Genomic DNA, 142,384 nt, shown 5'->3' with positions numbered 1-142,384 from the left:
TCGGATTAGTATTGAGTAAAACCATATGCTTATGTGCCTTAAGAAGAAATCTTGTTAATCTTGTTAGCTTTGTTATCTGTAATAAATACTTAATTTGGTTTACCAAAGGCCTGATCCTTGGCTGGGGTTTCACAGACCAGAAGGGAGGGTAAGGTAATGACCAAGGCTGAAGGGGAACTGTAACAAATGGTGGCAGCGGTGAAGAGAATAACAATACCAGTATTCAGAGTCTCTGGGAATACTAGTATTGGGACGTTACTGGTGGTTGCCTAGCAGGGGGATCTGTTGAGATCTGTGCTAGAGCGGGGATAGGTAAATCATAAGAGAGAGCGGTCCGGACTGGTGGAGTCCCTGGTGGTGCCTAGAGACAGGCAGTAACCACGAGCAGGTAGGAACCTGACAGGGAGAGCCAGGGAAGGACGCATCACAGGTATCTCCTAATATAATCCATTTTATGTTATTTTCACTAATATATGCTTTTATATGCACACTTTACTATATACATTTTTGTACACGTTACTTGGCTGAAGAATTGCAATAAAAATTGGAATAAGTGCAAATTTCAAAGGATGGCTGTGTTTTGGTTTATATATTGTTTCAGAAAATGTGGATCAGTTAAGTTCACCTGTAAAGGCAAACTGAATTGAATTTCTCCCCCATTCCTAGATGCAACCCACCAATACCACGGATCCTTGGTATGTAGAGGATCTTATTTCAGTACTGGGGGTTGTCTCTTTCTGTTTCCCCTCCACCAGCCTTCCTAATAGAAGCCAATTTTCTAGCCCTCTGTTGTTGTTATTTTACTACTACTCCTCTGTAGCCAGCAAGATATGAGCAGGCTTCTAAAAGTAAATAAAATGCAGACTTGTAGTCATTTTTGTGAGCTCACCTACAAGGCCTTCCCTGACCCCAACAGTGATGGTGATACAAGGACACTAACGGAGCCCCTTGCAGGATCCCAGCAGCGATAACTCTCTGATGGAACAGGCTAAGCCCCTCAGGAAGGTGGAGGGCTTAGGGAGCTCAACCTCCCTAATGCAGCTCATAAAAATTATCTTTATAGAGTGCTACATGAGAAAAAATGACATAGCCCAACATAGAATTAACTCAAAAGCCAACCGACAAAAGAACCAACCAGATTCAGCAACAGGAACCCAAATGGCACCAAGTAACACTGAAACAAACCAGAGGGTAGACACATGGTCTTTGGCACTACCTCTTAACTATTCTCCAGTTAGAGGACATCATCCATATCATCTTGATAAACCTCAGTGCTCCATTCTCCTCAGTTCTCATCCAATCACGAGCCAAGCTGAAAGCCTGCCCTTGGGTGGTACATTTGGGGCAAAATCCAGCCGTTTCCCAATATAGCCTCCCTCCTCTTTGTGGCTTGCTGCCCTGCTCTTGCTCCAGCTGGGGACTGTCCCCTCCCTGCCACTGGACCATCTAACACCAACTAGCCTGTGGGAAGCTTTATGGGAAAGGGTTGTAGATGAAGAAGGCCTCACAGCCTGCTCTGGCTGCAGTGCTGGCCCAAGACATTTTGCTACCTGAAGCAGGACAGCAAATGACACACTTCCCCACAAACCAGGTCAAGGGAAAAGAAGGCTGGGAAGATGAAAACAGAAACGAAGGGAACCAAAATGGATGGGGGAATGGAAGGGGGTGGTGGGAAGCCCTCTGCAAGGGATCAGTACGAAACTGTGTTAATGGAGAAGCTGGAATGAGTGGGGGTGGGAGAACTGAAACAGATGGAGATATAGAGTGGGGAAAACAGAGAGAAAAGGAGATGGGGTGGCAGAGGCAGAGAGAGAGATTAATGCAATCCTGCAAACTCTGCCCACATTTGGCTCTGGCTCCATACACCACAACATACTATTTCCAAGGGAAAGCGTCCCTCAAGGAAGTTAGAAAGCATGAGATCATTGCCTTCTAACATTTCTTCCTGCTACAGTCTGGAACTCAAAATTCCCAATTCCCATTATATCCACTAGATGGAAGCATCTCTTTTTTTATCTTTCCTCTTTCACAGCATTGTTAAAAACTATGATTAAGAGGTGGCTTTTCCCCCTCCCTGACACGCTATTGATTTAGTTAGTACATACCTAAGCACACAAGAAAGTGTGTTTGCTATTTAATTTAATTTAATTTAATTTAATTTAATTTAATGGAACTATAACCCCAAGGGCCTGATCCAACCACATTTAACCCCCACTGATTTCAATGGAACAGTGTAAGCAATTGCTTAAACCAATGGAACAAGAGTGCTTAGCGTTTTCTGAATCATGAACAATTCCCAGAGTGGTTTAACAATCAGTCCCTCTTCTCAGGGACTGCCTAGCCCCATGAAGCATGGATGGCCTCCTCTCCAGTTGTCTTTTACCAGTGGTGAAGACTTTTTCATTTTGGCAAGCGCTGCCTTGCTAGGTACTTGATGTTGTATTTAAAGCAGTGGGGGCTACCTTTTTGGGGGGACTGAGGGCCATACTGATATATGGCTAACCTTCCAAGAGCAGCATGGCAAAGTGGGCATGGCCAAGATGGTAAATGGGTGTGGCCATGGTGGAAAAGTGGGCGTGGCCAAAGCAAAAAATCTCTCCCACAAGTGCCACAAAGTATAGTAATTTTACTACCTCTTCATTCTTCAACTTCCTTTTCTCCCCCTGCCAAATTCTTGCCTGCTTCCATTAATTCCCTTTACCAAATTCATCCGTTTCCCTTCATTCATATAAGAAATAATGTTTATGAAAGAATCCTCTGTATTTCTTTTCTTTCAAAAGATGAAAGCTACATGTGTGTTAATGTGGAGATATGTCCACCATTTCACCTGTCAAGGGGATGCTTTGAACAAAATACACCAACTGCCTCCTTGTAAGTCTATTTTGTCTCGAGGCAGCAGTATATGCTTCACACAAAGCTGGGAGGGAGGAAACAGGCAAGGCTGACAGCAAAAGCTCTGGCTGGAAAAGACAGAGCTCACCTCCCCCAGTGGTAGCTGGGCATGGTGTTGACAGTAAGATCATTATACTTAAGAGTCCCTGCTGCTGCCGGTAAAACACTGGTCTGAATGAGTTTGGCTCTGTTCCATCTGGGCCGCTGTGAGAGCAAAGAAAGTGTGTCTTGAGTGAAAGAATGTTTGCCAGTGCTCAAACGGAAGGGCCATCTGTTCCAGCTCTCTGCTGCATAAGGAATGGTTATCCATCCACCAGCTTTTCCCTGCCAACTCACATAACCCAGACCAAGGTATGCTATGAGCGTGGCAAGAGTGTGCACTGTGGAAGGCTGCTTGCAGGACAAATAGCAGCAAGTGGCATCAAATAACTCAAGCAAGTAAGCTAAGCCACACACTGGCCAGCTTTGCACATCACTGAACTGTGGTTTAAATGTGCACACTGCAAAAATCATAAGCGCTTTGCTCCTCCTGCAGATGCTGCATTACCAGGAAACAAGCCATGGTCTCAACTCAGGTTTATGGCTTGTTTCTCTCCAAACAAGCCATGAGCAGTAATCACAGTTTGTGCTCTTGGCTTAACTCTCATTAACTCTTATTTCTCTCCAAACAAACCACAAGCCCAGCTTCAAATGAAACATTAAGCCAGACCTTGGTTTGTTTCCTGGCTGTGCAGCAAGAGCAGGAGAGGAGCAAAATGCCCACAATTTCAGAAGCATGCACCTGCACACCACGTATGGACATTCAAACCACAGTTAGTTTAACTATTGTTAAACATGCAAACAAGGCCAATATCATTAAGTGTAATTTGATGAAGAATTATTGCCAGAATTTACTTGTTGTGCTGTTCCCTCCTCTCCCCTTTTTCAGGACTTTTTTTGGGGGTGGGACAATGTGCCCTTGGCCTTAACTGGGGGTGGCAAGTGATTTTATAGTCCCCATTTTAGTCTCCCACAATGCCCCTGATGTAGTGTTGCTCTGAAGCATTGTGGGAAATTAAAATGTCAGCTCCTCAGACTAGGCATCAGAATGTAAGGGGGCAAGGCCCTAACAGCAAGACCTGCCAGGGTGCAGAAGCTTTAGCAGCTGCCCACACATGCCATGCCAGCTCCAGGTTTGGAGCCCTCAATGGTCCCTGTCCCAAAGTGGGGCTGGAGCTGTTCTTCCACACTGCGGTCACCCCCATCCATTTGCTTGCCCTTCTGTACTCAATTTACACAGTTGCCCAGAGGGAGAAGGCATAGTGAGTGAGACTGCTTCTCTTTCTCCTGGCTCTGCTTGCTTGCATCAAAGGCACAGGTGGACAATCAGCAAGGAAGAATAACAGCACAGCCAGGTTCTCTAAGGGTTGGTCGAGTGGTCATGTGTTATACTTTACAGAAGAGGACAAGTCCTTTGTTTGAAGGGTGATGCACTCCAAGACCAGTTTAAAGATCAGGTACTATGCCCATCCACAGTTAGCACCTGGAGAGCAGGCAGGTCACCTGCTTGCAATTAGATTTTTACAAGTTTGTAGGGCAGTACAACAGAGAGGTCAGGTCTCCTGCTCCTTTGGTGCATTCACTATAGCTGCCCAATTCCCTTGCTTTTGAAAGTTTGATAGCAGTATCTGTTGGCTATAGGTATGTTCTTAAACCACAAGTGTTTTTTGCCTATTAGTGAATTATAGTGGAGACTGATGTTTTTCTCACTTCTGTGGAACTCAAACTATATGGGTCATTTTAGGGTTTGGCATTTTATTAAACAGAGGCCTGTCTGTTTACACAAAATAAAGGGTTTGCAGGCTATTATTTATATGGAACCAAAGGTGCTCACTGCAATAATTTTTCCACAGGGCAACATGCAACTTCAAGGACAACTAGGAGCTGCCTAGCACCCTACGGACTCATCTGAAAGGTTTAGTCAGAACCGAGTATTCTAAAAAGTGCCCTTCATCATTCATACCTGCAATATCTAAGTAAGCACATTAACTAATTAACATCAACACAAGTTTGGGATATTGTGCATAGCAGTGGCCTTGTTCTATCTGGAGTGGTAAAACTATGTCCGAAACCACCTCCAAACAAAAATCTCTCTCCACAGAGGACATTAGATGCTAAGGAGAAGGTTCAAGCCTAGCCTTCTCCCTGACAAGACAGCTGAAATGCGTTGGGTTTTATTGTTTGTTAGTATTTTATATTCAATAATGTGAGAGCCTGCCTGCTGTTCATAGAGGCACAGCCCAAACACAGGCTTACTGTACACTTCAGTAAGAATTACGTCCATGTAGCTTTGCCCAAATCTTACTACACAGGAGCCTGTTTTTTATTAAAAGTCAAGTCCATTGGTCTGTATAGCTCCGTATTGTCGGTACTGACTGGCAGCAGTTCTCTGAGATTTCAGGCAGGGGTCACTCCCAGCCCTACCTGGAGATGCCAGGGATTGACCTTGGGACCTTTTGCACACAAAGCGGATGCTCTGCCACTGAGCCACAGCCTCTCGCCTTTCTGTCAGTGGGACTTCTTTCTATAGAATCTTCAACAATGATCAGTCATGTGCCCCGAGAACTATCTACTCTGTTGCTCTCTGAGTGGCCAGAGGGTTTCCTCACCCCTATATCTAGAATACTTGGAATTGGCAATACCAGCATTTAGTGTTTTTGTGAAAATGGATATGCTTAAAAAATTAAGCAGAAGGGTTAAAGCTCCCCAATAGCCTATGCTAGGGTTTTGATCCAGATAAAGACTGCTGCATCTGCAAGGAATGGCGCGTGCGTGCGTGTGACTGACTACTTTTTGTAGGAGGGGGGATACTGATTTTTGATCCTCCAAACTGTTCTGCCAGATTGATCTCTACTGAACTTGAAAATGTCCCGATGTGAAAAAGCCTTGGAAAAGCTGCCATATTTAAAAATGGTGGGGAACCACTTCTTCTGCGCTATTAAATATTCTCAGGTTTCTCATCTTCCCCATGCCTAATGCCTGTAAAGTCAGTACTGTAGACTACAGCTATAACCCACACAGAGTGCCTGTACCTGCTGAAGTTCCCTGTTGCACCGACTAATACAGGTGCAGGAGCCCTCACTTTTTTTCACCTGGCTGCTCTAAACCCACACTTGCAGTCTAAATTCCAGAAATAAGTCCAGTATAGGAAAAGCTCTTTACTGCTTGATCTTGCTGACTTCATTACCAGACAACTACTATATCTCCGTGTTTGGATATTTTGAATTTTCCAAAGCAGAAGTGTCATACCCATTTTGCACTATATATGCAATAGAAACCATTTATTCAAGGCCAATAAAGCCTACAGTTAAGCAAATACTGCCTTTGCCTGGCCTGGAAACACCCCCTTGCTAGCGTACATTTGAGGTATGTGACAAGATGGGGCAGGTGCTTTTCCAAGTGTGTCATAGCGGTGCCCTGCCCTCCGACAATAGTATTTTGGAAAGGATACAGATCTATATATGAGTCACATATATATAGGGGGGGGTATTCCATAAATAATCGTCACAAATAGGTACTATAAATATAAATACACAGCGAGTTCCTCCGGGTCAGTCCAGTGCCTTTTTCTCCGCGCCTTCTTTATTGGCGGTCCTGGAGTAGGGCTCGAAGGCGGAAGAGCTCAGGTATCTGGCGAACAGTTCTTGCAAGTTCCCCGCCAGAGAACCAGCCATTGCTAAAGGGTTGGAAGAGAGCCGGCTGGCCACCGAGTCCAGCAGGGTGGGTACGGGCAGACTGAAGAGGTTGTGCCCCCCGGGAGGGGAGAGGTGGGCTGCTCCGGCGGCGGTGCTGACGGCTGGCTGGTGAGGGGAGCCGCCCGCCGCCCCCGATCCCGAGCCGCCGCCGCCCGTGCCACTTGCGAGGCTGGGAGCTCGCAAGGCCGAGCCCAAGGCGCTGGTGGCGCAGGGCGGAAGGAGGCCTGACATGCCCGGCGGGGAGAGGAGCCGTCCTTGCATGGGTACCCGCCAACTTCCGTCCACCTCCTTCCACTGTCCTCCCCGTGTGACTGAGCGGGGAACTCATCCTCCTTGCACTACGGTAGACCTTTGGGGGACAGATTTCCCTGGCGTGAAGTGGCACGGCGGCGAGGTCCTCCAGGGTTTCCAGCAGAGGCCGGAGGCTCGAACTCGGGCAAGGCCCTGCCGTAGAGTCAGCTCATGATTTGAACCGAACAGCAGTAACCAAGACAACGGCTTCCTTGAGAAGGAATTGCGCATGCCGCCGCTCGCCCGCCCGCAGCCCCGCAAAGCGCGGGGCCGGGGGCAACTGTCACTGCACCTGTCACTAGAACAAGCGCAACTTGGTTTCCGTCCCAATACCTTTGATTTGAACTTTTCACTGCAACTCCTGAAACCACATGGCACGAACAAAGTTCATTCCACAAGTAATGAAGTATAACCCTTTTCCCCTCCCTGTCTGAAAGATACAGGTCAACATGACATGCTTTCGAAGACAACGACTTCAATTACAGATTAATTTAGCTGGCACTTCTGACGGCTGCAGATCAGCAAGAAAAAAAAATAAAAGCCTGGCAAAGGTTGGCAAGTGGATATCCAATCTAATGGAGCAGGACATTTGACTGCTATGGCTAGCCATAGTTCCAGTTCTGCACAACCAGCTATTTCCCCCTGCTGCTAAATTCAGAATGTGCTATTTGCACTCCCCATCCTATCCCTGTTTTATCTTCTCTCTCTGGGCTTTTACAGCAACTACTCTTTATTGCAAGCCACGATTTATAGTTCATGTAGCTGTTTAGATTGCAAAGCAAATTTGCAGAAGTAATTATGTTTGTTTGCAAGATAATGGAGGTTATTGGTTGTTTTCTTTTTAAGGACTGTGAACAGGAGACGAATGATCATAGTCTACCCAATTACAGGGAGAATGAGTGAGCTGGACTTCTTGTTCTCCTGTAAGCAGGTAATAATAGAATCACAGAGTTGGAGAGGGACATTCAGGCCATCTAGTCAAACTAGTTGCTCATTGCTGGAGATACAGAGCTAAAGCATCTCTAAGAGATGTTTGAAGTACAACAGTAAAGACCATTCAGTCAGTAACTTAAGGGGTTAATTTTGTTATTGGTCTGGCTGACAACAGACTCTGACTGGCTGATAGTTCTAGTCAGTTGGGAGTTAGCTGTCAATGAGGAAGACCGCTGAGATCTGACAGTTGGAAAAGTGGTTCTGAAAGTGGTTCTGAAGGACCCCCCCCCAGTATAGGCCTTAACTCCATAAATAAGGCAACCCTCTTAAGTTTTATTGCTTCTTATATCGTATACCACTCTTGCTCATTTTACATCAGGAAGTTACCAAAAGTTTCTTTTCTCCTTGGACGCCATCAGCTTTATTTCAGTCACTCCGGTAACGAGATGGTTCTCTTAACATTCAACCAAAGTATGTCTTCTTGTACCTTCAGCCCATTAGATCTAGTTTTGCCTTCTGGGACTGTAGAAAACAAATCTTTGCCTTCTTCTCTGTGACCGCTTGTTGGGGGGATTTGAGGACTGCTAGCTTTGCCCTCAGTCTTCTCTGCCCCAGGCTAAAGCATACACACCTCCTTCAGCCTTTCCTCATAGGATTTCTTAACTGACAAAACACAAGTTGATTTGCTCAGAAGGTATCCAATGTCAAAGGAAGCTGACTTGGGCCACCTCACCCAGCATTGTCTACACTGGCTGGCAGCAGCAAATCGTAAAGATCTCAGCTGGAGGGCTGATTCCAGTGATTTTTTTAACTGGAGGTGCCAGGAAAAGACCTTTGGACTTTCTACATGCAAAGCATGTGTCCTACCACTAAACTGTGGCACCTTCCCTGACAAAATATTTGGGAAGCAGAGCCTCCAGCTTCTCAGCATGGCTTGGGCTGACTCAGTTTTATAGGATAAGCCTCCATGCAGAATAAGCAAGTAGCCCAAGACCTGTGTGGATTTCTTGTCTGTCACCACACCAAGAACCCACAACCAACTCCATCTTCTATCCATTGCTCTATCAACATAGAAAGATGTACGAGTTCTTTCTCCAGGGAATTTGTTCAGGCTTTCCTCTAAGGCTCAATTAATGGATCAGCCAAACTCCCCAGTGGAGAGATGTCCCAGAAAAATTCTACCATTCCTCGGAATTTTAATCAACCTTTGTAGGCATGGGGGATAGAAACCTTATATTAGCATATGCTTCCCAAACTGGCTTTTCACAAGTACTTCCTTTGGTAGCCTCTATTCTCTCCTCAACTTCTAAGACATTTATCATAGAATCATAGATTTGGAAGGGGCCTATAAGGCCATCGAGTCCAACCCCCCCTGCTCAACACAGGATTTAATTAGTTCGCTTTCTAGGGGTGCCTTGACAATCTTCCTAAATTCATCAGCATAGAGTGGCATTCAACACTAGTCCTACTCAGAGGAGACCCATTAAAGTTATAGACATGACTAACTTAAATTCATTTCAGTGGGCCTACTCTGCGTAAGGCTTAGTTGACTACAAACCACAGTATTTACATCTGAGATAAACTGAGATAGGCATAGCCGTAAGATGAGGCTTGAGCCATCCTGGACACTTTGAAAGGGCAGGAACAAAGGCCACATTCACATCACACATTAAAAACATTATGATACCACATTAACAGTCATGGCTTCCCCCATAGAATCTGTAGTTTGTTAAAAGGTACTGAGAGTTGTTAGGAGACCCCTATTCCCCTCAAAGAGCTACAATTCCCAGAGTTCCTTGGGAAAAGGGACTGATTGATAAACCACTGCTGCTGGATATTCTGGTTTCATACAAGAAAATGAATAATCTCCAAGTGTCTACCTGGCTGAAAGACTGCCTTCTTCCCCACAGACACTCTCAGGTATCGAGATCGGCAGAAAGGGCCCTTGGTAATTCCACCACTCAGAAGTTTGGGAGTGGCCCAGAAGAGGGCATTCTCTGTGGCAGCCTCTAAGTTGTGGAATTTACACACGCACGCACACACATACAGAGGTGCATCTGCCTCAGTCACTGTACAGTTTTTGTCATACACTGAAGATGTACGTCTTCGCCCTGGCTTTTGACACCTGAGATACATACATTTTAGGTAAGTTGTTAAACTTGGCTAGCGTAAACGCTTTCCTAAATTTAGGGATGGTCAGGGTGTCTAAGTAATGGGCAGGAACAAATGGCATTGTGTTACACCTAAAGTCTGGATAAGCTGCTGCCAAGGCTAAATGGCTTTGAAATTCCATATCAAAGATTCGTTGTAAAATGCACATTTTTGCTTTGGGTTAACCTAGCGCAGAAATCATAGAAGGAGAGAACCCTAAACTTAGTAATTTAGTGTTTAAAGACTTTTTCCACTTGGACTGAAAGGTGTCAGTTAATGTATATGGAGCCAATCCCATGGGGGTAAACAACATTTTTAACCAAAATTTGAATTTACCCATCCATATACAGGCTTCTATCGTGGTAAGCCCAACTTCTAGCCGCAAAATAGGGTTGGGGACACAAGATGGAATGACAAGGATGGCTCTCAAAAACTTAGTTTGCACAATTTCCAAAGGGCCATAGTTATCATAAACACTTATTTGTGAGTCATATAGCAACTGGGCAATGTCTTTAGCAGTAAAGACCTGTATGGCTGCTGGGATATACTGGCCCCCTCTAGAGTAATAGAAAGAGAGGAGCGCCTTTGCACTCCTTGGGCATTGGGAATGGTGTTTTTTGCATGGAGTCGCCAAGTTCCTGATGAGTGGAGTGTCATCCCTAAATATCTAAAACAAGTTACCTGCTCTATACGTTGCCCATGAATCACCCATCGATGCTTTGCCCTCTTCCTGGAAAAGACGACAACTTTCGATTTGTCGTAATTAATTACCAGGAGTACTTTTTTTACAATAACTAGCAAGGGCACTCAGCAAACGTCTCAGCCCAATACATGTCAGTGACAGGAGAACTACGTCGTCAGCATAGAGAAGAATGGACAGAGGCCTCTCTGACAATCTAGGTTGGTGAAAACAGGGCGAAGTCAGACTATTGACTAAGCAGTTGATATAAAAGTTAAACAATATAGGGGCTAAAGTGCACCCCTGTTTAACACCCTTATAGGTGTGGCGTAGTGGCTAAGGTGCTGGACTACAACCTGGGAGACCAGGGTTCAAATCCTCACACAGCCATGAAGTTCACTGGGTGACCTTGGGCCAGTCACTGCCTCTCAGTCTCAGAGGAAGGCAATGGTAAACCCCCTCTGAATACCGCTTACCATGAAAACCCTATTCATAGGGTCACCATAAGTCAGGATCAACTTGAAGGCAATCCATTTCAGGTGGGAATAGGGTTAGATAAATGGACGGCGCTATTACATCTTACACAAAGGTGGGTATTTTCATATAAGCAGTGTATAAGTGTTAGTAAGCGCCTATCGATGATAGTGGCCTCAAATTTCTTCCATAGTCTGTCTCTTGGGATTAGGTCAAAAGCTGATTTAAAGTCAATGAAAGCCAATTACAGGGCTCCCCCAGATTTAGCCGTGTATTTTTCCACCAGATGCTGAATAACCAGGCCATGATCTATGCTGGAACCATCCACTCTGAAGCCCGTCTGCTCATCAGCCAGAATATTTTCTTGTTCCAGCCACGCTTCCAGTTTCTCATGTAGATGGCATATAACTTGCTAATAATATTTAGCAGGCTGATGGGTCTGTAGTTGGCAGGGTCAGACCTGGCACCTTTTTTATAGATAGGGATGATTATTGCGAGTCCCCAGTCCTCTGGGATGCAAGCAGAGTGATCTATATTTATAAAAAGAGCTGCTAATACTGGGGCCCACCACTCCGTGTTGGACTTGAAGACTTCAGGGGGGATATTATCAGCCCCAGGAGCTTTGCCCATTTTTAATTTGGCAATTAAGTTAGAAGCTTCCTTAATGGTAACGGGTGGCCATTCAGGGAAGTCATTTATATCAGGCTTAGGGAATTGATGTCTGAACTGATCCCTTGCAAAGCTTTTACTAAAATACAATTCCCAAGTATTCACTGAAATATAATAGTCCAAGGTGACCGAGGGTTTAGGCCAGCCCTTTGTGACCATCATCCAAAATGTTGTTGAGTCTAGAGGCTTTCAATAAACATTGCCAATTTTCTTTTTGCGCTAGTTTCTTTTTCCTTTTGATTAGGTGTTTGTAACGTTTCTTCAACTCCATCCACTCTATGAGTAGTGTCAGAGAATTTTTATCTCTGTAGGCTATGTATTTTGCAGTTAGCTGTTTTTTCAGAACTACACATTCATGATCGAACCAGAGTTTGGACTTGCATACAGAGGAAGAGATCTTAGTCATAGATTTAGGGGATAAAGCGCTTTGTAAGGCCAGGCACAGTTGCTGGAGAGACTCAAGAGCAGTTGCCAGGCCCGGCCTCCAAGAGGTCTTCTGTATCTTTAAAAGTTGTGCAGGGGGAAGGGAGAATTCTACCTTGTGGTTTTTCCCATTACAGTGTTGCAAGAACACCTGCACTTGGCTGACATTCTCTTCTCCTAAAGATACAGGATCAGTTTCATGCCCTGAACCTGGCAACCCTAGCAGGAGCTCCCTGCTCTGAAATAAAACGGTGGGGGAAATGGTGAAAAGCAATGATACTGTTCACAATGTTTTCCTTTTGGAAAGGAAAGGGGCTTCCCTTCTGCCCAGTGCCCACCCATCCAAACTCCTCCCCTCCCCCTCCCTGCCCCTCCCCCAGGTCAGTGTTGGACTACGACCTAGGAGACCAGGGTTCGAATCTCCACACAGCCATGAAGCTCACTGGGTGACCTTGGGCCAGTCACTGCCTCTCAGCCTCAGAGGAAGGCAATGGTAAACCTCTGAATACCATTTACCATGAAAACCGTATTCAAAGGGTCGCCATAAGTCCAGTCGACTTGAAGGCAGTCCATTTCCATTTTCAAACATGATTGCACAGAAATAAATCCCACTGAACTCAAAAAGTATGCAAATGACCAAACCCACCCTCCCTTCTCCTCCCTCCTATCCGCCTCTTTTACATTTTACAGCAATCAAAAACATTAAAACAAATATACAATTTAAACACATATTTCAAAAACAATTTAAAACACAATTTTAAAATTTAAAACAATAAAAAAACAATTTCTTACCTCCCGGATTAAAAAGCAGGGAAATTTACTAATAGGCAAAAAACCCTGTAGTTTAAGAATGTACCTATAGCCCACAGATATTTCTATCAAACTTTAAAAAGCAGGGAAATTGGGCAGCTATAGTGAATGCAACAGGGGAACAGGAGACCTGACCTCCTCTCTGAGATATTGTACTGACCTACAAAGTTGTCAAAATGCAAACACCATTTGGGTTGGTCTTTCACAGTCCAATCCACTTGTTGTGTAGCTTGGAAGAATTTGGTAACGTGCCTCTGAGCATATGGTGAGTGTTGGCATGTTTGTTGGTGTTCTTATTACTTTGCTTTTTGTGTGTTACTACTGTTTCTACCGAGAATCTAACCTAGAAAATTATATTTCTCTCATTATTCATCCTAGAAATCTGTGTCAAATTTATGGGTGAGCTTCATTTTATAAGGTGATATATATGGTTGTATGTATGATTATTTCAGATTTATTTATTTAGTGGATTTATTAGTCGTCCATCTGGCTGGTAATCCAGTCACTCTGGGCGACGTACAAAATAAAACATCCAAATACATTAAAACATTTAAAATCTCAAACTAGAATAATAAAACCTAACCCACCCCAAATGCCTGCCTGAACAGCCAGGTCTTCAAGGCCTGGCGGAAGCTCATCATAGAGGGGGCATGATGGAGATCATTTGGAAAGGAGTTCCATAGGGTGGGGGCCACAATTGAAAAAGCCCTCTCCCTAGTCCTCACCAGTTTGGCTGTTTTAACTGGTGGGATGGAGAGAAGGTCTTTTGAGGCTGATCTTGTTGGGCGGCATTGCTGATGATGCTGGAGGTGCTCCTTCAGATAGACTAGGCCAAAACCATGTAGGGATTTAAAGGTCAAAACCAACACCTTGAATTGGGCCCGATAAGCAGCTGGTAACCAGTGCAACTCCTTCAGCACTGGAGTGATGTGATCTCACCAGCGGCTGCCTTTAATCAGGCGCGCCGCCGCATTCTGTACCAGTTGCAGCTTCTGGACTGTTTTCAAGGGTAGCCCCATGTAGAGCGCATTACAGTAGTCTAGGCAAGAGGAGACCAGGGCATGTACCACTGGCAGGAGCAGATTATTGGAAAGGTAGGGGCACAGCCTCCGTATCAGATGGAGTTGATACAGCACCGCCCGGCTCACAGTCGAAACCTGAGCTTCCATGGACAGCTGGGAGCCGAGAACGACCCCCAGGCTGCAGACCTGGTCTCTCGGGGGCAATTGTACCCCATTGAGCACCAGGTCCAAATCCCCCAGCCTTTCCTTGTCTCCTACGAACAGTACCTCGGTTTTGTCAGTGTTCAGCTTCAGTTTATTCCTTCCCATCCAGCCACTCACCGACTCCAGGCATTTGGACAGGGCTTCTACATCCACTCTTGGTGAGGATTTAAATGAGAGATAGAGCTGTGTATCATCTGCATATTGGTGACATTGCAGGCCAAATCTCCTGATGATGGCCGCCAGCGGCTTTATATAGATGTTAAACAGCATCAGGGAGAGGATGGAACCCTGTGGCACCCCACAAGTGAGAGGCCACGAGTCCGAAACCTCATCTCCCAGCACCACTTTCTGGTACCTACCCGAGAGGAAGGAATGGAACCACTGCAATACAGTGCCCCCCATGCCTAACCTCTCCAGGCGGTTCAGAAGGATACCATGGTCAACAGTATCAAAAGCTGCTGAGCGATCCAGGAGAATGAGGAAGGTGCATTCAGCCCTATCCAGCGCTCTCCTCATATCATCCACCAAGGCGACCAAGGCTGTTTCAGTCCCATGTCCAGGCCTGAAGCCCGAATGAAATGGATCCAGATAATCCGCTTACTCCAAATGCGCTTGCAACTGCTGCGCCACCACCCGCTCAACCGCCTTGCCCAGGAATGGTAAATTTGAGACTAGGCAAAAGTTGTTCAAATCTTGGGGATCCAAGGAGGACTTCTTTAAAATTGGTTTTATTACTGCCTCCTTGAGGGCTGATGGCATTACTCCCTCTTCCAAGGAAGCATTTACCACCGCCCTGATCCCCTCGCCCAGTTTATCCTTGCAGCTCATGATGATATTCTAGATATTCTAAATGACTATTCCCTAGACCAGTTGGTCATGGAACCGACCAGAGGGACAACAACCCTGGACTTAATCCTCAGTGGGGACCGGAACCTGGTGCAAGATGTAAGTGTTGTTGAACCGATTGGGAGCAGTGACCATAGTGCTATTAAATTAAACATACATGTAAATGGCCAATTGCCAAGAAAATCCAACACGGTCACATTTGACTTTGAAAGAGGAAACTTCACAAAAATGAGGGGATTGGTGAAAAGAAAGCTGAAAAACAAAGTCCAGAGGGTCACATCACTCGAAAATGCTTGGAAGTTGTTTAAAAACACTATATTAGAAGCTCAACAGGAGTGCATACCGCAGATCAGAAAAGGTACCGCCAGGGCCAAGAAGATGCCAGTATGGTTAACGAGCAAAGTCAAGGAAGCTCTTAGAGGCAAAAAGTCTTCCTTCAGAAAATGGAAGTCTTGTCCGAATGAAGAAAATTAAAAGGAACACAAACTCCGGCAAAAGAAATGCAAGAAGACAATAAGGGATGCCAAAAAAGAATTTGAGGAGCACATTGCTAAGAACATAAAAACCAACAACAAAAAATTCTATAAATACATTCAAAGCAGGAGACCATCTAGGGAGGCGATTGGACCCTTGGATGATAAGGGAGTCAAAGGTGTACTAAAGAACGATAAGGAGATTGCAGAGAAGCTAAATGAATTCTTTGCATCTGTCTTCACAGTGGAAGATATAGGGTAGATCCCTGAACCTGAACTAACATTTGCAGGAAGGGATTCTGAGGAACTGAGACAAATAGTGGTAACGAGAGAGGAAGTTCTAGGCTTAATGGACAATATAAAAACTGACAAATCACCGGGCCCGGATGGCATCCACCCGAGAGTTCTCAAAGAACTCAGATGTGAAATTGCTGATCTGCTAACTAAAATATGTAACTTGTCCCTCGGGTCCTCCTCCGTGCCTGAGGATTGGAAAGTGGCAAATGTAACGCCAATCTTCAAAAAGGGATCCAGAGGGGATCCCGGAACTTACAGGCCAGTTAGCTTAACTTCTGTCCCTGGAAAACTGGTAGAAAGTATTATTAAAGCTAGATTAACTAAGCACATAGAAAAACAAGCCTTGCTGAAGCAGAGCCAGCATGGGTTCTGCAAGGGAAAGTCCTGTCTCAGTAACCTATTAGAATTCTTTGAGAGTATCAACAAGCATATAGATAGAGGTGATCCAGTGGACATAGTGTACTTAGACTTTCAAAAAGCTTTTGACAAGGTACCTCACCAAAGACTTCTGAGGAAGCTTAGCAGTCATGGAGTAAGAGGACAGGTCCTCTTGTGGATAAGGAATTAGTTAAGAAGCAGAAAGCAGAGAGTAGGAATAAACGGACAGTTCTCCCAATGGAGGGCTGTAGAAAGTGGAGTCCCTCAAGGATCGGTATTAGGACCTGTACTTTTCAACTTGTTCATTAATGACCTAGAATTAGGACTGAGCAGTGAAGTGGCCAAGTTTGCTGAAGACACTAAATTGTTCAGGGTCGTTAAAACAAAAAGGGATTGCAAAGAGCTTCAAAAAGACCTCTCCAACCTGAGTGAATGGGTGGAAAAATGGCAAATGCAATTCAATATAAACAAGTGTAAAATTATGCATATTGGAGCAAAAAAACTGAATTTCACATATACGCTCATGGGGTCTGAACTGGCGGTGACCGACCAGGAGAGAGACCTCGGGGTTGTAGTGGACAGCATGATGAAAATGTCGACCCAGTGTGCGGCAGCTGTGAAAAAGGCAAATTCCATGCTAGCAATAATTAGGAAAGGTATTGAAAATAAAACAGCCGATATCACAATGCCGTTGTATAAATCTATGGTGCGGCCGCATTTGGAATACTGTGTACAGTTCTGGTCGCCTCATCTCAAAAAGGATATTATAGAGTTGGAAAAGGTTCAGAAGAGGGCAACCAGAATGATCAAGGGGATGGAGCGACTCCCTTATGAGGAAAGGTTGCAGCATTTGGGGCTTTTTAGTTTAGAGAAAAGTGTAGAAGTGTATAAAATTATACATGGCATTGAGAAAGTGGATAGAGAAAAGTTCTTTTCCCTCATAATACTAGAACTCGTGGACATTCAAAGAAGCTGAATGTTGGAAGATTCAGGACAGACAAAAGGAAGTACTTCTTTACTCAGCGCATAGTTAAACTATGGAATTTGCTCCCACAAGATGTAGTAATGGCCACCAGCTGTGCTCTGCCACCCTAGTCAGAGGCAGCATGCTTCTGAAAACCAGTTGCCGGAAGCCTCAGGAGGGGAGAGTGTTCTTGCACTCGGGTCCTGCTTGCGGGCTTCCCCCAGGCTCCTGGTTGGCCACTGTGAGAACAGGATGCTGGACTAGATGGGCCACTGGCCTGATCCAGCAGTCTCTTCTTATGTTCTTATGTTCTTATGAGCCATGACGGGCAGGGATCGAGTAAGCAGGTGGTTGGCTTTAAGGTTGAAAGCACCTTGTCCACTTCATCGGAAGGAAGAAGCTGGAACCGATCCCACATCACCAGAGAGCCGCTGGCCACCTCTGGCTCGCTCACTGTGTCCACAACGCACGGAATAGCACTCTGAATATGATCGATTTTATCCATAAAGTGCTTTGCAAACTCATCGCAAGAGGTTTTGGTATGTCCCATTGGTTCCGAGGCAACTGAACCGACCAGGCTTCGGACCACTTGGAACAGCCTCCTGGTACAGCACTCTGCGGACACAATAGAGGCAGCATAAAAATCCTTTTTTGCTGCCCTTATCGCCACATGGTAGGCTGCTGCAGCTGCTCTAACCCATGTCCGATCATCCTCCGATCGAGATTTCTGCCACCGGTGCTCTAGCCATCTGACCACCCTCCTCAGAGTTCGCAACCGTGGAGTATACCACAGTGCCGTCTGAGTTCTATTCAGGGGGAGAGGGAGTTTCAGAGCCACCCGGTCTAATGCCCTGGTTATTGCCTCATTCCACTCCTCCACCAGGGTCTTAACCGAGTGCCCGTCCGCAGGCTCCATAAAATCCCCAAGCGCATTCAGGAATCCATCTGTACCTTTTCTTTAAAACTTGCCTTGTAATACAAATTCCACCTCTCACACATACTAGATACACATGTCCAAAATCTTAATGCATCTAATCCAGGGATAGCCAATGTGGTGGCCTCCACACAGTACCGCCCCTAGGCACCGGGAAGTGGGGCGGTTGTCCCGGGCCCCGCGCTTTGGGGGGGGGCGCACGTGGTGATCTTTTAAAATATCTTTTATTTCCGATTTTATAAGATGTGCGTGCAGGTGGGTGGGGGAAGCCTGTTTTCGTAAGGTGGTGCTAAAGAGGTGGCCAGGGAGGTGGCGTCGCGGTCCTTGGGCGTCAAATCATGAGCAGCGCTGACTCCACAACAGGACCTTGCCCGAGTTCGAGCCTCCGGCCCCTGCTGGAGGCCCTGGAGGACCCCACTGCCATGGCATTCCCTCCCTTCCTGAGCCGGTGAGGGTGTTTAGCCCCTGCCCCAGCCATGGCTGCTGAAAGCAGCAAGCAGTTTTGTAAGTGGAGCGTGAAGCTGACGGGCAGGTGAGTGACTGAATGAGGATTGGTCTGTCTCTGGTATCGATGCCGACTAATCAGTCATTCCACACCAAGGCAGATGCTGATTAGCGGTGCCGGTTTTAGCAGGCGATTCTCGTCGCCATTCATTTTTGAGAGATGTGCGTGAGGGTGCATGGCTCTCTTTCTGCAGCCGATTAGCAGACCCTATCTAGAGGGAGGAGGACAAGGGGAGCAGGAGAAGGACTGAAGTGGGATCTCCTGTGCCTGTGAGGTAAAGCTCGGGATTGGGGTCATGGCACAATCCCTCTTCGCTGCTACGGCTGCTGGCCTCGTTAGTCAGCAGCACCTGCAGTCTGAAGAACTTTGCTAGCCGGAGAGGCAAGACGGCCCTTTCGCCTGGCAGGCGGTCATGGGGCAAGTACTTGATGGGCTTCCGCATTCCTTAGCCTGCCCTGGGGGACTACTGCAATCATCAATGCCCCCGTTATCTCCTCTCCTGGGCCATCTGTCGTAGGAGCCAGCCAAGGTTGCTCAGTGGACAGGTGCACTGGGTTGCTACTTTGCCCAGGAGCAGAACTCACTTCTTCATTAGCATAAGTTAATAGGTGTACGTCTGTTATCTTACTTAGGGTAGTGCTTATTGGCACTGAACACTCCAATAAGAGTTAAATCGAAAACCAGATCGCCAAGAGAATAAGCCATGCTTACACCAACTAACATGCTTACAAACACCAACTAATTAGGCCTATTGTAACAACAGCAGCTGATAACCTTTTCCTTGTTATAAGCAGAAAGTTCTTTGAAGAACTTCAGGACACAAGGCTGGCTTTGTAAACATGGAAGCAGAGGTCTTCAATTTCCTGAGCCTTTTTTTTTTTTAGGAAGCAACATCAGATTTCTTGGCACTCCCCACCCCAAGCTGAAGTGGGAGCTTGCTGTACTTAAATCATAAGGTTCCCTCTTATCTGTTTGCTTTTAGAATGGTAAGAGGGGTGGGGGCATGATTTGGTCCAAACTGGGGAAAGTGAGAGGTAGGAGGTTGTGGATTTTATAAAAGCCCCCTCTTCATTTCTTCCATAATTCAGCCATGGGATATGTGTATCCTTTTATAAAGGATAAAACTATCAGTGGAGAATAAGGCTATCAATTATGGCTATATAGTGCTGTCAGCATTGCCCTATTCCAGTTGCTTGGGAACACAAGTTCAAGAGTACAAGTTTATGAGTCTAGAAATGGAAAAGAATGCTCATAATTAATACACCATTGTGTTCATTGGTGCTTTGCAAACTTAAGAAGTTTGTTATTATAGATGACCCTATATTTCGTCATCAGGAAAAAAACAAAATACCAGGTCATCTAGCTTCAGTTTCCACACTGAAAGACACAGGCAATTGTGCAGGAGCTAGCCATATATTGCAAGTGATGTCCAGTTTTTTCAGTATTTTTTCTCTGTGGTCTTGAATGTATAAAAGTGAAACATAACAATAAAGCATATATGATAGCTGCTGTTATTAATCCCAACAATAGAGAAGAGTTCGCTCAAGATTAATATTATAGCATTAGGACTCAAAGTGATCTGCCTGGTGCAAGCTTCACATTTGCTTCAGGTTTGTGGTGAAGATGAAATGAAGAGGGGGAAACCATGTCTAGGATTTCAGATAGGCACCTGTCCTAGCCCTCGATAGAGAAGATAAGTAGTGTATCAGTTTTTAAAGTAAATCCAATGTTATGGTTTTAAAAAACGCAAGATTTCTTCACATCAATAAATGGAGCCCTAATAGAGATGACCCTGGGTGGGTGGGGGCAACTATGCTTTTGCCTCGGGCCCCGCACATGCTAAGGGCAGGCCTGCCTCCACATGTCATTGGGCTCCCATATCCCTTCATCCCTGATCTTTGGCCATGTTGGCTAGGATGTATGCGAGCTGGAGTCCCAACAACATATGGAGGGTACCAGACTGGCTATTAGCCTTGTACTCGTTTATGAAAATTCAAACTACAAGAAAATAAGAACGTAAGAAGAGCCTGCTAGATCAGGCTAATGGCCAATCTAGTCCAGCATCCTGTTCTCCCAGTGAACAACCAGATCCATATTACTATTTATTATTGTTGTTAATTGAATTTCTATCCTGCCCTTCCTCCTGAAGGAGCATGAAAGTAGGACCTGAGTGCAATAGCACTCTCCCGTCTCCCACAGTGAAGGCAATTATTTGGAACAATTATTCCCCAATAACTGGGAAACATGATTATGTTTCCTTTGCAATATACAGATTTTTAATCTGAAAGGCTGCATTCCTCCAAATGCCAGTGGCTGGCAATGGGGCAACCAACAGGGAATGGCTATAACCTTCATGCCCTGTTTATGGGCTTCCCAGAACTATCTGGCTGCATGCCTACCCCTGAAAACAGGGTGCCAGGCTGGATAGTCTAATCTAGTAATGTTCTTCTTAGATATGCCTTAATAAACATGTCTGTGTCTGAGAGAATGTCCTCTTCCTTGTCCTCACTGCAGCAAATTTTGTAGTCCCTGTGCCCAATAAAATTCCCTCCAGACCTATATTAAGGCTTTGCCAACAAAAGATATATAAATGTATTTATTTCTTCTCTTTATGTATTATATATATTCAGGATATATAAATCTGTCCACTGAGATGAGCACTTTATGCATCTGGGAAGAAGTGAACTCACAAAAGCTTATGCCACTACATATTTGTGAGCCTTTAAGATGCCAAAGACTCATTGTTGTTGCTTTCCACAGCAGAGAGCCACAGCTTCCTCACTGGTATACCTCACATTAGTAAGATAATAACGTGGCTTGAGTTGTTTATTTGTGGTTTTGTTTTTTGTTAGCCACCTTGTGAACCCTGTTCAGGAAAGGTGGGATATAAATGTTTTCACTAAATAATTAGCACATGTTGCACCTACTAAAAATGCTGCAACAAAAGGCCAGTGCAACCCTCAAGCCACAGATCATCTGCTAAAGGCACACCCTTCCCAGCACCAACCTATGAGCACCATTAAATGGGCCACAGCTTACTTCTGAGTAAGCACACAAATATAATGGTGGTTAAGTTTCTCACTGTTGAGGTGTCTAGGCAAAGTGTGGGTGTATTTGTATGTAAGAGGGAGAGTGCATGTGTTTAGAGAGTTAATCTGATTCAGTGTTGGTCATTTGTTCTGTATTTTATAATGTTATGTTTTAATGATGTCATATGTTTATGAGTTGGGGGTTATATTCTTGTTAATAAAATAAATAAATGAAATACAGCATTGTCACTGGAGGATGATCATGATATCGGGAAATGCCCCCTTTCCCCTTAAATGTCAGATCTTCTCCCCAACCCCAACCCCCACTTCTGGATCCACGTGTATGTAGCACCTACAAACATTCATACAGCGGTCCACCCACATTTCAGAGCCACCAGGTAGGGACACAGGACCAGTCAGAAGTTCAACTAATTTAAAAAGGGCAAAGTTTGGCTGGTGCTCGGTTGTTGCTTCCTGAGGAATTCCCCCATTTTTTCCCCATGGAAAATCGCTTTTGCCCTTCATACCACTCGCCCCCCTCTGCTGTAGTTTCCACGGAGTACTAGAACACAGGCTTCCCCCCCTTCCTTTCTTTTTTAACCATTCCCAGTCGGTTCTCCCCTTTTGTTTCATCTCAGCTACCTTCACCCCTCACATTTACCCAGTCACAAAGATACTGCTGAGGTGCGACGCATGTGCTGAAAACAGTCCCCACGCTGGAGCCCCAGAAGTCTGTACAGGGCTGAGCAATATAAGAGTGTGGAATTGCAGGTGGGCGCCACCTGTCTCTGGGTTGTACATTTTGTAGTGTATGGGCGAGAGAGGGGGAGCTTTTTCGTACCAATAATATTTTTTTCACAATTACAAAAATTTGAAAATTCTTTCAAAATGTAGTTTATTGAGTGCATTTGTCAGGTTTACTCCCCCTCCCCACTGATCAGCTCAGTTAAAGATTGACTATTTTTTCTCTCCTTTTTGGAATGTGGGGGGACATTAGCACAGTTAGGTGAGGTCTTACAGTGGAGAATTCTCTTTAAATGGGGACGGATTAGTACTTCAGTACTTCAAAATGTGGTGCTTGCTCCTGCTGCGTGATGAGCCCTGGACTCCCGCCAAATGTCATGTGCTGACAACACTGCCATTTTAGGGAGCAGCAGCTTGCATTAATTCACTGCATCTGGTTTATTCATTTATTTAATTTCCAGGGTATCAACAGAAACAAGATGCTGTACCAGTATAAAGTAACAGACCCAGTCTGCCTTTGTTCCCCATGGCTCACAATCTTAAGCAAGAACCTCAACCCACCCAGGGATAGAGGTGGCAGAGAGTCAGGGAGAGGTGAGATCTTAGAGCTGTAAACCATGCAGCATCTATCTCAGCTCATGAGGTTCTGTTCTTATCCTAAACTCAAAGTGGGCCACAGAGACTACAAAACAGACAGGAAATACTTATTGTTTTTTAGAAAATCAAAAGAATTATACTGGGTGTCTGACTGCACTTCAAAACAGACAGGAAATACTTATTGTTTTTTAAAAAATCAAAAGAATTATACTGGGTGTCTGACTGCACTTCAACGTAGTCCTTTATATGAAATATATAATAAAATGGAAATGGACTGCCTTCAAGTCGATCCTGACTTATGGCGACCCTGTGAATAGGGTTTTCATGGTAAGCGGTATTCAGAGGGGGGTTACCATTGCCTTCCCCTGGGGCTGAGAGGCAGTGATTGGCCCAAGGTCACCCAGTGGGCTTCATAGCTGAGCAGGGATTTGAACCCTGGTCTTCCGGTCGTAGTCCAACACTCTAACCACTACACCACACTAAGCATTTTTCAGCTGTTTAGTTAGAATTTGTATACAAAACCTTTCCACTCATTTGATGCCCTAAATATAGGCATTTCTAAATTAAATTAGAGGTATGCTAATTAATTGACTGGCTCCTATTTGGGGTGGAGTGAGAAATAAGATACTACATAAAAGAGAACATTGCAATGAAATAATAGTTTTCAATTGGTATGAGTGGGCAAGCTGATGTGAAACTCTGTGGATAGGAAGCAATTCAGGGAAGGAGGTGATCTGGAGTGAGGAAAAGGATGAATGCCCGTTCTCCTCTCCCCTTTCCACAATCTACCCTCTTTCAAAGCTGCCTTTCTTAAAAACTAAAACAAACCTTGATGTTAAGAGCCTAACCTGTGCAGTTGGGCATAACCGATTTACTAACTTAACTAGGGGGTTTCACATGACACTTCATCCCCACATTCAATGAACACATGGAAGCCCCCCCCCCACGTCTCCAAGTCCACATGTTTTGTGTAGTGTCTGAAAAGGGAGGCTTGTGTGTATACAAGCACATATTTCCCCTTTTCAAACATCATGCTAAATGCAACGGGGACCAGGGCTGGTGAAACACATAATGCGGGGAATGAGATCTGGAAATGCAGTCCTGTTCCTTGGTCCTTCCAGTCATACACTGAACACATGAGGAGGTTCATATGCATAGTGCTAATCTGTGTGACATGTTCTGAACACACCAGAAGTGCCATCTAAGCAGTAGCAGAAGGTGTATTCTATAATCCTGTGAACAAAAGAGCTTAGCTTTAGAAATCCAACTTTCTTGCTCCTAAGTTGCATTGGTTCATGACAATGCCTCTTAAAACTGTTCTGTATTTTAATTAATACTGATCCTTCTGGACTTAAGCACTTTATATCCCATTGGTTTCTATGGGAGAATTAAGCACATGATTAACTCTCTCCCACCTATATCTACAGAGCTTGCAAGTGCTCAGTCTTGATTGGATCCTGCCATACTGCTCAGACTTTTGGCTGCTTAGGGCAGGAGTGCCACTAACAAGTATGTCAATATAGAAAAGAATATTTGGGTGTGCTATAAATGCAGATATTTTGCGGTACTGTTTTTCTCCATTACGTGTTCAAGAAAAAAAAGAAGACTTAATACAAGAGAATAGTCATGCCTCCCGCTCTGCTACTTAGGACATCCCCAGGGAAGTCTGGATCACAGACTTGTCCTTAAGAGAATTTTTTCATGAACCGTAACTTGATATATGAAATTGTAAGGAAAATTATCATCATGCAAGCAAGTGCAACGTGATTCTGCCACAGGCCCCATGCAGTTGCTTCGATCCCTTGGCTTTTCAGATATTGTTCTCCAGTGCACCTACAAAGAAGAGGTTTTGAGAATTAATCTAGTGCAATGTATTTTAATTGTTCCCCTCTTGGACTCTGGCAGCAGCCAGCATCTTTGTAGCTTAAGAGAGGGAGAGAGCACATGGGAAGGGCTGTAGCTCAGTGGTAAAGCCCATGGTTAGAATAGCTCATAGTCATATACTGACTAGCTGGACCAATGGTCTGATTCAATATAAAGCTGGGGTGGCTAACCTTTTTGCCCAAGGGCTGTTTTCACCCTTGGCCAAACTTCTGGGGGGCTCCATGGCAGCAATGGATGTGGATGAAAATGGGTGACATTACATTCTCATGATCACACAGGCCCCATCCTCAACTGATCCATTCATATCTGCTGAAAAGCTTTATCATGCCCTCTTCACTCATCAAATGATCAATCTGATGACCAGGGAGGGAGCAATATGTATCCTCAATAGGGTGCTGGGCTTGTGGCAAGAGAGTTGCAAACTTCTCCACCCCCACCCAGTGTTGTGCCTACTTTTGACTTTTTTGCCACTCTTGCCAACATTGGTGGGATCTTGTGGTGGCGAGAAAAAATGCTGGGGTTGAGTTTAACCATCCCTGAAGAAAAGCTACTTCTTATGTTCCGTGGGACCATCTGGCCCAACTGCCATCAGGAGTCAGAAACTCTGCATAAAATGGAGGCAGGACAGGCTGCCTGTGCTCATTTTAATTTTTGTACTGTGTGTAGCGATTTTAGACCTGTTATAGATAATAATTCCTGTTTGAGCTGAAATTCTACAAAAGGTACAGCACAGAGAAGAAAAGCTTACAGACTATGCATGGACTCTCCTAATGCATAAAAGTGGGCAGTAAACATGATCCTAGTTTTGTGATTTTACTTAATCTGTAGTTAAGACAACTGTTCTTTGTATGCATGTAATGCAACAAGATACTTGTATAGAGAAGTGTTCCTCAGACCTGATTTGGCTCAGGGATTTCCAGACTCTTTATTTAAAGGTAAAAGGAATACAGCCATTCATAGGATTACTACTATAATGCAAGTGCCTGTATATTCATAGGATTACTACTATAATAAATAGTGTAGTGTCAAAAATAATAACATATCTTTTTCCTTCTAATCATTTTGTTTGTTTAGCAGACATCCAAAACAAAGACCATTTTTGGAAAGGATGGGGGAGCACTTGAATCCAAGACTCGCCTCATCTCATTCACATCACGCTAAACTATGGTTTAGCATGATGTCTGAATGCAGCCATCATATTAATGTGACTGATACTCTTGCGGGGGGTGGTTGGTGCCTCCAGCTGGTTGGGTAGAATTGGTTGGAATAAAAAGATAGATTGTACTTACATCTGTAACTTGGTAACCTCTAAACTGTTAGAATTGCTCCAATTCTCATGTGTGTTTAAGTTGCAGAACTTGAGATTGGTAAGTTCATTAACTTGCAGTGCCTTTGAAGGTAAGAAAGAAAAGAAAATGCTATAAAGGCATAAAAAGCAAGAGCTTGGTTTAATTGTTGCAGTGTAGTTTCATGTAAAAAAAGTAGTAGTATGCAGATTATTCTCTTCTAGCTAGGGTACAATAGAGAATGACTTGTGAGTCTGCTTTGTTGATTCAGTCTTCACTTCAGCTATAAAGTTCACTAGGCAGCCTTGAGCAAGCCATTATCATTCAGTACTTTCTCTTCCATTGGCAACATGGGAGTAATACTGTAAGGAATACAAAAGATGTATCTGAAATACTTGGAACATTTGAGGAATGTGGCATATTCTTTGCATCCTCCTCTAAAATATGGGTTGTTTGAAAATGGTGCATATCAGGACTGTAGCCTTTTTGTGTATGTGGGGAAGAAGAAAGGAAGCTGTTCCTCACTTCCAATAAAATGACTCAATATACAGATACCCCCTGAAGTGTTCCAGCCCACGTCCTAAAGGAATTTAACTTTAGGGGCAGATGTTAAGCCTGGTGTTGTGGGAGGCTTCAGGATTATGTTAAAAGCCATTTAAGTCCTATTGCTTTCAACTGACCTTACAGCACAATTTTATGCATGCTTATCAGGAGTATGACTTACTATATTCAGTGGGTTTACTCTCCAGCAAGTATGTTTAGGATTGCAACCTTAGTCACTCACAACTGACTTTAGCTGGATTGTGGGGCAAAGCCTGTTAAACTCTGTAAATCAATCAATATGTTTTTTAAATACTGGACAGACTTCTTAAGAACTTGAGCCAAATTGGTTAGTCTGTCTTTCACCAACATTCCATTATAAATAGAATTGTTCTGTTTTGAACAATGATTCTTAGCACAAAGCACAAGACATTGTAGCACTTACTATCATCCCATATCGAGGTATGCTGAAGTACTGGAGCCAAGAAAGCCAAGGCAGTATACTGGTAAGATTTACCAACAATCCAGAGAAAATCTGCAAACAAAACCATAATTAAAAAATCTAAATCCAATGTAGTTATTTAACTGTTATCATTAAAGAAAGCAATACCTCAGTGAACAGCACCAACAAAGCCTTTAGAATTGTGTATGTTCTAACCTAAACCTGTTCTGTTTCTTCTATATGCAGGATGTATAAAACAGAGCTATTCCCCAAACCCTCAGTTTTAAGCAGTGTTTCAAGAACTGCAGAGAAATACATGTTAGTGTTGTGACTGATCTTCTGCATAGTGGATGCATAAACAATATAGGGCACGAGGCTACATTTGGCCACACAACAGGATTTCCTGTTTGATTCGCTTACTAGTCAAAAAGCTAGTCCTCATCACTATAGTAAAACTGCAAAACTTGTCTGTGACACAGACTGTGGTAGAAACAAGCATGTAGTGCTTTTTTAAAAAAAAAACTGCTCTGGAAAATGAGAGGGGGGGATATTACTAGGAAATGACTTTGGGCGCACTAGGTAATCTAGTTAGTTGCTCAGTGGAGCATTCAGTCCTAGTGAACACAGATGAGATTCAGAATAAGAGTTGATTTGAACTCTGCATGTATAATTTCATTAAGGGAGGCTTGGCTCACATGTCACTTCAGCAGTGTGATTGAATCGTGAGTAAATAAGCATATAACTGAAGGGCCATGCAGTAATCACACCAGGTAAATCTGTACCTGAGAGTTTTCCAAACCTTTGGTATTTAGGATACATTTTTTGTTTTTAGGATTATAACCAGAGGCATACTTCACTGTTACACTCAAAAATATTCATTTATACTTTCTGAATCAGCTCCCACTGCAGTATGCAGGCATTTCTCTCACAACTATGGGATAGTCCTGTTAATATTGCCTCCTGGCAGAACCTACCCTCTGCCTAGTCAATTAATAGGGGAATGGAACTGCGGTTTCTGGGCTATGGAGAATCCTCTTCAGGAACCCCTCAAAATGTTTGTTAACTTTACTCAGCTTCCATCAGGAAACCCAAACATTTCCTTATTTCCTTCCTGGAATGATGCAAGTGCCTGTATATTGGCAGATCAAGGCTGTATGGGGCTTCCCGCCTCAAAGATCCATAGATGGTTAGTAAATGCATCCAAAATGCTACATTTTTTTCCAGCCTCTCTTTGAGCACACTAGTATGTCGTAGCAGACTGGAAGGGATTATGCCTAACATGGTCATTACTGGCCCAAAAACGTATGTGTGGACTTTCACAGATTCAGCTAGCTGCATGTCCAGGCATGTGCCTGGTTCAGCCTCCTAGCTACCACAATGCCAATGGCAGCCTGTGAACAATTTAAGGATACTCACAGTCATAAAAATAAAGGTGATGGTCATGAGTAGATTAGCTACAGCCAGCACACTCTGTCCTGTGGCAATAGCTAGCGCCATAGAAGTAGCTGTATAAGATACCAGCATCATAGTGAACATCATTATAAAGAAGGCCTCTACTGTTGGTTTCAGACCTTAAGAGAATAGAAGAAGGGTAATGTTGGCAGAGAGTTTGCAGTAAAAAATTGTACCATATTACTAGTTTATTATACAACTTAAAAACTGCATACATTTTACTTTCATAATCATGCATTCTTATTTTAATAATGTCTGAATGGGAAAATGTTTTACATCCCTTATGCATCATCACAACAACCCTGTGAAGTAACACACTATTATTGTAATTTTAGGGAGAAAGATGAAAGAGGGCAACATGCCAATGGTCCATTCAGCCATTACTTGGCCTTTGGGATTATGCTAAAGGGAAGAATAGGAACAGGCCTTGATGTTGATTAAACTCTTGCCTGCTCTTTCCTTACCCTGCTCACCACCAAAGCAGAAGATTCTGCTTTCGAAGAAATGTTTAGTGTGCTGGTATATTTGGTCCCTCCTTCCCATGCTGAGGAGGAGCAGGGGAGAATATATGATTTCATCATGATAGAACCTGGGCCAAGTAATGACTGAACGCATCCAATCAATAAAATAAGATTAGAAATTGTCTCTTAGATTCAGACCTCAACATTCTACCCACATCATTTATTTTATTTTATTCTATTTATTAATTAAATTTACATCCCACCCTTTGTCCCAATGGAGCCTAGGGTGGCAAACCAAGTAGTAAAACAATGCACTTTGCCCTGGCCTTTGACACCTGAGACATATATTGTTAGGACCCATCCTATTTTGTAATTTTATGTTGTTTCAAATGCCGTGTTTTAAACTTGTTGTGACCCTCTCTGGGTGAAGGGCGGGCAATAAATTTTGTTGATGGTGATGGTGATAATAATAATTATAAAACATATTTAAAACATTTAAAGATATTCACTAATAGGCAAAAAACCCCTTGCAGTTTAAGAACGGACCTATAGCCAACATATATTTCTATCAAACTTTAAAAAGCAGGGAAATTGGGCAGCTCTAATGAATGCACTAGGGGAGCAGGAGACCTGACCTCCTTTCTGAGATATTGTACTGCACTACAAATTTGTCAAAATGCAAGCACAATTTGGGTTGGTCTTTCACAGTCCAATCCATTTCCTGTGTACCTTGGAAGAATTTCGTAATATGTGCCTCTGAGCATATGGTGAGCGTTGGCAACACCTGCCATCTCCAAAGATGGAGAATTACATTTTTGTATGTTTGTTGGTGTTCTTACTTTGCTTCTTTTCTGTGTTACTACTGTTTCTACAGAAAATCTAACCTAGAAAATTACATTTCTCTCATTATTCATCCTAGAAATCTATGTCAAATTTATTTTTATTAATTTCATATCCTTTTTATTCATCAATGTCATATGGTGAAGATAGCCTGTTTCAAACTGGAGGTTATGCTGTATTTCTATTTTGGGTGCATTAACAGTTGAATCTGAAACTGCAGTTTGATGTAAAATCAGACTGATTACAATATGTTGCTACTTAAGCAATAAATCTAGCTGTTGGAAAAAACAAACTATTTTATCTTGTGCAAACTGAGACACTCTTCATGTCCATTGGAAACTATTCTGCAGAATAGTCAGTGCCATTATTCCACAATTTTTTTGGAGCTTTTTCTTAGTGTTGCAAAATGTTGCTGTACTTCACATATTCACAGAACACAAGCAAAAGAAAATGATTTACTATAGGAAACTTCACTAAAATTGCAAAGTAAGCGTATTTAAAGTGACTGTCTGAACTATATCAACTGTTTTAATATTGTTGCTTCCTCCCTGCTAAAACAAGATCAACACAGCACTTGTCTTGTTTCTGTTAGGCACATGTTACCCAATGCTTACAAGCTACACAGGAAGTGGATTCGACTGTGAAAGACCAACCTAAATTGTGTTTGCATTTTGACAAATTTGTGGAGTAGTACAATAGCTTAGAGAGGTGGTCAGGTCTCCTGCTCCCCTAGTGCATTCTCTATAGCTGTTCAATTTCCCTGCTTTTTAAGGCCAGATTTAACTCTCTTCAGTCTGCATTACTGACAGGGAGGTATCAAGGAATTCCCTATGAACACCGCTTGTGTCCTTGTGGGAAGGGTAACATTGAAACACTTACCCATGTTTTGATTAATTGCCCTATTTATGAGCACATACGATGTAAGTTTCTATCTGCCATAATGGAAAGCAGCTCCTTGCTGGCTCCGGATAATGTGGTTCGCTATTTTTTATCAGGAACAAATAGAGCACTTACTCTTAAGGTTGCTAAATTTATATACGCTGCGCAATTGGTACGAACCGAAGCGTTGTCCAGTTAATTTGTATTTATATGTATATCAAATCCCTAACAGACAAAATGCATGTTTTTATCCTCTATTGTTTTTATTTTATTTGGCTTGTATTATATGCCTGTAACAGGACGGGTCTTTGACCGCAAATAAACTTACTACTAGCTTAGAGAAGTGGTCAGGTCTCCTGCTCCCCTGGTGCATTTACTATAGTTGCCCAATTTCCTTCTTATTTAAAGTTTGATAGAAATATCTGTTGGCTATAGGTATATTCTTAAACCGCAAGGTTTTTTGCCTATTACTGATTTCTCCGCTTTTTAATCCTGGAGGTAAGGAATGGGATCCTGTGCAAGTTTACTGAGAATAGATTGATCATTTGCATGCTTATTGAGTTCAATGGGATTTACTCCCCTGCAATCATGCTTAGGATAGGTGAAACTGACCACAAGGGATGGGGAGGGGAGGAGAGGTAGGGGAGCAGGCAGGAGGGGAAGGATGAGGGCAGGTTTGATCATTTGCATGTTTATTGAGTTCAGTGGGATTTACTTCCGTGCAGTCATGCTTCGGATAGGTAAAACTGACCATGGGAAGGGAGGACTAGAGTGGGCAGGAGAGGAGGAAGAAGGAAGTGGGGAGGAGAGGGAGGAGGGAGGAAGAGGAGAGGGGAAAGGCAGGTCTGATCTGAACTGACCATGGGGGAGGAGGATGGGGAGGGGACAGTAGATGGAAGGAGAAAGGGGGAGAGGGGAGGAGAGGGAGAGGGAAGCAGGGGATTGGAAGGGGAGGGGTGAAGGAAGGGGGAAGGAAGGGGCAAAAGGGAGGGGAGGGAGGAGGGCAGGTTTGATCATTTGCATGCTTATTGAGTTCAGTAGGATTTACACCCCTGCAGTCATCCTTACGATAGGTAAAACTGACCATGGGGGGGAGGAGGGAGAAGGAGTGAAGGGAGGGGGAGGGGAGGGAAGGGGCAAGAGGGAGGAGGATGGGAGGGAGGGGAGAAGATTGGATGGGTGGGCAGTGGGCAGAGGGGAAGCCCCTTTCCAAAAGGAAAACATTGTGAACAGTATCATTCTTCTTCTGGGTTTCCCTCACCTATTTATTCTACAGCAGGCACATGTAGTCACACACCCAAATTTAAACCAAAGCTGTCCCTGGCCACATCCACAAACAAATCACAAATGGACTGTCTTCAAATAGATTGTGACTTATGGAGACCCTATGGATAGGGTTTTCATGGTAAGTGGTATTCAGAGGTGGTTTACCATTGCCTTCCTCTGAGACTGAGAGGCAGTGACTGGCTTAAGGTCACCCAGTGAGCTTCATGGCTGTGTAGGGATTCAAACCCTGGTCTCCCAGGTCATAGTACAACACTCTTAACCACTACACCACACTGGCTCTCTGGCCACATCTACACCAGATCTTTATCTCACTTTAGACAGTCATGGCTTCTCCCAAAGAATCCTGGGAAGTGTAGTTAGTGAAGGGTGATGAGAGTTCCTAGGAGATGCCCTGTTCCCCTCACAGAGCTTCAATCAGAGCGGCTAACAGTTAAACCCCTCTTGCTAATGGAGCTCTGTCAGGAGAATAGGAGTCTTGTCATAGCACCCTTCATAAACTACACTTCCCAGGATTCTTTGGGGCAGCCATGACTGTCTCAAGTGAAATAAAGGTCTGGTGTGGGTGTGGCCCCCTGATTAGGCAAGCCCAGCAGCTGTGAGTCTGGCTTTCAGAACTCTGACAGTTGGTTCTTACTGAGCATGCCCAGCCTTATTGTTGAGTTCAATGCTAACTTTCTTAAATTAATTAAAATTCAGCCACACATTTTTTTAACTTTTAAACTGCATAAGATGAAGGTCAGAGTATGGGCCAAGATCAATAATAGGATTACAGGTACTCTGTGAACATAGCTGATTTTTGTTTAATTTCAAAAATTATGAGAAGTCTAACAGAAAAAAGTCCAAAAGATGTCTGGTTTTTCTCTCTCTCTTTTTACACTTTGAACTCTCAGTTCTCTCTGACTGTTTTGTGTATCGCCGTGAAAATTTAGAGGGTTGTTAAGCAAGCGTTTCTGAGTTCAGGACTATAAGTTCTGTAAGGTTTGGCTTTGAAATGAGCTTATGGGAAGCATCAGAATGGCATGGGGGGATTTTCAATTTAACATTGTGGAATGCGAAAAATTCATGCTGACTATAGTATACAGCCACTCTCATGGAAGGCATCACAGGAATGAGAGAGAACCCCAAAGTTTACAGAAGTACTAAAAGGAATAGTGGAGAGAAACACTGAAATATCCTAGAAGAAGGCACAGCTGTTTGCCTGGCAACTTGAACAGGAGTAATACATACTGCAACATTTTGTTGCAGGACACACTTGCTAAGTGCTACTGTACAGTTGAAAGGTCAGTATACTTGCCTAACATGAAATAAACAATGCACGTGAAAATAATGCACGGTAAAGTCCTCATGAGTATTAAATCGCCTATTAGCTTTGAGAAGAAATATGCAGAAATTCTGTAGTATCCACTGATGTATTCGTGTCTATAATATAAATAATAAAATATCACCAAGTCAAGTAATCAAATAATTTCATAAAAGAAACAACCAAGATATGTTCTATGCAGTTTGACAAAACTCTCAATTTATCATGATTAGAATAACAGCATCTATACATACATGCGCAAAACTTTGATTTCTCAGTCTTTCAAGAATATGTTACACTAGAAGCTAAATCATTTTAAAGAGATGGGCACTGGGTTCATCCAGGCCACAGATATAAAACAGTTTTCCCTTCTTCTCAAAGAAGCCTAGAAATTGTAGTTTAAGTAAGAGATGTTAGTGTCTCTAACACAGATTCACTAAACTACATTTCCCAGGATTCCTTGGGGTGGAAATAGAACAAGGTCCTAAAACCAATAGATTAGATCTAAATTTAGTCATGCTTAAAACAGACCTAGTTTAAGACTCATTGATTTCAGTTGGACTAATCACGGCTAACTTAAATCTCATTTATTTCAGTGGGTCTACTCTAAGCATGATTGGGTCTGGATACAACCCAATATGTTTGTATACAGAGAGGACCATTAATATGTATCACTTTTGTGATATGTTCCCTGTTTCAGCACCCAGGTTGTGGAATTCCCTCCCCACAGGAAATGGCACCTTCACTGAACACCTTTCATCATATGCTGAAGATGCACCTCTTCACCCTGGTTTTTGACACTTAAAATATGCATTTTCGGACCCTCTCTAGTTGTAAATGTAATTTGTTTTAAACTGTTTTTAATATTATATTTTATATTGTGACCCACCTTGGGACCTACTGATGAGGGGTGTGTAATAAAGTTAACAGAAATAAGTTACAAAATTAATCACAAAACAGTAATGGTGCTATCCACTCACTGTTCATAGCAAACCAACTTCCATCTAATTAAAACGATCCATACCTATCCTCAGTTCATTTTCCTGCTTTACTTTTCTCCCAGTGCCCTTGGTTTGCATGTAACACTAAGCCAAGCCATGGTTTTGTGTCAACTAGCAAACATGCAGGCTTCCAAAGAGGAGATTGTGACTGCTTTGCTCTTCTCCAGCTGTTTTGCTGCTGCGCTAAGTTGTGGTTGGCTTAACATGTTGTTTGAATCTTGGCTCCTGATTTAGCTCTTCTAGATGAACCATGAGCTTGTAAACCATAGGACAAACCTTGGTCATAGCTAGGGATGGGGGAGAATTTTTTTTGGTTTTGAATCCAAATCTATCAAATTCACACCTTCCAAAACAATATGAGAACTCATACATAATCATCCTTCAAAATTCTCATCAGAATTTTGCAATGTGGTTCTCTCATCTAACAATGTTTACAAAAATGCTTATATTAGGGGAAACTGTGCAGAAGAATGAATAATGAAAATAACATACAAAAATGCATTAAGAGAAATTTCTTGCAATGTGTACATTATGTGTACTTATGTGTACATTATTCAAAACTGCATATAAAAATGTGTTTATTAGAAGAAATGCTAAATAATTTTCATGAGGATTTTATAAAATGCAGATTGCTACAGAAATGTGGAGAACAGAATTTAAGACTGGAAAAATGAGAAACTGGGAGAACCAAAACTGAGAGATCCTTCCATCCTGGGTTATAGCTCATGTTTTGTCTAGAGAGAGCTAAATCATGAGCCTGGGTTCAGATGACATGTAAGGCAAACCACAGCTTAACACAAACAAATGGGAAGGAACAAAGCAGCCATGATCTCCACTTTGGGAGCCCAGACACTTGCTTCTGGCACTAAGACATGGTTTGACTTAGCGTTACATTCAATCCAGGCCAGTATATGTTTTTAATCTATGGTTAAATTTCAAATGGCTAATTTAATCAATTAAGGTTTGCACATATTCACACATTGTTAGTACCTCATATAATGGCCTTGTGGTCACTCACATAGCTGTGAGTGGTTGATAAGTTTATTTATTATTTATTTAGTTGATTTATACCCCAATCTTCCTCCCAGTAGGAGCCCAGGGTGGCAAGAAAATATCTTATTGGTCAATCACGAGGTACTTTTTTGGGACAGCAATCTAAAAGAAACCTCAATCAGTGGTGCTTAAAAAAAAGTGTTGCCTGTTCAGCAATGTTCTACTTACATAAATATCTTCTTCTCCAGAATAAAAAGTTCAATCGCGAAAATGCTGCTGAAACACTGGTTGATGATCATAAAGAACATGGCACCAAGTCTATGGGGGAAAACATCAGGTCACCAGTATATAAATCAATTATCCAAAACCAAGCCTTTAAAAAATAATTTGGTGTTAGCTAAAAGGAGCCTCTTGTCTCCTCAAAACCCACTTCTTTAAGAAATGTGTCCCTGAACAATCCTATTGCCTCATATATTCCCTTGCCACCCAATTCCCTCTTTATTTAGCCCATATACAATGGCTGGCTGTGCCACTGATTTCTCAGCAGTCCTACTGCAGGGCATACAACCAGCAGTCACAAGATACTGGTAGAAAAGGAGCAGGAGACAGACTTGCAAGTGTGACTTTTCAAATAGCCTTTTAGGCAGTGCTAGGCTCCAACAGCAAAGCAACATACTGCCTGTTTTTCTTAACATTAATTTCACACGGCACATGCACTGGAAGCTGGATGGCTCTACTCTTTGTACCAAATGTAAAATACCTATTTTCCTGACACAGTACAAAGTACAGCTGCAAATATATATAACACAAGTGGGACCACTTGTAAAATGTAGAAACGTGGAGTGTTCCTGTTCAGGATGCTAGCCAGCCATGCCATCTTGGAAGACACTCCATTCCATTCATCCTGCACACTGGTTTTCCATTTCATGCCCCCCCCCCAACAGTCGGCCAGCATTCTATGGTCAGTTAATTCCCTCTTCTATGTGGATGGCACCACTAACCTTTTATCGTTGGAAAGGGAGCGATAATGTTGTCCCCTCCTATTATGAGGCCTGTACAGGCCTATAACACAAGGGCCCTGATGTATGAACTACAGCCTTCCTATCTCTTAGGAGTGCATAAAGTCCCAATTTTGTTTGGTTCTATTTGAAAAGAATATTCACAGTATTGGCACAGTAGGGCTCAAATCCACAAACCAGCAACACTATTTTAACCCCAACTGAAATAAACTGGCTAAAATCCTGCTAGTTTGTGGGTCAGGCTTCTGGAGTCTCTAGTATGGATGCCCACATGAGCTCCTGCAAAGCAGAGACAGGACACTAATGCTGTCAGAAAGACTCTAACCGGCCACGACTCTTTGAAGGCCCACAGCTCAGTAGCAGGGCACTTGCTGGGAAGCAGATGATCACATGTTCAATCCAGCACCACAAATTAAAGGATAAGGAGAGCAGGTGATGGAAGAGGCCTGTATCCTTACTGTCATTCAGAATACCCAGTAGTGGCCAAAATGGACCAATAGCCCAATTCAGCAAAGAGCAGCTTCATATACTTTGCCTCCCTCCCAGTCCCATTCACCCAACCTTCACATAGCACCTCACCTGCTGGGGGGGGAAAAGAGGCAGAACTTCTATTTGTGGTAGAAAAGCTTGGACAGGCTTTGCAGTACATGCCAATGGGCAGCTGCCAACTTATTTTAAAGACACTAGCCCCCTGGGAGGGTGTGGAGTCAGAGTGGGAGGAGCCAGCTCCAAATTACTCACCTGTTCTGCAAACCACTAGCATCGTCTGTCACCCTAAAGAATATGGCACCCACAGCTAATCCCAGGAAAATCGTAACACATAGCTGAAACATAAACAATCCAACAAAATATACAGCAGTGGTGTTTTACATGCAGTAATGGTGCAAAAATCACTCGCAATCTACTACAGGACTGAAGGCAAATATATTTTAGTGCCCTGTTCCAGCAGGGCCCAAAGCGCATTTGTTTCTTTGAAAATTGGAGCCATCATTAACAAAATACTTTTAGAGTAGTGGTTCCCAAACGTTTTCCTCCATGGATTATTTGAATATTGCTGATGGTCGTGACAGGCCACTTAATGATTTTTCTGCCTGTGATGCACTGTGCTAGATGATGTATGATTTTTAGTAGTATTTTTATTGTTTTTATTTCTTACATTGTTTTCAATGTATTACAATTTGCATTCCGCAGAACTCAAGTTGCAATATATTGTATTTCATCGTAAGAAATACAAGAATAAAAATACAAGTAAAAATCAGTATGAATCTGTCATATGGACATGCCACAGACCACCTGAATGAAGCTCATGGACCAGTTTAGGAACCCCTGACCTAGAGAATCTGCCAACCATCACAAGCACCACAGTCGTCATGGTTTCATATAGAAGTCTGGAATTCTGTGGGCTGATCCTCCTGGTAGCTCAAAAACTACATGAAAGATAAATATCTGGTTCTTGAAAGAGGCATTTGGAATCACCTGAAGCTGTCTGCATTGTTTTCTGTTTTACCATTGATTCTTATTGTTCTGATTATTGCTGTTTTAGTGAGGTCTTATTTTTATCTCTTACTGCTATTTATACTGTAGTGTGATTTTGTATTTGCTTTGTTTATTTATTTGCTTATTTTGTATTGATTTTTTACAGTGTAATCCAATCCTATCCACATCTACTTGGACGTAAGTCCCTTTGAGTGCAATGGGGCTTTCTCCCAAGCTTAGAGCATAGAACTGCATCCCTAATGTGTTTTATTATTTGGTTTGTTAGCAGCTTTAAGTTTATTTGATAAAGAGAAATCAGGCTATACTTTTGAAATAAAATAATAAAAAATAATAAAAAGTATCATAACTGTCAATGGCTGTGATTATATTTATTTATTTTATTTATTATATGATTTATATTCCGCCCTTCCTCCCAGCAGGAGCCCAGGGCAGCAAACAAAAGCATTAAAAACACTTTAACTTTAACACATCATAAAAACAGACTTTAAAATAGATTAAAACAAAACATCTGTAAAAACTTTTTTTAAAAGCTTTGAAGACATCTTAAAAAAAAGAAAAAAAGGTTAAAAACATATTAAGAAAGATTTAAAAACATATTGAAAAGCAATTCCAACACAGATGCGCACTGGGATAAGGTCTCAACTTAAAAGGCTTGTTGAAAGAGGAAGGTCTTCAATAGGCGCTGAAATGATAACAGAGATGGCCCCTGTCTAATATTTAATAGTAGGGAATTTCACAGGGTAGGTGCCCCCACACTAGGTTGTGAAGAACGGACCTCCTGATATGATGGTATCTGCAGGAGGCCCTCACCTGCAGAGTGCAGTGATTATATACAGAACACACTTTGAGGGAAGGTGTTGGTTTAAGAATTATCAATTGTGAAAGACAGGCAAGGTAGGTCTACAAGGGTTTTTTTAAGCATCACATACTTTATGAACATTTTCTTTTTTAAACAGGTAGTATATCTATTGATATATTAACATAATTGGAGTGCACCGGGCCGCAACAGAAGTTGAAGGTAAAGACTGGTGTTTGAATGGATGAAGGATTCTCCAGTGTCCCGCCTTTTCCAAACTGCCCTACAATTTCCATCATCCCCAGCCATCAGTCCTGCTGCCTGGGCCCGATGGGAAATGTAGTCCAACAACCTAGAGGGCACCAGGTTGGAGAAGGCTGTTTTAAAGTGTTAGCCCCAATGGATGAGGTACAATTTGCTGCCCTGGGCTCCTGCTGGGAGGAAGGGTGGGATACAAATCAATAAATAAATAAATTTGGAAGCAAAATGTCTTGCGCTGGCACTATCAGAATGGATAAGTCTATGAGTCAAGAATTAAGTACAAATTATTAATATTGCAGCCAAGATGATAGTATCAGGCAGTTTAGTACCATTTTTTATCAGGGGAAGGGCTTGGACAGAAAAGGTCCCTCCATACATGGTACCACAGTGCTAAGAACCTGCTGACAGGACCAAACGTCAAGGATAATCCAACCACTAAGCCAATTGTAGTAGAAAACAAGGATCATAGCAAGGCTAATTTGAGATTAACAAAGAGGGCTAAACAAACTGTGGAGCATTTAAAGACTGCATTTCAAATCAATTCCTAATGAGGTTAAGGAGATCAAAATGATTGGGAGTGGAGGCAGGACCATTAACCCTGGAAGATTATAAAACTCTAAAAGGGCATAATTCTTGTCACAAGGTCAAGCTTTTACAAAGCAATTAAGAGAGATCCTCATAATATCAACAAACACAGAATCAAAGGCCATTAACTCCAGCATTCTGAGATTTTTGGCTTCTGGACAGCAAAGATGCAACAAGGAATCAAATAGATTTAATTATGTGTTTTATAGAGCCTGACTTCTAAGGTGCAAGGATGGGAGAAACTCAACCCTTCTTTTGCCTGCCTCTTCTCCCCTGCACTCCCCTTCCCAAGAAAATTGTCCTCTTTCAGAATATCCTGATGCTTGCTTGTTGGGGCTCAGAGAAAAGCACCTGGAGAAGAGAATGCAGGGATAAAGCTGCCTTGGGTTAAGCACTGTCCCCCCACTCACTACTTCAAATCATACCTTATTGCTGCCACATTTTAGATCAGGAGTGGGAAAACCTTTTTCAGCTTGAGGACCACATTCATTTGGGGGCAACCTTTGGGGGAGGGTGGGGGGTCACATGCCAGCAGTGGGCAGGGCCAAAGGCAAAAGTGCCCAGAGCAACAAATCTGAATTTTTCCTTTGTACAACAGGCTAATTTCTACACACAACCGCATATCCAGAGAAGCAAGAGTCATTATCAGAGTTCAAGGACACATTCCAGCCAGGCAAAACACTCGTGGATGATATGAAGCAAGGCCTTTGAGGGACGTGGCCTAGGGAAAGCGAGGATGCCTCGGGAGGGGGCAATAGCCTGGGGAGCATCCCAAGGGACAGATAAAGAGGCCTGGAGGGATGCATCTGGCCCCCAACCTTGAGATTCTGTACCCTTGTTTTAGATGGTTGGCAGACACCTGGGCTCCTCAACTCAGATCTCTATGAAATCTCTAGTTTGGCCCATAATGCATGTACTTTTTTTCATAGGTCTCCACAGTGGCATGGGCACTGCTTCTCAGGAAGGAGCTGGGAGACAAGATTAGCTGCTATTTTATTATTATTATTAATATTTTGCAATCCTGGAGATAAGCATATGAACAGAAAGCTTCAGGTGGTGGTGGGAGGCAGGAACAGAAACGTAGAAGGGGAAATTTAAGAGAGTGCTGACTCCTAGTTATTCAAAGTGATACAGACAAGAGAGTAAAAGAAGTAATACAAAATAAAACCTTCTCTGTTGTTGTGCCATGGCTTGGATTGCTCTTCCCCAGATGTGTGGTTGGCGCCTACATATTGTCCCTTCAGTACCAATTCAGAACATACCTATTTCCCAGGCATTTTAACTGTAGTAGTTGATGTGAATGTTATGGAACCTCTATGTGGTTGCTATTGAATTTTACTCAAATTTTGATTCTGCTTATTTTAACTGTCATAGTTATTGGTTGTGTTTTTTATATTGCTGTGATATATTTAATAGCTGCATTATTTATAGTGGGATCATTTATGATGAAGGATGGGATATAAATCTTATAAATAAATAAATGGTTTAGGAGTTATATCAGATGAGCATCATTCAATATACTCATGCAACTACCATCCACAAAACAAAATGTGGGGAGATTTCTCCCTCCTGGAAGCCCCCAATGGCTTAAGGTTGTGTCCTGCATGAATCAGCATGCTCTATGTGCACACAACAGTGCCTCACCAGCTTCACAAACTATGGCAAGAGTTGTAGGACTGGTGTGTAAAATGGATAACACTTTAAATGGCTAGGATTACCTGTGCTATGGAGACTTGTGGGTTGCCTAGCAGATTTTTGAACATCCGTTTAGAGAGCCACTTGAGCTGGTGAAAGAAGGAAGTAGAGTAGGTGATTTCTCGACAAGTGGTCTCCTTTTGGCTCCCCAAGGACAGCTTTTCTAATTCTGTTTTGGTTTCTTCATAGGAAGCAGAACTGGAATACTTCTCTGCTAATTTCTCTGCCAATGACTTATCGTGACAGGTGCGTTCGTCAATGGTATCTTCAGAGTATAGAGAGGGGAGGAAATTGGTTACATTGAATAACACATTCCGGATCTATAGGAGTTGCTAGAGTACAAAACACAACAAAGAATCATGTGCCATGACTTAAAGACCAACCACTTTGTTATGGCATTGCCCATCTCTAAATATAGAAGAGCATTTACGTTAGCCAGATTTAATGTGCTGCCCTCTGCATTGCTGGAAGGTTTAAGAGGGTTCCCTATTGTGACTGGATATGCCCCTGCGATATGGGGGAGGTGGAGACTGTAGGCCATGTCTTATTATATTGCCCTTTCTATCAGGACTTACGATTTATTTTTATCACTCCGATTTTACGAAAAAAATTCCTGGCGGCTCTGATGCAAGCTATGTACATTATCTGCTAGCAGACCAGAACCCCCAGGTTACAACTGACGTGGCCAGCTTCTGTGCAGCCACGATTGTTTGTAGGAGGAGGACATTGCAAGTTTTTTAATGTTTTATGATTTTATCAGGATTTGTATATACTGACAATAGTGATGTAGTTCAAAATGCTGATTTCTTGTATAGTGTTTTGGACATCATTTACTTATTTTATTTGCTGATCTATGACCGAAATAAATATATTGATTGATTGGTTATGGCATTAAGCTTTCATGGACTACAGGCCCCTTAGTCAGGTGAAGCCCTTTGCTCTTCCCTTTCAATTTGATTTTATCTTTTGTTTGACTGAAATGAACCATTGCTGAAATGGGTATATGAAAAACTATGAATGCCTGTACTTTTAAAATGAGAACAGTTCAGAATTACTAGTTACAAAAAGCTATGGGTATGCCTGTCCCTATGCCACAAGTCTGTGGGAGTGCATAAATCTATTTATTTATGTAGGGTGTTTCCAGACAGAGGCTGAATTTGCAAATGGGTCATTGAGATAACACAAACAAGTGATTGGCAACAGGTTGTTGTTTTTGCTTACCAGATTTTCCCTGGGGGAAAAAATACACTCTAGCATTTGATGCCAACAGCATTGTGTGGAATATGATGCAAGCAACTTGCTTGAATGAGGAGCACTGATCCCTCAATAAACATCTGTTTGGAAGCACCATTAGATATTTTTATACTTTTTATCAAAGCAGCTTACAGTACAATATTAAAAACAAATAGCTGCCAACAATATTTATTTTATTTATTTATTATTTGATTTATATCCCGCCCTTCCTCCCAGCAGAAGCCCAGAAATGCTAAAAACACTTTAAAATATCATAAAAACAGACCTTAAAATACATTAAAACAAAACAATGTTAAAAACATTTTTTAAAAAAAAGCTTTAAAAACATCTTTTTAAAAAGGGTTAAAAACATATTATTAAAAAAAAACACATTACCAAGCAATTCTAACACAGACGCAGACTGGGATAGGTCTCAACTTAAAAGGCTTGTTGAAAGGGGAAAGACTTCAAAAAGTCCCGAAAAGATAGCAGAGATGGCACCTGCCTAATATTCAAGGGGAGGGAATTCCACAGGGTAGGTGCTGCCACACTAAGGTCCATTTTATATATTGTGCAGAATGAACCTCCTGATAAGATGGTATCTGCAGGAGGCCCTCACCTGCAGAGCGCAGTGATCGACTGGGTATATAAGGAGTAAGATGGTCTTTCAGGTATTCTGGTCCCGAGCTGTAGAGGGCTTTGTACTAGAACCTTGAACTTGGCCTGGTAGCAAATGGGCAGCCAGTGAAATTCTTTCAGCAGCGGGATGATATATTGGTGATACGATACCCTGCCCCACTGAGTAGTCTCACCGCCACATTTTGCACCAGCTGCAGCTTCTGGACCAACCTCAAAGGCAGCCACACACAGCTCATTACAGTAATCCAGCCTGGAGGTTACCAGCACGTGGACAACAGTGGTCAGACTATCCTGGTCCAGAATTGGCTGCAGCTGTTTTACCAGCCGAAGCTGGTAAAAGGCACTCCTAGCCACTGAGGTCACCTGGGCCTCTGACAAAGATGGATCCAGGAGCACCCCCAGATTACAAACCTGCTCTTTCAGAGGGAGTACGACCCAATCCAAAGTAGGCAACTGATCAATTATCTGAACTCGGGAACCACCAACCCACAGTGCCTCCATCTTGCTAGGATTCAGACGCAAGTTTATTGGCCCTCATCCAGCCCACCCCCGAGTCCAGGCAGCGGTCCAGGGCTTGCACGGCCTCTCCTGATTCACATGTTACGTAGAAATAGAGCTGGGTATCAGCATACTGCTGACACCTCGCCCTAAATCTCCTAATGACCACTCCCAAGGGCTTCATATAGATGTTAAACAGCATGGGGGACAAGATGGCACCCTGCGGCACCCCACAGCACAACTGCCAGGGGGCTGAAAGACAGTCACCCAATGCTATTCTCTGAGAACAACCTTGGAAATAGGATGGGAACCACTCTACAACAGTGCCTCCAATACTCATCTCACCAAGTTGGCCAGGAAGGATACCATGGTCAATGGTATCAAAAGCCGATGAGTGATCAAGTAAGAATAACAGGGTCGCACTCCCCCTGTCCTTCTCCTGATAAAGGTCATCCATCAAGGCGACCAAGGCTGATTCAGTCCCATAACCAGGCCTGAACCCAGACTGGGATGGGTCAAGATAATCTGTTTCATCCAAGAGTACTTGTAATTGCTGCACCACAACCCTCTCAATCACCTTCCATAAGAAGGGGGTATTTGCAACTGGTCGGTAGTTGTCACAAACCAATGGGTCCAGGGTGGGCTTTTTCAGGAGTGGTTGGATCACCGCCTCCTTCAAGGCGCCCAGAACCACTCCCTCCCACAACAACGCGTTGACCACTTCCTGGATAAAGCTAACCAGTGCAAAATTCATCTCCATGTTGCACAGCAGGCAGCAACTCTAAAGAAACTGTTTTGCATACCTATATCAATTTCATCATTTTTGTTCGAAGCCACAGCTGTTGAGTCTCCGTTAATGACATCCAGAAAGAAGTCAGTAGGATTGTTGTATGGTTCGCACTCATAACCTACGAAGAAATAAAATACTCACAGGTCATTCAACAAGGAGATGATGGAAATGTACAGCAAAGCGCTTGGGATAAGGGATTCAGGCTCCAAATTATCAAAAGTTTACACAGTACATGATTTCTCCAACTTTTGAGCACATAAATACTTGCATAAATACTGGGTGGATCATGACAGATGCTATTGGAGGTTGTTGATTCATAGGGTCGCCATAAGTCATAATCAACTTGAAGGCACATAACAAAATACTGCCATTCCCATGCTTAATATAAGTAGGCTTAAATTAGCTTAAGGCTGAGTACACCAAATTACCCATGCGCACCATGTTAGGAAAGAAAAATACTCCATGTGAATGAATGGCTATGAAGGTGGTGCAGATGTGAGAGATTTGGATTCTGGGACCATGGGCTATGGTTCCTGGAAGATGGACTGCTGGCAAGTGATGGGTTGCATCTCACAAGGACTGGGAAGAATGTGTTTGGCCACAGCATGGAGAAGTTCATCAGGAGGGCTTTAAACTGAATCCTAAGGGGGAGGGAGACGTAAACTTGGTGGTAACGACTGATGAAGGCTTATGCACAGTAGCGGGACCAAAGAGATCGGCTCTAATAGGGCCCAGTAACAGCCCTCAGAAAAATGTAGTAAGGAAGCCAAGCCATAAATCACATTGTCTTCTATGTCTGTATACTAATGCGCAGAGCATGGGAAACAAGCAGACGAACTTGAACTCTTAATACAGGGGGGCAATTACGACTTGATAGGTACAACTGAAACTTGATGGGATGACTCCCATGACTGGAATACAGCAATTGAAGGATACAACTTGTTCAAGAAGAACAGAAGGAATAAAAAGGGAGGTGGAGTTGCGCTATATGTTAAAAATATATATCCCTGCACAGAAATACAGGAAGATGAGCTTGGTAGTTCCACCGAGAGTATCTGGATTAAAATTAATGGGGCAAGTAACAAAAGGAATGTGGTGCTTGGAGTCTACTACCGACCACCCAATCAAAGAGAAGCTGAGAATGTAACTTTTGAAAACCAAACTGCCAATGTTTTGAGGAGGCATTATGTAGTAGTAATGGGGGATTTCAATTATCCCGATATCTGTTGGGAGACAAATTCTGCCAAACACGGCTCCTCCACGAAATTTCTGACTTGTGTTGCAGATAACTTCCTCCTACAGAAAGTGGAGGAAGCAACCAGAGGATCAGCTATCCTGGACTTGATTCTAACCAATAGAGATGATTTGGTGGATGAAGTGGCAGTTACGGGAACTCTGGGGGAAAGTGACCACACCATACTTGAATTCTTGATTTTAACAGAAGCAAAAGCTGAGAGTAGCCATACGCGCACCCTGGACTTCAGGAAAGCTGATTTTAATAAACTCAGAAAAATTGTAAGTACAGTTCCATGGCAAGCCTAATGAGAAAAGGAGTCGAAGATGGGTGGGAGTTTCTAAAAAACGAAATTCTAAAAGTGCAATGGGAAGCAATTCCAACAAGGAAAAAAAAGGGGGGGGACAGCAGAAGGAGCCAATGTGGCTTCACAAAAAGCTTAGAGAGGACCTGAAAACAAAAGAGGACACATACAGGAAGTGGAAAGAAGGGCAGGCCACAAACGAAGAGTACAGGCAGGTATCACGGAATTGCCAGGATGGTGTCAGGAAGGCTAAAGCTGAGAATGAGCTGAGGCTAGCAAGGGATGCTAAAAGCAACAAAAAAGCTTTCTTCAGGTATGTCCATAGTAAAAGACAGAGAAAAGAAATGGTGGCACAGCTACTCAATGAGGATGGCAAAATGATAACAGATGACAAAGAAAAGGCAGAAGTCCTCAATTCCTACTTTGGCTCAGTCTTCTCCCAAAAAAGGGCCTATAACCCTCCCGGGAAACATGAAGTAGAAGGGTCAGGATTGGACCTTGAGATTGATAGACAAATGGTCAGGGAATACCTAATCACTTTGAATGAGTTCAAATTGGCAGGGCCCAATAAACTGCATCCTAGAGTATTGAAGGAACTGGCTGAAGAACTCTCAGAACCGCTCTCTATTATCTTTGCGAAATCATGGAGGAGCGGTGAAGTGCCAGATGACTGGAAGAGAGCTAATGTTGTCCCTATCTTCAAAAAGGGCAAGAAGGAGGAAACGGGGAACTACAGACCAGTCAGCCTAACATCAATCCCTGGAAAAATTCTGGAGCGGATTATAAAGCAGTTAATCTGTAAGCACCTTGAAAGCAATGCAGTGATTACTAGGAGCCAACATGGATTTATGAAGAACAAATCCTGCCAAACTAATCTCATCTCATTGTTTGATCGGGTAACCTCTCTTGTAGACTGTGGGAATGCTGTGGACATAATATACCTCGACTTCAGCAAAGCTTTTGACAAAGTGCCCCATGATATTCTGATTAGCAAGCTAGCTAAATGTGGGATGGATGGAACAACTATTCGATGGATCCATAGTTGGCTCCAGAATCGTACTCAAAGTGTGCTTATCAATGGTTCCTTCTCAAACTGGGCAGAAGTAACGAGTGGGGTACCACAGGGCTTGTTCCTGGGCCCAGTGCTCTTTAACATTTTTATTAACGACTTGGATGAGGAGGTACAAAGCATGCTTATCAAATTTGCAGATGATACGACTTCCGGGAAGGGTGACTTAGCCTGTGCCTGCTTTTGAGACGGGCTCCTGCCTCAAAAGAAGCTTATTCAGATATATCAGTCAGATTTTTTTTTTTTTTGACTGATTAAACTTCTCCCGGGTAGGGAGAAACGAAGAGATTAACCTCAAAGCCTATTTTTGTTGGGACGACCAGATCTCATTAATTTATGGGACGAGGTCCAGCCGACGAAGGTGGGACGGATTTTCAACAACAAGCTCTATCTGATAAAGCGAACGTTCATCTTATCTTCTAAGAGAGAACGCACTAACAGGCAAGCACCCTTCTTTCTATATTTTTCTTTTACTTGACTTAAATTGTTGCTGTTTAAAAGAGATTTGCCAGATTGATCGGTTTTTGACATCTCACTGGGGAGCCATAACTTCTCTCTGCTACTCACTAATTAATAGCTTATCTCTGTTTTTGTTGCAAAAAGCTGTCCTGGATTTGCATTCTAAAGATATACACAGAAGAGGGATTTCTATTCCAGATTTTTATTTTGAAGAATATTATATTGTCTGAGACTACTCTCTTTTTGGTCTATTTTATTTTGACGAATCTGTTTCCTGACGACCGCCATTAATTGTTTCGATCCTGGGAACTGCATTTTGTTTACTTAAGCATGGAGAGATAAGGCTGTCTGCTCTGTTTATACTGTGATGTCACCAAGTTTGGAGTATTAACCCAATTGTTGCTGAAATAAGAAGTGGTTTTCCTATATTTTTCTTTTAAAATGGCAATTAAGAAAGTGGCTGAGAAGCTGGAAATAACTATGTTTCAGAAAATAATGGATGAGATTGAGATAACGAAACAAAACCTGCGACAGGGTTGTAAGGAGCTGAAAATTGAATTGAGTAAAATGAAGCAGGAGATTAAAGATATAGGGGTCCCTGTGAGAGAGGTGACCCTGGAAGGGGTCCCTGTGAGAGAGGAGACCCCGGAGATTGGAACAAACGTGGAACAGGAAAAAGATTTGGAGTCTATGGACTTTAGAAACAAAATCTATGGTTTGGAGACACAGGAGATTAAAGACATAGGGGTCCTTGTGAGAGAGGAGACCCTGGAGACTGGAACAGGGGTCCCTGTGAGAGAGGAGACCCTGGAGACTGGAACAGGGGTCCCTGCGAGAGAGGAGATCCCGGAGATTGGAACAAACGTGGAACAGGAACAAGATTTGGAGTCTATGGACTTTAGAAATAAAATCTATTGTTTGGAACTCAATGTTATCTCTGAAGAAATTAATGAAGATTCTAGAGATAAAGTTATTAATGGCATGGATAATCTTCTGGACTGGAATGATGTGATGGAGCCCAATATAGAGAAAATCTATGGAATTAACTGCAGCCATGTGACAATGGAAAAACTTTCAAGAGATGACCCAGTGTATTTTGAAAAAAAGAACAGAGATATGATTTTACAGCAGTATTTCAGCAACCTATTCAGAATGGATGGCAAGAAAATATTTGGGATAGAGGTAATTCCCATCAGACTCTTACTATATGACTATGGCTTTGACAGCAAGATTATTATGGAATACTGATAATGGAAGATTGGATACTGAAATTACTGGACTTAACAAGACTACTGAAGATGGAAGATGGAAAATGGAACTAATAGGGATAATAGAACAATGGCTACTGAAATTACTGAACCTAACAGATTCTGATGTGATGGATTAATTGAAATGTTTATTTTGACTATGGTTATGACAATAAGATTATCATAATTAGTAATGAGATGGATTAATCGATATGCTTATCTGGAAAAAAAATTGATAGATATATTTCTTAAAGAATTGAAACCTCTCTTTGACTTTTTGTGGAAAGAATAAAGTAATGTTTATGAGATTTGATGATTAAGTAAGATAACTACTGGAGGAAAGTGATTTTATAATATGACTTAAGAGACAGGATTGTTATATATTATAGACTTATAACTGATTTGATCTTTGACAAATGGGAAGTCAATATTTTACTCTTTATTTTTTATTTTTGTTTTTTTTTCTTCTTTTTTTTCTTTTTGTTTAACTATTTTTGATTTTGTTTTTTGTCTTTGAATGTTTTATGATTTTGTCTTGTATGTTTTATGAAAATCTGAATAAAAATTATTGAAAAAAAAAAAAATTTGCAGATGATACAAAATTGGGAGGCATAGCTAATACCGTGGAAGACAGAAAGAAAATTCAAAGGGACCTTGATAGGCTGGAGCATTGGGCTGAAAACAACAGAATGTAATTCTACAGGGATAAATGCAAAGTTCTACACATAGGAAAAAGAAACCAAATGCACAGTTATAAGATGGGGGATACTTGGCTCAGCAGTACGACATGTGCGAAGGATCTTGGAATTGTCGTTGATCACAAGCTGATTATGAGCCAACAGTGTGATGTGGCTGCAAAAAAGGCAAATGCTATATTAGGCTGCATTAACAGAACTATAGTTTCCAAATCACGTGAAGTACTAGTTCCCCTCTATTCAGCACTGGTTAGGCCTCATCTTGAATACTGAGTCCAGTTCTGGTCTCCGCACTTGAAGAAGGATGCAGACAAACTGGAACGGGTTCAGAGGAGGGCAACAAAGATGATCAGGGGACTGGAAACAAAGTCCTATGAGGAGAGACTGAAAGAACTGGACATGTTTAGCCTGGAGAAGAGAGACTGAGGGGAGATATGACAGCACTCTTCAAGTACATGAACGGTTGTCATATAGACGAGGGCTGGGATCTCTTCTCAATCGTCCCAGAGTGCAGGACGGAATAATGGGCTCAAGTTGCAGGAAGCCAGATTTCGACTGGACATCAGGAAAAACTTCCTAACTGTTAGAGCCATATGACAATGGAACCAATTACCTAGAGAGGTAGTGGGCTCTCCAACACTGGAGGCATTCAAGAGGCTGTTGGACAGCCATCTGTCGGGAATACTTTGATTTGGATTCCTGCATTGAGTAGGGGGTTGGACTCAGTAGCCTTGTAGGCCCCTTCAAACTCTACTATTCTATGATTCTATGATTCTAGGAAAGCAAAAAAGTACAGTCATTCTTAGCGGATGCCCCTCATTTGCCAAAACAACAGTTGGAGTATCTTTCAGAAGATTTATAAAGGCCAACTGAAACAGAAGAGGCACATGGTATGGTCCTCCTCAGACTGTACCCTTTAACACGAGGCAAAGAGAGACCTGCTGGGCCAGACCCAAGGTCCTCCTAGTCTAGTATCGGACTGTGGGGCGCCACAGCTTCCTTTAGGAGGAGAAAACAACATTGGAAGTTCTGTTCACTAATCACATATAGTTTGGCCCTCCATATCCACAATATTCAATACAGAGGCTTCTGAAACCTTACCAATGGACTTGAAATATTCTAGGGCATTCTGAGCAGGTCCATGATAGAGCATTCTTCCTGCAGCCAGTAAGGTCAATTTATCAAACAGTTTGAAGATTGAGTAGCGTGGTTGATGGATGGAAAAGATTATTGTTTTTCCCTGCCTGGCCATCCTGTACACAGGGTAGACAGCAAGAAAGTTGTCAATTGGCTTAAGGTTTTGCGAGACATATTGTTACTGTAAGCTAAAAAACAGGTCAACATTTATTATTATTATTATTATTATTATTTAGGTTTATATCCCACCCATCCTCCCAATATGAGCCCAGTTGTGCAAAGTAAAGAGACCATCTCTTTAGGCTCCTCTCCCTTCTCTCTCTTCTGTATAGCCCATTGGCTACTGCTACTTGCATAACGAGCATTGATGGGATGTCAGTATTCCAGCCACCTGAAAAGCTGGTTTCAGCCTCACATTTGGCATAGCTATTTGTTTAGGGGGGCGGGGGTTCTTCAACTCTGTCTTGGCAATATAAACCTGGGAGGAAGCTGGCCGAAACAGCTTGAGGGTTGGGATTATTGATATTGTTAGGTTACTAATATTTCCTGCACTTCTATAATACCTGCTCAACTGTAAATGAAGAAATGTACTGCACATCTCCAAGAAAATGAGCTTTTTAAAGGCTGGTTACAATTCCTCACTGAGGACCCACTGGAAACCATAGAAAGGAATACAAAGCCTTGCCCACTCTTTCACCACACTATACAGTTTGCATTTATTATCATTGTACTTCCCTCATTTGTCAGAGCCTGGTGATGAGGCTGGAAGGATTACAAGTTTCATTAAAGAACAACAGCATTCACAAAACAAGTGCTGTTACTGTAACTGGGAAAGAGTAACTTGAGATTCCAGGCTGTCCATGGAGGCTCAGATTTCGGCAGTGAGCCAGGCAGCCTGGTACCAACTACACCTCATACGCAGGCTGCAACCCTACCTCCCTGTTCATCAGCTCCCACTGGTAGTACATGCCCTGGTCACCTCTTGATTAGACTACTGCAATGCGCTCTACGTGGGGTTACCCTTGAAAACGGTCCGGAAACTTCAACTGGTACAGAATGCGGCGGCTCGTTTACTTACAAACAGCCGTCGCCGTGATCATATAACACCAGTATTATTTAATCTACACTGGCTTCCAGTAGTTTTCCGGGCCCAATTCAAGGTGTTGGTGTTAACCTTTAAATCCCTATATGGTTTCGGCCCGGTTTATCTGAAGGAGCACCTCCAGCGTCACCAACTATGCCGCCTGACAAGATCCGCCACGCAGGGCCTTCTCTCAATCCCACCAACAAAAGTAGTTAGGTTGGTGGGTACTAGAGAGAGGGCTTTTTCGGTGGCGGCCCCCACTCTCTGGAATTCCCTCCCGTTCGATCTTCGACATGCCCCTTCCCTGGATACCTTCCGCCGAGCATTAAAAACTTGGCTGTTTGGTCAGGCCTTTGAGACTATCGGGATGGGCTAATTATATACTCAATCCCCGCTGCTATGTATTACAATTGCTGCTATTCTGTCACTGATGATTATTTGTATTTTATTGTATTTATTGTATTTACTGTATTTTGTATTTTATTGAATTTAATATGTACGCCGCCTAGAGTGGCTTCGGCCAGATAGGCGGCCTAAAAATTAAATTATTATTATTATTATTATTAACTACAGTAATATTGATTCTCTGAATAACACAAGCTTTACTTCAAAGTTGCTGGGATTTTTGCCTATCTTCCAAACCTTCATTTATTTACCACATTTGTATAACACTGTCTCCAAGGAGCTCTGAAAAGAAGATTTTACCCCCACTAACAACTCTGCGAGGTAAGGTAGGCTCACATAATAACATGGCTAAGTAGGGCTTTGAACACAGCTAGTCTCCCTGGTCCAACTCCAACCCTATCCACTAAATCCCAGCAGCTAATAGTTTTGACATCACAGTTCCTTGCATCAAAGTTGAAGAAAGAGGTATTCTTTTATTCCAGACACAGCCAAAGGCTGATACTTTTTCTTGTAGATACCTTTTAAGGAGGAGCAGTACAGCATTGGCTGTGCTGGCATCCAATCCAGTAGTTGGCTCATCTAAGAACAAGACTGCTGGATCAGTAATAAGCTCCATTCCAATATTCGTCCTTTTTCTCTCTCCCCCTGATATACCACGAATAAACTGGGTTCCAACCTAATACAAAACAAGAATTTCCATGGCATTGTCTGACTGACCTGAAAATTCTTCCAAACAGGAGTGTTTTCAGATACATACATTGATTTTTATATCCAACAGTAGAAGACAGAATAATGAATTTGAAAAGGAAACTGCTTGACTTCTTCGAAATCATTTATATGTCACAAGAGGCTCCTAGCACTTCCCAATCATTGCCTTCCTGGTGTATGCTACAACAAGCAGAATTGCAATAGAATTTTCATATTATCAGAGCATTGTACTTTTTCTATGTGTACGTCCCACTATATTCCATCCTCAGCATAGCTGCTGCGGTAGGGCCATCTGAAGTTAAGCATATTCAATGTACTCTTTTATCACTAAAATGCTTTTTCAACTCTACTTTATTTTAAATAACTTTTCAATTGAATTTTTAATATACAGAAAATATACAATAAAACACATGGACAAGTCAAAATACAGAAAGAGTAATTATAATATGGGACATGGTCTAACCTCCATATCACTTCCTTTTTTAGGTTGTCCAGAAATAACAGCAAAATCCATTGCCATGCATAGGCCAAAGATGGGGTGCGTCCATGTTCTGGTTGGTTAGTATAGTCAATAAAATCAAGCCATATGGCAAAGAAGGTGTCGCTCTTACTCTGACCTTGGGCCACCCACACCTTTGGTGTTAATTTCTCCAGGAGAGCAAGTTGCCATGTGCGGTCATACCATTGCTCCACAGAGGTGCCACCTAGGGTCTTCCATTCCGCTGTGACAACTGCCTGGGCAGCAACCAGCAGCAGTTGAATGAGTTCTTTAAATCTAAGATCTCTAAGAGGTCCTATACATAGTTCAAGCATTGCCATTTCCGGGGTTCTCTCAATAGTCTGTTTGGTGATGCTTTTAATTTCAGTAAAAAACGCTTGCCAAAAAGATGTTACTTTTGAACATTCCCACCACATATGGAGATATGTCCCAATAGTGGTATGCCCTCACCAGCATGTGGTAGGGGACTCACATCAAATGCGAGAGAGATGCTTGGGAATGAGATACCATCTGTGCAGCACTTTGAGTGATGTCGCTCTATGTTGGGCTGAGGTAGTTTAGAATGGAGGTTTGTCCCACAAAGCATTCCAATCTGCTCCATCTATATGTACCTCTAAATTCCCTTCCTAGATCAGCCGTATGGCATCAGAGCTGCCTATATTATATTCAAGAAGCATCTTATAGGTCTGCAAGATCAGCCCTTTGAAACGCACTGCATCTGAGGATACCAGGCGTCCCCATTGGGTCAGATTCCTAGTTGCGGCAACCCTCACTGCTGGGGCACAGATAAATGAATTAATTTGGTTCCAAGTCAGCCAGGAAAGCTGCATCCCTTGAAGTTTCTGTCTGACTTCTCACTCCATTAGCAGTCCACCCCATCTGTAAAAGTCATGAAGCCTATAAAGCTGCTGGGTCTTCCATTTAACCATCTCATTCAACCTATATTTGTTATAAAATGTGGGGTGGAACACCAAGGAAACCAAAGGGGAGAAACCAGGGGCTAGCAAAGGTGTCTTCACCTTCCATACTGAAACATGGCGAGGGTGAAATCATTGTTTAACCAAGAGAAGGACTTGAGCTTCTGTTTATAAAAGGGGAACACACTGAGTGGAACCCCCATCGATTTCTGTAAGCTCCAGATGCACCCATTGTTTCACTGGGTCTCACAGAACAAATGAGACCATATGGCTAAGCTGGCAGGCTTCATAGTACACCTTTAAACTAGGGATCACCCATCCCCCCCAATGCTGGTGCCTATATAGAAAGACTTCAAAATTCTTGGTTTTTGAGATCGGAACATAGCTATAGTTTATTTTAACTAAAGAGAAGTACAGCATTATAATGCAACACTATACTGCAGTAACCCTAATTTTAAAAATTAAAATTTGGTTACCACTGTTTTAGCAACATTGCTACTGAAAGTAATTGGAATGTTTGTGTGTTTTTCTTTTAATCATTGCGGGTCTTTTTAGTTTAAAAAACAAAACAGCATTATAGCATTTTGGTATTATAGTGCTATACCTCTCTTTCATTTTTTTTAAGTATAGCTAGGAGTGTGTTCGACAGATAACTGAAAGATCAATTTAAAAAGAAAAGGTCTGAAGATGGGACCCACCACAAATGGTATAATGTGTGCTAAGCTGTGATGGGTTCACCTTCTCAGTATGACACTGTCCACATCAAATACCCACCCTTTTAAAAAGACACCTGTGGAAATTGTGCTATTCTTCCATTCTTCTGGAAAAAAAGCATGACATTCTGCAATCTGAGAAAAGATGGAAGAACCACAGGAAAAAAACAGAACAATGGTGGAATGAAGGCATCATGTGGATGCCTCATAAAAAGTGAGTGAACAAATCATAATAGTTCCACACTAAACACTTGGAGTGATATCTTACTCATAAAGGTTGTATCCAATACTGCGTGAATGGAATTCCACTCACACAATGGGAGCTCTCCATCTTTCCGTAACTCCCAATCCTCTGGAACAGATTTTGAGGGGGGGGGCTGCAGGGAGGAGAAGAGGAAAGGGAAGTCCCACTGCATGAACGGTATTCTGTTCCACAGGTGCCACAGCAGCATTGGATACAATCTCAAGCCTGTAATTTCAATGCGTCTTTGGGACTAACATTGCATACCATCTCTAGTGGAAGCATCCAGACAACAGATTGTAAGAGCAAATCAGTTACAGTATGGGTGGTGGCGGGCACAATGAGGTTAAAATTTGACACTTCCACTCTTTAAAATTAGGTCGCTCCCAGACAACCTCCTTATTGACCATTCACCCCAATTTGTTTGTATAAAGTTGCAGGACATTGGTTATTTACTGAGCTTTCATTCTGATCTGTTTGCGGGAAGGTTATATGATATCAGATCAAACAACTGTTGTCCCAGGCTTTTCAATGCATTTTTTCATCATTTTCTTTACTGCAAAACTCTGGGGTGAGTCTGTGTGTTTGCATAACCTCCAAATCCACTTTAATTGCACAACCTGAATTTGCCAGTATGCCACTGAAATCCACGACAAAAATATCAACAGTCTGGAAGCACCCTTACAATTATAAACACTGAGCCATTACCTTTGAATCGGCCACTTTTGTCAATCCCAGCTCCTTGAGTATCTGGTCAACCCTTTCCTTCTTTTCTTGCTCCCTCACAGTCTTTGGCAATCGGAGGGCGGCTGAGAATTGGAAGTTCTCTCTCACAGTCAAGGTCCCCATCACCACATCATCCTAAACAATCCAAAGAAAACATTTGGACATGTGTCTCCACAAGGAGGAGCTCCAGGTGGATACAAAAGCCTCAAAGAGCATACGTGAAGCTCCATGCAAACATTCTCTATTCTAGGCTCTGCAAGGCTAAATTAAAAATGAATCAGACAGTCCACTCTGCTCACACACCTAGTTGAATATAGGAAACTTCACTGCACCTCACATCTGACAATCCTGATTTATCACTGGCTTCTGTAAATGGTAAAATAATAAAATCAGACTATCAATTACGTACCTGTACAACGTATCCAGATATACATTTAAAATTGGCAGGCTGAGGAGCTCCATTGATTAGAACATTGCCACTCAAGCCATGAGGATCTTTCCTTGCAGCTAAAATATCCAGTAGTCTAGAAGACAAAAATGACCTACATCACCCATTACATTATTAATTAATTAATTAATGTGTGCAATTAATGTGCACATTTAATGGTGTGTGTGTGCATGTGTGTAGAGTAACTCTTTCCATGCCACTGCCCTCTCTGAAGCTGCTATTTGCATTTAAAAGGAAGCATCTTTTGGCACCACAGAGGCTACACTTGAAACTAGCCTAATACTGCTCAGCACCACAAAATGCCAAACTACATGTTATATTGGGCACATAGTTTGGTGATGCATGTTTGCTTTTTAAACCCTAAATAGCAGCTTCAGGGAGGGTCAATCAGGATAATGGCATGCAGGGAGGAAGATTTAACTATTTCCCCCTGAGCCACATCCCACCCACTTCCAAAAGTTGCTATTTGGCAAGGATGAAAGCTTCTCTCCAGTGTGAAAATACACTTGTGGGAAGATTTTAATCAGGCTGGTGGTTCTGATCTAAGCCTCTATCCCATGTGACTGCTAATTAAAGTTATTAAATAATAATTTTTAAAAAGCACAGCTTTTTAAGGGGCTGTAGCTCAGCGGTAGAGCATCTGCCTTGCATGCAGAAGGTCCCAAGTTCAATCCCTGGCACCTCCAGGTAGGGCTGGGAGAGACTCCTGCCTGAAACCCTGGAGAGCTGCTGCCACGGTGTAGACAGCGCTGACCTAGGTGGACCAATGGTCTGACTTGGTAAGGCAGCCTCCTATGTTCCTACAGTATTATGTTCATACTTGATATGACATTAGAAGTTCTCAAATAACTATTTTGGATCTTGTGGAGAATGTGTTTTATTACACCAACACTAATGAATAAATGATGGGTAGCCAAGGTGGTGCCCTCCAGATGTTGTTGGACTACAGTTCCCATCAGCCCCAGCTATCATGTCCAAAGGCCAGGAATGAGGGGAGTTGTAGTTAGGGATGGAAGGATCTGTCAGTTTCAGTTTTCTCAGTTTCTCATTTTTCCAATCTTAAATTCCGTTTTTCAGATTTCTGCAGCAGTTTGCAATTTAAAACAAATCTACATGAAAATTCTTCCAACATTTTAGTGCGACTTTCTCCTAATAAAAACATTTTTGTATGGAGTTTTGACTAATGTACATATTTTCGCAAACAGTTTCTCCTAACACAATGCATTTTTGTATGTTATTTTCACTAATATTTTTATGTTTATGCCCACTTTCCCTTAATATATGTTAAGAGACCCCTATTCCCCTCACGGAGCTGCAATTCTCAGAGTTTTGCAGGGACTGACTCTTCCACCATTCTGGGAATTGTAGCTCTGTGAGGAGATTCACTAATAAGTAACAAAACCTTGTGGTTTAAGAAGGTACCTATAGCCAACAGAAATTTCTATCAAACTTTAGAAAGCAGGGAAATTGGGTAGCTATAGTGAATGCACCAGGGGAGCAGGAGACCTGACCTCCTCTCTGAGATATTGGACTGCCCTACACATTTGTCAAAATGCAAACACCATTGGGGTTGGTCTTTCACAGTCCAATCCACTTTCTGTGTAGCTTGGAAGAATTTGGTAACATGTGACTCTGAGCGTTTGGTGAGTGGTGGCAATACCTGCCATCTCCAAAGATGAATTACATTTTTATATGTTGGTGTTCTTCTTACTTTGCTTCATCCCTGTGTTACTCTTGTTTCTACAGAGAATCTAATCTAGAAAATTTTATTTCTCTCATTATTCAACCTAGAAACCTGTGTCAAATTTATTTTTATTAATTTCGATCAAATTATGCCATATGCCATATGATGGTGAAGACAGCCTTTTGTGTTTCAAATTGGAGATTATGTTCTATTTCTGTTTTGGGTACATTAACAGTTGAATCTGAAACTGCAGTTTGATGTACATTCAGACTGATTATAGTATGTTGCTACTTCAGCAATGACTCTAGCTGTTGGAAAAAACAAACTTAGCCTGCCCAAGATGCATGTTTTCAGCCTGCTATGTTTAAACCACTTCATTTAAGGCAAGAATTTTGCTAGAATATATTTCACCTCCCACTGTTTTATCTTGTGCAAACTGAGACACTCCTGATATCCACTGGAGACTATTCTGCAAAATAGTCATTGCCATTATTCCACAATTATTTTTGGCGTTTATTAGTGTAAATTTTGCAAAGTGTTGCTGTACTTCACATATTCATTGAAACAGAAGCAAAAGAAAATGATTTCCTATAGGAAACTTCACTAAAATTGCAAAGTAAATCAGACATAAAGTGACTATCTGAACTATGTCAACTGTCTTAATAATGTTAACCTTTATTAAATAGTGTTGAATAAATGTTAAATAAAGTGAAACTGACCACAGGCGATGGGAAGGGGAGGAAGAGGGAGGGGAGGAAAGGCGGAGGGGAGGAGGGGGAGGGGAGCAGGAAGGAGGGGGAGGGGAGCAGGACAGGTTTGATCATTTGCATGTTTATTGAGTTTAGTGGGATTTACTCAAATGCAGTCATGCTTAGGATAGGTGAAAGTAACCGGGGGGAGGGAGGGAGGGCTGGAGAGCCAGCCCTAAAGGGTGGTGACGTTGGGCCCTGGCTGAGGGCCTGTGGCCCAGGGCCCCTCTTTAGGTTGAGGGAATAGCGCTCTCTTTCCGCGATCCGCGGCAGAATCGTGGCCACAGATAGCACCGTCCGCGCATTCTCTCTTTCCACCTACCTTTCCTGTGTTTTGCGGCTGCATGCACAGCGCTGCCCTTAACCAAAATGGCAGCCGAGGTTTCCCTAAGAGGCTGAAACGTCTGCCGCCATCTTGGTTGATGGCAGCCCTGCATATGCGTAGCATGCATGCGTGCCATCAACAAAAATGTGGGGCTGTGTGGGGATTGAACCCTGGTCTCCCAGGTCGTAACCCAACACTGACCTGGGGGAGGGGCAGGGAGGGTAAGAGGAGGGGGGAGGAGATTGGGTGGGTGGGCACTTGGAAGAGGGGAAGCCCCTTTCCCTTCCAAAAGGAAAACATTGTGAACAGTATCATTGCTTTTCAGCACTTCCCACATTTTTTTATTCTACAGCAGGCACATGTAGCCTGCCTCCCAAATTTAAACCAAAGCTGTCCCTGGCCACATCCACACCAGATCTTTATTTCACTTTAGACAGTCATGGCTTCTCCCAAAGAATCCTGGGAAGTGTATTTAGTGAACGGTGCTGAGAGTTGCTAGGAGATGCCCAGTTCCCCTCACAGAGCTTCAATCAGAGAGGCTGACAGTTAAACCACTCTGGCCACTGGAGCTCTGTCAGGGGAATAGGAGTCTCCTGTCAGCACCCTTCACAAACTACACTTCCCAGGATTCTCTGGGAGTAACTGTTTAAAGTGGAATAATAGTGAAATAAATGTACAGTGTGAATGTGGCCTCACTTAAGAATTCTCTATAGCTCTACCTGGCTTTGCCTGGTCAAGACTAAAATATTGAGTACCATTAGCACATACTCATCATTTAAACAGCTCCACTGAGAATCAGGGACATGGTCACAGCATTTTACAAGAATCGTATGAACAGTCAAATACTCCAGCAAAATTGTTTAGGACTGGACTATGACCTTCTTGGGCTTCAATATATGAAGCCACGTTTTCTGTCTAGATAAATTTATTTTAGTGAAGGATACGAATTGGGATCAAGTTAATGCTTAACAATTTCATTCATTGCCACAAGACTTACGAAGATTTGCCACTGCCAGTTGGCCCCAGAATTGCATTCAGTCCAGGCCTCATTATCCCACTGCAACACAAAACCAGCATAATTCTTGTGAGTTGTTTCATATTTGGTACATTGCATCTATTAATCAGAATTAATCAAATTACAGATTGGTATGAAAGGGTGAAGGTCTTATAAAGTACTGCCATACAACACTCTCAGCATGCCAATGCTGCTGTACATAACAGGGCAAGCGCAGTAATGCTGGACAAGCTGTCCCCAGGATGGCATACATACATTTATTATTATTACTTTATTACATTTAGATTCCACGTTTCCTTCCAGGAGCTCCAGGTGGTTTTACACAATTCTCCTCCCAATTTTATCCTTGCATCAACCCTGTGAAGTAGGTTAGGTTAGAGAGAATAACTGGGCCAAGATCACCCAAAAAACTTCATGGCTGAGTGAAATTTAAACCCTGGTCTTTCAGGTCTTAGTCCAACACTCTGACCACTACACCACACTGGCACTCATGGATTTCCCTTCCATCCCTATCCTCACAGCAATCACAACTCTGTGAGGAACATAAGGGTGAGAGAGAGGACTGACCCAACCCAAGGTCGTTCACATGAGCACTGAGGGCCTTAAAAAAATGACAGTGTAAGGCTATAGGCTTAGTAGCCTAATGGTTAATCCACCTGTGATCATGGAACCACAGGTGTTCTTTGACACTTATATATTATCTCTATGGCTGACTGTAGTTAATACTTACTGCTTTCATAACACTTATCTTACCCAAATGGAAAAAATGGACTGCCTTCGAGGATCTCGACTTATGGTGACCCTATGAATGGGGTTTTCATGGTAAATAGTATTCAGAGGGGGTTTACCATTGCCTCCCTCTGAGGCTGAGAGGCAGTGACTGGCCCAAGGTCACCCAGTGAGTTTCATGGCTACGTAGGGATTTGAACCCTGGTCTCCCAGGTTGTAGTCCAGTACCTTAACCACTACACCACACTGGCTCTCTTATATGTATATGAAGAGGAAAAGAAAGGAAGAGTGGAAGCTTATGTTGACATATTAATTGTTTACCATTTATATAAACAAAGAGAAAAAAAGTCCTCTCAAGACTCAAAAGCATAAAGGACATTCACTACATAAAAAAATACAGCTAATCATTTCCCACTTCCTGTCAGTTAATTGTAAATTACTGGAAGAAAAACATCTTGACCTTGTAATTTCCATATCTGCCATTCTGGTATTAGATAAACTTTGCTCACCTTTCCATAAATTCTGTGCCTCTTAATATCCCTTCTCTCCTGTGCCCAAAATAAGTAAACTTGTCCATTATAGCAAGTTCTAAACACTTATCCAGCCATTCATTTTCATTAGGAGTTTGTGCCATTTTCCCTTCTCCTTTTTTCATTTTATTCATTACATTTCTGAAATTTGAATTTTCACACAATATAAATAAAATAAAGAGAAACAATATCAGATCTATAAGAAAAGAAACACCCTCACGCCTTCACTCCCTAGAACACCTGTTTAATGATAAAATCTTGTTAATCACATCCTCACAGACAAGGCATACATTGATTTCAAATAAGAATTAAAAAAATTATACTACCCATAGCTCTTTAAAAGGCGTTGGGACTTGGTGATTCATGCCACCCCCTGCAATAAAAGAACTAGATGTCCACCAGGCTGCTGTGAAATCATCTTTTTCTTCTTTCTTTTTCACATTTATAACTTAATCATGAGCTTCTCCGGCAGGGCAATTTCCCATAGTTCTTTATACCAACAATCTACTGTTAGTCCCTTCAGTTCTCTCCAAAAGCAAACTATTATACTTCTAGTTGCTATCAACATAAAGCTTATCAGTTTCTCATAAAGAGTCTCACAATTGTCCCCCCCCAAATAAATTTAACAATGCCAGTTCTGGAGTGAGAATGAGGTTTTGGCAGTTCTTTATAATCTCTTTCACAATACAAACCCCAAACAAGTGCACTTGTTTACATTCCCACCATAGGTGTTTGTAAGAACCCAATGCACCGCACTTCCTCCAGCAATTGGGGGAAGAAGTTTTAGTGATTCATGCTATTTAAGTGGGGTCATGTGCCATTTTCTACCTTCTGGCCCATACGACTTTTGCTGCTGTGATCATTATACCTACCAGTGATTTAAGACAGTCCAAAATGATATCTGGAATTACCTTAAAAGATTATCAGCATCAAAGCTAATCTTAAGTGGGAACCTATTATATCTAAAATAACATGGATTATGTGGGACCAGTATGTCAAAACAATGGGGCAATCCCACCACCTATGTCTGAGATTGGCATTAACAATGTGGCATTTCCAGCATATAAACTATAGTTACAGACTGCATTTTGTATAAATATTCTGGTGTCAGATACCATTTTAGCATCAACTTATATTAGGATTCATGTACAGAGAAAGAGAGAGAGAGGTCTTACCAATCAAATTTTAATCCACGTGTCTACCAGGAATGCCCTTCCTGTCTCTCTCCCATCTTTTCCTCAAAACAGGTTCTTTAGCTTTCAGATCCAACAATATGTTGTAATTGGTTGATAATGGCCTTTTCTGTTATCAAGCACCTCTTCCCATTTAGTCACTTCACTAAGGATCAGCCTTGGGCCTAGTAAATTAACTAGAAAATATCTTATCTGAAAATACTAGAAGCAGGGTGGAATCCAGCCTAATGTTTTATTTTAAATTTCCTGCCTAATCAGCAATCTTCCTTGAGTGATAAAGATCTCCTATTCTCAAAACTTCTTTAGCCTCCCACGCCTGAAAGTCCCTCAGTTGAGCAGGATTTAAGAAGTTCACAGGTCTTATAATTGAAGTCCACTGTGAGACTCCCAGACTTAGAATGTGCTTGCATTTATCCCACATCCTCAATAATTGTTGTGGAACAAAAGTCTGCTGAACTGAGATGTCCCTTGCCCTTATAGGACACCAGGGAACAGAATTCAGTGAGATAGCTACAAATTGTTGTTCCAGGTTATATAATATCCTATATTCTGGGAAAAGCCATAAATGGAGCCAGGCAAGTTGCACAGCCTCATAATACAACCCCAAGTTTGGAACAGCCAGTCCTCCCTTTTGCCTTGGACATTGCATAGTATTGAAATCTATTCTGTGACGTTTCTCATTCCAGATAAAACTGTCTAGGATCCATTGCCACCTTTTCAATTCCCTGAAATGAATAGATAATGGCAATATTGTGAACTAATACAGAAATCTTGGGACAATTGACATCCTAATTGCATTTAACATGACTAGCCAGGATAAATTTAGCTTCTGCCATCTACTGAGCTCTGCTTTAGTTGCTTGTACCACAGTGTCATAGTTCAATTTAGCGACTTTGCTCACATCAGCTACCAATTTTACATCCAGATATTTCACTGGGTTATCGAAAATCTTCAACCCATAGTTTTACTCAATGAATTGTTGTTCATCCTCTGCCAAGTTTATAGTCAGAACTTCTGTCTTCTGTTTATTAATCTCGTACCCAGAGATTTTACCGAAAGGATCAATTATACGAAAGATTGGGGCAAGACTAGCTCTATAATCAACTATAGAGAGCATGACCATCATCCGTATAAAGAGTGATCTTGATCTGAGACCCTGAGGCCAGAGCTTGGAAAAGTTACTTTTTTTGAACTACAACTCCCATCAGCCCCAGCCAGCATGGCCACTGGATTGGGCTGATGGGAGTTGTAGTTCAAAAAAGTAACTTTTCCAAGCTCTGCCTGAGGCCTCAATACCTTTAATTATTGGCTCCTCCCTGATAGCACAGGCCAGTGGTTCTGTTGCCAGGGCCCTCTTTTTAAATTCAACTTGTCAGCCTTTTATATAGCTTTTGCCACCAGACTTGAATATATTGACTTTACATCATTGATAAACCTAGGTGCCACATTGCAAACTTTCCTCAACTCAAGTATGACCACTCCACTATATCAAAAGCTTTAGTAGCATCAAGACCGGGAGTCCTGTTTTTCTTCTTTTGCTGACTTGACTTCCTCCTCTGTAATTGGACCTTTAATAGATTGTCCGCAGCTGTAAAAGTAGGAGTATGCAAAGTTCTCAGAAACTGACTTACATTGTGTATTGATGGGTTTTGAGATGTATATAGGTCTTGATAATACTTACAAAACTCACCAATCACCTTCCTATCGGTCTTTACTTGTCCCACAACTGTCTAAATCATAGGTATCAAATTTTGTTTTTGCTGCTTTGTAGGCTGCCATGCGAGGAGCTTATTTTGTTTAGCCGCCTTTTTTAAATACCATTGTTTTGTCATTGCCAAAGATTTCTCTGCAGCCATCGTATCATGCAGGTCAACCCTATTTTTCAATACAACCAACCTCTCATGGCATCTGAAAGATCTTGCTTATACATCTTCTCCAGATCCATACCAAGTCATTCCTTCTGATTTTATGCTGCTTTCTCTTCCCCATCCCAGTATTAACCAGGGCCCCTTATTACTATTTTAAAGACATCCCAGAGACTCACAACTAACTTTACAGAGCATTTTAAGGCCAACTGAAGGGACTCTGCAGTCTCCATGTCCTAGCCAGTATCACCCAAGCCCCAGTGGATTTCCCAAGGCCTGGGATTCAACAACAGTTGGCACAACAGATAAGGGATTTGGTTATGCTGGTATGTCAAAATATTTGGCACCCATCCTCCATGAACTCACTCAGTAGCCTTAGGTAACTGCAATTATCTTGATCTGAGTTCCTCATTTGTAATATAGGGATGATAATAATACGCCAGTATACATAATGTTGGAATTCTCTATTGAGATGCATTGCAGAGTTACATAGTGCTGCGGAACAGAGAGTATTGAGCGAGCTTAGTGTGTGTGTGTTTGAATCTTTGCTAAGATTCTACCTTCCCTGCAAATTAGTCAGACAGAGACTTTAAGTTTTAAAATAAGAAACAACTACTTTATTCTGGAAGTACATGCTTGATAGGAAAGAGTTCTATAGCTAGCTAACTTGCTATGCTGGAGCAACGAGCACTGGTCCCAGTACTCGCCCTCATCCTGGTTGAGAGGAGAGACAAAGAGAAGATGTCTGCTCCCCTCTCGAGAGAAAGAGAACACTAAGAAAGGCAGGAAGGAACTGGGATCAAACATCCTGTTACTTATCAGTCTAGCAGGAAGGGAAAAGACGGCAGAGGATCAAAGGGATAGGTATAGCCTCAACCAGCAAGAGTAATTTATGTTATAATGAATTATGGTTTTTTAGTTTAAAATTTGATGATGTTGTTATATATATATGTATTGTTTTATTCTTGTTGTTCGTCGCCTACAGTGTCCCTAACCCGGACAGATAGGCGACTGAAAAATAAAATTTATTTATTATTTATTTAGGTCTAGCTCTGTAGCTACCCTTATTAATCCCATGCAGCCTCAACCCACCAAGTTGGAGTTGAACCTCATACATTCCAACACATAACAGGGTTGCTTTAAGGATTAATGAGATAATGTAGGTGAATGTAGATGAAACACAGTTGACACTAAAAGCATTATATAAATACTAAGTATTATCATAAAGGAATGAAACTAAACACATAGCCTGAGAAATACATACTTGATATCTCTCAAAATGTCTTTCTCAGCTGCTTTTCGGCAACCTATACAGCCACTCTTGGTCTTCACTCTATAGCAGATGTTGTGAAAAGTGACAGTGGTGGCTTTCATCAAATTCTTGCTTGGGATGCCATTTGTACTGGATTCTGACATTGGGATACTGACTTGTGGATTTTGAGCCATCTTTATAAAGAAGCTTTACTCCTGTGAACCATAAAATAAACACAGATTATAATATATGCAAGTGACAAATTTCAGACATATAGGCTCCCACACTACTTCTCACTGACATGCGACAGAAACAGCATGAATGAAGCTCAGATGTCTCATACAAAAGTCATCTAGGAGTATGTAAAGATTTGTCTTTAAACAGGATTTGGTGTGTTTTCTCCTCTGGGAGAGCACACCAAACTTTCTTTCATTGTCAAAATATATTTGGCACATATACTTATTCGCAGTTCAAACACTGATCTCAGTCAACTATCCTTAAAAAAAGAAAAGAATATTTTTATTAAAGTTTCAGCATTATAAAAAAGCAAGGTAGAAGGCAGTGGATACTGCCTGCTTCATAGCACAATGACAAAGGGGGGGGAAAGCAATCATTATACAATAAAGTATAAAAAAGAAGAAATAAAACAAGGTACAAAGGAGCAGGTAGGCAAGATGTCGAGTCTCGGGTGACCCAGGGGGGCCTGGATCAGGAGGTGGGGGAGCCCCAGGGCCTCTTCCCAGTGCAGAGTGACTTTGGGGGGAACAGTTCGAGCGCACAGCCCCAGCTCTGCAGATGGGAAAGATGTCAGATGTGGAGGATGCTCCTGAAGATCTGGGGGGAGGAGACATGACCAACCGCTCTTTGATTCCACGGGAAATTTGCCCGCTCACGAGGAGACCCCTCCCTTGCCAAGCACCCCATGAGAGCCATTGGAGCAAGACCTCGAGCAAGCACAAACTCCATCCCCCCAGGATTCCTTGTCTGGCCCTTCAAACGCTTCCCCGCCAGAAACATCTCCTCCCCCTTCAATGGAGCTGGCCCCTGAGGAGTCTAGACTGTCCGATGAGCAGAAGTGTGTGAGCCCTCTGTTACCCTGTGTGCGCCGCCGGGAAAAGAGGCTTGGCCAGAGGGAGGTTCCGTGCAGGAGTCAGACATTACGGGCTAAAACCTTTCCTACTTAAGCCCCCCCACCTCCCCGGATGATGGTGTTGAGTCAACTCCCTTTACATGCTGCAGAGCAAGCCTGAGTGGTCTAGTTAGGGATTACAGTGACCTAGTTAGCGAAATATATGAGACGCCTTGCCTTTGATATTACTCTAATAAAACAGGAATTAATTCCAGCCTTGCCTCCATTTCATGATTCTCATTCTGGGCAGGACACATAAGGACATTAAATTGGAAGAGAAATGAGGGCATACAATAGTAACTAAGCAGGTGTTGTCTATTTGTGTTACATTACACTATAAGTTCAACATACAAGTCCCATACCATACTTGTATTGTGCATTGCCTCAGGGAATGGAGATTATAACTAAAGAACAGATCATCCTAGGGGTCAGAAACATAAATAGTAAGAAACAGGTTAATTTGGCAGTATAAGATTATCCAAGAGTATTTTTCCATAAGGAAGTATGTATGGAAGGTGGACTCTAGTCATATTCCTTACTTGCAATAAAGCTTATAAGTATGAATCATTTTGTATGGAACGTGTTTTTTTTTTTATGGGTTTCATCACTTCCTCAGTTGCTAGGTTAATTTCTCCATGAGTGCTACATTCCATAACTGGTTATACCGCTCCTCAATCAGGTTACGATCTATTTTTTTCCAGTGATGCGCAATAACAATGCGAGCCACTACAATGATGCTACCAAGTCTTTAAACTGTACTGTCTTATGTTCTTGGTGAAAGATCAATAGTGGGGCCATAAGGGAATCAGGAGGTAATTTCTGTCCTGTGATAACACCAGTTTCATTACACTTTCCCCCCCAAAAAATCTGGATGACTGGGCATGTCAACCAAAAATTATACTGCCACAAGAGTGGCTGTATATTATAGCCAGTGTGGATTTTTCACATTCCACAATGTTAAATTGAAAATACCCCCATGCCATTGTGACGCTTCCCATGAGCTCATTTCAGAACAAAACCTTACAAAACTTATAGTCCTGAACTCAGAAACACTTGCTTAACAAGCCTGTATGTTTTCATGGCGATACACAAAACAGTCAGAGAGAATCAAGAGTTCAAAGTGTAAAAAGAAAAAAAAAGACCCCTTTTGGACTTTTTTCTGTCAGAGTTCTCATAATTTGTTGAAATGAATTAAAAATCATCCAGTAATCTTATTACTGACATTGCCCCTTACTCTGACCTTCACCTTCTGCGGTTTAAAAGTTTTAAAAATGCCTAGCTGATTTTTAATTAATTTAAGAAATTTAGCATTGAAGTCTGTCATAATGTCAAGCATGCTCAGTAAGAACCAACTGACAGCATTCTAAAAGCCCGACTCACAGCTGCTTGGCTTGGTTAATCAGAAGGATACCATGTTCAATTGTATCAAAAGCAACAGATAGATCAAGTAAGAATAACAGGGTCTCACTCCCTGTGTCCTTCTTAATATTGTTGCTTCCTCCCTGCTAAAACAAGATCAGCACATGTCTTGTTACTTGCACAGCGTATAAGAGACACAGAATTTCAGCACAACATGTCTTTATTGCCAGCCTTTCCATATATTTGGCCCAGAATAAAAGTGCCTGCTTTAGCCTCTTATTTGTCATCATTAAGTCTTCCTAAATATAGGAAGGCTTTTTCCTGGGCCAGATTTAATGTCTTGCCTTCTGCAGTCCTAGAGGGTAGGTATAAGAAAGTTCCCCGCCTAGAGAGATTTTGCATTTGTAACACGGGGGCGGTGGAGGAGGTGGAACATGTTATTCTTCATTGTCACCTCTACTCCGACCTCCCATCACGATTCATCTCCCCTTGTCTCTCCAACATAAGGGCCAGCACCCATGGTAAAAACAAGTTGTACCTTTTACTGGAAGATCGTGTCCCTTTATCTCTGACATGGTTGCAAGATTTTGTGTTGCTGCAATAGCCCGTAGGAAAAGTCTGATCTCAACTTTAAATTGTAATACTCTGTTTATGGAAGTATGTTTACTGTGCAAAGCCGGTCTTCGACCGAATAGTATTAGTATAGTTCTATAAATTTTAAGGCTGTATTGTATGTTTTTTCTTTTCTTTTTTTAATGTATATATATATATATATATATATTAATTGGTCTTTGACCGTAATAAATTGTTGTTGTTGTCTTGTTTCTGTTATTTGGGCTGATTGCAGATGTTGCCACCACTCATCATATGCTCAGAGGCACATGTGACCAAATTCTTCCAGCTACACAGGAGGTGGATTGGACTGTGAAAGACCAACCCAAATTGTGTTTGCATTTTGACAAATTTGTAGGTCAGTACAATATCTCAGTGCATTCACTATAGCTGCCCAATTTCCCTGCTTTTTAAATTTGGATAGAAATATCTGTAGGTACGTTCTTAAACCACAATATTTTTCGCCTATTAGTGAATAGTATGTCGAATAATGTCTCCCCAGGCCCCCTCCAATACATGGGATCCATATTCTGGGTAATTTTGCTAAGAGTGGGGAATCAGTTACCATTTATGGACCAATTTAAAAGAGTTTTCCCTCAATATGGCTGAGGTAGAATGAAATGGGTTTTTCTCCCATACTTAGTCATCCATCCACCCACCCAAGTCTTCAGGCTGGCTGCCTGCTTTTTTCTCTCTTATGGGAATGGGAACTGCCTTCAAGTCAATCCTGACTTACGGCGACCCTATGAATAGGGTTTTCATGGTAAGCAGTATTCAGACACGGTTTACCATTGCCTTCCTCTGAGGCTGAGAGGCAGTGACTGGCCCAAGGTCACCCAGTGAGCTTCATGGCTGTATGGGGATTCGAACCCTGGTTTCTCAGGTTATAGTCCAACACTCTAACCATTACTTCACACTGGCTCTCTCTTAAGCACAGCATAAGCATTTACCAGTTGTCATTTTGTTTATAAAAATTGGGAAATTATTTCTTTATCCCCTCTCCTAGAACAGAATTTATTTCCTGTCTCAAGGGTGGGAAACCTTTTTCAACCCAAGGGCCGCATTCTCTTCTTGGCAACTTTCTGAGGGCCACATACCAGTGGTGGGAGGAGCCAGAGGCAAAAATGGGCAGAGCAACAAATGAAAAATTTGCTTCTGTACAGTAGCCTAGTTTCTACACACATGTACACATCTCTCCCTATCCTCCATCCAGAGAAGCAAGAGGCATTATCAGAGTTCAAGGATACATTCCAGACAGGCAAAAGCCCTCAGGGTAGTATTCAGTGCTAGTCTTACTCAGAGTAGACCCACTAAAGTAAGTTGAATATAACCCTCAGGGTGCAAAGCAAGACCAGTGAGGGATATGGCCTGAGGAGACTTCTGAAGGCCAAACAGAGTTGCCTGGAAAGCCACATTCCACTGGTGCAGGGAAGCATTCTTGAGTAGTCAATGCAGGGTAGGAATGGTCTCTCTGATGAGGTGCACCTGGCGCCGACACTGCTATCTTTTCGGCGCCAGGTGAAAACCTTTTTATACTCCCAGGCATTTTAAAGTGTATTTTTATAGTATTTTATTACTATGTTGTATTTTGAATGTTGTTTGGTTCTCGTATTGTTTGTGTGTTTTTGTTTCTTGAGTTATTGTATTTATTGTATTTATATATTGTGCTTGCTTTTACTTTTTATGTACACCGCCCAGAGAGCCTTCGGGCTTAGGGCGGTATATAAATTAAATTAAATAAATAAATAAAATAAATAAATTCTTCCCTCTTAATGTTCTGCCAACTCCCCCTCCCCCCCAAAACCAGCTCCATGCTACAAGTAGCCTTGCAAAAGCCACCTATTGGCTGCAATCCCACAATAAAAGCATCCATCTCAAAGCACCCTTGGACTTATCTAGGTTGCATGCCTTCCTCCAAAGGGAGACCCTTTCCATTGGTACCTTTGGATGCAACCACTGGTGGACAAATATGTCAGTTTCACTTTCTCTTTGTCGTTCAATATTAAGTTCAATCCTACACCTTTCTTCATCAGTTTGCTCTTTTTAAAAACAAAGTTCTCATGAAAATGTGTCAGCGTTTTTGTGTGAATTTCTTCTACTATGCATATTTTTATATGCAATTTTGCCTAATACATACATTTTGCAAGGCAATGTCTCCTAATATAATCAATTTTATGTTATTTTCACTAATATATGCTTTTATATGCACACTTTATCATATACATTTTTGTACATGTTACTTGGCTGAAGAATTGCAATAAAAAATTGGAATAAGTGCAAATTTCAAAGGATGGCTGTGTTTTGGTTTACATATTGTTTCAGAAAATGTGGATCAGTTAAGTTCACCTGTAAAGGCAAACTGAATTGAATTTCTCCCCCATTCCTAGATGCAACCCACCAACACCATGGATCCTTGGTATGTAGAGGATCTTATTTCAGTACTGGGGGTTGTCTCTTTCTGTTTCCCCTCCACCAGCCTTCCTAATAGAAGCCAATTTTCTAGCCCTCTGTTGTTGTTATTTTACTACTACTCCTCTGTAGCCAGCAAGATATGAGCAGGCTTCTAAAAGTAAATAAAATGCAGGTTTGTAGTCATTTTTATGAGCTCACCTACAAGGCCTTCCCTGATGCCAACAGTGATGGTAATAGAAGGATACTAAGGGAGCCTCTTGCAGGATCCCAGCAGCTGTAACTCTCTGATGGAACAGGCTAAGCCCCTCAGGAAGGTGGAGGGTCTAGGGAGCTCATCCTCCCTAATGCAGCCCATAAAATTGCGCTTTAAAGAGTGCTACATGAGAGAAAATGACATAGCTCAACATACTTAGAATTAACTCAAAATCCAGCTGAGAAAAGAACCAGATTCAGCCACAGGAACCCAAATGGCACCAAGTAACACTGAAACAAACCAGAGGGTAGACACATGGCCTTTGGCACTACCTCTTAACTATTCTCCAGTTAGAGGACATCATCCATATCATCTTGATAAACCTCAGTGCTCCATTCTCCTCAGTGCTCGGCCAATCACGAGCCAAGCTGAAAGCCTGCCCTTGGGTGGCACATTTGGGGCAAAATCCAGCCGTTTCCCAATATAGCCTCTCTCCTCTTTGTGACTTGCTGCCCTGCTCTTGCTCCAGCTGGGGACTGTCCCCTCCCTGCCATTGGACCATCTAACACCAACTAGCCTGTGGGAAGCTTTATGGGAAAGGGTTGTAGATGAAGAAGGCCTCACAGCCTGCTCTGGCTGCAGCGCTGGCCCAAGACATTTTGTTGCCTGAAGCAGGACAGCAAATGACACACTTCCCCACAAACCAGGTCAAGGGGAAAAAAGAGTGGGAAGATGAAAACAGAAATGAAGGATACCAAAATGGATGGGGAATGGGTGGTGGGAAGCCCTTGTGATGTTCCTGCTTATATTGTAAATATGGTAAGTGCTGGTTATATAGAAGACATATGGAGTGAGAGGAGGGGGAGTACATGAGCAGTAGAATGCTGGATGATTGGCTGAGCGTTTGAATGGCTGGGAGTATAAATGGAAGAATGACAGTTGAATCAGGGTGGTGGAAGGTGGATGTTGGAGGTTTAGAGAGGTAGGTTGTTTTGGTGGTGAATTGTGAGGTGGATGGTGGTGAGCGGTGGATGTTGGAGGTTTAGAGAGGAAAGAGAGGTTTTGGTGGTGTTTGGTGTTGTTGAGAGTGAGTCGGAGTTCTGAGGCAATTAATGAGAAGTAAAGTACATAACAGAATATAAATGAAACCATAAGCTTGTCAACAAAGTAATTAAGTAATCTTGTTATTTCTAATTCTTAATAAATATTTCTTGGTTAAATAAAAGCCTGATTCCTTCAGCTGGGATACACATACCAGGGGGAATAGCAAAGTAACCAAGGCTGAACAGTTTGTATCGAATGGTGGCAGCGGCGGATCAGAGGAAATTGTATCCAGTCCCACAGAGAAACCCAGGGCTGTATGCTTCAGTGCAAGAGGCTGCAGTGGGGCTTGGGAATTACCTATACCCATAGACACAAGGTATCAAGATAGCCAGGCAGAGACTAGGCACAGTCTATTGGCTACAAGGGTTACAGAGTGTCGGGTGGTGCAGCCTAGCAGTGGGATCTTTTGAGATCGGTGCTAGTACTGTAAAGGGTAAGAATAAACCTGACGTTCCTGTCTGCTGGTAGCCACAAAGTGAGAGCTTCACAGGTGGTGCTGGGGAAGGACGTTACATGTGGTGGCTATAGCGGTGGAATACGAACAACAGAGAGTCCCTAAAAGTGGTGTGGCAAAAAGAAATAACAAACATAGATTACTTGTGAGAGTGACTGGCAAAGAGTGTGTGGCAAAGTGTGAGTGAACTCCTAAAAACATGGCTGAATATATAAAGATGAAAAGAGAGGAGCTGGTGGAGAAGTGCATAACATTCAATTTACCTCACGAGGGTAAAGGGGTAGATGAATTGCGAGTAGCATTGATAGCATTCGCATCTGTCCAACAAAAACAACCTGTCAGAGAAGAGAACCCAGAAGGGTACTCAAGCAGTCCCGCTTATATAGAGTATTTAAGAGAGAAGTTAAGATGGGAACATGAGTTAGGAACTGAAAAGTTGAGGATGGAGGCTGATGAGAAAGAAAAACAGCGGGAGCTGGAAATAGAGAGGATGAGAATGGAGTTTGAGGAGAGGGAGAAGCAACGAGTATTGGATGCTGAGATACAGGTGGAAAAGTTAAACTTTGAAAGAGAGAAGTTTCATTCTGATGAAACAAGAAAAGACAAAAATGAAACAAAAATAAAGGTTACACCAAAAGATTCTGCGGTGTTTGAACCTCGACAAGATCCACAAATTTACCTCAACACCTTTGAAAAGGCAGCTCAGATGTGGAGGCTACTGGAGGATAAATATATGCAATATTTATCAAATTTGATCAAAGAGGAATTGGCAGAGGTATACCAATATTTCCCCTCAGACAGGCCCGTCACATATGCCGAGTTTAAAGAGGCAGTGTACAAAAGATTCAGACTGGGACCTGACTATTTCAGAAAGTTATTTCAAAACTGCCAGATTCAGGCAGGGAGGTCTTTTGTTGAACTGGGAGCAAAATTGGTGGACATGTTTGGAAAGCCTCATGATACTGGATCAATTATACCATCAGTTACCACCAGAAATAAGGCTTCTTGTCAAAGACCGTTCCCCTAAATCTGTTCAAGAGGCAGCAGAGTTGGCAGATCACTTTGCCTCCAACAGAACTGGCTGGGTGGGGAAAACATCGACAGAGTTTAAACCCAGACCATATAATGGTGGCAGAAAGGATGTGGTACCACAGCGAGTGAGCCCTGCAATAAAATCTGAAGGGCACAGGACACCCCAGAGTGGATCTGTGTACCCCAAAATGGAGGAGCACCTACGTTTCCAATGTGAGGTTGCCAACCCCACTGGTAATCCTGCTCAGGGAAGGGCAGTGAAAACAGAACCAAGGGAGTTAGAAACGAAGAAAGTTCAGTTCTGCCAGATAAACTGGACAAATGTACAAGACTTTGATTCGAGTCTGAGCAAAGAAGTGAGTGTGCAAGGGGCAAATTATTGGGCATTGCTGGATACTGGTGCCGCTCAGACGTTACTGAGGCCAGTTTTGATAAAATCTGAGGAAATATTACCTCAGGAAACGGTGAAAATCCAAGGAGTGAGGGGTGAACCAGAAAGCATACCCATGGCCCTGATAAAATTAAAGTGGAAAGGAGGAGATCTGCAAAGTGGGTATCAATGCTCAGCAAGAAGAACCTGTGATTCTGGGCAGAGATATTATGGGGGCAGGAGGAAAAATTTATGTGGTGACCAGACAACAACTTGGCAAAGCAGCAGAAGCCATTTTATCAGAGGCTGAAGAAAACAGGGTGGAACCTGTGGTCGAGCCTGAGGTTGCTGTAACAACTGCTAGAGTGCCTAGAGTGAAAGAAACATTATTACAAATGGGGTCTGCCACAGAGACACAGCAGTTCAGAGAGGAGCTGAAAAATGATAGCAGTTTGAATATAATAAAGGAAAAAGCCCTCCAAAACAGAATCCCCTTTACAGAGACTCTGAGGGGTCAAACTGTGTGGGAGAATGGTGTGCTGTACAGACTGTGGATGCCTGCTGAGAGAGATAATGAATGTGAACCAGTGAAACAATTGGTGGTACCTAGCAAATTTAGAGCCAGATTGCTAGAGGTAGCCCATGATGTTCCATGTTCAGGGCATCTTGGAATAAAGAAGACCAAGAAGAGATTGGCTGAACACTATTATTGGTCAAACATTTCTGAAGATGTCAAACAGTATTGTTCATCAAGTATGGTATGTCATAAAGTGGGAAAAAGTGGGGTAAAAACAAAAGCTCCACTGAGATTTCCTATTCCATTGGTGCGCTATGTTGTGAAAGAAACCTCACCCATTTGGTACCTTTATGGGGGGGGGAAGGACTTTGGAAATACACCACCTACATCTTCAGCTAAAAACTACATTAGTCCTCAGAATTCTCTTTCTCATACATCCACAAGGCATGGATGTAATACATCCTGTGGGGAAAGAGGAAGGAACCCAGATTTCTTGATGGAAATACAATTAAGCAGGGTGAGATTCAAGCCTGAAGTATATCCATATGGCAAATCAGAATGTGAGGTCAACTTGTTAAAGCAACCAGTTTCTTGTCAAGTGGTTGTGGTTCAAGATCTTGAGAACAGAGATCGTTTGGATACATCTCAGATGAATACATTTCTATACCTTTACTGTAGTAAAGAAATGTTTAGAAAGGCACATTCTAATATGTTGACAGTCAAAGCATTGCAGGTGTGTCCTGAGTCAGGCAGATCACAAGAGTGTTGTTTACGAGTGTCATTAGTGCCACTTCATCTCAATATTGATCAGGATACCCTGGGGTTCTTGAACGATTTCTTCACTAGTCTGTCTACAGAAGTAAAAATCCTAATGACTCTAGATCATGGGGTTAAAAAGCCTCATGGTGCAGACATAACATGTACCTTACCCAAGCATCCCAGTAGTTTAAAGGAGCCAAGCCCGATTATTTCTTTCTCATTACACAAACGAGTGAGTCAGAATGAAAGAGTGCTTGAGGAAATCAGGAGAGCATTTTTAGGTGTGGCTGGTTTTTACCGTAAATTTGTAAAAGATTTTGGGGAACTAGCAACCCCCTTGCATGAGCTAACAAGGAAAAAGTGTGCTGAGCATGTGGTGTGGACGGATGAATGTCAAAAGGCTTTTGACCTTCTAAAGCAAGCCTTGTGCCAAGGGCCTGTATTGATAGCACCAGATTTCGAGTAACCATTTATCGTGGCTACGGATGCGTCAGACCTAGCACTGAGAGTCGTCTTGCTGCAAGAGAAGGGAGGCACCAGACATCCAGTGGCGTATCTTAGTCGCAAGCTGACATCGCGGGAGAATAATTATTCGTAGGTCCAAAAGGAGTGCCTAGCGGTCGTGTGGGGGCTGAGCAAGTTGTGCCCATACGTGTGGGGACGAAGATTTACAGTGACAATGGATCATCAAGCATTGCTTTGGTTAGAGACTATGAGAAATAATAACACCATGTTGCAGAGGTGGTCCTGGGCTTTACAAGAATACCAGGTGGACTTTAAGTTCATAAAAGGCAAGGACAATGTATTGGCCAATGGACTTTCAAGGCAGGTGGCCAGGATTGCAGTGACGTGACCCAGATGTGGGTGTGAAAAGACATTTTACCCCTAAGAGACTTATTTTTTTATTAACGCGATGTATGAATTCTAGAGCAGGAATAATACTTTGCTGTTATTTTAAGGGGGGGGATGTGATGTTCCTGCTTATATTGTAAATATGGTAAGTGCTGGTTATATAGAGGACATATGGTAAGTGGAGTGAAAGAGGAGGGGGAGTACATGAGCAGTAGAATGCTGGATGATTGGCTGAGCGTTTGAATGGCTGGGAGTATAAATGGAAGAATGACAGTTGAATCAGGGTGGTGGAAGGTGGATGTTGGAGGTTTAGAGAGGTGGGTTGTTTTGGTGGTGAATTGTGAGGTGGATGGTGGTGAGTGGTGGATGTTGGAGGTTTAGAGAGGAAAGAGAGGTTTTGGTGGTGTTTGGTGTTGTTGAGAGTGAGTCGGAGTTCTGAGGCAATTAATGAGAAGTAAACTACATAACAGAATATAGATGAATCCATAAGCTTGTCAACAAAGTAATTAAGTAATCTTGTTATTTCTTTTTTTTTTTTTTCCAATAATTTTTATTCAGATTTTCATAAAACATACAAGACAAAATCATAAAACATTCAAAGACAAAAAACAAAATCAAAAATAGTTAAACAAAAAGAAAAAAAAGAAAAGAAAAAACAAAAATAAAAAATAAAGAGTAAAATATTGACTTCCCATTTGTCAAAGATCAAATCAGTTATAAGTCTATAATATATAACAATCCTGTCTCTTAAGTCATATTATAAAATCACTTTCCTCCAGTAGTTATCTTACTTAATCATCAAATCTCATAAACATTACTTTATTCTTTCCACAAAAAGTCAAAGAGAGGTTTCAATTCTTTAAGAAATATATCTATCAATTTTTTTTTCCAGATAAGCATATCGATTAATCCATCTCATTACTAATTATGATAATCTTATTGTCATAACCATAGTCAAAATAAACATTTCAATTAATCCATCACATCAGAATCTGTTAGGTTCAATAATTTCAGTAGCCATTGTTCTATTATCTCTATTAGTTCCATTTTCCATCTTCCATCTTCAGTAGTCTTGTTAAGTCCAGTAATTTCAATATCCAATCTTCCATTATCAGTATTCCATAATAATCTTGCTGTCAAAGCCATAGTCATATAGTAAGAGTCTGATGGGAATTACCTCTATCCCAAATATTTTCTTGCCATCCATTCTGAATAGGTTGCTGAAATACTGCTGTAAAATCATATCTCTGTTCTTTTTTTCAAAATACACTGGGTCATCTCTTAAAAGTTTTTCCATTGTCACATGGCTGCAGTTAATTCCATAGATTTTCTCTATATTGGGCTCCATCACATCATTCCAGTCCAGAAGATTATCCATGCCATTGATAACTTTATCTCTAGAATCTTCATTCATTTCTTCAGAGATAACATTGAGTTCCAAACAATAGATTTTATTTCTAAAGTCCATAGACTCCAAATCTTGTTCCTGTTCCACGTTGGTTCCAATCTCCGGGATCTCCTCTCTCACAGGGACCCCTATTCCAGTCTCCAGGGTCTCCTCTCTCACAGGGACCCCTGTTCCAATCTCCGGGGTCTCCTCTCTCACAGGGACCCCTTCCAGGGTCACCTCTCTCACAGGGACCCTTATATCTTTAATCTCCTGCTTCATTTTACTCAATTCAATTTTCATTATCTCAATCTCATCCATTATTTTCTGAAACATAGTTATTTCCAGATTTTCAGCCACTTTCTTAATTGCCATTTTAAAAGAAAAATATAGGAAAACCACTTCTTATTTCAGCAACAATTGGGTTAATACTCCAAACTTGGTGACATCACAGTATAAACAGAGCAGACAGCCTTATCTCTCCAATAGTTAAGTAAACAAAATGCAGTTCCCAGGATCGAAACAATTAATGGCAATCGTCAAGAAACAGATTCGTCAAAATAAAATAGACCAAAAAGAGAGTAGTCTCAAAACAGTATAATATTTTTCAAAATAAAAATCTGGAATAGAAATCCCTCTTCTGTGTATATCTTTAGAATGCAAATCCAGGACAGCTTTTTGCAACAAAAACAGAGATAAGCTATTAATTAGTGCGTAGCAGAGAGAAGTTATGGCTCCCCAGTGAGATGTCAAAAACTGATCAATCTGGCAAATCTCTTTTAAACAGCAACAATTTAAGTCAAGTAAAAGAAAAATATAGAAAGAAGGGTGCTTGCCTGTTAGTGCGTTCTCTCTTAGAAGATAAGATGAACGTTCGCTTTAACAGATAGAGCTTGCTGTTGAAAATCCGTCCCACCTTCGTCGGCTGGACCTCGTCCCATAAATTAATGAGATCTGGTCGTCCCAACAAAAATAGGCTTTGAGGTTAATCTCTTCGTTTCTCCCTACCCGGGAGAAGTTTAATCAGTCAAAAAAAAAAGAAAAAACTGACTGATATATCTGAATAAGCTTCTTTTGAGGCAGGAGCCCGTCTCAAAAGCAGGCACAGGCTAAGTCACCCTTCCCGGAAGTCTCAGTAATCTTGTTATTTCTAATTCTTAATAAATATTTCTTGGTTAAATAAAAGCCTGATTCCTTCAGCTGGGATACACATACCAGGGGGAATAGCAAAGTAACCAAGGCTGAACAGTTTGTATTGAATGGTGGCAGCGGCGGATCAGAGGAAATTGTATCCAGTCCCACAGAGAAACCCAGGGCTGTATGCTTCAGTGCAAGAGGCTGCAGTGGGGCTTGGGAATTACCTATACCCATAGACACAAGGTATCAAGATAGCCAGGCAGAGACTAGGCACAGTCTATTGGCTACAAGGGTTACAGAGTGTCGGGTGGTGCTGCCTAGCAGTGGGATCTTTTGAGATCAATGCTAGTACTGTAAAGGGTAAGAATAAACCTGACGTTCCTGTCTGCTGGTAGCCACAAAGTGAGAGCTTCACAGGTGGTGCTGGGGAAGGACGTCACAGCCCTCTGCAAGGGATCAGTACGGAACTGTGTTAATGGAGAAGCTGGAATGAGTGGGGGTTGGAGAACTGAAACAGATGGAGAGACAGAGTGTGGAAAACAGAGAGAGAGAAAAGGGGTGGCAGAGGCAGAGAGAGAGATTGATGCAATCCTGCATACTCTGCCCACATTGGGCTCTGGCTCCATACACCACAGAATACACCCAACATATTATAGAATCATAGAATCATAGAGTTGGAAGGGGCCTTGTAGGCCATTGAGTCCAACCCCCTGCTCACAGCAGGAAATCCACAGCTAGAGCATCTCCCAAGGGAGATTCCCAAAGGAATGCGGCTCTCAAGGAAGCTGGAAAGCATAAGATCATTGCCTTCTAACATTTCTTCCTGCTACAGTCTGGAACTCAAGACTCCCAATTCCCATTATATCCACTAGATGGAAGCATCTCTTTTTTATGTTTCCTCCTTCACAGCATTGTTAAAAATGATGATTAAGGGGTGGCTTTTCCCCCCTACCTGACACACTATTGATTTAGTTAGTACATACCTTAGCACACAAGAAAGTATGTTTGCTACTTAAATTAATAGAGCTATAACCCCAAGGGCATTATCCAACCACATTTAACCCCCACTGATTTCAATGGGACAGTGTAAGCAATTGCTTAAACCAATGGAACAAGAGTGCTTAGCATTATCTGAATCATGAACAATTCCCAGAGTGGTTTAACACGCAGTCCCTCTTCTCAGGGACTGGCTAGCCCATGAAGCATGGATGACCTCCTCTCCAGTTGTCTTTTACCAGTGGTGAAGACATTTTCATTTTGGCAAGCGCTGCCTTGCTAGGTGCTTGATGTTGTATTTAAACCAGTGCGGGCTACCTTTTTGGGTGGACTGAGGGCCATACTGATCTAACCTTCTAAGAGCAGTATGGCAAAGTGGGTGTGGCCAAGATGGTAAATGGGTGTGGCCATGGTGGAAAAGTGGGCATGGCCAAAGCAAAAATCTTTTTAATATCTCTCCCACAATTGCCACAAAGTGTAGTTATTTTACTACCTCTTTATGCTTTGAACGAAATACACCAACTGCCTCCTTGTAAGTCTATTTTGTCTCGAGGCAGCAGTATATGCTTCACACAAAGCTGGGAGGGAGGAAACAGGCAAGGCTGGCAGCAAAAGCTCTGGCTGGAAAAGACAGCCCTCACCTCCCCCAGTGGTAGCTGGGCATGGTGTTGACAGTAAGATCATTATACTTAAGAGTCCCTGCTGCTGCCGGTAAAACACTGGTCTGAATGAGTTTGGCTCTGTTCCATCTGGGCCGCTGTGAGAGCAAAGAAAGTGTGTCCTGAGTGAAAGAATGTTTGCCAGTGCTCAAACGGAAGGGCCATCTGTTCCAGCTCTCTGCTGCATAAGGAATGGTTATCCATCCACCAGCTTTTCCCTGCCAACTCACATAATCCAGACCAAGGTATGCTATGAGCGTGGCAAGAGTGTGCACTGTGGAAGGCTGCTTGCAGGACAAATAGCAGCAAGTGGCATCAAATAACTCAAGCAAGTAAGCTAAGTAGTGTTGCCAGGTCAGAAGCATCCCAAAACCTGAGATTTTAGGGGCGAGCCCGAGTGATGTCATTAAGCATGATACATTAAGCATCAATCACAGTGGCTTGGAGCGTACAATTAAAAAAAAATTCTGACTGGAAATTAAGCTAGACATCTTAGCTAAAATGGGTAGGGAACATTTAATCTAGCCTATTTGCTTTCGGCAAGAAGGGTTTAAGAGCCTTCAGGCCAGGCCAGTCACCAGAAGGCCACTGTAGGAAGAAAGGAGCCTAGTGTTGTGGAGATGTTAGATGGGAGCATTCAGGAGTAAAGATGGATGCCCCTGAAGGCTGCAATTCTAAACACACGTACTAAGGGACTAAGCCCCCATAGAACTGAACAGGACTTACTTCTGAGTAGATATAGTTTGGATTGTGCTGTTGGTAAAGCTTGACTAGGGATCCTCTGCAAAGACATCCATATCCAAGCAGGGTTGGCAACCCCCTGCCTGGAATGCCCTGCCCTTATCTCTTAATGTGGCTGCTCCAAACTTCTTTACAGATTTGACCCTTCACTTCAGAAAGAGGTCTGAGAAATGAGTAAGAGTAAGAAGATTCTCTACCCTTTCTGTCTGCATAAATGCCCTCATCCTTCCCCTGCACCCAGCAGAAGCTCTGGGCCAAGCATCTCATAGAGGACACCCTCCCCTTTCATGGGGTGTATGATTTGTCCTGGCCCAGAGCAGATTTTGGGGTGGGCACCCCCAATTACTTATTTTTCCTGTATGTCTTTTTCTGCTTTGATTTTGTATAGATGCCCTCCTCTGTGCCCTGAGCCCAGCAGAAGCTCTGGGCCAGGTGGGACATAGTGGCATCTCATAGAGGATACCCTCCCCTTTCCTGGGGTATATGATTTGTGCTGTTCCAGAGCAGATTTCGGGGTGGGTACCCCCAGTTACTTATTTTTTTCTATGTGTTTTTGTCCATTTTGATTTTGCATTGATGCACCCATGCGTGCCCGGTGCCCAGCAGAAGCTCTGGGCCAGATGGGATGCACTGGCATCTCGTAGAGGACACCCTCCCCTTTCCTGGGGTATATGATCTGTCCTGTCCCAGAGCAGAGTTTGGGGTGGGCACCCCCAGTTACTTATTTTTTCCTGTATGTTTTGGTCTGCTTTGATTTTGCATAGATGGCCTCCTCTGTGCCCTGCGCCCACCAGAAGCTCTGGGCCAGGTGGGACACAGTGGCATCTCATGGAAGACACTCTCCCCTTTCCTGGGGTATATGATTTGTCCTGTCCCAGAGCAGATGTTGGGGTGGGCACCCCCAGTTACTTATTTTTTTCATGATTTTATGACATCATTATGTATTTATGATAATATCAGAAGCCTGGTGATTCTGATTGCATAAATGTATTGTTATTCTTGACGGGGAGAGTCCCCCGATCACAGTGATATATCATACAGGGTACCCCAACATATATTTTGGGGTTCAGAGACATGTTACGTTTGGTATGAAGTTGCTGCAGTTGTCAACTCTTCTTTTTGAGTGTTTTGAACTTTCAAGGAAATAACAGTTGCGGAGGGGCGGCTGATGTTTTGGTGTATATCTCGGGAACCAGACCACCTAGAAACTTACTTTGTTTTTAAAATTGAAGCAGAGAGTCTGGAGATTAAGGGGTGTTAGCCGGAGAGCCGGAGGGCCCCCCCATAAACTGGAGACTCCGGCCAAAAATCGGAGACTTGGTAACTCTAAAGCTAAGCCACACACTGGCCAGCTTTGCACATCACTAAACTGTGGTTTAAATGTGCACACTGCAAAAATCCTAAGCGCTTTGCTCCTCCTGCAGATGCTGCATTGCCAGGAAACAAGCCATGGTCTGGCTTAGCATTAAGTCTCAACTCAGGCTTATGGCTTGTTTTTCTCCAAACAAGCCATGAGCAGTAATCACAGTTTGTGCTCTTGGCTTAACTCTCATGGTTTGTTTGGAGAAAAACAAACCACAAGCCCAGCTTCGAATGAAACATTAAGCCAGACCTTGGTTTGTTTCCTGGCTGTGCAGCAAGAGCAGGAGAGGAGCAAAATGCCCACAATTTCAGCAGCATGCACCTGCACACCATGTGCGGACATTCAAACCACAGTTAGTTTAACTATTGTTTAAAGAGACATGCAAACAAGGCCAATATCATTTAGTGTAATTTGATGAAGAATTATTGCCATAGTTTACTTGTTGTGCTGTTCCCTCCCCTTCCCTTTTTCAGGACTTTTTTGGGGGGTGGGACAATGTGCCCTTGGCCTTAACTGGGGGTGGCAAGTGATTTTATAGTCCCCATTTTAGTTTCCCACAATGCCCCTGATGTAGTGTTGCTCTGAAGCATTGTGGGAAATTAAAATGTCAGCTCCTCAGACTAGGCATCAGCAAGACCTGCCAGGGTGCAGAAGCTTCAGCAGCTGCCCACACATGCCATGCCAGCTCCAGGTTTGGAGCCCTCAATGGTCCCTGTCCCAAAGTGGGGCTGGAGCTGTTCTTCCACACTGCGGTCACCCCCATCCATTTGCTTGCTCTTCTGTACTCAATTTACACAGTTGCGCAGAGGTAGAAGGCATAGTGAGTGAGACTGCTTCTCTTTCTCCTGGCTCTGCTTGCTTGCATCAGAGGCACAGGTGGACAATCAGCAACAGCAAGGAAGAATAACAGCACAGCCAGGTTCTCCAAGGGTTGGTCGAGTGGTCATGTGTTATACTTTACAGAAGAGGACAAGTCCTTTGTTTGAAGGGTGATGCACTCCAAGACCATTTTATGCCCATCCACAGTTAGCACCTAGAGAGCAGGCAGGTCACCTGCTTGCAATTAGAATTCTACAAATTTTTAGGGCAGTACAATAGAGAGGAGGTCAGGTCTCCTGCTCCTTTGGTGCATTCACTATAGCTGCTCAATTTCCTTGCTTTTTAAAGTTTGATAGCAATATCTGTTGGCTATAGGTACATACTTAAACCACAAGTGTTTTTTGCCTATTAGTGAATTATAGTGGAGACTGATGTTTTTCTCACTTCCGTTGTCCTCAAACTATATGGGTTGTTTTAGGGTTTGGCATTTTATTAAGCAGAGGCCTGTCTGTTTACACAAAACAAAGGCTTTGCAGGCTATTATTTATATGGAACCAAGGGTGCTCTCAACTCATTTGAAATGTGGTGCTGGAGGAGAGCTTTGCACATACCATGGACTGCGAAAAAGACAAATAATTGGGTGTTAGAACAAATTAAACCAGAACTGTCACTAGAAGCTAAAATGATGAAACTGAGGTTATCATAATTTGGACACATAATCAGAAGGCATGATTCACTAGGAAGTAAAATGCTGGGGAAAACGGAACAGAAGGGAGTAGAAAAAGAGGAAGACCAAACAAGAGATGGATTGATTCCATAAAGCAAGCCACAGGCCTGAACTTACAAGATCTGAACAGGGTGGTTTATAACAGATCATATTCACCGATTCACAGTTCACAGTTTGCTGACTCACAGGGTCGCCGTAAGTTGAAATCAGCCATGAAACTCATTAAACTTTGGCCAGTCACTGTCTCTCAACCTAACCTATCTCACAGGGTTGTTGTGACGATAACATGGGGAAAAGTGACACAAATTAAAGTACATTTACTGTTTATTTCCTCCTTATGTGTGTCAGTATCTGAATACTTCTGTACACATATATTCATGCCATTTATTATTGATACCATTGGAACATTTCTATATGCTTCTGTTCTGCTATGCAGTTACTATAAATATTATTCTATCATTGTATTCAAATTATAATTGTATCTTTAATATATATATAAGAAATGCTCTTATTATTGAGTATGTCAGAAATACAGTGCTTGAGATAAAGCCAGGAGTGTTATAACTTTCTCCATCTTGTTTGCAGAACAAAGCACAGTGTGTTACATTGCTTGGGTGTACTACGGAAAAAGCTAGTTACCCCAAGGCCTCTGATGACAGAGTGGTTTGTGTTAAGAAAACATGTAGAGGATGCGTGGGTGTAAATGAATTTCTCTTTCTAAGGCTTGTGACTGAAACTGGAGGCGCTGAAGGTTATTAAGACGCCAACAATGTCTGGAATACATCAACCATAAACAAATATTATAATTTTAATGTATGTCTGAGTACCCTAAAAGATATCCTGTGATCAGAGTCCTTGATAGGACCAAGCTGGTTTGAGAAAGAGGAGATGCAGTCCTGCGAACATGTATGTGCCAAGAGATTGACATCACTACGAGTTCCAGCTGACTGATTTATGGATTAGATACCGGGGCTCAGTGAAGATATCAAAAGAACATCAAAAGATTATTTGACTATTCACTAATAGGCAAAAAACCTTGTGGTTTAAGAACTTACCTATAGCCCACAGGTATTTCCATCAAACTTTAAAAAGCAGGGAAATTGGGCAGCTATAGTGAATGCAACAGGGGAGCAGGAGACCTGACCTCCTCTCGGAGATATTGTACTGCCCTACAAATCTGTCAAAATGTAAACACAATTGGAGGGGGAGGAGGAGGGGTTTGGAAGGGGATGGGGTAGGGGAAGGAAGGGGTGAAGGGAGAGGGAATGGGCAAAAGGGAGGGGATAGGAAGGAGGAGGAGGGCAGGTTTGATCATTTGCATGCTTTTTGAGTTCAGTGGGATTTACTCCTGTGCAACCATGCTTAGGATAGGTGAAACTGACCTGGTGGAGGGGCAGGGAGGGGAGGGGAAGGGAGGGCACTGGGATGAGGGGAAGTCCCTTTCCTTTCCAAAAGGAAAACGTTCTGAACAGTATCATTCTTTTTCACCTTCTTATTCCATAGCAGGCACATGTAGCCCCCACCCAAATTTAAACCAAAGTTGTCCCTGGGCACATCCACAGCAGACCTTTATTTCACTTTAGACAGTCATGGCTTCTTGCAAAGAATCTTGGGAAGGGTAGTTAATGAAGGGTACTGAGAGATGCCCTGTTCCCCTCACAGAGCTTCAATCAGAGCGGCTGACTGTTAAACCCGTTGCCACTTGAGTTCTGTCAGGGGAATAGGAGCCTCCTTTCAGCACCCTTCACAAACTACACTTCCCAGGATTCTTTGGGGAAAGCCATGGCTGTCTCAAGGGCAATAAAGGTCTGGGGTGAGTGTGGCCCCCTGATTAGCCAAGCCAAGTAGCTGTGAGTCTGGCTTTTAGAACACTGACAGTTGCTTCTTACTTTCCATGCCAGATCTTATCATTGACTCAATGCTAATTTTTAAAATAATTAAAAATCAGCCAGGCATTATTTTAACTTTTAAACTGCAGAAGATGAAGGTCAGAGTATGGGGCAAGGTCAGTAATAGGAGTACAGGTACTCTGTGAACATGACTGATTTTTAATTCATTTCAGCAAATTATGAGAACTCTGACAGAAAAAAGTCCAAAAGGAGTCTGTTTTTTTCCTCTTTTTACACTTTGAACTCTCGATTTTCTCTGTTTTGTGTATCTACATGAAAATTGACAGGGTTGTTAAGCAAGTGTTTATGAGTTCAGAACTATAAGTTTTGTAAGGTTTAGTTCTGAAATGAGCTCATGGGAATCAACAGAATGGCATGGGGGATATTTTCAATTTAACATTGCGGAATACGAAAAATCCATGCTGACTATAGTATACAGCCACAAGAGTGGCTGTGTAATGAGGAGTAACAAGCAGTCTCAGTATACGCGTACTGGGGCTGCCTTGAAGGGTAGGCTGAGCATGCTCAGAGCTGTTCTCTTGAAGGCCACACCTCCAAGTACATTCTTTGTAGGTCATGATCCCATCAGGTTTTACAGTAAAAAAGGGCAGAGTTTGATTAGCATTGTGTACCCCCATTTTCTAAAAGGAGAGGTGGAACCGGCACAACAATGTGTCTCTACCCAAAATGTGATGCAGCTTAAGGGGGTTAACTATTAGCAACACCAACTTCTCCTCACAAACATAGCCTCCTCTCACAGACTTGAGCAGAGGAGACATAAGTAATTTTATGCCTCAGAAATAAATGGCACTGGCATGCACAGAGTGTATCTGCCTCACCAATTAGCAACCTCTGTTTGTATTTAATGAGGTGATTCCACAACAGACATCGATTGCATAAACAGTACATCTTATAATCATGACAGTAGAAAAGCCTGCTGGATGAGACCCACAGCTAACACCTTGTTTTCACAGTTCCCAAACTACCAAGTACGCACATATTATTTTTAAACCTAAAGAAAAACAGGAATGCAGAATTTCCGTACTACTCTCAACACACAAATTCAGAACAATATAAAAGATTCTGAACCAACATGAGCCTTCTATCTTTAGCTCTGTTGTTTAACTTTGTTAATTTTTAGCATTTGTCAAACTCTTATCTCTTTTAGGTGTTTTATTCCCCCCCCCATGTGCTGAATCCTGGAGAACAGAATAATTTTTACCCAGAAATGTAAAAAGCTTAAAACAATAAAGTTACCTTCCTGTGGTTTTTAATCTCCTCTGGCTGCCCCATGAAAATGAAAGAGGAAAGCAGGACTACAGCTGAATGTCAAGAAGACTAAAGTATTAACAGATTTATGTAACTTTAAAGTTGATGAGGACATTGAACTTGCCAAGGATTATCAATACCTTGGTGTAGTCATTAACCAAAATGGAGACAATAGTAAAGAAATCAGAAGAAGGCTTTCTTGGGGGTAAATTACATTACAAGGGAACCTTCTGAATAAATAGGATTGGGCTGTGAAGCTCTTTAGTTGTACCTGTATACTGAAAGCTTCTCTTCTGGCACTTGGAGTAACTCCAGTGAGGATTCTGTATTGCTCTAGATGCTACTGTAGAGGCTACTGGAAGGACAGAATATGGAGAAACTGACTGGTTCCCCATAGGAAAAGGTGTGAGTTGTTGTTGTTGTTATGTGCCTTCAAGTCGATTATGACTTATGGCGACCCTATGAATCAGTGTGAGGGTGTGAGACGGGTATATTTTATCACCATATCTGTTTAATCTATACGCAGAACACATCATAAGGAAAGCAGGATTGGATCAAGATGAAGGAGATGTGAAAACTGGAGGGAGAAATATCAATAATTTAAGATATGCAGACGATACCATACTGCTAGCAGAAACCAGTAACAATTTGAAACCAATGCTGATTAAAGTTAAAAAGGAAAGCACAAAAGCAGGACTACAGCTGAACGTCAAAAAGACTAAAGTAATGACAACAGATGATTTATGTAACTTTAAAGTTGACAGTGAGGACATTGAACTTCTCAAGGATTATCAATACCTCGGCACAGTCATTAACTAAAATGGAGACAACAGTCAAGAAATCAGAAGAACGCTAGGACTGGGGAGGGCAGCTATGACAGAACTAGAAAAGATCCTCAAATGCAAAGACGCATCACTGAACACTAAAGTCAGGATCATTCAGACCATGATATATCCGATCTCTATATATGGATGTGAAAGTTGAACAGTGAAAAAAGCAGTTAAGAGAAAAATCAATGCATTTGAAATGTGGTGTTGGAGGAGAGCTTTGCACATACCATGAACTGCAAATAAGAAATAATTGGGTGTTAGAACAAATTAAACCAGATCTATCACTAGAAGCTAAAATGATGAAACTGAGGTTATCATAATTTGGACACATAATCAAAAGGCATGATTCACTAGAAAATAAAATGCTGGGGAAAACAGAACAGAAGGGAGTAAAAAAAGAGGAAGACCAAATGAGATGGATTGATTCCATAAAGGAAGCCACAGACCTGAACTTACAAGATCTGAACAGGGTGGTTTATGACAGATCATATTCACTGATTCACAGGGTCCCCGTAAGTCGAAATCGACTTGAAGGCATGTAACAACAACTGGCTGCCCCACCCATTTTGGCTACATGGAAACTGTTTGCGGAGATATGGATGTAAGAACACCACAAAAATATTAAAAGTTGCAACATACATAGAAGACACCCGCCGTTTCGCCTTCCAATCCACCTCCCTCGTTCTCAAAATAAATCCCAAAGATTAAGTAAAAAATAGATATTACTCACACACTCTGTCAACCATTGCTCTCTTATCAAATGTTAAAAAATCAAGCTGCTCAAACTAGCAACCACACCTCTTCTGACGAGCTACAAAGAATGTACTTGAAGGTGTGGCCTTCAAGAGAACAGCTCTGAGCATGCTCAGCCTACCCTTCAAGGAAGCCCCAGTACACGTATACTGAGACTGCTGGTTAGTCCTCATTATACAGCCACTCGCATGGCTGTATACGATAGTCAGCATGAATTTTTTGCATTCCACAATGTTAAATTGAAAATACCCCCATGCCATTCGGATGCTTCCCTTAAGCTCATTTCAAAACTAAACCTTACAAAACTTATAGTCCTAAACTCAGAAACGCTTGCTTAACAACCCTCTAAATTTTCATGATGAAACACAAAACACTCAGAGAGAAGAGTTCAAAGTGTAAAAAGAAGAGAAAAAAAGACCCCCTTTGGACTTTTTTCTGTCAGAGTTCTCATAAATTGTTGAAATGAATTAAAACTCAACCATGTTCACAGAGTACCTGTAATCCTATTACTGGCCTTGCCCCATACTATGACCTTCATCTTCTGCAGTTTAAAAGTTAAAATAATGCCTGGCTGATTTTTAATTAATTTAAGAAATTTTACATTGAACTCAATGATAATGTCGGGCATGCTCAGTATGTCAGGGTTCTAAAAGCCAAACTCACAGCTACTTGGCTTGGCTAATCAGGGTGCCATACTCACCCCAGACCTTTATTGCCCTTGAGACAGTTATGGCTTTCCCCAAAGAAGCCTGGGAAGTGTAGTTTGTGAATGGTGCTGACAGCAGGCTCCTATTTTGCTGTCCGAGCTCCAGGGGCAGAGTGGTTTAACAGTTAGCTTCTCTGATTGAAGCTCTGTGAGGGGAACAGGGCATCTCTTAGCAACTCTCAGCACCCTTCACTAACTACAGTTTCCAGGATTCTTTGGGAGAAGCCATGACTGTCTAAAGTGAAATAAAGGTCGGGTGTGGATGTGGCCAGGGACAGCTTTAGTTTAAATTTGGGTGGGAGGCAATACGTGCCTGCTGTAGAATTAAAAGGTGGGGGAAACCCTGAAAAAGAATACTGTTCAGAAAGTTTTCCTTTTGGAGAGGAAAGGAGCTCCCACTCTGCCCAGTGCCCACTCATCCAATCTCCTCCCCTCCCCCAGGTCAGTTTCACCTATCCTAAGCATGATTGCACAGGAGTAAATCCCACTGCACTCAAAAAGCATGCAAATGATCAAATCTGTCCTCCTCTCCCCCTTCCTTCTCTTCTTCTCTGTCCCTTTCCCCCCTCTTTCTTTACCCCTTGGTCCATTCCATTATCCAACATATGTTTGAAACATGATCTCTGGTACCTCTTCCCTTTCTAAATCCAGCTTGGACATGTGGCATTTCTTGCTCCATATATGGCAAGAGCCTTTGTTGTAGAATCTTGAGCATTACTTTACTTCAGCACAGCACATATCTTGTTTCACTTATTTGGGCTGATTGCAGGTGTTGCCCCCACTCAGCATATGCTCAGAGGCACGTTACCCAATTCTTCCAAGCTACACAGGAAGTGGATTGGACTGTGAAAGACCAACCCAAATTGTGTTCGCATTTTGACCAATTTGTAGGGCAGTGCAATATCTCAGAGAGGTCAGGTCTCCTGCTCCCCTGGAGCACTCACAATATCCGCCCAATTTCCCTGCTTTTTAAAGTTTGATAGAAATAGTTGTTGGCTATAGGTACGTTCTTAAACCAGAAGGTTTTTTGCTTATTAGTGAATAACAGAAGAGCCTTCCCAGACTTGCTGGCAGCCCCGCTAGTCAATTTTCACATGGTTTTTCTGCCTACAGACACATGGGAGGGACCTCTTTGCCATAGCTATACTCTCGTATTAGGATTGGCAGAGTGCTGCAGAGACCCGATTTTGCCGATAAGAGCAGTCTGACAGAAATGTTTGCTGAGCTTCTCTGAGTTGAAACAGAAGTATGTGTGTGGGATAGGAAAATGTATATAGGTTTGAGATTTTCTTTGGTTGGGGATCAGAATTGCTTGCCTTTTTCCTTGTGAGGGGTGTGCCCCAGTAGCCCTGCCTCCATTGTATGTGTATGTATCTCTCACACACACAAACCACGGAACTAGTTTGCTTGGCCCCTGCTCATTCCCCTCTGTGCTTCAGCCTCAAATCCACACTTTGCTAGGCAATAGGCAGTGAGCCTGGGTCCCCCTTGACACAGCTGAAATCTTTCAGAGGTGTAACAGTCTCCATCTGGGTTGCCGGACTGCATATCAAAGGGCATGCAGAGGAAGAAATCAGAATGGACACAGAGCTTGTAGGAGCAAGTTTATTAAAATATTGTTCCGTCTCCAACCTGCTTCCGTTACAAATATTTTTTTAAAAAAGCAACCTTATAGAATGAAGCAGCAGCTGGGCCCAGAATCCACACAAGGTATGTGCACATTCAATCACAGGGATACCAAGAACTTCAATTATCTGACACCCCCCCTTTTTAACATTTAGGGCAGCCAAATGGAGTCTTGCCTTCAGCTGCTAGTATATTGTTCCAGCACCAAACACCAGATGTGCTTACAGATAGAGCAAGGGGTACCTGCATCTCTGGTTAAGTCTTAGTGCAGCAACAGTCAACATCATCTACCAGCAGCCTCTGTAAAAATGCAACAGGTGGCCCCAGCATCTGGACCATCCAACAGTGTCCCACAAAAGCTGAACAATCAACATTCAAATATTTACATGCTTGCTAAGGCAAAAATCTGAAACACAATTTACACAAGGGCACTTCAGTACTTTTCCAAGTCAGCTATGTTGTGTGAAGCAGCCAAGTCACTTTATGTATCCAGGACTGGGAATCTCCTCACAACAACCATCTTGGCTTTAAGGAAGCACTACGGCTTCCCAACTTTGAGGCACCAGTAGAAGGTCTCTCTCTACAGTACTTTCAGCAACATGACAAAATAATCTGTTGCTTAGTAGTGCCAAAATCAACTGTGTCAAACCTACCTGAACTGCCTCCTCCCCAATCCCAAAACTCCACCCAACCCAAAAATGGGTGCCTATTAATTTGATACTTTGGTTGGTGTTTTCAGAACCAGAAGAATAAAATGGGGTTGATCGTCCTCCCTCCCTCTCCTTAACCAACTAGAATCTATGGAGTCCTCCAAAATGTGCAGTACCAAGTATCATCTCCATTGCCAACATTTAGTTAGACCAAAATCCCCTTTAACCAGAGCCATTATCCACTCCCTTACAAAGCTGGAAGTATTATGCAGAATACAGGCAAAGTTCTTCTGCCACATAATGAAAGAAAATTAAAAAGGAATTTTATCTAGCAAAAATAAAACCTGGAACATAGCTTACATACAGTGTCTCTTTGCAGTTAGCTACTATTAGCAACTTACTTCTGAACAAGCAGTTTGGCAAATGCTACTATTCCCTTTAGTCTGTGATAATTAATCACAGAGTATTAGTGGACTGGAAGAATTTTAGGTGCTGGTGGTAGAGGTTTTGGTTAGGACAGTGACATATGTTCATCTAATTCAGCTTTTAAGCCAAAAACACACACATCTACAACCTTGGAACAACCCCAACCAATCAGGGATCACATGATTAATATCACAGAGCTATATAGCCATGTCACAGAGCTATGTAACCAATCAGATTTGAATAGGTAAGAAAGTCTCCAAGGACAAACAAACCCAATTGAGAGTGAGGGCAACATTCTCTGTACTGGTCTCATGAGTGACCCAAGCCAACTGGATAACCAATAATCTTGACTCTGTATGGGTGCACGTTTTTGCCCTCTTTCAGCCCAGGCTCCAACAACAGAAATTTGCAAAGTAGTGAAGAGAAGAATAGTCTTAACGCTGATATGTGCCATTGCAGTGACCTAGAAAGATAGCACTAAATAAGATAGGCAAGTACAAATATTTTTGACACATCTTTTACTTACAAAGTATATATACCTCTATATGATACAAACATGTAAAATACACACTAGGTAACAACAGAATACCAGGGCGCCCTGTGGTTGCGAAGTACTTCATGACTTTCAGTAGTAGGTAGGTACAGAGTCAAAAGGAAGCTTCAAGAGCAGGTGTACAAAAGTGAAGCTGGAATGATTTGTATGAAAGATGGGGCTCTAGGCAGTACAGGTAGCGGCAGTCTGCGGTTCACATTGCGATCAGGGTTCAGCTAAATGGGCTCAGCAGTTACACCTGGGTGCCAGGTAACTTTTATGTTTTAATTCCGGGAAAGCGTCCAAAGCATTTATGCCAGGACTGAAGAACAAGTTGTTGTAGACTGATGGGGAAGAAGTCATTATTGTCTGCTTCCAGTATCTACAGCAGAGGTAGCCAAAATGGTGCCCTTCAGGTGTTTTGGACTCCAACATTCATCAGCCCCAACCAGTGACGACAGTTGTCTGGGATTATGCGATCTGTAGCCCACAACATCTGCAGGGCACCACACTGGGTACCCGTGATGTAGAGAGAGGACCAGTCTCCATGACACAGTACTCTGGATACTTATTCGTAGCCTGTGGAAATTTTGATTACAAACAAATTGACTGAAGTCCTGCCAAGGAACACCAGTTACAGATTGTTTCCTTCACACCCAAGTTATGTTTATAATGAGGACGTGCAGAATTCCCCAAAGAAACTCTACTGATCTCACTTTTGCTTTCCTCCAACATTTCAGAATTTCAATTTAGATGAAAATTAGTGGCAACTCTAAATATAATCCTACTGTTCCCTTCCGAAGTGTATCCTCAACTTTGTACCTAAAGGGGGGGGGAATCCCATGAATGATAACCTGGAACTTAAACCTTTGCACAATTGCACACCTTCACTAGACAATACATTCCCTCCCCCCAGTTCACTTTGTGAACCTGGGACAACATTTTTCAGTGACTCTGAAGTGAAAGAAAATGAGTATCCAAAAAGGAACAGTTCAGCTCACAAACAGTGTATTTTAAAACGTGAGGGGATTTCATAGTACTAGCATATTTAAAGGGAAAAAAACAAATAAATGCAGAAAAGCAATATTGCTTCAGTCCTTCTGAAGGAACATGACATGGTCCCCCATGTTAGTGTTGTGTCCACATCCATCTTGAGGGCTATGGTATGGCTCTCTGGTTATACACCAGCCAATAGGCAGAGGAACAAATAATAGGGAAAAAGTTTCCTGCTTTTGAGGAAAACAACACACACACACCTGATTATCTCTGCCCTTTGACTTCCACAGTATGGAGTCTTATCAGCCCTGAGACCAAGATGCCTCTCTCCAGAATTGGACTAACCTCAACCAAATTTAACTCTGGAGGTTAACATGGGGCCAGTGGGCCACAGAAAACAAGGCATGGCCACTAGTGTCGCCTCATAACCTCCCTGCTGCTGGTTTTCTCCTTCTGTTTAAAGCAGGGAAGGAAAAGCTTCCAGTAGTGGCAGAGAAAAAATGCCACCTTTTCTCTCTTTGTAAATTTGCTCCCCTGCATATTGTGCAAATTGGGAGAGCCCCGTTTGCCTGTCCGTGCTCTCTCAGCCTCTAAAAACCTACAATGTATATTGTGTGTAAGACACTTGGCAGAAAACCCCCAAGAAGATGTTGACCAGGTGCAAAGAGCCAGCATCTTGTCTGTGCAAAAAAACAAAAACACCCCAGATAGGATTATCTAGGACCAAGGATGAAGGGAGTGAAAATTGCTGATTTTGAGGTAAAGCATGAGCAAACGTGTTTGTTAAGAGGCAACATCAAGTTAAAATGGTTTTCTACCCAGGCAGAAACCACAGGCTGCTGGAAGAGAGATGGAGACCACAGATCAACATAACTATCTACAGATCTGCTTTCTGCCCTGTCAGCCTTCCGGAGTACAGCACGTTCAACACCTCGCTACAGAAGGTCCTCACGCCCATCTCCCACTCGAGGCGAAGCTCCGGCTGAATGAGAAATTGACCTCAGAGTTTTTGTATTTGCCCCAGGCTCCAAACGGCACAACAATAGTTGTGCTGTTATCTTCTGTTCCATACTGTATGGCCTGAAGGAGAGATTACAAAAGGCACACAGGTTTAGCATTCACATGACATCACAGATCAAACGTATTCTTTTGACAACAGTACAAAGAAAGTGATCTGGAGTTCTGAAATGCAAAGTTTCAGAATTTCCTACCAGAACACCTAAATCAGGGATTGGGAACCTGTGACCCACCAGATGCTGCTGGACTACAACTCCCATCATCCCTGATCATTGGCCGTGTTGGCGGCAGCTGATGGGAGTTGGTGTCCAAAAGCAACTAGAGAGCCACAGGCTCCCCATCCTGACCTAAATAATTCACATTCAGGGTGAGCTCTTCCTCCCAACAAAGCATGGTCACATTTAGGCCCCTTCCATCCCAACCCCTTATGAAAATGCTCTCAAGAGTCCACCATAAACAAGGTCCAGGGGCAAACAGTTCTTCAAGACAATTAGAAGAGAGATGTGGTGCAACTATCCTTCAGACTGATAAAGTATAACAGAGGCTGTTCCTTTTTGAAATATATCACATTTTGGAGGAGTCCAGCACAAAAGCCCCTGGACCTATTTGCCTGTAACTGGTCCACTCTGCAGAGGCTATGCTGCTTCCAAATTTAATCCAATTCTGAAAAAAGGAAGAAGAGTTATAGCAGTTTTTTGATTTCCCAAGTGTGAATAGAGGGAAGGAGAAGTGAAGCTGCCGTGGATGGAGAAGTCAAATTGGGCCACCCACAAAGCACCTCAGACTGAGGCGATCTGTTTTTCAAACTGCCAAATCCAAATCTGAACTGAATCTTTCTGTTTGTTTATGGAAACGCAAGTCTGTGCCTGGTAATAAACTTGAACCTCACAGACTGATCAGGGAGAAGATACAATAGCTGCTCAGCAATTCCACCCACTCCCCACTTTTCTGCATATTGGACCCTGTTAAAGCCTGTGAATTTCATCATAGGGAAATAGCCGACATCACTGAATGCGTGGGGAGGACAGAGAACGGTCCACCAAAACCGAACACCAGATGGGATACTCGTTTTACAAAAATGGAATGACTTGGTAAAAAACGGAAGTAGTTTCGTTCAACAACATTATTTATTTGATTTATATCCTGCCCTTTCTCCCAGTAGGAGCCCAGGGCAGCAGCATCTGGAGGGCCAGTTTGTAGAAGGGATGTTCCACCACGATCCATAAAGGATTAAAGCAGACCTGGCTGGCTTTGCTCAAAGCTGGTCAGTGGAAGTGTGTTTGGAAGGAAGAAATGCCTACCTGCTCAGTAACAAGGTGAGCCGCTTCAGCAGGATCGTGACACTGGCTAACCAAGTCACAGATTTCTTGGCTGTTCACCATGAAGTTGATGCCATCTGTGGTAAGGACCAAGAAGCTGTCGCTTGCATGATGCAACTGAAATGACACAAACAGCATACAAATTGCCCACTTTTTAATAGCAATTCCAAAGAAACTGCCATGTTAGTGATGAAACAGACTTTTTAATGTAACTCATACAAATATAAATATATCTATTCCACAAGTTAGTCCTGCAACAAAATGTTGCACTGTGGAATGTTGCCCTGTTCAGGGTTCCAGCCAGCCGTGCCTTCTTCCATGCCCGTCATTTCCCTCTACACTAGTTTTCCATTTCTCCTTCTCCACCTCATACCTCCAAACATTCTGTGGCCATCCTCATTCTTCATAGGGCTATTTGGTGTGGGGGAGTGGGTCCTTAGAGGTTTTTTGAGGGGGGGTAGCTACAATCCTGTAGGTCCTCTCCAGCTGAGTTTGCTGATAGAGGGAGTGATAATACTTTTATTTATAAAAAAAAAATGATGTACCACTGGAATGTAAAGACCTCTAAGCAGTTTACAAAACATTAAAATTATAAATAAAACAGTTAAAAACAAGTAATTAAAACATATTTACATTAAAACAGCTACTAACTAAAAAGATGAAAACAGACAACATCTGTGTGTCTGGATAGGCTTGCCTAAGCAAAAACATTTTAAGCAGGTGTCGAAAGGGATACAGCAAAGGCACCTGCTTGATGTTAATAAGCGGGGAGTTCCAAAGAGTAGGTGCTGCCACACTAAGAGAACAATTTATTGTAAGTGCAGAATGAGTATTATGTGGTACCTGTAGCAGTGCCTGTCCCACAGAGTGAGGTGCTCTAGTGGGCATATATGAGGTAAGGCAGTCTTGCAGGTAAATTGGTCCCAAACTGTTAAGGGATTTATATACCAGTAGTAACTTGGCCTGGTAACAAATTGGCAACCAGTGCAGATCTCTGAGCAGAGGTATTAGATGCTGACAGGGTCTCACTCCCATCAGCAAACCGGCTACAGCATTCTACACTAATTGCAGTTTCTGGGTCAAGTGCAAGGGATTTTAAATGTACGTAGCATTCTAAGATTTTTTTCTTGCTCACTCTAATTACCCTGTGAGGCAAGTGGGTGGGGAACAAAGGTTCGCAATGACTCTCACCACCCCTCAAACTAGGTGTGAACCTGTGTGGGAAGGTAAACTACTGAGTTGCACAACGACATTGTCTAAACATGTATCCACCCAGTACTAGCAACTCCACAAAGATAGCTCTATGGCCACACACATTCTGCATGTTATCTAACAATTCAGGATGTAGCATTTGCAAAATGCAAGGCATGCTCTTCAAGCATGCCTTACACCAAAAGACATCAGGCAAAGTCTACCAGTGCCAAATACTGTGCAGACCAGAATGCAACAGGGTCAGCATGGAGAGCACCATCTAAAGCAGCAGCAATAGTGGAAAACACTGCTGGTACCAGTGTCATCTATTCAGATTCTACTGTAGAACTATGTCAGCTTTAGGAGACGTTGGAGTGGAAATGCAGGACAGGAGGATGCATAGTCTCTTACCTGAAGCCGTTTTGTCTCTGGTTCTGCTATCACACCATATTTCCTAAGATCCACATCTCCTATGCTGCGGGTCATTGCAAGTCTGCCATTCACATGGGGCTGCCCCAAACTGTTCCAGGCGACAAAACCGCCACATTTCTTGATTCTTCACAAGAAAGAAAGAAAGAAAGAAAGAAAGAAAGAAAGAAAGAAAGAAAGAAAGAAAGAAAGAAAGAAAGAAAGAAAGAAAGAAAGAAAGAAAGAAAGAAAGAAAGAAAGAAAGAAAGAAAGAAAGAAAGAAAGAAAGAAAGTAAGTCTCATACATATTCAATCAGTTCACAGGACCAATGTACAAGAGTGCACCTGTGACGCCCTTCCCTGGCTGTCCCTGTCAGGTTCCTACCTGCTCGTGGCTACTGCCTTTCACTAGGCACCACCAGGGACTCCACCAGTCCGGACTGTCCTTTTTTATGGTTTCTCTCTCCGCTCTAGCACAGATCTCAATAGATCCCCCTGCTAGGCAGCACCACCAGTCACGTTCTACAACCAATGTTTTCAGAGACCTTGCCTGAGTCTCTCTATCCGGTTACATTCGTGACTGCGTGCCTATGCTGTTCCCAACCCCCTTGTATCAATGCAGATAACTCATAACTCGGGGTTGCTCTGGATACTTATAATGTTATCTTCTCCTCTTCACCGCTGCCACCATTTGTTACTGTTTCCCTTCAGCCTTGGTTATTACCTTACCCTCCCTTCTGGTCTGTGAAACCCCAGCCAAGGATCAGGCCTTCGGTAAACCAAAACAGTATTTATTAAATAACATTAATAACAAGATAACATTGATAATGATCTACAAGCTTATGGTTTCATCTATTACTGTGATATTTGACTTATTACTAATCCAAACTCCACCTCCCTCTTTCTCCACGCTCTCCTGACATACACCAACTCACACCCACCTCCCAACTCCACCAAAACAACCCACTCACATCCACCCAGATTCAACTGTCATCCTTCCATTTATACTCTCAGCCATCCAAACACTCAGCCAATCATCCAGCATTCTACTGCTCATTTACTCCCCCTCCTCTTTCATTCCACTTACCATGTATCTTCTATACAAACAGCACTTACCATATATACATTAATACAGGAACATCACATTTCCCCCCCCCTTAAAAATAACGGCAGAGTATTATTCCTGCTCTAGGATTCATACGCCGTGTTAACAATAAAACCAAGTCTTTATGGGGAAAATGTCTTTTTTGTTCCTCCGTCTGGGTCACATCACTGCAGTCCCGGCCACTTGCCTTGACAGTCCATCGGCCAATACATTGTCCTTGCCTTTTATGAACTGGAAGTCCACTTGATAGTCTTGTAGAGCCCAGGACCACCTCTGCAGCACAGTGTTATGGTTTTTCATAGTCTGCAACCATAACAAGGCCCGATGATCCGTCATCACCGTAAATCTTCATCCCCACACGTATGGGCGCAACTTGCCCAGTCCCCACACGACCGCTAGGCACTCCTTTTGGACCGACGAATAGTTTTTCTCCCTCAACGTCAGCTTGCAACTCAGATATGCCACTGGATGTCTGGTGCCTTCTCTCTCCTGCAGCAAGACGACTCCCAGCGCAAGGTCCGACGCATCCGTAGCCACGATGAATGGTTGCTCATAGTCTGGTGCTATTAATATAGGTCCTTGGCACAAGGCTTGCTTCAGCAGATCAAAAGCCTTCTGACATTCATCCGTCCATACCACACGCTCAGAACACCTTTTCTTTGTTAACTCATGCAAGGGGGTTGCTATTTCCCCAAAATCTTTCACAAACTTTCTATAAAAACCAGCCACACCTAGAAATGCCCTAACTTGTTTCTTTGTTAAGGGGATAGGCCATGATTGTATTGCCTCAACTTTGCTCCATAAGAGGGTTATTTTCCCACTCCCCACCTTATGTCCTAAATAGATTACTTCACTCACAACTTTCCCATTCACACGGTACGGCACAGATCTGATTGGGGCATGATTTCCAGTATCAATGGAATGTCTGGCTATACTGGTTCGGCCAGGTTTATTGCTAAAGAGATTCCATAGTTTTTCACAACTCTCAGAATCTCTTCTTTTACTTCCTCCTTCACCTCCTCTGACCATTCCAATTGATCTACCCCTCCTTTGTCTTTGCTTTCCTGTACCAAATCCGGAAGTTCAGGCCCACTTCCCTCAGGGAATAAGGTAACTTGCAACACCTTTGCATCCGTGGTATGGTAAGGCTTTAACATATTTACATGAACCACTTTGTTTTTGTTTAATTGGTCCGTGGTAATTACATACGTCACTGTGTCAAGCTTTTCTCTTATGGTATATGGTCCCTCCCAGTTAGCCTGTAATTTATCATGTTTACTGGGTATGAATGCCATAACCATATCTCCCACATCATACACACGTTCCCTGGCTGTTCTGTCATACCAGTAACTTTGCTTCTCCTGAGCTTGACTCAAATTCTTTTGTACAGCTTCCATTATCGATGTTAATTTGCTGCGGAAGTCTAATACAAAGTCAACTACAGATGTTTTGTACTCTCCCAGGGTTCCTTCCCATGAATTTTTTAACAGTTCCAAAGGTCCCCTCACTTTTCTAGTGAACATCAGTTCAAAGGGTGAGAAGCCTGTTGACTCCTGAGGGACTTCTCTGTACGCGAATAAGAAGCACCCCAAACGTTCATCCCAGTCTTGTGGGTGATCTTGAATATAACTTCTTATCATGCCCTTCAGAACCCCATTAAATCTCTCAGTCAATCCGTTAGTGGCTGGATGGTAAGTGGTGGTCTTTAGATGTTTTAGACCACAACACTTCCACATACATTGCATCACTTCTCCCATGAATACACTGCCTTGATCCGTCAGCACTTCATGAGGGAAACCCAGCCTCATAAAGATTTTTAACAAAGCCTCTGCCACTACAGGGGCTTCTACGGATCTTAATGCTTCCGCGTCTGGGTACCTGGTGGCAAAATCCACCACCACCAATAGATATTTCTTGCCATGCCTTGTGGGTTTGGAAAAAGGGCCCACCAAATCTATTCCAACTCTATAAAAGGGTTGTCCAATTATAGGAAGGGGCTTTAAGGGTGCCTTAGTCTTTACTCACTTTTTCCCACCTTTTGGCATATACCACAAGATAGACAATGTTGTTTTACATCTTTGGAGATATTTGGCCAATAATAGTGTGCAGCCAATCTCCTCTTGGTCTTTTTTATTCCCAGATGTCCTGCACATGGGACATCGTGGGCTACCTCTAGCAATCTGGTTCTGTATTTGCTAGGTACTATCAATTGCTTCACTGGTTCACATTCATCCTTTCTCTCAGCAGGCAACCACAGTCTATATAAAATCCCATTCTCACACACAATTTGATTCCTCAGCTTGTCAGTAAAGGGAATCTTTTGTGTCAGGGCTTGCTCCTTTATTTGCTTCAAACTTGTATCCCTATTCAGTTCTTCTCTGAACTGCTCTGCCTCATCACTAGAGACCATTTAATACAAGTTGTTTCTTTCAGCAGGCCTTCCAGGGGTTGCTATGGTGACCATAGGCTCGAAAACGGGTTCCACCCTGTTTCCTTCAGCCCCTTTTAACATGGCTTCTGTTTGCCAAGTTGTCTGGTTACCACATATATTTTTCCTTGTGCCCCCATTACATCTCTTCCCAGTATCACTGGTTCTTGTTGTTGGGCATTAATACCTACTTTATATTTTCCCTCTCGGCCTCTCCACTGCATTTTCACTAGGGCCATGGGTAAGCTTTCTGGTTGACCCCTCACTCCTTGGATAGTCACCGTTTCCTGAGGTAATATTTCCTCAGATTTTATTAAATCTGGCCTCAGTAACGTCTGAGCGGCACCAGTATCAAGCAATGCCCAATAATTTGCCCCTTGAACACACACTTCTTCTCTTAGACTCGAATCCAAGTCTTTTACTTCTGTCCAGTTTATCTGGCAGAACTGAACCTTTTTCGTTGTTAGATCTTTTGGTTCTGTTTTTACTGCCCTTGCCTGAGCAGGATTACTAATGGGGTTGGCAACCTCACATTGAAAACGTAGGTGCCCCGGTCTACCACATTTATAGCATAATTTCTCCTCCATTTTAGGGTACACAGATCCACTCTGGGGTGTCCTGTGCCCTTCAGATTTTACTGGAGGACTAACTCGCTGTGGTACCACATCCTTTCTTCCGCCATTATATGGTCTGGGTTTAAACTCTCTTGATGTTTTCCCCACCCAGCCAGTTCTATTGGAGGCAAAGTGATCCGCCATCTCTGCGGCCTCCTGCACCAATGTAGGGGAACGGTCTTTGACCAGGAACCTTATTTCTGGTGGTAACTGATGGAATAATTGATCCAGTATCATGAGGCTTTTCACCTCTTCCACTGACTGAGCTTTGGCACTACTCATCCACTTTCCAAATATATCCATCAACTTTGCTCCCAGTTCAACAAAAGACCTCCCTGCATGGATCTGACAGTTTCGGAATAACTTTCTAAAATAGTCAGGTCCCAGTCTGAATCTTTTGTATACTGCCTCTTTAAACTCTGCATATGTGACGGGCTTGTCTGAGGGGAAATATTGGTATACCTCAGCCAATTCCCCTTTGATCAGGTTTGATAAATATTGCATATATTTATCCTCCGGTAGCGCCCAAAATTGAGCTGCCTTTTCAAAAGTCCTGAGGTAAATCTGTGGATCTTGTCCAGGTTCAAACACTGCAAAGTCTTTTGGTGTAACCATTATCTTTGTTTCATTTCTGTCCTTTCTTGTTTCATCAGAATGAAACTTCTCTTTCAAATTTTAACTTTTTCACCTGTAATTCAGCGTCCACTCTCATTCTCTCAAATTCCAACTCCCACTGTTTTTCCTTCTCATCAGCTTCCATCCTCAATCTCTCAGTTTCTAACTCTCGCTGTTTATCTTTCCCATCAGCTTCCATCCTCAACTTCTGAGTTTCTCTCGCTGTTTATCTTTTTCCTCAGCCTCCCATCTCAACTTTTCTCTCAAATACTCTATATAAGCAGGATTGCTTAAGTACCCTTCTGGGGTCTCTTCCCTGACTGGTTGTTTTTGCTGGACAGTTGTAAAAGCTATTAGTGCTACCCTCAGTTCATCTACCCCTTTACCCTCGTGAGGTAAATTGAATGTTATGCACTTCTCCACCAGCTCCTCTCTTTTCATTTTTATATATTCAGCCATGGTGTTTGAGTTCACTCACTCTTTGCCACACACTCTTTGCCAGTCACTCTCACAAGTAATCTTTATTTGTTATTTCTGTTTGCCACACCACTTTTAGGGACTCTCTTTTGTCTGTATCCCACCGCTACAGCCAACACCTGTGACGCCCTTCCCTGGCTGTCCCTGTCAGGTTCCTACCTGCTCGTGGCTACTGCCTTTCACTAGGCACCACCAGGGACTCCACCAGTCCGGACTGTCCTTTTTTATGGTTTCTCTCTCCGCTCTAGCACAGATCTCAATAGATCCCCCTGCTAGGCAGCACCACCAGTCACGTTCTACAACCAATGTTCCCAGAGACCTTGCCTGAGTCTCTCTATCCGGTTACATTCGTGACTGCGTGCCTATGCTGTTCCCAACCCCCTTGTATCAATGCAGATAACTCATAACTCGGGGTTGCTCTGGATACTTATATTGTTATCTTCTCCTATTCACCGCTGCCACCATTTGTTACTGTTTCCCTTCAGCCTTGGTTATTACCTTACCCTCCCTTCTGGTCTGTGAAACCCCAGCCAAGGATCAGGCCTTCGGTAAACCAAAATAGTATTTATTAAATAACATTAATAACAAGATAACTTTGGTAATGATCTACAACTTATGGTTTCATCTATTACTGTGATATTTGACTTATTACTAATCCAAACTCCACCTCCCTCTTTCTCCACACTCTCCTGACATACACCAACTCACACCCACCTCCCAACTCCACCAAAACAACCCACTCACGTCCACCCAGATTCAACTGTCATCCTTCCATTTATACTCTCAGCCATCCAAACACTCAGCCAATCATCCAGCATTCTACTGCTCATTTACTCCCCCCTCCTCTTTCATCCCACTTACCATGTATCTTCCATACAAACAGCACTTACCATATATACATTAATACAGGAACATCACAGCACCCCACCACAGGAGATTACTCGTTAAGACTTCCCTGCCATAGCTTGGGCTGTGTGAAAGAGCTATTACCAACAGCCTCTCGATTTGACCACGTAGCCCTCTTAGGACCAAAGCAGACATTATAAGGGACACAAGTTTTCCACCAAAAAAAAAAAAAAAAATCAGCAGTCTTGCCTCCATGACGCTTAGCACCATGGCACTCAAACAGTATTTCTCCCCATCTTGCCCCAAACAGCAGCCAATGAAGCAAAGTTGGGGGCAGGCGCAATGCCATCACATCTTTTACTAGCTAATGTCAGGAGGGATTTGCTGAAGGTATTTCAGCAGAGGCTGGACAGCCATCTGCCAGGGTGGGGAAGTTGCATCCTGAATTGTAGATCTCGAGTTGTGCAAGGGGTTGCAATAGATCACCTCTAAGGTCCCTTCCAGCTATATAATTCTAAGAGGCTGCTGATCTCAGAGGCAGATGTGTGTACCTTATAATGTCTAGCTTGGCTTATATTTGCAGAAGGGAAAAAACCCCTAGCAGATTTTGGAAATGTACTGGTGACTTACGAACCAAAAGAGGTCTGGGCAAGACTTTCAAGGGGAAACAGCATATTTGTGCTGCGCAAAGCAGTCCGTATGTCTCAAGTCCCCGTCTTCATCCCTTCTCTTATGTCACTCCTGTTTCCCTTCACAAAATTCTAAACCAAAGAATATTTGAACTTATAAAATATAAAATCATTGCAGATTGTTGTTTCTGCATTTTATGTAAAACTTAATCCAATATGGGAACTCCACACTTTTTGGTAGCAACATAATTACTTAGCTTAGCCAACAGGGCTAGACCCATGGCTTTATCTCATTTTATCCTCACAACAGCCTGGAAAAGTAGAGAAGGCGGAGACTATTATGGCCTAAACTGACCCCATGAGCTTCATGGCTAGGACTACAAGATTCAGAGTTGGAGGTGTCTCTCTCTCTCTCTCTCACACACACACACACACAACCCTTTAAATCTCTCGCTGTGGCTGCCTGTTCTCCCCTGACCCTGCAGACTCCCTCTCCAACCTGCTGCAAGTGTTCAGGGCTCCAGGTTTGCCTCCCAGCAAGTAGGGGAGGCTCAGGAGGGTACAGGTATAAGAAGACATGTGGTCACCTCATCTTATGCAGCATCAGGAAGTTTTAAAAAATGTTATGACTGTTCTCTGACTTTGAATTTAGCAGCCCTATCTGTGGCAGGGCGAGCATTTGCATTCCATCAGGGCCTTCTCAGTGGTGGTTTCCCATTTGTCAAATGCCCTCCCTGGTGAGGTGCGTCTGTCTCCCCCATTATTGACTTTCAGGGGATTTAAAAAACATTCTTTTTTACCCAGTCATTTGATGGTTGAAAGAGACAGTTCCCGTCAACCCTGAAATCGTTGGCTGAGAGAATGCAGTTGCTTTTAAACTGTCTTCAGAATGTTTTTAAATGACATTATTGATATATTTACTGTTCTGTACTTCTTTGGGAGAAAAGGTGAGATATAAATTGAATAAATAATGATGATATCGTCCGTCATGCTACTTACTGTAACACACTGGCTCTCTAAAGTGATGCACCTTTTTAATTTAAACAAACAAGATAGCCCATTTTGGCTGAGTACCTTTCCTTCTCATCCTTCCTTTCTGGAGTATGATCAATGGTCAGTTTCACGGCTTTTCCCTTGCGACACAAAAGGGCGCGGCTATCGCCAACGCTGGCCACGACCAGCTCAACCCCATCCTGCAGCAGGGCCACGGTTGCTGTGGTCCCAGCATTCAGCAAGGTAGCTATAAAACGTCACATAAGGAGAGAGAGTCAAAGCCCAAACGCAAGGCTACTGCTCAACTTAAAGAGTGTCTACTGTGCTATCACCAACAGAGAGTCACTGCTGTACAGCTTAAGCTAAAGCTACAAAGACAGACAGAAAACAAAGACAGACATGCACAGAAAGGAGGAGAAATATTTTGACAACAAGGCTCCATGCAAAGGCACAGTGGAAGAAAATGTGACGTATTGATGTTTGGTTGGGCAAAGCCTGTGGCAAGTGTTTTTATATTCTTGTATTAGCAAAATGGAGCCTTAGGGTAAAATAGCACATCATCTTCAAACTTCAAAATTACATACAAAGTGGTTTAACTAAAACTGGCATCTGCCTGAAGGGAGCTTTAGTTTTGTGAGGGGGGGGGCAACACTTCCTCGTTCCCTGTTCCTCACGAGTAAAGTTGTTTGATCAGTTTCCATTTGGGTGCAGGTACACAAATACAGGAGCACTGAGCCAGTTGTGAAGAACACATTTGTACATTAATAAGCAATTTTGGGGAAGGGCTGCTGCTCAATGGAAACTTTTCATTTTAAAGTCCAGTTGCTACTTCAAGCATATGGCATGCACCCAGTACACAAGGGTTTGTTGGGTGCAAGCTCCCCTTTCTGAGACCTGCAGAGGATACATCTATGCTGTAAAGAAGCAAGTCTGAAGCTGGTTTAGCTCACATAGCTGCCCCTGATGTTCCCTGGGAACGGTTGTTCATGAGGGTCTTAGAGCACAATTCCATGCATGTACTCAGAAGTACAGCACACCAAGATCAACAGGACCGACTTCCATGTAAATATGTATAGAATTGATGCCTTACAGCACAATCTTATGCACATTCATTCAAAAGTTCACTCAATGGGACCTATTCCCACACAACCGCACATAGGATTGTAGCCTAAGGGCTTTTAACAGTCCGTCTGCTGCATACATACATTTGTGGGTCAAACAAAATGCATCAAGCCTTGTTGTACAGCGAAAGCACGACAGAATGAAAGAGGTTAGATAGAAAGGGCAGCTACAAAAGGGGTACTGAAATCAGGCAAATATTGACATGATTTAAAACAGGTATTCTTACTGCAAAGAGCCCACTGACCAGCTTAACGCTGTCAGTCTCTGAAGGAATAAGCTTCCACCCCCCCATCTCTTTTAGAGGTTTTATATGGTCAGAAAATTGTTGGAAGACGAATGTACTTTTCAACAGGTGTGGGAAACCTCTGGCCTTCCAGATGTCATTCGACTCAAACTCCCATCAGCCCCAGGGATGATGGAAGTGATAGATCAGCAACATCTGGAGGGCCAAAGGTTCCCCTGCACCTGCTTTACAGCATATTCATCCTAATTTTATTTGTGTTTTGGAAGTATATCTCACTCACAGACTTGAATGTGTCTTATTTCTAAGCCAGCCTGCATAGTACTGCTGATTCCAGCTTCGTTCTTATGAAATGCAGAAGATTAGTGTGTGTTAGGCACGCTCCAATCAGGTGCGTAAGCAGAGGGTGGGAAAACAGAAAAGGTATACATAAAATTGAACAGTTAGCATTGCTGGTAAGATACCTGTTTTAAGTAGTTACATGAATAAAACACAGCAAAGTGTTGAGCTAGTTTTTGCCTTCTTCTCCAACTCCCCTCTAAATATTAAAGGCCAGATCTTGAGACCACCTCTAGTCTATGCCCCCCCCCCATTTAATTTCTTGCTTTTGGAACTGCAATGACACTTCTGGAAGAGACAACTAAAGCTATTTCTAGACGGGCTTATTACTGTAAGAGGGTTACTGAGATACTGCAAACAGGATGTTGGCAACAGGGTGGTGGTTGTCTTTTATAAAAAACAACACTTACTGGATTTTCTCCAGAAAGGGTAAATCCAAGTTAAATTTGGAAAAAATACAGGCTGCTATTTTAATAGCATCACAGGGGTGCTGCAAAAAACCCCTGTGTTCGTGAAGAGCACCCATTCCATAATAATCACCTGCTTCAAATCACCCTAATACTTCAGGTCACATAGGCACGGTGGCTGGACAGAATGCATCAGTGAATGCATTCTCCATTCTGGGAAAGCATAAACAAAAGTAGAATTTCGGACTTCACTTGGAGTGGGAATTATCAAAAGTTCCTTAATTTAGGGACATTTTTAAACATAGCAAAGAAAAGTTGCACATGTTCGGACGTTAGGGATGGACGAATCCGTTAATTCTGGTTCTCTCAGTTTTACATTCTTCTAATCTTAAATTCAGTCCTCCACATTTCTGCAATTTTTATTTAAATCCTCATGAAACATTGTCAATGTTTTAATGCAATTTTTTCCTAACAAAATTGTCAATGTTTTAATGCAATTTTTTTCCTAACAAACATGTTTTCGTATGTAGTTTTGAATAATGTAAACCTTTTTGCAAGTAATTTTCCATAATATGTTGTTATTTTCACTATTATATGCATTTTAATGCACATTTTCCCCCAACAGGTGCATTTTTGTAAACATTCTTTGGTTGGAGAACTGCAAAAATTCAGGTAAGTGAGAATTCCGAAGGGTAGCTATGTTTCGGTTTGTGTATTGTTTTGGAAAGTGTACATTTAATTCCTCCCTCCATTCTTAGCGGACCTGACTCTGTAACCTTGCTACTCCTACCAGGACTGCTCCAGAAGCCAAAACCTCTCCTAAAGCCTAGCAGCAAGAGACCATCATGGTCTTGCCACACAACGCAAAAGAAGCACAGCTTTGCTCCTTCTACCCAGCATTAAGAGCCTGACCACATGATCCTCTGGTGAACTAACCATATGGAAAGGCCACCCCAAGTCCAATATTATTATTTTTTACTATTTTTGTGTGTGCAATGAGTGGTTCTGGGTAACACCATCTGAACAAAAACTCAAGGGAGAGCTCACAGTGACTTTACAGTCAGCCACTGCAAAGAGAGTTAATGCAACTGAGCTCTTACCTTGCCAAATAGGTGGCCCCTAGCAATGGGCTACTCAGCACAAAGAATTAAGCACAGATAGCACTCTGATTAATTTTCTCTTCCCTCTCCTACACAGCTAGTGAAGCACCATATTCTTTGTTCCTAGATTTCTCTTCCAGCTTTCAGGAGCATTGCGCCCAGTTCTGGGTGCCATATTCTAAGGCCACTGACAAACTGGAGCACATCTAGAGGACAGCAGCTAAGATAGCAAGGGGGTCTGGAAACCAACCTCATCACAGGAATGGGGACCCTATGGCCCTTCTGATGACACCAGGCCACAACGCCCATCATCCCCGATCTCTGGCCACACAGTCTGGGATTGATGTCCAACAAAATCTCAGGAGTCACATGTTCCCCTCCCCTGCCTAAGTATCATGGGCTGGGCTATATAGTCATATCTATCGGGGTGGGGGTTGTACAGCAGTCCGTTTCAAGCTCCACTGGAATGAAGAGAGGAAGCAAAGGGACACAAATAAGTGGATTTGTTCCCCCAAGTAGTAGCACAGTTCCAAAATCAAGCCACTGCACCATTCATAAAGTCAGTAGCCCTTTACCACTGTTTATTTCAATTTTATTTAGCAGCATTAAAAAAACCCACTGGCTCCAAGCACAAGGCGATTAACATTTTTAAAAAACATTTGCTTGTTTCCTAGACAGCATTACTACAGGAATATATCATCTAAAATCTTTCAAGAGGTATCTTAACACTCACTGAACATTTTTTAGAGCATGTCATCTCAACTAATGTGACAAAGTGGTTGTGGGAACCTTCCGATATTCCAGGCTAGGAACCCGCCAGACTCCTTCACCTGGGACCTCATTAAGCAGATCTCTCTTTCCACTGAAGCCCAGCATAGAGAGTCCCCGGGCCTCCAGTTTTCTAGAGCTGTTGGTCACGTACAGTGTCTGCCATAAATAACATGTACACAGAGGCAAATAGGAAATTCACCCAGGGATTTTGCTCAAAATAAAGAGAGAAAACCTGCAACACTTGGGAGGATCAGAGCTGCAAAAGAAAGCAAAGCATTCATTCTTAATTCAAGGGCTCATCTTAGAAACGTTATGGGGGTATTACTGTACCCAATTTTACTATGCATCAATGGCGCAGTTACTATGCCAATCCATCTGCAGAACTTCTGCTGTTCAAACAACTGGTGAGAAACTGTGACGTTCATTTGGAATTGCGCAGCACTAAAAAGGCACTGGAGGGGAACATTTTATTTGGGGAACAATTTAAAAACATCCCAATAGGAAAACAATCAACAATTTATTGTTACACTGTGCATATTTGACCTATACTGTTATCATCAGTCATCAGACCGGGGGGGGGGGTAACACTGATTTTTTTTACTTCTCTCTTAGTTTTTAACGAAGTAAAATGCACTCCAGCATGTCTAGTTGCAACTGTTTAAGGAAAAAACAAGCAGCCCTTCCATTTACAATAGGCAAATATAGCTACTTTAAATGGCGATACAGCTACTGTGCTTCAACAGAGTTTAACGTTAAAGGACAGCCATCTCCAGTATAAGCACAATTCACTTGAAATTTAGATCCACACCCACATTAAAGTGAATGGGACATGTGCAAGGACCATTCACTCCAGAGTCACAGCCTGGTAGAGGGTGTAGGAAAGGCATCAAAATCTGGCGTCACAATTAGATATTTTAACAAAAAAAGTATTTCTGCAGCTCTTTCACTTCTTTATTGTTGCAGGTTAACATATTAAAGAACTGAAATCATGATTTTGACTGGCAACGTCTTAAGACTAGGAAACAGATACCTTATTTTACTATTAACACTACTTTCATCACTAAATTAAGATAATAAATCAAGATTCTAGGACTGCCCAAATGACACATTAACTACACATCTGATCATAACAAATCAGGAGTTCTGTGAACTGATTGTTACTTGACACTGTAAGCTTTGTGGGGCAGGGGCCAGTCTTTTGCTTGCAGCAATGTAAAGGGCCACATGAACTGATGGTGCGGCATAAACCCCTCCCATTCCAATTGCTGGGTGTGCTTATTGGATCAAGAGGCAGAACAGCCATGTTTCCTTATGTCAATAAATTGTAGGTTTGCGTTTCATGTTCTTAATATGCAGACATCTTTGCCATTTTGCTCCCCCCCTTTTATCTGTTGATTCATAAGGCTGATATGCAAGCAAGCATCAACAGTCCAAGTATAACAGACAGCCAATTAAAACAACACTTGGAGTTGAGCAGGATCAATAGACAATTTGGTTAGGGAAGTGGCTTCATCACAGACAGGGCAATTTTAGCAGCATTCTTACTAACACATATGGAGTAACTAAATAATACTTTTAGTTTTACTAATAAAGCCCAGTGCTAATATACCAATAGGTGTGTCTGCTATTTAGTTCGGTTTTATCTTTTTTGTCTTGCAAAACAGTTTAAAGACATTACCTGGGAGCAATCCCCCCTTTCAGTGGGGACTTATCCCAAATAACAAATAGCAGGGGTGGAAAACTGGATCAGCCCAGTGGGCCAGACCCTATCTCTCCCCCTACCCACCCCCACCAACACCCTGTGGGCAAACTGACAACTGATTGAGGCCAACCACCTGTCAGTCACCTGACACCATTACGGCATCAGTTAACAACCTGAAAGGGGTCTGCTGAGCCACTTGGAAGACCAGCTGTTGGCAACAATCAGGCCACTAGTGCTGAGAGCTGGCTTTCCAAAGGGATGGCACTCAGGATCAATCAGCTGATGGGCACCAAGAGCAATCCCCTTTGAAGTCAGTTTACAAGCAGAATGAATACCTAGCACCAGCAAACAGAATTCAAAAAGATGGGTCTCGGCACCCATCAGCTGATCAGCGCTTAGAACCCCATTGGCTGCACTACGGAGTCCCTAATGGGGAAATCCCTACCGCAGCCAATCCCAGTGGAGCTCCCTGTTAGCATCAGTTAGATAATCAGCTCCAAGAGTGTCAGGCCCAGGATGTGACTCAGGAACCAGACCAACGATTGTAGTTAATTCGTGTTTTATTAGGGTAATGTCCAAACAAAGACTGCGTTTTCTCATGAAGCAATACAGGGATACAGGTCCTGTGGCATTGGGAGAAAGTTGACAGAGCAAGGGACTTCTTCCCGCCTGTTCTTTAAGAAGGGGCCAAACGGGCACGCAATCTTTCGCTCCTCCTTAACTGCCCCTCAGGTACTGCCTGCCTTCCCCCCCTTCTCTCCTATCTTTTTAGCTGTCTGCGTGTGCGCGGTGAGGGGGGAAGCATCACCCCCTCCTCTTCTGAAGTTTACAATTCCAGGATGGGGGATAGGGGAGGGGCTGATGGTAAACTGCCTCCCCGCTTTTCGGCTGTGAGCAGCCCTCCCTCTTCCCCCTCTTGCTCTGAGCCTGAAAGAGGGGGAGGCGTGAGAATGTCCAGGGAGGGCTCAGGCTCCCCGTTGCTAAGCGACCTTATCACTGGCAGTTCCTCTGTTTCGTCTTCACTCCAAAGGGGGGAAGTTCCTCCCCCTTCCCTCTGCCATCCATCCGAATACTCTTCTCCCAACTCTCCGGGATCCAGCTCCCCGGGATTGGGACCGCAGCTCTGCCTTCCGACAAAGAGGGAGCCCCGATTACCAAGGAACAATTGGAAGCACACTTTAAGCTTTCAACTGTTCCTTTGCAGCCATGTCTTTATCTGCTCCACACCTGATGTGGGGAACAGGTGGACATGGTTTGGGGAAAACTGCCTGCCAGGTCTAGTTACACCCATGGGCCAGAGGATCCCCATTGCAGATGTATAGGATTGTAGCCATGCAGCCCAATCCTAACCATGCTTACTCATAAATCAGTCACACTGATAAATCATAAATCAGTCCAATTAAATGTGGATAAGACCACAGGCTAAATCTGAAGAAGTGTCAATTCTCCCTTTGTTATAGGTCCTGCATTCAAGACAAATACTTCTACAGACAGGACTGATCCCAAATGTCAGAGAAAAGATACTTAGCTACATTTATTCTTTGATTGCTTTTAGGTTCCTGAACACATGTACCACCCAAAATGTCCATTATGTACAACAGGGTCTTCATGGAACAAGAACAGCCTGCGCCCGATATATTTTTGCGTCAAGAAATAACGACTTCATTTGGTGTGCAATAATAATTGATCTAGCTAAAAACTAATTTAACAACTAATTTAACAAGATAATGAGATTAGGCATTGGGCTTGCATGCATGTTATATTTAATGAGAAAGCAGGATGCAAAGAGCCACAAGAATGAATTTATACAGCTGTTTTATATCATCAGATCAATGGTATCTCTCAGTGTTTTCTTCTTCATTGGCCAGCAGAGGCTCTCCAGGGTTTCAGGGGTCTTCCCCAGCTCTGTCTGGAAAAACCAGGGATTAAATCTGGGACTATCTGCATGCAAAGCATGTGTTTTACCAGGGCCGGCCTCAGACATGCCAGGGCCCCTGGGCACAAGCCTGCCCCAGGCCCCGACGCTCCCCTTCCATGATTCGTGGCAGGATCACTGCCGCGAATCACACGCCCCACCATTCCCTTGCTTAACCTACCTTTCTCAGCTGTTCTGCGGTTGCACACAGCGCTGCCCTTAACAAAGATGGCAGCCGATGTTGCCCTAAGGGGCTGAAGCCTCTGCCGCCATCTTGGCTCATGGCAGGGATGTGCATGTGCAGTACACATGCGTGCCATCAGCCCCTTAGGGAAACCTTGGCCACCATCTTTGTTAAGGGCAGCGCTGCATGCGCAACCACAGAACAAGATAGGTTAAGCAAGGCAACGGCGGAGCTCTGAAATTCTTGCCGTGCGATCTGTGGCAGCTATCCTGCCGTGAATCGCGGAAGGAGAGCAGAGGGGCCCCTAAGGGCCCCCTGTAGCCCCAGGGGCCCTCTGCCAGTGCCCCACCTGACTGTCCTTTGGAATCGGCCCTGCGTTTTACCACCTAGCTAGATGTTTTTGGATTGGTTTTTAAAGACTCGTATATAAAACCTGTTGGTATGTGTGTACTTCTATTAATATTAGGGCCGACCCCCATGAAGGAAAAAACACAGAGCAAGTTATCCACTACCTGAGCCTAACACAAGACCACCTTCCATATCACTGTGGGCCTTTATGTACCATGTACTATGCCTGTATCCATTTGTTTCCATGAAATTTAAAGACCTAAATTAAGTTTGATACCACTTCCCCTGTAAAAAAAAAATGAACTGGCATCCAAGATACACTTCAGTCCAAGCACTTTGTGTCAAATAAGCCTTAATGAAAATTACTGGTGCTTGCTTCTAAATAAGGCCATAGCCTAGCCTTAGCATGCTTAGGCTATAAAGTACATTCCACTGAACCTGGCCAACATTACCTCCATATGATGTGCAAGTTATGCATCAGAATGCATATTAAGTCAAGTGTTTTTAAAGACCCAAGAGCGAACAGATTTATTATTTATTAAGTGGCAACTGATGGAACAACCGTTTTTTTAAAAAAATAGTTGTTCCATGTTCGGAACAGCCTTCAGGAATCCAGTCATTTTACCTCAACAGTGCTGTCCTCTACGCATCTGTTCAAAAGTTAAATCCCGCTGAGTTCCATGGGACTTGCTGCAAACACAATGTGAACAAATCTACTGGAAGGTAATTTTTCAAATTATTTCTTTGAACAATATTTTCAGCTGAGCAGGCCCAAAATAATGCTAACTTTATAAAAACAGATTTTTAGCAAGTCCTTGTATACATTAAAATTGATGTTTTCCCTCTACACAGCTTCTAGCCTTAACCTTCAGTAGAAAAAACACTGGCTGTGACATGAAAAGTAAATTCTTCCTCTTCCTTCTGTTGCTGAACAGAAACATAGTTTGTACTTACCGTCAGCAGACAAACGAGCATGTCCCACGTATGCTTTATCTATTTCTAAAAATGCTTTGATCAATACTAATTCCATGTTCTGTTCCTCAGTGAGAAAGTCTCTGGAAAAACAAGGAATGAAGACTATTAAAATTATCCACACGGGAGACAGTACAAAAGCTCCGATCCATGGAGCACTATGCATCAGGTACTGAAAAAGAGATGGCAGGTGCAGATGGTATCAAATTTCTGCATCAGCACCATCCTGCTGCCTATTTCATGAACAAATGACTGGTGTGATCATATGGAGTTGGTGGGGACTTTGTAGATCATCTGTTGCCAACCTGTTCTCCTCCAGATGTTTGGGACAGCTCCCATCAGCTCCAGCCATCACAGCCAGGAGGGTCATTGCTCAGTGGTACAGCCATCTGTTTTGCATGCAGAAGGGTCCAAGTTCAAACCCCAGCATCTCCAGGTAGGACTCAGAATGTCTCCAGTCTGAAAACCTGGAGAGCTGCTGCCAGTCAGCATAGACAACGTAGAGCTAGATGGACCAATGGCCTGACTTGGTAGAAGGCAGCTTCCTCTGTTCCCACAAGGACACCAGGTGGGTGAAGACTGATGTAGGCCACCTAGCTCAACCTCTTGCTCCCCGGACAAAATCCAGAATTAGAGCATCCCCTGCAGATGGCCCTCCAGCCTCTGTCTGAAGACCTCATAGAATAGTAGAGTTGGAAGGGGCCCATAAGGCCATCAAGTCCAACCCCCTGCTCAATGCAGGAATCCAAAGCATTCCCGATAGATGGCTGCCCAGCTGCCTCTTGAATGCCTCCAGTGTCAGAGAGCCCACTCCCTCTCTAGGTAATTGGTTCCATTGTCGTATGGCTCTAACAGTTAGGAAGTTCTCCTCCTGCAAGTGAGAGCCTAACACCCCCTTAGGTAATTGTTTGTTGAGCTGCTCAGACCATCAAGACCCCCCCCCACTCAATTGAAATCTACTCTCCAGTAACTTAAGTATTAGAACTAGTACTGCCCTCTGGGGCAGCAGAAAAAAAATCTTTGCCCTTTTCTATGTGGGCTGATCAAGCCAACTATTCCAGTCATTTATTCAGGAAGCAGTGTGCATAAATCTGATGCAGAGCCTACCATCCTGTTTGAAGCCCCAGGTGCTAGGTAGGCGTCGAAAGAAGTAAGACAGGGAGAGGACATCCTGCACTGCATCTTTTTTGCAAATGCAGCACTGCCCTCCGGCAAGTGTGACAAGCGGCCAACCCTTCTCCTAAATTTAAAGATGTAGAGATGGGCAAGAATTGTCCGGCAATCCCCATTGCTCCCTGCTGGCAAGAGTCCATTCTATGGCTTCTTATCTGACCCTATATTAAGCACAACATCCACCAGCACTGAGTAGAACAGGGCCCCCCAACCTTTATGAGCCCAGAGGCACATTTGTCAATTTAAGAAACTGCTGTGAGCATCACAAAAGGTCCATTTCACAGAAAGAAAAAAACAGAACTCCTACCTAACCCACCCAAAGAAACAGGCAAAACACCAGCACAAAGCAAATGAAACAGACAAAAAAATCAACAAATACCCCCCCAGACAAGCACTCCCCCAAACAAAACAAGCCAAAGACACACAATTTAAAAAATGGGAGGGAAAGGGAATATTGGCAGGTGCCAAAGGGGGTGTCTGAGGGTGTCACAGCACTCACAAGCAGCACGTTGGGGACCCAGAAATAGAATATTCACACACAATCCACCTAGCACAGGGTGTAGGTTTTCAGTAGACATTCTCCGCAGACCACCAGCCAGCCGATCACAGGGAGCTTCCTGTGAATTCACTGGGGGCAGTAACACAAGATGTCCAAAAGCTGTAGAGTCTCTCACCCCCCAACTGTAAAAACAGCCAAATGGAAGGCCAGTGTGTACTCACCTGATACATTCCTTCATGTGCTTATGGCAGAAATCCGCTACCGCCACCCCACCATGCCCATCGAAAACCGCAAAATACAGGACATCGTTGGTTAGCTGGGCATAATCAAAGCGATCTTCATTTTCTTTCCGCTTCCCGATGTGGCTGGCACAGCCCACATTTGACAGGCTGATCTTGGGGATTGGCTTCCCATATTTTATGCTTGGGGGAAGGAGGATGGGCTCATCGATGCGGTTGTCCCAGATACCAAACGAGTCCCACGTGGCAGGGCGGCCGCTACCGTCCAAGTCGAAGCGAGACGTTCTGCGTTCGGTGGTGGAGCTCTGGCAAACAGCCGTAGACCGCTTGTCGTCTTGCAAAAGGCGAGATGTTAGCAGAGCGCTCCTCCTTACTTGGTGCCCTCCATTTCTAAACAGATTTATTACAGCAGCCGTGGACATAACTTGGTTCCACAGATGTTGGTGGAGAACAGAACCGTGGGAAGCAGGTCTTGGAGGGTCCCCAAAATTAACAGACCTGGCCAAGAAAGAAATAAACAGAAAGAGTTTGCGCTGACACTTCCTATGAAGTTAATAAATATTAGCAGCTGGAGGTGAAAGAAGTGCTGGTGCCTAGAACAGATGTGAGGAACCTTTGGTCCTCCAGATATTGCTGACGTACAGCTCCCATCATTGCAGCCTTGTTACGGCTGACAGGAGTGGTAATTCAGCAACATACAGTGTGGAGCGCCAAAGGATCCCTACACCTGGCCCAGAACATAGGAAGTTCTATACAGAGTCAGATCATTGGCACATCCAGCTCACTATTTTCTGCAGGACTGGTCTTCAAGGGGTGGCTCAGGACCCACTACCAGGTCGCGGCTTGATCTAAGGCAGCCTTTCCCAACTAGTGGGCCACCAGATGTTGTTGGACCACAATTCCCATCTTTCCTGACCATTGGCAATGCTGGCTGAGGCTGATGGGAATTGTGGTCCAGCAACATCTGGTGGCCCACTAGTTGGGAAAGGCTGATCTAAGGTGAGTCACAGCATCAGCACTGTGCAAATATATAGCAAAAAAAATGGATGCATGTTTGGGTTGATTGTATTTATTTTATTATTATTTATTACATTTATATCCCACCTTTCCTCCAAGGAGCTCAAGGTGGCATGCATGGTTCTCTTCCTCCCCATTTTATCCTCACAACAACCCTATGAGGTAGGTTAGGTTGAGAGACTGTGACTGGCCCAAGGTGATCACTGCTGAGTGGAGATTTGAGCTCTGCTCTCCTAAGGTCCTAGTCCAACACTCTGACCACTACACCACACTGGTAGGTCTAAGTCTGAAAAGGTTTAAGACTGCTGTTCTACAGTGATCGGTAACGGCTCTCCAGGATTTCAGAGAGGGTCCTCTCCCAGCCCTACCTGGAGATGCCCAGGACTGAACCCGGGTCCTCCTGAATGCCAAGCAGATGGCCCCTCCCCTGCAGTGACTGCACTTGATGCCCTCTCTTCTGCAATCAAACCTTTGTTCCAAGGGGCTATCTCAGATGATGTTCCAGGAACAGGAAAAGTGGTAGTGCCTGAAAACTATGTTTAATAATACACGAAGAGGAAGTTTCAAAGGAGAGGCATATTGTTTTACCTTGTTACCAGCTGAGCACGAGACAGCACTGTGACACAGCTGCAAGAAAGGCTAAAGCAATGTTTAGGCTACATTAATAAAACAGAGCTTCCAAGTCATAAGTAGTAATAGTTCCACAATAGTGAGACCTCATCTGGAGTACTGTGTCCAGTTCCAGGTGCCACCCTTTAAGGGCGTAGACAAATTAGAACAGATTTAGATAGGGCAACTAAAATGGTCAGAGGAATAGAAAACAATGCCTATGGTTAAAGAAACTGGGTATATTTAGCATGAAGAAGAGAAGACTGACAACTGGCTTTGCTGAGTTATGAGTCCAACAACATCTGGAGGCAAACAGGCCCCTCACCCCTGCTTTTAACAGTCGCCTTAGTCATGTGAGTAACTTTTAATATTTCACTACTTCTCATTCAAAACTGAATGAAAGCAAATTCCTGTCAGTATACTCTGTCAAATGCTAACTCCCAGTTGATGAAAGATGTGTTTGCTCTTGCAGCTTTTGAAAGTCAAGTGTACAACAGGCACAATCTAGTCACAGCTGAGTACTTTTATTTCCCAGTAATATCAGCAGCAGCACATATTTAACTCACACCCACCAAAAGAAGTCACACTTCAAATGCTCACCTTCAGCTATATTATAACAGGGCTACATTCACACCAACATTATGGATTAATTGAACCCAAAGTGGTTTTTTTAAATCATTAATTTATTTAATTTATATCCTGCCCTTCTTCCCCAAAGAGCCCAGTAGAGCAAGCACATCTGTGGAAAAAAATACAATTAAAAGATAGGCTATTTAAAAAAAAATTAAAAAACTGGTTTGAGTGCTTGACTAGGACCTGGGAGACCAAGGTTCAAATCCCTACTTAGCCATGAAGCTTACTGGGTGACCTTTAGCCAGTCACTATATCTCAGCCTAGCCTACCTTATAGGATTGTTGTGAGGATAAAAAGGAGAAAAGGAAAACTATGTATGTCACCTTGAGCTCCTTGGAGGAAAGGTGGGATACAATTATTTTTATTCATTTAAATCTAACTTATTCACTTCTTGCAATTTTCATTTCCCAGCATAGGTCCCTGGAGCACATTCTTCCACCTACTGTTTAGGAACAAGCAAAAACAAAGGCAGACTGCAGCATTTGATGAGCAGATTCTTAGGAAACAAGGAGATTCCCAGCAGGAGTATGAATTGGTAGATTAGTGTTTGTCAAGCTTTTGCTAGGTGAGGCACTTGCAATGAATTAGAACTGGGGGCTCAGTTCACCATTTCATCCAAAAGAGGTTTGGTTTTATTCTTTCAAAAGAGAATTATTTGCATAGCACTTTTGAGCATCCAGAACACATCACACACACTGTCTCATAGCAATACTTACAATGACTCTGTAAGGTAGGAGCATATTATTCCCACATTGCAAACGAGATGTTGAGCCTAAGAGAGAGATTTGCCAAAAGGTTGTCGGCCAAAAAGAGATTTGAACCAGGGGACTCCCCAATTAGTAACTCACTCTTTCAGCCACTACAGCAGTGCTCAAGAGGAGCCCACCTGTGTGCTGCTACAGAAGTCTTAGATGCAAATCCTGTTAAGAGGAAACAATTCAACTGCATCAGCAGCAATTTTGACTGATCCAGTCACCCCTGCTGCAGGGGGACGCCAATTAGAAGGAGCCAAGGTCAGGATAACTAGTTACACAGAGATCCAGCATGGAACCTCATCTGCAAATGGGCATTTTGGGGCTCAGAGTTACATCTATTAGCGGAGCCGGTTGCCATTTTGGCACACTAGCTCCAGTTATGAAACCACCACAGAAGTCTTTAATTATTAGCTTTACCTTCTCACGGTATCCACTTCGTGAATTACTGCAGCAGACAATAGAAGTCTTAACAGACGTAGGGAGAAGGTCTTGGCGAGTTTCAGCAGAAATTACGTCAGCACAGAGGAGTCATGGATAAGTAGGGATCAGATGGGGGCAAAGTGGGGACTGGAGGCAGGTAGCCCATGACAGGATCAGGAAGAAAGACCCCTGAGCCTAGGAGTTCTGTGAACTAGACTTGGGGCCTGCAGTCATGGTGGTTTCATAACTTGTATTAGAGTGCCAGAATACCAGCCCTGGCCTTACTTTAGAGAGGGGTGGTGGGCTTTCTTTGTCTATCTAGTCCAGGTGTGGGGAACCTTTGGCCCTCCAGATGTTGCTGAACTACAACTCCCATCAGCTGCACCAACCATGGCCAATGTCCAGCGATGATAGGAATTGTAGTTCAGAACATCTGAAGGGCTAAAGGTTCCCCACACCTGCCCTCGTCTCTATTGTGGGCCATGGGCCCAAGACTTCTTGGAAGCTGCTCCCCCTGCCCCCCAGGAAGAACCTCATGGCAAGCGGCAGCCTAACCCGATGCCATCAGGCAGAGGAGGAGAAGTTGCAGCGAGCTTCCTTTGCTCCTCCCTGCCAGAAAGGACACTTAGAAAGGTGCTTGTGATGATGCGGCCAGCAACATGTCCTCTCGACCCTTGCGCTTCTTAAAGCTTGCCAAGGGGGGTTGACAGAGTGGATCCAGGGTGTGGTCAATGCATCATTGCGGGAGGGAGTGGTTCCAGCTGCCCTAAAAGAGGTGGTGATCCCACCGCTCCTGAAAAAGTTCACCCTGGACCCACTAGTTTGTGACAACTACCACCCAGTCGCAAATACCCCCTTCTTAAAGAAGGTGATTGAGAGGGTTATGGAGCAGCAACTGCAAGAACTCTTGGATGAAACAGATTATCTTGACCCATTCCAGTCTGGATTCAGGTCTGGTTATGGGACTGAACCAGCCTTGGTCGCTCTCATGAAAGACCTGTATCGGGAGAAGGACAGGGGGAGTGAGATCCTCTTATTCTTACTTTATCTCTTGACTGGTTTTGATACCATCGACGATGGTATCCTTCTGGGCCAACTTGGTGAGATGGGTATTGGAGGCACTGTTTTACAGTCGTTCCGATCCCATATCCAAGGTCGTTCTCAGAGAATAGCATTGGGTGATTGTCTTTTGGGCCCCCTGCCAGTTGTGCTATGGGGTGCCGCAGGGTACCATCTTGTCCCCTATGCTGTTTAACATCTATATGAAGCCCTTGGGAGCAGTCATCAGGAGATTTGGGGCAAGGTGTCAGCAGTACGCTGATGATACCCAGCACAATTTCTCTGTAACATCTGAATCGGGAGAAGCCATGCAAGTCCTAGACCACTGCCTGGACTCGGTGGTGGGCTGGATGAGGGCCAATAAACTGAGTCTGAATCCTAGCAAGATGGAGGCGCTGTGGGTTGGTGGTTCCTGAGTTCAGATAATTGGTCAGTTGCCTGCTTTGGATGGGATTGTACTCCCTCTGAAAGAGCAGGTCCGTAGTCCAGGGGTGCTCCTGGATTCACCTTTGTTGCTAGAGGCCCAGATGACCTCAGTGGCTAGGAGTGCCTTTTACCAGCTTCGGCTAGTAAAACAGCTGCGCCCATTTCTGGACCCAGACAGCCTGACCACTGTTGTCCGTGTACTGGTAATCTCCAGGCTGGATTACTGCAATGCGCTCCATGTGGGGCTGCCCTTGAAGTTGGTCTGGAAGCTGCAGCTGGGGCCAAATGCAGCGGCGAGACTGCTCACTGGGGCAGGGTATCGCCAACATGTCACTCTGCTGCTGACAGAATTGCACTGGCTACCTATTAGTTACTGGGCTACGTTCAAGGATCTAGTTTTGGTGTACAAAGCCCTATACATCATGGGATCAGGATACCTGGAAGATCATCTTATCCCCTATATACCCAGTCAATCACTGTGCACTGCAGGTGAGGGCCTCCTGCAGACACCATCTTGTCAGGAGGCCCGTTCAGCACAACATAGGAAACTGATCTTTAGTGCAGTGGCACCTACCCTTTGCAATTCCCTTCCCTTAAATATTAGACAGGTGCCATCTCTGTTATCTTTTTGGCGCCTACTGAAGACCTTCCTCTTTCAACAAGCCTTTGAAGTAGATTCTTATCCCAGTCTGCATCTGTGTTGGAATTGCTTTTATAAACCGTTTTTTTAAAAAGATGTTTTTAAAGCTTTAAAAAATGTTTAAGGATGTTTTGTTTTAATATATTTTAAATATGTTTTTAGACATTTTAAAGTATTTTTAGTGTTTTTGTTTGCTGCCTGGCCTCCTACTGGGAGGAAGGGTGGGATATAAATCTAATAAACAGATAAATAAAAGAACTTCCTAAGTAAGAACTAGTGGCTGAGTTTCCTTTTTTTTCTCCTCCCTCCCTATCTCTTTCCCTTGCGTGCCAGGTCTTTTAGACTGCTAGCCTAAGGGAAGGGACCATCTTATTATTGGTACTTAAGCTGCACTAGGAGCTTTGTTCAGTTGAAGAGCAGTGCAAAAATAATTTATTAATAATAAATCAATGTATATTTATTTATTTTGCATGTCATTCTTTAAAGAAACCCCACAGAAGTTTATACAATTAAACATTAAATATAATTTTATCTTAATGATACAATGACAGGCAGTGTGATGTAGTAGTTAGAGTATTGGACTAGGACCTGGGAGACCAGCATTCAAATCCCCATTCAGCTATGAAGCTTGCTGGGTGACCTGGAGCCAGTCATCTTTTCTTAGCCTAAACTACACAGAGTTGTTGTGAGGATAAAATGGAAAGGGAGGAGAACCATGTACACCAGGTTAACAAATACAATCAAGACACGCAAATATAATCAACATTATATGGTCCCAGGCTATGGTCTGAAGGCACATGAGACCAGCACCCTGCTGAAGCTAAGCAGGGTCAAGTGTGCTCAGTGCCTGGATGAGAGACCACTTGGGAACGACAAGTAAGCCACCTTGGGTTTCTATTATGAAAAGTAAGGCAGGGTATAAATGTAATAAATAAACAAACATGCAAAATACAGAAGCAGATATAAACAAGCCAAAAAACCATACTGCTGCAGAAAACAATAGCAACTACTTACAGCAAAGTTTTTGCAGAGTCCCCAAGGCTTACGAAGGCCTCTTTCCAACACTATGAACATAGCCAATATAAAATCACAGTTATTTCTTTAAGCATTCTGTCCTATTTCAAGAGAAAAGTTCATCCTGCCAGTGGGGATCTCAGCTCGATGGTGGAATTTTCCACCTACAGCTCAAATGAACAACTTTAAGTGGTGGTGTGCACAGCCAGCAGCACCTGAAGGGTTCGAACAGATTAAGCAAAAGTTTTTTTAAAAGCCACACACGTGGAGGTGGATAGATTAGTGCAGTGACCTTGCTTCAGAATGTTTGCAAAAAGCTATCAAGCATTACAAATGGAAATTCTTTGAAACCTGGAAGATTCCGGGAAGGGTGACTTAGCCTGTGCCTGCTTTTGAGACGGGCTCCTGCCTCAAAAGAAGCTTATTCAGATATATCAGTCAGTTTTTTCTTTTTTTTTTGACTGATTAAACTTCTCCCGGGTAGGGAGAAACGAAGAGATTAACCTCAAAGCCTATTTTTGTTGGGACGACCAGATCTCATTAATTTATGGGACGAGGTCCAGCCGACGAAGGTGGGACGGATTTTCAACAGCAAGCTCTATCTGTTAAAGCGAACGTTCATCTTATCTTCTAAGAGAGAACGCACTAACAGGCAAGCACCCTTCTTTCTATATTTTTCTTTTACTTGACTTAAATTGTTGCTGTTTAAAAGAGATTTGCCAGATTGATCGGTTTTTGACATCTCACTGGGGAGCCGTAACTTCTCTCTGCTACGCACTAATTAATAGCTTATCTCTGTTTTTGTTGCAAAAAGCTGTCCTGGATTTGCATTCTAAAGATACACACAGAAGAGGGATTTCTATTCCAGATTTTTATTTTGAAAAATATTATACTGTTTTGAGACTACTCTCTTTTTGGTCTATTTTATTTTGACGAATCTGTTTCTTGACGATTGCCATTAATTGCTTCGATCCTGGGAACTGCATTTTGTTTACTTAACTATTGGAGAGATAAGGCTGTCTGCTCTGTTTATACTGTGATGTCACCAAGTTTGGAGTATTAACCCAATTGTTGCTGAAATAAGAAGTGGTTTTCCTATATTTTTCTTTTAAAATGGCAATTAAGAAAGTGGCTGAGAATCTGGAAATAACTATGTTTCAGAGAATAATGAATGAGATTGAGATAACGAAAATTGAATTGAGTAAAATGAAGCAGGAGATTAAAGATATAAGGGTCCCTGTGAGAGAGGTGACCCTGGAAGGGGTCCCTGTGAGAGAGGAGACCCCGGAGATTGGAATAGGGGTCCCTGTGAGAGAGGAGACCCTGGAGACTGGAATAGGGGTCCCTGTGAGAGAGGAGATCCCGGAGATTGGAACAAACGTGGAACAGGAACAAGATTTGGAGTCTATGGACTTTAGAAATAAAATCTATTGTTTGGAACTCAATGTTATCTCTGAAGAAATTAATGAAGATTCTAGAGATAAAGTTATCAATGGCATGGATTATCTTCTGGACTGGAATGATGTGATGGAGCCCAATATAGAGAAAATCTATGGAATTAACTGCAGCCATGTGACAATGGAAAAACTTTTAAGAGATGACCCAGTGTATTTTGAAAAAAAGAACAGAGATATGATTTTACAGCAGTATTTCAGCAACTTATTCAGAATGGATGGCAAGAAAATATTTGGGGTAGAGGTAATTCTCATCAGACTCTTATTATATGACTATGGCTTTGACAGCAAGATTATTATGGAATACTGATAATGGAAGATTGGATATTGAAATTACTGGACTTAACAAGACTACTGAAGATGGAAGATGGAAAATGGAACTAATAGAGATAATAGAACAATGGCTACTGAAATTACTGAACCTAACAGATTCTGATGTGATGGATTAATTGAAATGTTTATTTTGACTATGGTTATGACAATAAGATTATCATAATTAGTAATGAGATGGATTAATTGATATGCTTATCTGGAAAAAAAAAATTGATAGATATATTTCTTAAAGAATTGAAACCTCTCTTTGACTTTTTGTGGAAAGAATAAAGTAATGTTTATGAGATTTGATGATTAAGTAAGATAACTACTGGAGGAAAGTGATTTTATAATATGACTTAAGAGACAGGATTGCTATATATTATAGACTTATAACTGATTTGATCTTTGACAAATGGGAAGTCAATATTTTACTCTTTATTTTTTTTTTTTCTTCTTTTCTTTTTTTCTTTTTGTTTAACTATTTTTGATTTTGTTTTTTGTCTTTGAATGTTTTATGATTTTGTCTTGTATGTTTTATGAAAATCTGAATAAAAATTATTGAAAAAAAAAAAAGAAACCTGGAAGATTTCTACAGTTAGAATCACTCCCTTCTAACCTTAGCGTGAGAACAAAAGGATAATTCCTTTGTGAAAAACTGCATTCCTCATTTGGGGGCAGGAGCACAAAATTACTACCCTGTTAATTCTCTTGCTCCGTCACCTAAACTGAACACTAAAACTAGATTAGACTGTTTTGGGTATTTCCAAAGACATCGTTGGCCGTACAAAAGCAGGTTTCTTTTTTCACACATGCCAATTATTCATAGTTATCTGATACAGAGAGACAACTCCTCTGCTCCTCTCCTGGCACCATGCTGCCCTGGTGCACTGAGTGGAGGCTCGCTTGGGCCACGGGGAGCGCGCCGTCAGCCTCGAGCAGTTCTGCGAGGCCCTCGAGGCCCACACCGGGCCCGCCCAAGCTGCCGCCACCCAGGCCCAGAGGAGGTGGAGCAGGAGCAGGAGGGGAAGCCCCCACCGCCGAGGAGCGAACCCGGAGCAAAGAGATGCCCCTGTGGTGACAACAGCATGGAGCCAACTATGGGATGGTGGTGAAGAATGCAGGGAGAAAGGAGCTGGAGGACACAGAGGCAGCGGTAGAATGGACATGAAGAACTGGAGCAGCAATAAAATCTGCACCAGCAGTTGGAATTTACAGGCGGCTGGGAAAGAGGGCTTGTCATCACTGCCCTCCTTAGCATTTCCCTGTTGCTGCTGTTGGTCTCTTCTGGAGGAAATAAAAGGCAGCCAATTGTAAGTCATCTAGCTGGTGAGAGGAGGACCCTTCTGCTCTGAACTGTATTCAAAACAGGCTGCTGAGGCTCCTTCAAGTGCAGCAAGATGAGGACCTGAAGTTCTATTGCCTGTTAGCTCTGTTTGCTTTGTACTTATGTTTGTCTAGATTATTTCTCTCGTAATACTGAATGTTTGCTAAATTGTTTTTGTCCTTTTTGAATGCATTGGTTGCTTTGCAAACTGACTTCTTTCCCCTGCCTCAATGTTTTGTATTTTGATATTTTGAATGTTTGTTGTAAGCCGCTTTGGGCACAGCTCACTGTGGAAAGGCGGCATATAAATATACTCAAATAAATAAATAAACAAACAAAGGCTTTCAGAACATCTCAGCAACCAAAAGCTATTTACAGCACAAGTCCCAGTTAAGAACACACTCGCATATACAATTGGGAAGCTCATGCACTTCTAAGGATTTGCATGGCTGTCACTGCAGCATCAGAATCTGGATTCAAAGCAAGATCAAGCAGACAATAGGATGCTCTGTATAGGGTTTATGGGCAGGGCTGGAAAAATCACAATAACTTATTGATTGATATCCCGCTCTTCCTCCCAGCAGGAGCCCATAAATCTGATGTGTATATGGATGCATTTGTTGAAACCTGTGCAAAGAAGTCACCAACACATCTAATGCTGGCCCCAAGTACTTATTTTCCCAGCCCTGCAATGAGACCAGGATTAACACATTAAAATGCCAAGAGGCAACAAGAGCTTACAAGCCACATAGGGATGGGGGAGATATTTGATTCAGTTTGCATTTAAAGGCAAACCCATCTAATTTGCACTTCCTGAAACAATGCACAAACCAAAACATAGCCATGCTTCGAATTTACAGTTTTTAAAATTTTGCAATGCAATTCTCCAGCCAAGTAATGTCTACAAAAGTGCATATATTCGTTGTTAACGTACAAGATATGTAGAGGATGGTGGAGTAAGGGAGCAGCACTTACCTGACCTCCCGGCAGCAGACTCACTGCTGTTTACCGGGAGTAGAAATGTGAAGGCCTGGGGGCGGAGGGGGGAGAAAAAAATGGGGGGGCCATTTCCCCCAAAATATTTCAATTTTTTCCCCAGGCCTTTACATCTCTAACTGGGAGGAAAAGTGGGAGGGGCTAGGCTGCAGGGAGGTTGGCATTGTGCAAATGCACTGGTAGGAGTGCTGCATTGGCTCCACTGGTGTATTTGCACCAGTGCCAACCTCCCTGCCATCTTGCCCCCCTCCCTCTCAATAAGCAGCAGCAGCCCACCTGTTGGGAGGTCAGATCCACCCCACCATCAACTACTGTGTATATGTACATGTGTGCACACACACTTACTTAACTAGACTGTAACGGGCACGTTGCGTGTTCCCAAGAATTACAAGATAGGACTGATGTGCAAGAGTGCTGCAGTGGACAGCACCCTGGACTCAGACAGGAGAATTTCCTGGATTCAGATCTCTAGTCTTGCTTAGCAATGAAGCTCCCTGAGTGACCTTTGGCTAGCTGTCTCAGCCTAGCCTACCTCACAGCACTGCTGTAAACATCAAATAAAGGGAGAAAAGAACGAGAGAGAGAAGAGGCCAAGTATACTGCTTTAAGCAATTAGGAGGTTGGGCATAATTTTTATTTGTTTAGATACTTATATAAACTACCTTTCAGGAATTAACTCTCCTAAAGTGGCTCACAATATACAAAAAACATAAAATCCATTTGTAGTGCAATTACAAACCATAAAAGCACAAAAGCACTCTGGAATGGCAATGGGCAAGCAGGGCTCGATGGGAAGATCTCCACCCTCACAATACATTACTATTTTGAGCATTCAGTGTGAGATCCCCTAAACAAGCAGACTGCCTCAAGGAAAGATTAAGGCCTTATCTGTACTATACATTTAAAATGGTGTCATACCACTTCAAAGAGTCATGGCTCCCTCAAAGGTTCCTGGGAACTGTAGTTTGTTAAGGATGCTAAGAGTTGTTAGAGGACCCCCTAATTCCCTCACAGAGCTCCAATTCTCAGAGTGGTTTAAAACCAATCCCTCTTCCCAGGGAACTCTGGGAATTGTAGCTCTGTAAGTGGAACAGGGCTCTCCTGTTATTTATTTATTACATTTATATTCTGCCCTTTCTCCCAGAAGGAGCCCAGGGCACCAAACAAAAGCATTAAAAACACCTTAAAACATCTTTAAAAAACAACTTCAAAGACATCTTAAAAACAACTCAGCACCCTTCACAAATGACAATTCCCAGGATTCTTTGGGAGATGCCATGACTGTTTTAAGTGGTATGGTACTGCTTTAAATGTATAGCGCAGATGGGGGTCTCAGAGTTAATTTATCAGATTTTGGAGGGCCCTTGAATAAAGTGCCTTGGGGGGGGAGGGAACTCCCCAAGAGGGCTGGCCTCCTTGCCACCATCATCACCTCTGCCCATTTATTTGCCCTCTTCCTTTGGGCACGATCCAGCCAGCTGCCTAGGAGAGAGCAAGGCAAATGGGGGCTGTGGTACTTTCTCCTTGCTCTTGACACATTTGAGAGAAAACAACTGGGGGGAGGGGCGGGCTCTGGGTAGAGGTGAAGGAGGAAGCCAGTGACAGGCCCCTGTTGAAGCGTGGGCCACGATGCCAACTCCTGACACCAGGATGGGGGGGAACAGACTGTATCCTGCAAATATTAAAAAGGCACACACATGGGCCTCACGATTGCGTCAGGCAAACTGGAAGAGGTTTTCTCCACCAGAGCCGATCGAAGCGAAGACACGCCTCCTTGCGTGTAAAGGGAGAAAGGCAAAAAGAGAAGCCGATACACGCCTCTCCTTCCTTCCTTCCCCCGCCCCGCCCTCCAGCATTCCCAACGGGATCCCGGGGAGGGGACCGCTCCGGCGGCTTAAACTGGGCGCTGCCGCGTTCCCAAATAGAATCCCCCGGGCCCGCGTTCTAGAATGCGGCGGCTCCCAAGAAATCCCTGCCGGCGTTGCGCAGCCCCTCGTCCAGCCCGCCTAGAATTCTTCTTGAGTTCCAGGCAGGCAAGCGCCGTTTGCACCGCAGCCGGCGGCTTCCTTCCTGACGATCCATCCAGAAACAGCCGCCCCTCATGTGCACCCTTCGGAAGAAACGCGATTGTGCATTGTCAAGACCGGGAGGGAATGGCCGCTCCGAGTTCAATGTCATGCGTTTCCCCTGCATAAGAAGAGCCGCTCAAGATCAGACCGAAGGCCCATCCAGGAGTCCGGGGGCAGGGCGGGAATTGCTTCCTAAAAATAGCTCCGTTGCAAAGTTACCATGCGCACGCATTATAGCATATCCATATTGCCCTGGAGAGAAGCCAGCAAGAAGCACGAGCTCGCTTCCTCCTTTAGGGCAAACGAACCATAACAGAGCAGCCTGGGGATTTAACGACGCAACAAAGGGCCTGGGAATTTTTTAAATTTATTTTTTAGGAGAGGAATGAAAGGCGAAGGGAAAACATCACAGGCCTCTCATGGCAAGTTAGCTGCTACATTTAAGAACTTAAACCAGAGCGGCCTAAGTGAAAAAAACGAGCAGAGACATTTATGAAAGAGAGGTCGATAAAATAGCTATTTTTCATGGAAGTTCAAATGGAACCCCCAGATTCAGGGGCAGTGTACCTCTGCACGTAGGTTCCTATGGAGATCAACAGCGGGGTAAGCTTGAATCATAGTGGCTAAGGAGGTCCCTGGCTCAAATCTCGCCCCGCCATGAAATCACGCGAGGTGATCTTAAGCAAAACCACTCTCTTTCAGCCTCAGTCCCCTATCTGTGGGGAATAAGACTAGCTTACCATACAGAGTTGTTGTGGAAACTACAGAGTGAGCGCAAAAGGGCTCTGAACCCATGGATGCGCTATACAAAATAAGATTATAATAATAGCAGCTCCTTGTAGGTTTTCTTAAAGTATTTGCCTGGCTACTGAAGGATCGAGGGTATTGGGCTTAGACGGGCCTTTGGTCAGATCCTGACAGGCTCTTATTTTTTTTAAGACAGAACTATCAAGGAATGTTCCCATAAATCTAGGCAGCAGCGTTCGTAAACGTGGAGAGATGCAATCCCAAACACGCTGACTTGTGAAAAAGACCCTGTTGAGTCCGGCGAGTTTATTTCCCACGGGCAAGCGCGCACAACATCAGGCTACATGCACTAGCTGCAGGCATCATCTACACCATTTACCCCAAGGGGCAATTAATTTGCATTAATGCAACTTGGAGCAACTCCAGAGCCAATGGGTTGAGCTTTGCAAACTGACCGCGCAATAAAGCCGAGAAGTTAAAAAAAGGGGGGGGAAGAGAAGGAAAAAGAAACCCACCCTCTTCCTCGTAGCGCACCTCTAGATCAAAAACTGAGCAAGCTAAAGATGCATCGGCAGAAAAGTCTGAAAGATGCAGTTGGGCCAAACAGCGTTTTGGAACGGTTCGTCACTGCGCCCATGAGCAATCCCTGCGGCTTCCTCTAAAGGAGAAAGAGCAGAGTAAGTGCCGTGGGCCCAAAGAGGATGCATGAAAAGCAGGCAGGGCCACGCTTTTGCTTTCTTTTACCTGGCAAGGCTTGCCTTACAGGAGGAGATACGCAGCAAGGCGGCTGGTGCTGCCTCTTCCCGCTGGACTCCAGCCCTTTCCCCGCACGCAGTAGGAGCAGCCCACGACAAACCCACCTCTCCCGGCGAATTCCCGAAATATTTCCGTTGCTCGAAATGGCTCTTAGTAAAAGGCAGAAACCTGATCCGGCGAGTAGTGTGACAGCTTTCCTGCCCTATAAGGGCAGGGCCAGCCCGCCTCTCGGCCCTCCGCGAGCCAATCGGAGCGGCGGAACCGCACGAGCCTCCTGCCTTCCCTCCCGTTACGCAGCCAGATTCGCAGCGGAGTGGGAGGGCTTCGGTGCACCGGGCGTGTGATGCAACGCGGTGAAATGACACCATTTCTGCCTATGGAGAAAAGCGCCCTCTGTCCCCACCCTCGGCAGGAGCCAATGGCAGCAGCACATAGATTTGTTTCACTCCCTGTGACGGATAATATATTTGTAGGTCACTTCAGAGAGGTGGAGGGGAGGATTAAGGTGTCGTTTGCAAAGCGTGGCTGCAAGCCAGCGAGCCGGCTATGCGAGCAAGCTGCAAAGGTTTTCCCCGTGCATCGTCGAAATGGCAAGCCGTCAGCTTCCTACTTGAAATTGCTTATTATAGCTTATCACTTCGATACTGCTGGGGCGGCGGCGGGGGAGTTTGCAGCCTAAAATGGGCCGTCTTCGGCGAGCTTACTTGGATGGGCAACTTACCGGGGAGGAGAGGAGAAACAGTAACCCCAATAATGCAGTTTGATGCAGAAGTCAGTATCAACCCGTGTAAATCTCCAGACCTAAACACACTGGCTAGGGGGAGCAAAGCCCACTGGATGCAAGCATAGGGTTATGCCGTAAGTCTGTATGTCAGGTTAATAAAAGGCAGATATGCCTTGTATATTAAATTATCATTTTAGTGGCTGTTCGTTTACCTCCTGTTGTTAGTTGTTTGACAGCAGTATATTGTGGACACTGTTATTAAATAAATTAATACGTTAATTTAGGCAGTATCTTACACACTGTAAGTGTAGTATACAATACATACTTACCCGGAAGTAAGTTCCCATTGAACTGAATGGGACTTATTTCTTAAAAAAGAAAAAGTGCATAGGATTCTGCTATAATTCTTCAAATACTAAATAGTTACCACCCAATGCTACATACTTTCCAAGGGTTTACTATACAAAATAAACGATGGAGATTTCTTAATGGCAATCTCTGCCTTTTTTCTGCTCTAAGAGGTAAAATCCTTCCCTGACCCCTTACAAGAACTCCTCGCACTCCCTGGAAATGCAGTTGTCCTACATTCAGATTCCAGACTCTGCAAGGTGTGGATTATATGTCATTTTAGACAGAGCCTGATGCAATATCGCTCTGATCTTGCCACTGAAATGCAAGCAAGTAATAAATAAATAACATATTAGTACATTTGCTGCCCTGGTTACTGTGAATGGGTCTATTGCAACTGTTTTGTTTACTTTTGTGACTGGAGTTGGGGACAAAAAGAAATTATTCCTTAAGCCTCATGGTTGTGGATGTTTCTTGCAAATATGGAAGCTCAGCATATTGTGCAAGAGCAACAGCAGTTAGCAGTTTTGAAGACACAGAGGTGCTATTATTGACAAAGTAAAGCGCCTTGGCTGGCTCTGGTGATATGAAAGGAGGGAGCAGATCTGTGGCATTAACAGAGTGACTTTTGCTTCTACTTATATTCTTTTTGCATGTTTGAAAATCAGGCAGATATTACATAGGCACTTAAGTCTCCAGTGTGCTCTCAACCAAAGGGAACTTCTCGCTGCTTGTGCAAGTGAGGAGTGCATAACAAGGTTCTAGAGCAGCCTTTCCCAACCAGTGTGCCTCCAGATGTTGTTGGACCACAATTCCCATCTTTCCTGACCATTGGCAATGCTTGCTGAGGCTGATGGGAGTTGTGGTCCAACAACATCTGGAGGCACACTGGTTGGGAAAGGCTGTTCTAGAGGGTAAACTCTTGAACTGCCACAGAACGGGTGCTGCTCCATTTTCAATTCATTCTGTTCCTGATTTGCCTGGCTCCCTTAATTCTGCAGCATGACATTTCCATGGGGGATAACATTCTGTGCTTGAAGCAAAAATGCAAAATGTGTTCAAGCTGCAGTAATGACCTGTAAGAAAAAGAGGTTACTCTCAAAAGTGCAGTTCAAAGGTTACATGCATGGATTTCTATTTCTTTCTCTGCTTCTATGATGGAGAACCCCTTCCTGGCCCCAAGCGATTTAGGTCCTTGAAAATTAATGAAGGTAAAATGGATTTCTTTCTCCTTTCACACACAGCAGGCATTAAAAGCAGGCCTGCATGTACCAAGCAGAAAAAGGGTTAAAGTCACCCTGCTGCATAATTCCTGAGCAATCACTCCGTGCCAAGAAACGGCTAAAACTGTGGCCGGAGATCATTAATTTAGTATTGTTAAGCCATTTCTTAGTTAATATGCTTTATTACTTGATTTTGGAAATTGGGTTTTTGATTTTCTATTGGAAAGCACAAGGCTGAAATCTTTATAATGGAAAATCTTAGTAGACAGAAATTTTAGAATGATATTGATTTTGTAGTGGTATGATGTGTATAATTTTATTTCATGAAATTAGTTAAGTGTGTTTTGGAGGTGGGGGAAATTCTGTGGCTAAGCTCAGATTTGCCCCTTTCTTTTATTGTGATTCAAAATAACTTGTATATTATGTGGCCTGCAGCTATAATATGGTGATTATAATTAATCCTTCTTTATAGCAAGGTAGTAAGAGGAATTCTTATATGGAACTTCCAGTCACTCTATGTGAACCAAATCTTGGCTTTGACATCATGGCAAGGAACATGCTGTTTTGTCCTAAGAGATATTCCTTGACCAGTTTGGCTGATCAGGAGCCATGATAGTATGGAATGTAAATGGTACATATTGGTTTCAGAACAGTACAAGATCATCAGTAATATATGACAGTTTAATTGTGGTAATATCAGCAAAGGGGACAGGTTGACATCAATGAACACAATAGAGATGGGAGGTAGGAATATACATGTATTCATTTTAATAAAGTTATCTGGTTTGTTGGAAATATTTCAAGAGGGAAGAACTATTACAAAGAACTTAGGGGATTAGTAAAACTAATGTCACATGTGTATTCAGTAAGGTATAAAGGATCTGTTCAGACTGTATTTCTTTGCAGTCCCTCTTGGATACTTCCTGGATGTGTTCTGGGGGACTGACCTTGCATATGCTTGTTTTATTTTTTTAATAAAAGCCTACCCTTTTGCTTTAAGCCTGTCTCAGAGATTATTATTTAAAGGACCCCCAGCAAAGAACCCACAGGAGAAATACAAAATTCTCCAACATCTATATATATATGATTTCTGGGTAGTTTGCCATACACTCTCACATTCAGGCATAGTGAATTAGCTGTGCACAGTTCCCAAATAACCCTGACTCCTCTATCATAGTCTTCCCGTGGCCTAAGAAAAACACTGCCACAGGTTTGTATTACGAGTCTTGCCAGGGAACCATAAAAAGCCCTGTTAATAAGCAAGTTAAGTGACCAATATCTGTGAGGAGGCTGAAATAGGCAAGGCTTTGAGCCTTTATTTCACATGGTCTCCGGCAGGGGTGGCACATCTGTGGCCCTCAGGCTGTTTCTGGACTACAACTCCCATCATCTTTCACCATCGGCTATGCTGGCTGGAGCTGATGGGAGCTGAAGTCTAACTATACCTGCAGGGCCACATTCCCCACCCTAGGACTATGGAGCAGGAACAGTAAAGACAGTAATCAGTCTACTCCAATATTCTCATGCAGTAAGCAATTGAAAGACTGAGGACACTGTGGACAGGGCTAGCGCCAGAGGGTGGCCAGGATGGGCCCTGGCTGAGGGCCTCTGTGGCCCAGAGGGGCTCCTGAAGAGCCCCTCCTTAGGGTGAGAGGGTGGTGCTCCTGTTCCGTGATCCACAGCAGCAGTGGGTCTTGCAACCCAACCTTATCGCAAAGAGGGAGCTCCCAGGCACCCTCTCCGATACAGATGGTGTGGGTTTCAATCAGCCCACACGCATGCCCCACCTACTTCTCCCATCAATGGGAATACCATGCATAACGCCCCTACCACCATCTTGATTGATGGCAGGCATTCACACTATGCGCACATGTCATTCACACAATACAACAGGTAGGTGGGATGCGTGGGCGATCTTATTATCCCCAAGCTGCCTGTATTGGAAGGTGTTGGGCTACAGTGCCATGGGTTCAGGGGAAGCAGGTGCCCAAAGGCCCAGTCATGCCTGGTACCAGCCCAGATTGTGGATTCATTTTCTAACCAAGGAACATCTTCAGAGGATTTCTTTAAAAAAGAAAAAGAAAATGAATAAAAAAGCAATAAAAGACAAGCTTTAGCTCTTCCGATTATTGACCTCTCATTTAACATGCATGTCTCTTAGATGATTCCTTTTGAAAGCTGTTTGGCTCAACTCTCTGACTGGAAAAGAAAGTTTGTTTCTAGGATGCAGTCCAAAATACCATTAACACTTAAATCCCACTGCAAATAAGCCACTGATTTTAGCTCAGAATGTGATGTTTATATACTCCAAACTGCATTATTTGTTTGTTTTTTAAAATACCCCTGAGTATTTACTGAACTCTGTGTACTTGCCTCCTTTTTCTGAAAATAGAATATTAAGAGCACAGAATGGGTGTAGCAACCACCTTGGATTGCTATTGGCCAGTTCTTCACCCAATGACTATAAAGTCTTTCTGTTCCCCATTCTGTTCCCCATTTAAGTACATACACATCTATGTAGCTTGTAACTATTCCTCAGAATTGCATCAAGGTGGCAAAGAACGCAGTTTGCTGCCTTGCTTCTGGCAACTTGGCCGATTGCCCCTAATTTTATATAGAGGAGTTATTTTCTTTAGAGAGTTATTTAGCATGCATAACAAGGCTAGACTGGTTTTGTGCAGACTCAAAGTGTCCCCCGTTTACTTAAAATTAGAGCATGAAAGTTGTGTGTTAAGCTGCTCCTTCTTTCTTTTTTTTACAATACAGAAACAGATGCAGCTCCAGCTCACCAGTATACACACATATTCTCCTGAGCATCATCCCGTCCAGTTATAAAAGCAACCCATCTCTCATATGCCTTACAAGTTGGAAAAGAAACCTACAATATTTCAGGACCAAACTGAAAGGGAAATGCGGTGTTCTTGAATCCTTTAGGGGAAAGCATATTGAGAACAAGAGCCTGTTGGATCAGGCCAGTGGCCCAGCTCAGGCAGCAAAATATCTTGGGGCAGCCCTGAACAGAAGACCTACAGTAATACCTCAGTTCACAAAGACATTACTTCTTTAACAGAAACTTTGGTACGGAAGGTGAGAATAACATGGAAAGAATAGGGATAGGTTCCTACACCAGCTCATAGATGGTGAGGGCAGCTTCAACGGGTTTTAAAGGGTGCCTACCCAGCAACCACTCCTTCCCCCTCACCTCCTTTTCCTCCTCCTCTGAATGTATTGGATCTTTCCCTCCCCAGCCCTGGGAGAAAGCAAGAAATCTCTTTAATGCAAAGCAAACACACAGACTTGTCAGTTTCACCTTAAAGCAAAGGCACAGAGCTTCCTTCCTGGAGAATTCCTTAACTGAGGTTTTACTGTACTACCATGTATCATGCTCGTATTTCCTCCTAAGCCCTCTTTGCAATATATATTTTCCATCACTGTTAACAACGTCCCTCTCTATCCTGAGGAGGAAGCACATAGTCTTGGTTTTGGCTCTAACTCTCTTTTGTTTCCCGCATTAAGGCTGTATCAAAGTCCTGTCATTTTTTCCTCTATAATATTGCTAGAATCAGACCTTTTTTGTCTGTCTCCTCTGCAAAGACATTAGTTCATGCTTTAGTTATTTCTTGCCTTGACTATTGTAAGCTTCTTTTGACTGGTATTCCACGAACTCTGGTTTCTGTTCAACACTCCGCTGCCAAGGTCATTATTTGGCCTGTCATTTTGACCATGTCACTCCACTTTGGAAGGCCCTTCACTGGCTCCTTATTTATTTCAGGATTCAGTACAAGCATCTTGTTTTAATTTTTAAAGCTTTATGCAATCTGGCTCCTCCTTATCTCTCCATTTTTATTTCTCATTAGCCCTGCTCTGGATCTCCACTCCTCAAATGCTGGGCTTCTTCCCTGTCCTAGGATGGTTTGCTCTTTAGCTAAACTTTGTCCATCTTCTCTTGCTGCTGCTCCGTTTTCCTGGAATTGTCTCCACTTGCGGACTGGTCCCTCAATTCCAGTTTTTATTTTTAAAAACCTTCCTTTTTTCCAAAGCTTTTGGAATTTCAGCTTAGGTTTTTTATTTTCTATAATTTGGATACCAAGAGTATGTGTGTTTGAAGTCCTCGCTTTGTCCTCTGTTTCCCCTCCCTTCCTTGGTTGTCCTTATTTTATTTAGATTATATGCTTTTGGGGGGCAGGGACTTGTTTTTATTGTTTTATTTTATGTACAGTGCTGCAACAACAACAAACAACAACAACAATAATAATAAACTACTAAGATAGTAGGGGAGGGATGAGGGGAGAGAGACTCTGTTGCCATCAGGGGAGGCTGCTTCCACCTGCCTTGCCCCACCCTCCAGCCTTCAAACGCAGCTTCTTTAGGAAGACTTTCTGATCTTTGGGTTGGGCTGTGTGGGTTGGGGGATAGCTTCTACTTTGTTGTTTAGTTTTATTACTTGTTTTTTGATGTTTATATACTTTTATGTTTGATGTTTATATGCCTTTATTTTGTATGTCGCTCAGAGTGGCTGGGTTTCCAGCCAGATGGGCGACTAATAAATCGAATAAAATAAATACATAAATAAGAGCAGGGTTAGGGAACATTTTTCAGCCCAGGGGCTGCATCCTTCAGAGCAACCTTTTGCAGACCACATGTCAGTGATGGACAGGGCAAAGAGGCAAAAGTGGGCAGAGCAGCAATTGTAAATGTTTGCCTTTGTACAGTAGCATGATCAGAGTTCAAGGGCATATTCTTGAGAGAGAGGCCCTGCACCTTCAAGGTGCTTCAGCTAACAATTTGAAGGTTAACTGCGCTCTCTGCCAAAACTGCAACAAGAAAAAGAAACCCTGCAGTTTCTTCACATACATGCACACACACATATTGCACCAGCCATTCCTTTTAGCTGGAGATGTGGGGGTGCAGGTAGGGGGATCATCTTCTCCAGTCTTATCCAAACACAGAGAGATAGCAACCTCTCTCCCCCAACCGTTACCTCCCATTGAGGAAACATGTACCACTGACCAATATGGGCTATTAACCGGTAAGCTACCTAACGAAAGGAAAAGAAAGAAAAAATGCAGTGTGAGTGTTCATGTGTAGTGCCCCCCTTCAGGATACTCCATTCCACCATCCTCCCATTCCCCTTCCCCCCAAAAGTCAGCATTCTTTAGTCACTGACCATTTTTGGTCTCCAACAACTTGTTTAGATGTCCCCCTCTTGCCCCCCAATTTCATACTTCTGCAAACCTTGGTGTTCCCCCAGCCTGCTAATACCTTCCTCTTGTGTATGGATGGTGCCATTTTGACTGCATAAGCATGGGCACTCACACTTAAACACTGGAAATAGAAGGGATGATGGTCACCTAGCCATAACAATGTTTAGTTCCCGAGGCTGCTTAACACAAGGGCAGGGTTCTCTCTGGACCTTTCTGTCTTGTTCTGAGTCCATGAGCTTCCATTTCTCTATCTGCTTAACTCCCGTACACACTCTGCCCCCTTTCTCCAGGTCTTTTTGCTGATACATGGGTATTTTTGCAAGGATGAAATGAGAGGGACAAAGCCTAGCAACTTTAGCTTTTGGGAGGAAGGATGAGGTAGAAATGTAACAAATAAATAAGCATTTGACTCTGTGGCTGCATACACACATCACTTTGTAATCAATGGAGACTAAGCACTTGCTTTTTCTGCAATCTGTATCTATTGCATATTCCCCCCCCCCCCGAAAAGCATTGCTTAAGAGACTGGTTTCATTCCAAAAACACAGTAAAAGCTCATTGCAGAATCCAGATAGGATTCAGATACGTGATTCGAGTGTTGGGAGTCCAGCTTCCAAACGCAAAGCATTATTGGATACACAGGTAGGGACTCCCAGAATGGACCTGAGAAATTTAGTTTGTACAGATTCTAATATAGAGAAATTTGTATATACGCTTGCCTGTGCACCATATAGTAATTGTGAGACAACTTTAGAAGTGAATACTTTTAAAACTGAAGGAATATGCTGTCCACCCTTATTGTAGTAAGAAAGGAGGGCATTTACACTTCTTTGGGCGTTTATTCTTGCACATTTCGCCTGGGGTTGCCAATTGCCCAAAGAGTTAAGGACTATGCCAAGATATTTATAGATGGTTACTTGATCTATGGCATTACCCCCCAGGGTCCATCGGTGTTTACTGCGCTTTTTGGTAAAAACCATTACCTTGGTCTTTTCGTAATTAATTACCAATGCTTCGTTCATACAATGGTTGGAAAGGGCTAGAAGAAGTCGCCGGAGGCCGACAGGAGAAAGAGACACCAGCACAGCATCATCTGCATATAGCAATATTGAAATTGGCCTATTTGAAAGCGTAGGATGGTGAGAGGGGATTTTTGCAAGGCTTTTAATTAAAGAGTTCACATAATAATTAAATAGCGTTGGCGCTAATATACAGCCTTGCTTTACTCCATTTACCGTTGGAATTCGCCTTGATAGATTGCCAGCATTATTATATCTAATGCACACACAGGTATTTGAATAGAGATTGCGTATAAGCAATTTTGCCCACAATTTATCTCTGGGGATGAGGTCAAATGCAGATTTAAAATCTATAAAAGCTGCATATAAGGCTCCCCCCCGGGCGCTTTGAATATTTGTCTATAAGATGATTTAGAACTAATAGATGGTCAATAGTGGAACGATTTGTCCTAAACCCGGCTTGTTCGTCCTCAAGTATATTTTCCTGCTCAAGCCAGGTTTGGAATTTTGCTAGGAGATGTTTAGCATATAGTTTGCTGATCACACTCAACAGACTTATAGGTCTGTAATTTGCTGGTTCAGCTCTATTTCCTCTCTTAAATATTGGGACGATGATAGCTAGGCCCCAATCCTCAGGGATAATGGTCGTCTGATCTACGCTCGTGAAAAGTGTTGCTAGTATAGGTGCCCACCATTTAGGATCAGTTTTAATCATTTCGGACGTAATGTTATCTACGCCGGGGGCTTTCCCTGGTTTTAAAGTGGCAATTAGTGAAATTACTTCACATTCTGTCACTGGGGGCCGGTTGGGGAGATTATTTGATGATACTAGAGCTTGGCTTGACTTACTCTGATCACTTGCATACACCTTATGGAAGTAACTTTCCCACTTGTTTACTGGGATATGAGAGTCCAACTTTGATGGTGTCTTAGGCCATCCTCTGGCAACTAACTTCCAGAATAATGCAGTATTCTTAATCTTGGAGGCTGCGATCAATTGTTGCCAATATAGTTTTTGGGTTTCTAGCTTTTTTCGTTTGATTAAATTTTTGTAACTCTGTTTCAGTTCTTTATATTCTACTGGAACTTCTGTATAATTTTGGGACCTATACTCCCTGTATTTAGTAATCAAAAGATTCTTATGGACCAAGCATTCTTGATCGAACCATTGTTTATGAAAATTTGAGCCCTTGTTTCCATTTGAAGAGGAATTTGCGGTCAAATTAGTTTGAACCTCTAATAGCATATTCTGGTAAGCTATAATTGCAGACTGTCCCTGAATAGCTGATAGTAGTGCTTCTCGAAGACGGGTCACAGTTGGGGAGTATATGATTTCTCTAAAATGTTTTTCTAGCTTGACTGGCCAGCGTACTCATGAGATAGACTCCGTAGGCTCCCACTTTACGATTGGGGTCTTTGGAGGTCGAATTTCTTGCGATCCCCAAATTAATGATAATAGGAGAGGTAAATGGTCGCTTTCTGTTCGGATATCAACAGAGCAGGAAGCAACCATAGAAAACCTATCCCTAGATATTATAAAATAATCAATAGTCGAAGACCCCATCCCCGAAAGGTATGTATATTCTCCAAGCCAGTCACCCTCAACTGACCCATTTATCAAGGCAAGATTTAATCTATAATTCATCTGAATAAGGGAGAGGCCTGCATAATTTATCCCTTTATCTTTTGAGGAACGCAGAGGAACTTTATAATCCTCATATAGGTCAGGGGGAATTTGTCAGAAACGCTCATATAGTTTCTGATCACTAGGTCCAGATCTAGCGTTAAAATCGCCAGCTATTATTATCACGGCCTCTGGATGAAGTACTGATAGTTTAACAATATATTCCTCTAGTAGATGATACATAGATTTAATTTGACTGTTCTTCCTAATAGCGGGGAGAGAGACATTAATTAATAGCAAACATGACTCCTTCGTTTTAAGAGCCAGTGTCATAGCCAATCCTGGCAAGCATGGTAGATAATTCAACGTTAATCTTAAATTGATAGAGACCATTATACATAGGCTCCCTTTTGGATGCCCTCCTTTGTCACTATAAGTTGCTGGCATAGCATAGGTTGTAAATCCATCAATATCAATTGAATCGGTAACCCATGTCTCCTGTAGCAGTATCACATCGAACTTTTTAAGGTAAGTCAATAGAGGTGGGTCAGCAATTTTAGATTTCACTCCCGCAATATTCCAGGAGAGGAAGGAAAGGTTAGGAGAAGGCTGGATATTTCTCCGTCATATTTTAAGCGATTGTGGCATTAATTTTGGTGTCGTCTTTAAGGATTCTTTATACCTCTCCGGTTGCGTCATAACCAGATCGTCACCTTCAATAGGTTCCAGAGTTTTATCATATCTCGGTGGGGAGTTTTCTGTTGGGCATCTTCCTTCTGACGGGCTTTTTGGAAGGCTGTTCAGGTCTGGAGCTTTACTAACTAATAACATAGTCAGGTTTTGCAATCTTTGTACTATGTCGAATTGTGCCGCACTCGAGAGATCTATATAAGCTTCCAACAGTCTGACTTCCTCATCGATATATGGACCTGGTTCTTTCTCAGTGATGGACACTTGAGCTGGTTCAGATCGAGAAGGTTCTTTTATAGGATCGCTGGTATGGACATGTTGGTCCGGGATTGGTAGGACATCCTGTCTTAGGTTTGCCTCTGCTTGTTTTGTTAGGTGTTTCATATCAGCTTTTTCTTTCATATTTTTATTTAAAAATATAAAGAAAGAGGTTGTGGTAATGCTGTGTTTATAAAGAATCTCTTTGTTTCAATGCCATAATACCATAGTCTCATTTTGTGTTGTAGTAGAAGATCTGCTTTCTGCCTGGAGTCAAACGTCACTATTGCTCGTGCCTTGAACTGATTGTAATAAAGATATTCTACTGAAGTTATATTTGATGATAAGTATCGGCCGGGGAGAACAGTATTAAGTAATTTCAGCAAATGAGTTTTCCGATCCCATTGTGTAAGGTGTCCTGGCGGTTCGAATAATTTGTTAATACTAGTTTT

At 42.9% G+C, this 142,384-nt stretch overlaps 3 protein-coding genes across 5 annotated transcripts; all 3 read right to left on the bottom strand.

Moving 5' to 3' along the window:
* Nucleotides 1-6,183: 6,183 nt before the first annotated feature.
* LOC133364343 (ventral anterior homeobox 1-like) lies at nucleotides 6,184-7,407 on the bottom strand. The gene has a single exon (XM_061584732.1). The coding sequence runs from the start codon at nucleotides 6,885-6,887 to the stop codon at nucleotides 6,483-6,485; it is 405 nt and encodes a 134-aa protein (XP_061440716.1). The 5' UTR covers nucleotides 6,888-7,407; the 3' UTR covers nucleotides 6,184-6,482.
* Nucleotides 7,408-22,606: 15,199 nt separating this feature from the next.
* On the bottom strand, nucleotides 22,607-89,076 carry LOC133363734 (broad substrate specificity ATP-binding cassette transporter ABCG2-like). 2 transcript variants are annotated; one of them, XM_061583053.1, is made up of 17 exons: nucleotides 88,996-89,076; nucleotides 65,668-65,870; nucleotides 61,325-61,486; nucleotides 60,069-60,128; nucleotides 56,275-56,389; nucleotides 55,848-56,000; nucleotides 52,580-52,737; nucleotides 50,537-50,688; nucleotides 44,441-44,545; nucleotides 41,291-41,532; nucleotides 37,175-37,257; nucleotides 35,643-35,732; nucleotides 33,415-33,539; nucleotides 28,618-28,772; nucleotides 27,205-27,294; nucleotides 26,223-26,323; nucleotides 22,607-24,882 (listed from the first exon to the last, which is right to left on the bottom strand). In XM_061583053.1, exons 2-17 carry the CDS (start codon nucleotides 65,847-65,849, stop codon nucleotides 24,735-24,737), a joined length of 2,121 nt encoding a protein of 706 aa, XP_061439037.1. In that variant the 5' UTR covers nucleotides 65,850-65,870; nucleotides 88,996-89,076; the 3' UTR covers nucleotides 22,607-24,734. The 2 variants fall into 2 exon arrangements, with proteins under 2 accessions (XP_061439037.1, XP_061439038.1); XM_061583054.1 differs by lacking the exon at nucleotides 61,325-61,486.
* Nucleotides 89,077-91,315: 2,239 nt separating this feature from the next.
* PPM1K (protein phosphatase, Mg2+/Mn2+ dependent 1K) lies at nucleotides 91,316-131,043 on the bottom strand. Of its 2 annotated transcripts, none has more exons than XM_061583052.1 (7): nucleotides 130,947-131,043; nucleotides 116,591-117,106; nucleotides 114,680-114,780; nucleotides 105,678-105,843; nucleotides 97,893-98,037; nucleotides 96,273-96,407; nucleotides 91,316-95,034 (listed from the first exon to the last, which is right to left on the bottom strand). In XM_061583052.1, exons 2-7 carry the CDS (start codon nucleotides 117,028-117,030, stop codon nucleotides 94,903-94,905), a joined length of 1,119 nt encoding a protein of 372 aa, XP_061439036.1. In that variant the 5' UTR covers nucleotides 117,031-117,106; nucleotides 130,947-131,043; the 3' UTR covers nucleotides 91,316-94,902. The 2 variants fall into 2 exon arrangements, with proteins under 2 accessions (XP_061439036.1, XP_061439035.1); XM_061583051.1 differs by having other exon boundaries at nucleotides 130,831-131,033.
* Nucleotides 131,044-142,384: the final 11,341 nt, after the last annotated feature.

This window comes from Rhineura floridana, chromosome 9 (assembly GCF_030035675.1).
Source record: "Rhineura floridana isolate rRhiFlo1 chromosome 9, rRhiFlo1.hap2, whole genome shotgun sequence".
Lineage (NCBI taxonomy): Eukaryota > Metazoa > Chordata > Lepidosauria > Squamata > Rhineuridae > Rhineura > Rhineura floridana.
Note: the sequence above shows the minus strand (reverse complement) of the source record. Positions and strands in the feature narration are given on the sequence as shown.

What these genes read in the sequence shown, in the direction of transcription:
- PPM1K (XM_061583052.1), bottom strand. Translation starts at nt 117,030, where the DNA reads ATGTCCACGGCTGCTGTAATAAATCTGTTTAGAAATGGAGGGCACCAA. An exon ending in CAGAGACAAAACGGCTTCAG is followed by an intron (nt 96,408 to 97,892) that starts GTAAGAGACTAT and finishes GTGTCATTTCAG; the next exon opens with TTGCATCATGCAAGCGACAG. An exon ending in CTCACCTTGTTACTGAGCAG is followed by an intron (nt 95,035 to 96,272) that starts GTAGGCATTTCT and finishes TCTCTCCTTCAG; the next exon opens with GCCATACAGTATGGAACAGA.
- LOC133363734 (XM_061583053.1), bottom strand. Translation starts at nt 65,849, where the DNA reads ATGGCTCAAAATCCACAAGTCAGTATCCCAATGTCAGAATCCAGTACA. An exon ending in AGAATATTTCAAGTCCATTG is followed by an intron (nt 44,546 to 50,536) that starts GTAAGGTTTCAG and finishes ATTTCTTCGTAG; the next exon opens with GTTATGAGTGCGAACCATAC. An exon ending in TACCTCGATATGGGATGATA is followed by an intron (nt 26,324 to 27,204) that starts GTAAGTGCTACA and finishes TTACCTTCAAAG; the next exon opens with GCACTGCAAGTTAATGAACT.
- LOC133364343 (XM_061584732.1), bottom strand. Translation starts at nt 6,887, where the DNA reads ATGCAAGGACGGCTCCTCTCCCCGCCGGGCATGTCAGGCCTCCTTCCG.